The sequence below is a fragment of the Bos indicus genome, chromosome 4 (assembly GCF_029378745.1).
Source record: "Bos indicus isolate NIAB-ARS_2022 breed Sahiwal x Tharparkar chromosome 4, NIAB-ARS_B.indTharparkar_mat_pri_1.0, whole genome shotgun sequence".
Classification (NCBI taxonomy): Eukaryota; Metazoa; Chordata; class Mammalia; order Artiodactyla; family Bovidae; genus Bos; species Bos indicus.
The window spans coordinates 113,554,021-113,675,916 of record NC_091763.1 but is presented as its reverse complement, the minus strand read 5'-3'; the positions used below and the strand labels follow the sequence as shown (position 1 = coordinate 113,675,916).

Below are 121,896 nucleotides of genomic sequence, written 5' to 3'. Positions count from 1 at the left end.
ACATTGTCACTATATAATCCTTCCTAAGGAATGTAGAAAAAAAAAGTTTGTCCTTTCCTACTCCTTGAGAATTCCAGACCCCTATCTCCTCCTTGAGAGCCCCAGACCCCTTTCTCCTCCTCAGGGACCCTGGAGGAGGAGGGTTATCAACCTACCTATTATCAACCTACCTAGAAATTGAATCTCTTATTCTTTCCTTTTCTTTTAGGAGAATATGGCTGCCAACGGAAAAGGGGCGTCACTCTCATTCTGTAACTACTTCCTGCTGGCCAGGGGCACAGGCCCTAAATAGCTGAGGCAGCATACTCTCCTAACCCTCATATTGAGGGTCTCTGAGCCAGTGGCCCCAAGTAATAGTTGGAGGAGGTTATGACACTCATAGGAGCCTGGACTGCCATTTATAACTTAAAAGCTTTCAGATGGTTAGAAATAAATCCAATTACACAGTTACAGATGCAGGGAGCAAACAGGAAAAACAGAACAATTTGGCATATTGAGGCATCAATTAGAATTATTATGATTAAGGTAGTTCTCTACCATGGGGAGCTAGTTAATGTTTTTGAAAGTGTGGTGACTGAGGCTTTAGGAGTATCCATAGCCTGAATCATCTTGTTCATGTGTTTAATAAAGTAACATTAGTACTCATATCTGGTATATATTTACAACATTGGGTATGAATTATGGCACAAGTTCCTCTTGTGCAACCGTTAGAATATCTAAGGCCAATCGGTTTTGTAAAACACCTTTCTGATTTGTATTTGTTCAGCATTAAGGGCTGAAAGTTAGTCAGAGCATCATCTTGTAGCATAACATCTATAGGTCCCAGAGAGGGAATGAATATTGTAGTAGGATAATCATACCAGTGAAATACATATCTTGCCCAACAAGTTCTAAGGTGTGAATATTACCAGGCTTCTCTGGAAGCTCTGAAAATATGAAGCCAAGAGTAAAAATGAGACCTAGGGTGCATCTTCCTATCCAGCCAGGGGGAAGCCACACCCATAGGTAAGAGCCACATATCCAGTAAGTCCCGTTTGGAGCAAACCAGCATGACCAAGGGATCCAACCAGTCCCAAACAGTTTCTGGCCAGGCCAAAAGGAGGACCTGAACTGGGATTGGAAAGCACAGGAATGATTACATTGCATATTTCTTGAGGCAAAAAATTCCCAATTGTTTCCAATCATTATCATTAAGTTCTTGGCTCACTTCTGGGGATGGCTCTATTTGTTCCCAGCATATGGGAGCATTAGATAGTAGGCTTCCCTTTTTCAGGAGTTAACCGTATGACGTCATCCCATATCTGATAAACATCAGGTAAGAAACCACCAGATCTAGACCCATTTATCTTCTTCAGATTAGTTCAGTTCAGTCGCTCAGTCGTGTCTGACCCCATGAATTGCAGCACACCAGGCCTCCCTGTCTGTCACCAACTCCATTCACTCAAACTCACGTCCATCTAGTCAGTGATGCCATCCAGCCATCTCATCCTCTGTTGTCCCCTTCATCTCTTACCCCCAATCCCTCCCAGCATCAGAGTCTTTTCCAATGAGTCAACTCTTCGCATGAGGTGGCCAAAGTACTGGAGTTTCAGCTTTAGCATCAGTCCTTCCAAAGAACACCCAGGGCTGATCTCCTTCAGAATGGACTGGTTGAATCTCCTGGGGACTGGAATGCAAAAGTAGGAAGTCAAGAAACACCTGGAGGAACAGGCAAATTTGGCCTTGGAATACCGAATGAAGCAGGGCAAAGCTAATAGAGTTTTGCGAAGAGAACGCACTGGTCATAGCAAACACCCTCTTCCAACAACACAAGAGAAGACTCTACACATGGACATCACCAGATGGTCAAGACCGAAATCAGATTGATTATATTCTTTGCATCCAAAGATGGGGAAGCTCTAGACAGTCAGCAAAAACAAGACTGGGAGCTGACTGTGGCTCATATCATGAATTCCTTATCGTCAAATTCAAACTTAAATTGAAGAAAGTAGGGGAAACCCCTAGACCATTCAGGTATGACCTAAATCAAATCCCTTATGATTATACAGTGGAAGTGAGAAATAGATTTAAGGGACTAGATCTGATAGATAGAGTGCCTGATGAACTATGGAATGAAGTTCCTGACATTGTACAGGAGACAGGGATCAAGACCATCCCCATGGAAAAGAAATGCAAAAAAGCAAAATGGCTGTCTGGGGAGGCCTTACAAATAGCTGTGAAAAGAAGAGAAGTGAAAAGCAAAGGAGAAAAGGAAAGATATAAGCATCTGAATGCAGAGTTCCAAAGAATAGCAAGAAGAGATAAGAAAGCCTTCTTCAGCGATCAATGCAAAGAAATAGAGGAAAACAACAGAATGAGAAAGACTAGAGATCTCTTCAAGAAAATTAGAGATACAAAGGGAACATTTCATGCAAAGATGGGCTCGATAAATTTACCATCTTATGTGCAGCAAAATAGTCATTAAACCAAGATAATGTATGATCAAAGTTGAAAGTCACATTATGTCCATAGTTAAGGTACAATATGTTACACCAGCCCATCTTAGGATTGTTAGATGTCATTAGATCAAGAAGAAGTATTCACAGAGCTAAGAAAGTCCTTTCCTTGAAGTGGGGAAAGCCACCATGTTAAGCCTTTAATTGATGAGGAGGGGCGTGCTCCACAGATCAAGCAATTAGACTGATTATGGAATGCAGCCTAGAAGTGAGTCCAGGACACGAAGGTGTTGTCTTGAAGGTCAAACAGCAGACTCAGGACTTTTGGAGTCAACAGAAGCAAGCCCACATAGATTCTTCGGCCCATCTCAGTTCCTGGCTCAAACAGCAGCTTGTTTGACTCAAAGTCTGGGTCAGGAGTTAACCTCTCAGTAATGTCTGTTGAAAAGCTGAAAGCTGAGTCACATAGTTAATTAGTTTTAAGGTTTTAGGACTTTTGATAATATCTGTGCACAAAAACAGCCTGCCACAGAGACATTCCCTTCTGTGGTGGGGGGTGGGGGGTGGGGTGCAATTTGAGCCCTCAGTAAAGCTATGGGTAAAACTTTAAACCAAGTGCCTTGTGTTTCTTGAGTTAGCTTACATGGATATCTTTTAATAACATCATTAGTCTTTTCAACCTTTTCTGAAGATTGGGATCTCCAGGAACAGTGTAAGTGACACTCTATTCCAAGAGCTTTCGACACCCCTTGAGTTACAGCAGCTTTAAAGGTGGAGCCATTGTTCCTCTGAACTTTAGAGTTTAAGATCCACTTAGATCATGAGAAGTCAGTACTGTAAGATTTTGCCCATTCCTTAACCTTGGACTTTAGTGGATACTGCTTTTGATGTGAAAATAGGTGAGGGTCTTTGAGCTTGATAAAGACAGGAACAGCATTTTGTATTAGACACACAGTTTTTTTAATCAGCCCAAACTCTAGGACTTACATTTTGTAAATTTACATTTTGTAAAAGAGCAGGTTCCATATTTGTGAAAACAGAGGCCTGGACCTTTTTCAGTATATCCCTCCCCAGAAAGGGTGAGAAAGACTCTGGCATGATCAGAAACTTGTGAGAAAATATCACAAAGTCCTAGTTGTAGCTTAAAAGATGACTGAAATAATAGCCTTTGGCTTGTCCTGATAGCCCCATTATGGTAGTGGATTGGGAGGAAAGTGGACCAAGGGCCTCAGTGAGCACAGAGAAAGTTGCCTGAGTGTCCAAAAGAAAATCAACTGATTGGCCCCCACAGTTATTAATACCTGGGGTTCCTCAGGTGTAATTAGGAAGGGAGCTTGTGTGGGGACCCCCAGGCACCTTCAGTCCTGACTGCCTTGAGAGTCCAACCACTGGGGCCTACACCTTGGAGGGCAGTCTCTTCTCCAGTGTGATCCTTTGCAGACTGGACATGGATCCAGGGGCGGCTTAGATGCCTGAGGGCAATCCTACTTGAGATGCCCTTTCTTTCCACAGTAATAATAAGTCCACCCCTTTTTACCTGGGTCCCTCTGAGCATTTTTCCTCAGGCTGTTTCAGAGCAGACCTAACAGCCATTGTTCGGGCTTCAGTCTTTTGCCCGGTTCTTTTTTCCTCCTCATATTCTCTACCATAATATACGTCTGAGCCAGCTGTAACAGTTTTTTAAAAGACTGCTTTGGTCCAAAGGCCTGTTTTTGTAACTTATGGCAGATATCTGGAGCTGACTGAGTAAGAAATCTATCCTTTAAGGTCATTCTTCCTCTGTACTTTCAGGATCAACGTCTGTAAACTTGTGGAGAGCCTCCCATAGTCTATCTAAGAATTCACCAGGAGTTTCCTTCTTTCCCCATTCTATGTCAGTCAGCTTAGCATAGTTTAGTGTCTTAGCATGCACTTGCTTGTGTCCTTCAAGAATACATCTGACAAAGTGGCTCTGTTATGGGAACTGCTTGGCTCCCAGTAAGAAGGAGGGCTATTTTTATGTTCCCTCTTTACCCTTGTCTCACGTTCAAGCCATTCATTTCCAAAAGTAGTAGCTTCTTCCCAAACTCAAGTTTTTGAGTCAGGAGTGGTCTGCCCCAAGACATGCATTACATCTCTCCAAGTAAGGTCATAAAGTAAAGTTAGTCCTGTAAAGCCTTCTATGTACCTTTTGGATCCTCTAGATAGTCTCGACTGCAACTGGGACTGTTTGAATGTCTACCTAGACTGAGGCAACCCCTCCTGGAAGGGTGCCCTGATTCTCAGCCTGTTCACTTGGGACCCCAGATACAGGGGCAAAGTAAGAGAACAGGAGGGAGCTGAAGATTTCACACCCAAATCTGTACCCTTAGGGCACAAGTCTGTCATGTCTTGAAGAGAGATAAAGAGCAACATATATGGCATTTTTACCATTTCTCTTGTATTCTACAGAACTGATCTAATTGTAAAACAGTATAATTGAGACACTTCAACAGGCCAGGGTTCCCCATCTTCCAAAGGATACTGTGGCCATTCAGTATCACAGAAGAAGATCAGGCATGTCTTTTTAAATTCTGGGGATCAAACTTGTCCCAGCTTTTTAAAAATACATTTTAAAGGAGTGGTTCTGGAGCTGATAGCTCCCATCTGTAAGAGAGAAAAAAGCGGCATCCACAGCCTTGGCTTCTTCCCATAGAAGGTGTCTGTCTCTGCTCTAGATGGGGGTGTAAACAGATTTTCCACTGCAGCTTTCCTTCCCTGGTCAGACTTAGTCTGCCCCTTACTGATGCAGGCACCTTAATCATCCCTCCTGCCTCTGCCACTGAGGCGGGGTGGAGGTGCACCAGGGGTAGACCTGATGGCATCCCAAATTGACTTAGTTCCACACCATCATGAAGCAGCAAGGCTAGGCGTTTCCATACAGGGGGTCTAAGTAAAAGTACACAGTAATGGCATGGATCATAAGTCCCTTGAAACTCTGTGATCTGACTGATTAGGTTGCTGCTGCTGCTGCTGCTAAGTCGCTTCAGTCGTGTCCAACTCCGTGCGACCCCATAGACGGCAGCCCACCAGGCTCCCCCGTCCCTGGGATTCTCCAGGCAAGAACACTGGAGTGGGTTGCCATTTCCCTCTCCAATGCATGAAAGTGAAAAGTGAAAGTGAAGTTGCTCAGTTGTGTCCGACTCTTAGCGACCCCATGGACTGCAGCCCACCAGGCTCCTCCATCCATGGGATTTTCCAGGCAAGAGTACTAGAGTGGGGTGCCATTGCCTTCTCCGATTCCTCAGGCAATTATGAAATGGTCAAAGAGACCAGGAAAAGGTGATCAAGGAAAGTAAAGTTCGGTCCACACGCTTCGTCCATTTCTGGCCTCTCCCCTTGCAGGGAGGTTGGGTGTCTCTTGGCACTGGCAGGTCGGTATAAATCCCCAACAAGGCTCCCTTTTTTGGGGCCTTGCCTTCAGTCATTACGAGGCATCGCAAAACTGCAAAGCAGGGCTCATCACTTACTTCATGCAGGGCGTGTCATTCATTCATGCAAGCACACCATAGAGTTAGTAAAGTAAAGCAGAAAATGTGTTTAGTGAGAAAACAGAGAGGCTAGAGCTCTGAGTGTTCTTATCTTGTCCTGAAGATCAAGGATGAGTCCCCAAGATAATAGCTTACAGTGAACAGTGTCAGATTCCTGATCTCCAAAGAAGATTTAGCTTTGGGATAAGGGACAAGGCTTGATCGCTCAAGAGATTTTGTGTAGCAGAGTTTTATTAAAGTGAAAAGGGACAAAGAAAGCTTCTGAATAGGTAACAGAAGGGGGATGGAAAGTGTCCCCTCACTAGTCTTAGAAAAGGGAATTATATACTTTTGCAATTGATTATTACAATAAATCAAAAGAATTTTTAATTAATTAATTTTTTAAACTGAAGGATAATTGCTTTACAGAATTTTGTTGCTTTTTGTTAAACCTCAACATGAATCAGTCATAGGTGGAAATATATCCCCTCCCTTTGAACCTCCCTCCCATCTCCTGCCCCATCCCACCCCTTTAGATTGATACAGAGCCCCTCTTTGAGTTTCCTGAGCCATATGGCAAATTCCTGTTGGCTATTTATTTTACATACATTAATGTAAGTTTCCATGTGACTCTTTCTATACGTCTTACCCTCTGCTCCCCTCTCCCCAAGAATGTCTCAAGGTTGTAAAGATCTTACCATACCCACTCCCATAATATACATTTTAAGATAATCAGATCAGATCAGATCAGTCGCTCAGTCGTGTCTGACTCTTTGCGACCCCATGAATCGCAGCATGCCAGGCCTCCCTGTCCATCACCAACTCCGGGAGTTCACTGAGACTCACGTCCATCGAGTCAGTGATGCCATTCAGCCATCTCATCCTCTGTCGTCCCCTTCTCCTCTTGCCCCCAATCCCTCCCAGCATCACAGTCTTCTCCAATGAGTCAACTCTTCGCATGAAGTGGCCAAAGTACTGGAGTTTCAGCTTTAGCATCATTCCTTCCAAAGAAATCCCAGGGCTGATCTCCTTCAGAATGCACTGGTTGGATCTCCTTGCAGTCCAAGGGACTCTCAAGAGTCTTCTCCAACACCACAGTTCAAAAGCATCCATTCTTCGGTGCTCAGCCTTCTTCACAGTCCAACTCTCACATCCATACATGACCACAGGAAAAACCATAGCCTTGACTAGATGAACCTTTGTTGACAAAGTAATGTCTCTGCTTTTGAATATGCTATCTAGGTTGGTCATAACTTTCCTTCCAAGGAGTAAGCATCTTTTAATTTCATGGCTGCAGTCACCATCTGCAGTGATTATGGAACCCAGAAAAATAAAGTCTGACACTGTTTCCACTGTTTCCCCATCTATTTCCCATGAAGTGATGGGACCGGATGCCATGATCTTCATTTTCTGAATGTTAAGCTTTAAGCCAACTTTTTCACTCTCCACTTTCACTTTCATCAAGAAGCTTTTTAGTTCCTCTTCACTTTCTGCCATAAGGGTGGTGTCATCTGCATATCTGAGGTTATTGATATTTCTCAAGCAATCTTGATTCCAGCTTGTGTTTCTTCCAGTCCAGCATTTCTCATGATGTACATTGTATAGAAGTTAAATAAACAGGGTGACAATATATAGCCTTGACATACTCCTTTTCCTATTGGAACCAGTCTGTTGTTCCATGTCCAGTTCTAACTGTTGCTTCCTGACCTGCATACAGATTTCTCAAGAGGCAGATCAGATGGTCTGGTATTCCCATCTCTTTCAGAATTTTCCACAGTTTATTGTGATCCACACAGTCAAATGCTTTGGCATAGTCAATAAAGCAGAAATAGATGCTTTTCTGGAACTCTCTTGCTTTTTCCATGATCCAGCGGATGTTGGCAATTTGATCTCTGGTTCCTCTGTCTTTTTTAAAACCAGCTTGAACATCAGGAAGTTCACAGTTCACATATTGCTGAAGCCTGGCTTGGAGAATTTTGAGCATTACTTAACTAGCATGTGAGATGAGTGCAATTGTGGGGTAGTTGGAGCATTCTTTGGCATTGCCTTTCTTTGGGATTGGAATGAAAACTGACCTTTTCCAGTCCTGTGGCCACTGCTGAGTTTTCCAAATTTGCTGGCATATTGAGTGCAGCACTTTCACAGCATCATCTTTCAGGATTTGGAATAGCTCAACTGGAATTCCATCACCTCCACTAGCTTTGTTTGTAGTGATGCTTTCTAAGGCCCACTTGGCTCCACATTCCAGAATGTCTGGCTCTAGGTCAGTGATCACACCATCATGATTATATGGGTCGTGAAGATCTTTTTTGTACAGTTCTTCTGTGTATTCTTGCCATCTCTTCTTAATATCTTCTGCTTCTGTTACGTCCATACCATTTCTGTCCTTTATCGAGCCCATCTTTGCATGAAATGTTCCTTTGGTATCTCTGATTTTCTTGAAGAGATCTCTAGTCTTTCTCATTCTGTTGTTTTCCTCTATTTCTTTGCATTGATCGCTGAGGAAGGCTTTCTTATCTCTTCTTGCTATTCTTTGGAACTCTGCATTCAGATGTTTATATCTTTCCTTTTCTCCTTTGCTTTTCACTTCTCTTCTTTTCACAGCTATTTGTAAGGCCTCCCCAGACAGCCATTTTGCTTTTTTGCATTTCTTTTCCATGGGGATGGTCTTGATCCCTGTCTCCTGTATAATGTCATGAACCTCATTCTGTAGTTCATCAGGCACTCTATCTATCAGGTCTAGTCCCTTAAATCTATTTCTCACTTCCACTGTATAATCATAAGGGATTTGATTTAGGTCATATCTGAATGGTCTAGTGGTTTCCCTACTTTCTTCAATTTCAGTCTGAATTTGGCAATAAGGATTTCATGGTCTGAGCACAGTCAGCTCCTGGTCTTGTTTTTGCTGACTGTCTAGAGCTTCTCCATCTTTGGCTGCAAAGAATATAATCAATCTGATTTTGGTGTTGACCATCTGGTGATGTCCATGTATAGAGTCTTCTCTTGTGTTGTTGGAAGAGGGTGTTTGTTATGACCAGTGCATTTTCTTGGCAAAACTCTATTAGTCTTTGCCCTGCTTCATTCCATATTCCAAGGCCAAATTTGCCTGTTACTCCAGGTGTTTCTTGACTTCCTACTTTTGCATTCCAGTCCCCTGTAATGAAAAGGACATCTTTTTTGCGTGTTAGTTCTAAAAGGTCTTGTATGTCTTCATAGAACCATTCAACTTCAGCTTCTTCAGCATTACTGGTTGGGGCATAGACTTGGATTACTGTGATATTGAATGGTTTGCCTTGGAAACGAACAGAGATCATTCTGTTGTTTTTGAGATTGCATCCAAGTACTGCATTTTGGACTCTTTTGTTGGCCATGATGGCTACTCCATTTCTTCTGAGGGATTCCTGCCCGCAGTAGTAGATATAGTGGTCATCTGAGTTATAAAGGATTAGTCAGAAGATTTTCAAGAAGAAGAAACTGTCCTCAAGCAGAATACATTGTTGTTATATAATCCTTACTAAGGAATGTAGAAAAAAAAAAGTTTGTCCTTCCCTCCTCCTTGAGAATTCCAGAACCCTGTCTCCTCCTTGACAGCCCCAGACCCTTTTCTCCTCCTCGGGGACCCCAGACTTCTTACCAACCTACCTAGAAATTGACTCTCTCAGTAATATGTGTTTAAAGTTTCTCCATGTCTTTTCATAGCTTGATAGCACATTTCTTTTCATTGGTGAATAACATTCCATTGACTGGATGTACCACAGCCTATTTACCCATTCATCAACAGTGGAAACAGTGGCTGACTTTATTTTTCTGGGCTCCAAAATCACTGCAGATGGTGATTGCAGCCATGAAATTAAAAGATGCTTACTCCTTGGAAGGAAAGTTATGACCAACCTAGATAGCATATTGAAAAGCAGAGACATTACTTTGTCAACAAAAGTCTGTCTAGTCAAGGCTATGGTTTTTCCAGTGGTATTGTATGGATGTGAGAGTTGGACTATAAAGAAAGCTGAGAGCCGAAGAATTGATGCTTTTGAACTGTGGTGTTGGAGAAGACTCTTGAGAGTCCCTTGGACTGCAAGGAGATCCAACCAGTCCATCTTAAAGGAAATCAGTCCTGAATATTCATTGGAAGGACTGATGTTGAAGCTGAAACTCTGATACTTTGGCCACCTGATATGAAGAGCTGACTCATTTGAAAAGACCCTTGTGCTGGGAACGATTGAGGGCAGGAGGAGAAGGGGATGACAGAGGATGAGATGGTTGGATGGCATCACTAACTCAATGGACATGGGTTTGGGTGGACTCCTGGAGTTGGTGATTCACAGGGAGGCCTGGAGTGCTGTGGTTCGTGGGGTTTCAAAGAGTCGGACACTACTGAGCAACTGAACTGAACTGAAGTGAACTAAAGGTCATCTTGGCTGCTATCAAATTTTGCTGATCATGAATAAAGCTATTTTAAATATTCATGAGCAGATTTTTGTGTGGATCTAAATAATATATTTTTAAATAAATGGATGAGAAAGGAAGGCTTTCTAGGAATGATAGAAGCCATAAAGAAAACAATTGTTAAAATTTCCAAACACAGCAAAAAAGTTAACATAGTGAGTTTAAGAGTAAACAGCAGGGGGTAGTATTGCAAGACATTTGACACCACTTGACAGTTCTATTTTACTGAGCATGTTGTGAATTTAAATATGAGACACAAACCTCAAACTTCTCTATTTTGTTTTATTGCCTGCATGCCTATGGCAGAGGAAAGGACTGTCAGTGATCTCCTGTGGATCTGTCCAAGAAACCTTTTGAGTATTAAGACCTGTTAGGAATGACTAGATTTCAGTTTACATCTCACAGTAGGGAAACATTTTATTAAATAAGACAACCATAATTCCACAGACTTAGAGAGATGAACAGTTATTTTCACAGGGCAGAACTACAGTTTTCAAGGACTGAATATGTCACAAACTTTTTTGTAGGAATAATACTTGTTGCTTTACCCTGCACCTGTAGAGGCAGGAAGGAGCAACTCCCTTCCTCCTTCATAGGTGATATTTCTTTCACCAGCAATTAGAAGCACCTGTGGTTTAAAGAGCTTCCCTGGTGGTGCAGTGGGTAAAGAATCTGCCTGCAGTGCAGGAGACCCAGGTTCAATCCCTGGGTTGGGAAGATCCCCTAGAGAAAAGAATGGCAACCCACTCCAGAATTCTTGCCTGGAGAATTCCATGGACAGAGGAGCGTGGTGGGTTACAGTCCATGGGGTCACAAAGAGCTGGACATGACGATGGAAGGACTAATACATGGTTTGAAGAGCCATCACTAGAATTCCAAGTGCTAATGCAGGAGGAAAAAGAGGAGTCCTGAATAGCCATAAAACTCTAAAGAAAGAAAAGAAAGGGGCAGAGGAGGAGTGTTAATGGTTGTTATATAGGATAGATAATCTTTTGCTTTCTTGAGTCATAAATAAAGGCTTTTCTTGAATCAATGAGAAAAACACATACAATTTAATAGAAAATATCAGCTAAGAGTATAAAGAGAGTGTCTAGAGGAAAAAGTGTACAATTGTCCCCAACAGAAGGCCATCCCATCTCACCCTTTGATGTAGTTGAGAAAATGCCTGAAGACAGAACCAAGATGATTTTTTTTTCAATGATTAATTTGCATTTTCTCTAATGCACAGAAAGTAGCTAGTCAGGACCCATAGTCTCTATGGTATGGGGGCACCAGTAGCCTAAGACAGGTGAAAAGACTGGGCTACCTTAACCATTAAAACTCACAAGGCAGATGTAGATTTGATTCCTTTGAGCAATGTCCCAAGTATTTGCAAAATATGTGCTGAGACAACTGAACAAGTTGACTTCAGACATAAAAATATTCATGATAAACCAGTTAAGAGTTAGATGTGTAGCAAAAGAATTTTGTTTTAGAAGAGTTGATCTTTAACCCTCTTCTCCTCATGCCACCCCCACCCTGGGCAAAAATGAGATATCAGAGGCTTTTCTAGCTAGCAAAGAGAAAATAATGTCTTCTGTATGTTAAAAGCAAGCTTTTCTGTCCTCTACAGTAGGAGGGCATGTATCCACAATATTCAGTGTAATAGTATTATTTGGAAAGTTAAAATTACAGTATTAATATGGATGAATAGTTTGTAAGTTAAGTGTGGCTTTCACTGTAAATGTGAAATGTGGGTGTTAATCTGCATTATGGCTGAGCAAATAAAGAATCTGCCTGCAGTGCAGGAGACACAGGAGATGCAGGTTTGATCCCTGGGTCAGAAAGATCTCCTAGAGGAGAAAATGGCAACACACTCCAGTATTCTTGCTTGGAAAATTCCATGACTGGAGGAGCCTGACTGGCTACAGTCCATGGGGTCACAAAGAGTGGGACACGACTGAAATGACTTAGCACATTTCTCCAAGCTAAGCAAAAGAACCAAGAGTTACCTGTATTTCTATGTCCCATTTAGTGTTGCTTTCCCAGAGTTAATTTGAACCCAAATGGGCTAGTAATGCCCCCTTCACCCTAAGAATGTCTCCAGAGAGGTGCTTCAGCCCAGCAGGGCCTTTGCCTGGAAGCAGTGGAAGCGAGAGGCTGCCAGGGCATTCTCTTAAGTACTTGTCACTTTGCCTAAATCATACTGTGAGTGGGGACAGATGTGTCCCTGGCTTCCATGGAAATGCAAGTCCACCCAGATGAAGAAATCTACCAAACTTTGTTTCCCCCTGAATCCTCCCACCAATTCAGGAGTTTCAGGAGACATGGGTTCGATCTCAGATAGTTTTCATATGCGAGTAGTAAAAAAACCTACACAGAAGATTATCGAACTCCAACTCTCATGGTAATTGGCATGAACACGCGCCTGCTTTCCAGGTGGTGCTAGTGGGAAAGAGACTGCCTGAAAATGCAGGAGACATAAAAGACATGGGTTCAGTCCCTGGGTGGGGAAGATCCCCTGGAGGAGGGCATGGCAACCCAGATCAGTAGTCTTGCCTGGAGAATCCCATGGACAGAGGAGCCTGATGGGCTACAGTCCATAGAGTCGCAAAGACTAGGATATGACTGAGACACGGAGCACACATGCAAGTCAAAACATGACTAACTTGAGGGCAGGGCATTTGACGAGAGACAAGAGGACCAGATCCACAGAAGATCTCAAGTAAGATGCCTGTTTGAGTTCAGCCTTCGCTGCCATCTGGAGTTACATATAAGAAGCTATCTATGCAGAAGAGGTAAATGGTGGATGTGAGGAGATGCCTGTTGGTCCACTTTATGCCAGTGAAAGGTGGCAAATGCTTGGTTTGGGGTGTAGCTGTGCCCCAGATGTTCATTGGCTCCCCTGGGTCTCCAGACTAACTGAGGTAGAGACCTTGTTCTGCACAAAAGCCTTATAGAGATGTGGTAGGGAGAAGGAAATGGCATGTTATTAAAAAGAAAACAAAACCAAAGCAAAAAAAACCCTCTTCCTCTGGTGTCTCTGCCTCTGAGGTCATTTGAGTCATTCTCCAAGGATGGCTTGGTGAGGAAACCCACACGTTGTTCTTTGCCTACCCTGGGGCACTGGTCCTTCCCTGTCTCTGGCAGATAGGATTGGTGGCCAGGTTTTTTCATCATCCACTGATCTTGTGTTTTTGTGACGAGACTAGAAGCCAAAGAAAGAGGCTGCCTGGAAAGGAAGGAAGAGTGCAGCAAGATTGTCTGAGAACTTGCAAAACTTTGCAGCATCTAGCAGGTAACAGGGTTTGTTCGTCTCTCTCTCTCTCTTTTCCCCCCTCCCTCCCTCTCTACGTGATTCCCCTAGTAACAGTCTGGGTCAGCCTGCACACTTGATCTTTCAAAGCCTCAGTTTCATTATTTCAAAATTATTAGGGTCAGGAATTACGTAGCCTAAATCCCCAAATTTACTGCAAGAGAAAATATTACTTTTCAGAAATGATTGTATCAATCCATCAGACTAGTGTAATAGTGGCAAGAATGCTGGAGTGGGTTGCCATTTCCTCCTCTAGGGGATCTTCCCAACCCAGGGATCAAACTTTCGTCTCCTGTATTTCTTATGTTGCAGGCAGATTCTTTACCCACTGAGCCATAGGGAAGTCCATACTTTTCAGAACCTAAAATATGGAACATAATGAGCTCAGACAGTAGCCCTCTGGTGATACTAGCTTGCTTATTTCTTGTGTTTGTGCAAAAGAATTTTCACATATGCACCTAGTGGCTGCTTCATGCACATCTGTGTTAGTTGCTCAGTCATGTCTGGCTTTTTGTGACCCCATGGACTGTAGCCCACCAGGCTCCTCTGTCCATGGGATTCTCCAGGCAAGGATACTGGAGTGGGTGGTGATTCCCTTCTCCAATCAAGACCAAGGATCGAACCTTGGTCTCCTGCACTGGAGTCAGACTCTTTACTGTCTGAGCCACCAGGACCTATAGAATTTTCTGCACATTGCTGGGAGGAGGGTCTGACCTGCTCCCTGAAGTCATAGGATGTCCTTTGAAAAATGGGCTGAAAAATTGCCTTGTGATTTTAATCTGACTTGATGTCTGTTGCTTCTCTCTCTCTCTCTTTTTTTGGATGTAAAAATTTTTTTTATTGGAGTATAGTTGATTTACAATATTGTGCTAGTTTCTGCTGTACAGCAAAATGAATCAGTTATACATATACATATATCCACTTTTTAAGATTCTTTTCCCATATAGTTTATTACAGAGTATTGAGTTGAGTTCCCTGTGCTATATACATTAGGTCCTCATTTGCTATCTATTATATATATATATATATATATATATATATATACACACATATATATGTATATGTATTAGTGTATATATTTCAACCAATCTCCCAATTTGTTCCTCCCCCCACACCACCATCCATCTCCAGAGTTTTCCCACTGGTAACCACATAAATTCAGATTTTTAAAGGTGAAATCCCTTATCTTTAAAATGTTGGTGGCTAACTTTTATATATTTACTTTTTTAACTTTTTTACTTTGTATTGGGGTATAGCCAATTAACAAACTATGTGACAGTTTCAGGTGAACAGTGTAGGGACCCAGTCATACAATCACATGTATCCATTCTCCCCCAAACTCCCCTCCCATCCAGGCTACCACACAACATTGAACAGAGTTCCATGGACTCTACTGTAGATCCTTGTCGGCTATCCATTTAAAACCTAGCAGTGGGTACCTGTCCATCACAAACTCCCCAACTATCTGTTGCTTCTTTCTGTTGCATGCACTGCTTAACTGGAAGGAAAATTTCTATTTTCAAGAGGGGAGGAATTTTTAGAGACAGGATTCAAGATGATCTGCTCAGGTAAAGCATGTGGTTTGTTTCTGAGAAAGAAATACAATTTTCTGTTTAAAAAATGATTTATCTTCCTCATTAACCAGAATGGGGTCATGAGGGCGTTATTCTGGAGGATTATCGTGCTTGGCTCCCTGTGACAGTAACAGTGTCTCACCATGCTACCTTGTCTGTGATTCCAAATCAGCGTGTCACCCTCTCCAACACTCTCCTATGGGGCCACTAGCGGGAGATTCTGAATGCTTTTGGCAAAGAGTAAAATAATCTGCCCAGGTTTTGCTCCATTTCCGGCCAGTTTCAGTATTTTCCCGAAAGTGAATCAGTTTCACAATTTTCACAAGGGTGCCTCTATGTTTGCCCCACGTGCTCCTTTCAGCTCTGCCCAGGGGAGACGTGGTGGCAAGTAGGGCTCTCCAAGTGTGGTAGAAGGAATCACCTTCTTTCCCAGTCTCTGGAAGGAGCTGTTCTCTAAACTGGTCCAACTGTCTTCCAAGTGTAGGAAGAAAAGTGTTTGCTGCTGCTACTGCTGCTAGGTCACTTCAGTCGTGTCCGACTCTGTGTGACCCCATAGATGGCAGCCCACCAGGCTCCCCTGTTCTTGGGATTCTCCAGGCAAGAACACTGGAGTGGGTTGCCATTTCCTTCACCAATGTATGAAAGTGAAAAGTGAAAGTGAAGTCGCTCAGTTGTGTAGCACTTAAATGAATGAATGAAGGGATGATGGCTTTAAAACGAGGGAGCTGGGTTGTTGGCAGGAGGAAGCATGGTGATGGTTATGTTGGGAGGGGACTGATGGGCACAGGGGTCTTCAGGGGACAGAGCAGAGGAGAGGTGCAGCTGGGACGTGGTGGCAGCCTTCTCACCAGAGGTATGGCCATTTGCACTAAACTAGAGAGAAGAAATAAATCTTCAAAAAATAGTTGAGAAAGATGGTTTTTGTGAAGGCCCCCCCCCCCCACTTTTTTTTTTTTTTTTTTAACTTCTCTTTCTGCTCAGGCTAGGCTCAAAGAGAGCAGCAATTTAAGCCTCTCATTCTTGGAAGACATGTCTGGCTACCAGTTGCTTGGTCACATATATCATGTGAGTAGCTCTGCTTGACCTGTTCCCAAGGGACTTAGGGGCAGCCCAAGGGGACCAGTCTCTTCCAGCACGCAGGGCAGGCGGCATGCTCTGGTCCTGCCTGCATTCTAAATTGGCCAGGAGACACAGTGAAGGAGTTGCCATCTCTCTCTGATATCCCTTCAACACCAGTCCTGGGTGAAGGCAGCTTCATGTCATTGCTGTATTACCTACCCCCTGAAGCCTCAGTTTCCTCATATTTAAAAGATGTGGACAGTGTCATTTGATTTCTCTCTGAGTCCAGGCATATCATCTCCAGCCTCCCCCCTCCAGTTCCCCTTTCTGCAGCTCTTTCAGCATCACCTTCTCTGCCCCTCATCACTCTAGTCACTTACTTGGTACCTGCGTGGTACCCTCAGATGCTCGGGAGCCCCTCCTCAGTGGTCCTCTCTGGAGACCACCATTCAATATGACCCAAGGGCAATATGTGAGAAAATGGTTTCAAGATCATCAGCACAGAAAACAAGCTGATATCTAAAAAAAAAACCAAAACATAGTTCTCCCATTTGTCACCCCTATGCAATATGTTTAAAAATCCTCCTTGAAAAGATCCAGCCAAAGATTAGAATTATTTTCAGATTTGTTCCTTTTCCAAGTTTCAACAGAGAGAATTAGCTGAATTGATGTATCAGTTTTCTCTAGAAAAAAAGAACCAACAGGATATATGTATGAAGAAATTTATTTGAAGGAATTGGCTCACACGATTATGGGGGATGGTAGGTCTGAAATTTGTAGGGCAGACTGGCAGGCTGGAAACTCAGGCAGGAGGTGACAATGAAGTCTTGAAGCAGAATTGTCTTTTGGCTTGAAAAATACAATACCATTAGAATGAATTACAAAATATTATTAGGAAACTGACAGAAGCTGAATGTTGACTTTCAAATGAAAATAATTTATTTATTAAATTATTTTTCCTTCAAAGGTAATCATTGCAGCCAATTTCACAGATGGTTAGATAATATTCTATATGGTGTGATCCCACAGACGGTGGAGGAAATTCACTTATTCCAAAACATTTTTTTTTTTTTTTTTTTGGTTCATTTGTCCTAGATGCTGAAATTCCACAATTAGAGATTCATTCTTTAGCATTAACTTCTTGAGCTTTAGAAAATACTCTATAAGTTTGCACACAGCAAGGTCCTGATGTAGTTTTGGAAAGGGTTGTGAAGAACTTTCCTAGTAATGAAGCTTGAGTAGTCATCCTTAGGTGGGGCCTCAGTGGACCCCCTCACTGAGCAGAAGAAGTAGGAGGTGGGAAGAAAGAGAAAGATCAAGAAAAAGGCATATGGGGGAAGGCGAAAGAAGGAGAGTGGGCAGGAGAGAGATGGCCCTGAGGTAGTTACTGGTCTGGGACTGTTTGAGCTGAGAACATAGATGTGTAGATCTTTGGTAACATAACAGCGGGCCTGAACCTAACAGATCAGGTGTTTCCTCTGTTTACCGGATGTATGGTCCACCCTCCTGCCCACCTGGACTCATGACCATCTTCTATTTCTGCCATGACCAACTCGTCCCAGTTTGCCTGGGACTCTCTCAGTTTCAACACTGAAGCTCCTTTGATCAGGGGATCCTCTCTGTCCAGGGCAAACTGGGATGATTGGTGACCCTCTACACCACCCTCACCATGGAAGAACTTAGGGAAGAGCTTCTTTTGTGAATTTACCAAAGGGAGAAACTTTGCCAGGCAATCTTGAGTTTGGAACTCAGGACAGGACTGAGACTCTCAAGGCAGAGAGCCAGGATGCCAGGAAATGACCAGCTTCCATGTTTGGTCTTCTGGGTGGGCAGCATGTTTTTCAGTGCATCTTGTCAGTAACTAAATACCGGTGGTGGGAAACCACATGTCAGTGCCCTCGTGTTGGGACTGTCTGTATACTCTTCACTAGGAGCCTCAGTCTAGTGTCAAGAATGGTTGAGGGTCAGCAGACTTTGGTTTTAGTCTCAGCTCATCCATTAGATTATGTTGACCTTCCGTAGTTGTTTTTTTCCCCTCTTCAGTCTCCTTGTCTATAAAATGTGGTGTTCTGTGCTGGATGTCACATCCAACTTGTCTGAACAATCCTTGCCTGTTCTTTCCCTAGAACAAAATGGAAGGGCTTCGGCAGGGTGGAGGAGACAGTTGCACCACAGGTAAGGTCTGGAGGAGCCCTTCATGACACTGGGGGGCCATGAGCTCAGCACTGGGGCAGGCAACTTCCCACCTGCAGTGCAAGGTACAAGACTAGAGTCACCTGAAGACAAAGGAAACACATTTCCCCAGGAAATAGAACTTACTAGGCTATTTGCTGTCATACCCTTCTTACTGAGTATACGTTTTTTTCATAGAAAACCCAGCCATGTGATAAAATGGAGACCAGGCAGGGATGGGAGGAGTTGAAAGTATGGGACAAATATTTAATTCAGTGGCTGTAGGAAGCTCAGATCATCAAAAAGACTTCTGGGTGGGAACTGAATAGGGAGAAGGTTTTGGAAAGGTTGGAAAAGTCCAGGATCCTGGAAGGATAAATCCTAAAGACTTTGGCCATCCTGGGTGATTTATTCTACCAGCCTGTGTGAGCTCCCTTTTTCTCTATATAAGAAAATTTACTCTGAGCCCAGGCCCGTGGTGAGAATTGAGGGTGTGACAGCCAAACTGATCCAGATGTGCTAGTCCTTTGAGATCTTTTCCTTTTTTCTTTTGTTCTCTTCCTCCTCAAGAGGCATGTATTACTCTTTTTGTCAGTTAAAACTGCTAAAACAAATAGCAGAGATTGGGTGGTAATCAAGAAATATTTATTTCTGACTGTTCTGGAGCCTGGGAGGTTCAAGATCAAGGTGTGGGGGATTTGGTGTCTGGGGAGAAGCCACTTCCTGGTTGCTGTGTCCACATCTGATGGAGAGAGAGTCATCTCTTTCTTTTCTTTTTTGTTGTTGTTCAGTCGCTAAGTGGTGTCCGATTCTTTGGGACCCCAAGGACTGAAGCATGCCTGACCTGGACAGGTGTCCCTGTTCTTCACCATCTCCAGAGTTTGCTCAAACTCACATCCATTGAGTCAGTGATGCCATTCAACCATCTCATCCTCTGTCACCCCCTTCTCCTCCTGCCCTCAGTGTTTCCCAGCATCAGGGCCTTTTCCAATGAGTTGGGTCTTTTCCAAAGAGCTGGCTCTTTGCATCAAGTGGCCAAAATATTGGAGCCTCAGTGTCAGCATCAGTCCTTCTAATGAATGTAGTCCTTTTTTTCTTAGAAGGACACTAATTCCATCATGGAATTTCATCCTCATGCCCTCATCTAGACCTCATCACCTCCCAAAGACCTGACCACCAGTGACCATCACGTTGAGGATCAGTGTTTCACATATGAATTTTTTTTTTGAGGGGGACACATTCAGTCCATAGGGATTGCACATTAACTTTTTATGTGCTCTGACAGGTGGAGGAGGAGAGAGCTTAAATCCAGAATCATCTTCATTGAGGATCATCCTGGTAGGGAAAACAGGCAGCGGGAGAAGTGCCACCGGGAACAGCATCCTCTGCCAGCCCGTGTTTGAGTCCAAGCTGGGGGCCCAGGCAGTGACCAGGAAGTGTCAGAGGGCAACAGGCATGTGGAATGGGAGGAGCATCGTGGTGGTGGACACGCCCCCCATCTTCGAGGCTGAGGCCCAGGATCAAGAGGTGTATGAGAATATCGGAGCCTGTTACCTGCTGTCGGTGCCAGGGCCCCACGTGCTGCTGCTGGTGACCCAGCTGGGGCGCTTCACCGAGCAGGACGTGGTGGCCGTGACCAGGGTGAAGGAGGTCTTTGGGGCAGGAGCTGAGAGATACATGGTCATCCTCTTCACCCACAAGGAAGACTTAGAGGGCGGATCCTTGGATGAGTACGTGGCAAACACAGACAACCTCAGGCTGAGGCGCCTGGTCCGGGAGTGCGGGCGGAGGTACTGTGCCTTCAACAACCGGGCCTTGGGGGATGAGCAGAGAGAGCAGCTGGCCCAGCTGATGGCTGTGATCGAGGGGCTGGAGCAGGAGCACCAGGGCGTCTTCCTTACCAACGAGCTCTTCTCTGATGCACAGATGCTCCTGCAGATGGGGGGTGGCGCCCATGGAGAAGGTCAGAGGCGCTACCTGGACAAGGTACGGCTGCAGGTTGCAAAGCAAAGGCAAGGCCTGAAAGAGGCTGAGAGCAACTGTGCCTTCAAGACAGTCTTCCGACTCAGAGCCTGGATTGTTGTGAATTATGAGCTTTGTGTTTGTCTTGTTTGGTGCAGTTTACTTTTCCTTCTTATTCTACTGATCATCCTGTACCATCTTTAATTCTGTGTGACATCTGTGTGGCAGAGCCTTTTCTCAAATATCACCTCATGGATTCATTGTTTAATTCAGAAATAAAGTCTCCTGGTCTGCAGAGGACATGGTTTGTCATTTCTGCAGCTCCCATGACCCTCCTTCCTTGTAGATTTCTGGCTTGGTTCATGCCTCCACTGCTTCCTTGGTGAAGTCACGTGCTTCAGAGTAAGACAACAACTGAGTTTCAGGGATGCCTGGCTGGTGTGTGCACCATCCCATTTTCTTTGCAGTGACCAACTCAGTCATGGGCCTGAGACCAAAGTCGGGCCAATGGGAACTGAGTAAAAGTCTGCAGAGGTGGGGCCAGGAGGTATCTCCTTGCCCAGGAGAGACCCCCATAGAGAGACAGTCTCTTCTTCCTCAGGACACTATAGCCTCTGAGTGCAAGGCATGGAAAGACAGCAGTCATGTGAGGTTGAAGGCAAAATGTTAGGGTTCACAAGGGGCTCATAGCATATAGTTAAAATATGGCCCATTGTGGTAACCTGACAAACAAGAGATGAAGTCACAGTGGCCACATTGCCCTGGGGGCATCCTGTTTTTCCTGAAGGCAATATCCTGTTTCTCCCTGCTGGTGCCAGTTTCTCAAGACTATGTGACCACTCAATGAGACCCCTTCAACTGTGTGACCACAAGACCCCAGCTGCGGGCTAAAGATAAACTAAGGCCCCCTCCCTTTGGGGTGTGATTACCCATCGATAAGTATAAGAAGGGTTGGCTGTAAAGGGAGGGCACTGGTTTTTCTCTAAAGCCAGTTTCTTTCTTTCTTTCTTCCTATAATGAATCTTTCTCTGCCTGAATGCCTTGCTCTATCTCTTTTTCTTTGCATTTGTCTTGCATTCCTGATGACGAAACCCAGGAGGGAAGACCCACCGTGGCTAGGTGGGCTCCTCTTCTGAGCCCACCTTCGGTGGTTCCCTCCCTTGCACCTCACCAAGAAACTGGGATGAGCCCCGGGGACGGGATTCTCCTCTTGCCTTGTTGGACTGACATCCACACCCTGGTTCAAATTTCATAGGCTGCAGGGGTGGGTGAATTTGGCTCTCTTGGATCCTCTTTCTCTGGTCTGGTTTTTGAAGCCCTAGCACTAGGTGGAGGATCCCCATGGCCCTTGGACTCGTCTCAGTTTGAAATAGGGGACGTCCATTTCCAGGTAGACCCTGTCGCTGTCTGAGAAGGCTGTGAGAATGGGGATGGCTTTCCTCTCTGAACTTTCTTCTTGTTTTACCTCACCCTGGTTTGCCCTCCTTCCCTTTTGATTGTAACAGGAAATTCTCAGTCCCAAACTACAAAGCTATGGCTTTTCCAGTAGTCATGTATGGATGTGAGAGTTGGACTATAAAGAAAGCTGAGCGCCAAAGAATTGATGCTTTTGAACTGTGGTGTTGGAGAAGACTCCTGAGAATCCCTTGGACTGCAAGGAGATCCAACCAGTCCATCCTAAAGGAAATCAGTCCTGAATATTCATTGGAAGGACTGATGTTGTAGCTGAAACCCCAGTACTTTGGCCGCCTGATTCGAAGAACTGATTCATTGGAAAAGACCCTGATGCTGGGAAAGATTGAAGGCAGGAGGAAAAGGGGACGACAGAGGATGAGATGGTTGGATGGCATCACCGACTCAGTGGACATGAGTTTGAGTAAACTCCAGGAGTTGGTAATGGACAGGGAGGCCTGGTGTGCTGCAGTCCATGGGGTCACAAAGAGTCAGACACGACTGAGCAACTGAACTGAGCTGAACTGAACTGAATCTACAAAATCTACCCCTTTAGGCTGCCTTCTCCAAAATCTAAAAACCTTGGGTTTTCAAGGAGAAACAAAGCCAAAGTGACTCACTTATTACCCTCACACTGTATGGCCACAATGTTGACTGGAAAATAGGTTCCAGTGGTCAGAAAAAGGAACTCTCAATTACAGTACTTTATGGGACCTCGGTAACTTCTGCCGCCACAATGCAAGTGGTCAGAGATCCCTTCTGTTCAGGCTTTCTTCACTTTCTGCCCTTGGCCCTCTCTCTGTACTTCCTGTTCTACTTCTCTGATACTTTTAGCCCATTCTGGGCCACATCCCCCTAATACTATATTTCCTGATCCCTGTTGGGAGTTTTCCTCCTCTTCTTTTGACCCTTCTGACCACAGTGCATCTCCTATCCCCTCTAATCCTATCATGGCAGACCCAGTTCCATGTTGCCCTTCTCTTGCCTTCCGAACCTCCCCCATTCCTATTTCTGAAAAGTGCTCCGGGACTTCAGCTCCACCTCCACCTCCTATGACCAGAGTCTCAAGTCCCCATCCCGACCTCCCTAAATCCCCTCCTCAATCCTGGCTGCTCGGCCTTAAAGAAACAGGACTCTGAATTCCTTCCTGCTCCCTTTCTTCCCTTGCAAGAGGTGGCTGGTACAGAAGGCATTGTTTGGGTACACATCCCATTCTCCCTCTCCGATTTATCTCAAATCAAAAAACGTCTTGGCTCTTTTTCCTCTGACCCTGACACTTATTTAAAAGAATTTAAATACCTCACCCACTCTTATGACTTGACCTGGCATGATATTTACATTTTACTCTCCTCTATCCTCCTCCCAGAAGAAAAAGAATGAGTCTGGCAAGCTTCTTGAGCTCATGCCCATGAAGTGCATCAAACTGATGATACTAATCCTGTAGGCTCAGCTGCCATTCCCAGGGATGACCCTAACTGGGACTACCAGGCAGGGCGTCTGGGGTGAACAGCCCATAATCATATGGTGACTTGCCTTATTGCAGGCCTCCAAAAAGCAGGACATAAAGCTGTTAACTTTAATAAATTCAGAGAAATAACTCAAAGACCAGGTGAAAATCCAGCATAATTTCTAGCTAGATTAACAGAAGCCCTGCAAAAATATACAAAATTAGATCCAACTTCAACAGAAGGTACTATTGTCCTTAATAGCCATTGATGGCATCACTAACTCGATGGATATGAATCTGAGTAAACTCTGGAATTTGGTGATGGACAGTGAGGCCTGGCGTGCTGCAGTCCATGGGGTGGCAGAGTCGGACATGACTGAGCGACTGAACTGACTGACTGAACTGACCCATTTTACTTCCTAATCATACCCAGACATTCAAAGAGAGCTAAAAAAGGCAGAGGAAGGCCCTTGAACCTCTCAATGAGATCTTTTAAATTTGGCTTTTAAAATTTTCAATAACAGAACAGGCTCAAAGCGATCAAGCTAAATATCATCCCTCAGCCACTGCCCTACATGGCTCCATACCTCAATCCTCTGACAGAGAAAAGAAATCATCTAGGCCCTGTTACAAGTGTGGTAAAGAAGGGCACTGGGCCCGCTCATGCCCCTAGCCCAGGGCCCCTCTGGGTCCAAGTCCTAATTATGGCATAAAGGGACATTGGAAGGTAGACTGCCCTAATCCCCCTCTAGGGATCCAGACATGGCCTCCCAGTCCCAAGGAGGAGTTTGGACCCAGCTCTGCCCAGACTCCTCGGACTCACCACTGAAGACCAAAGGTGCCCAGGGCCCCAGGCCCCAACTCTCATCACCTCTACGGAGCCCAGGGTGACTTTCACAGTGGCAGGTAAGCCGATCTCTTTTCTTATCAACACTGCTGCTGCTAAGTCGCTTCAGTCACGTCTGACTCTGTGCGACCCCATGGACGGCAGCCCATGAGGCTCCCCCGTCCCTGGGATTCTCCAGGCAAGAACACTGGAGTGGGTTGCCATTTCCTTCTCCAATGCATGAAAGCTCCCAGTGACCCCATGGACTGCAGCCTACCAGGCTCCTCCGTCCATGGGATTTTCCAGGCAAGAGTACTTACCAACACAGGGGCCACCTATTCTGCCATGCCTGCTTATTCCAGAAAAACTGAAGTCTCTCAGATCTCTATTGTGGGGGTTGATAGTTTAGTGTCTACACCACAGATTACCAAACCTCTGCCTTGCACACTTCAAAATACCCCATTCTCTCATTTTGTCCTCATTATCCCAAAATGCCCCACTCCAATCCTTGGAAGGGATCTACTCTCCAAATTCAAGGCTTTCCTCACTATTCCAAATCTTTCTCCCAGACCTGGCCTGGCTACTGCTTCTCAAACCTACTATTTCCTCACCTCCCCCATTACCCTCCTTCTCCATAAACCCTATAGACTGGGATACTGATAACCCCTCCATTGCCTCCCACCATACTCCCATTTATATTCATCTAAAAGATTCAACAAAGTTTCCCAATCAACCTCAATACCCTATTTCCCAAATACATCAACAGGGATTAAGTCCATCATCTCTAAGCTGCTGTGTCAGTCTGTTGCGCCCTACTCACTCTCCTTATAACATGCCTATCCTTCTGTTAAAAAGACAAATGGCTCCTACCACCTGGTTCAAGACTTGAGACTTATTAGTGCTGCTGTTGTCTCCATTGACCCAGTAGTCCCAAATCCCTATACTCTTCTTTCCCTTATTTCTCCTTCTACCAACTATTTCACCATCCTGGACCTTAAGGATGGATTTTTCACCATCCTTTTACACCCAGACCCTCAAGATCTTTTCGCTTTTACCTGGACTGATCCAGACAGTCATCGCTCCCAACAATTAACGTGGACTGTCCTTCCCCAAGCATTTCATGATAGTCTTCATTTCTTTGGCCAAGCTTGGCCTCACACTTAACCTCTCTCAATCTTGCCCCAAGTTCTATCCTCCAATATGTAAATGATCTTCTCCTTTGTAGCCCCTCACTCATACATTCTCAGCGACATACAACTCCTCAACTTCCTAGCTGATTGGGGCTATCGAGTATCCCCTCCACCTCCCCTCCCTGAGGTCACCTATCTTGGAGTTCTCCTGTCACCAACAAAGAGACATATAACTACTGATAGCAAGCCCCTTATATCTGCCCTACATCAAAAATGGAAATTCTCTCCTTTTGGGGCTTGGCTGGGTATCTACACCTCTGGATCTCCAATTTTGCCCTCTTAGAACAACCCTTATATCAAGCTACCCAGGGGGATCTTTTGGAGCCTCTTGAGCCTAAGTCAAATGCCTGTTCAGCCTTTAATGCTCTAAAACAAGCTATTCTGTCAGCCCCAGCTTTAACACTGCCTGATCTTTCTCGCCCTTTTATACTCTACACTACTGAGAGACATAAAATTGCCCTAGGAGTCTTAGGACAGATGCAGGGCCCTTCCTTTCCCCCCACTGCTCACCTGTCAAAACAACTGGATACCACCATACAGGGATGGCCAGCCTGCCTGTGTGCTCTGGCCATAGCTACACTTCTCACTCAAGAAAGCAAAAAACTTACTTTTGGGACACCCATGGTCATTTGCTCACAACATGACCTTAAGGACTTAACTCTCACACAAGACCATGGCTCTTCTATCACCTTCTCGTATCCAACTAATTCATGTCACCCTCCTAGAATCTCCTGAGTTCTCTTTTGAATGCTGCCCTACTCTCAACCCCGCCATCCTCATCCCTAATTTTTCTGAGCCTCCAATTCACACTTGCAATGAGACATTAGAAGACTTGATACCTCATTCCTCTCATATCTCTTCAGCCCCTTTCAATAACCCTGATCTTACTTGATACATCTCTATTCCTCCTAACAACCAAACCTTCTCTATCACACTAATCCACAACCAACCCAAACAAGCAATTCAATTCATTCTCTTATTGATAAGCTTAGGAAGAGCAGCGGGGATTGGAACAGGGACAGCAGGGCTCACAACCTCTGTAAACTACTATCACAGTCTCTCTAAGGATCTTATTGAGAGCCAGAAGTAGCTGCTGGCCTTATCACTCTCCAGGGCCAACTAGACTCCCTGACAGCTGTGGTCCTTCAAACCAGAAGAGGATTAGACCTTCTCACAGCAGAAAAAGGAGGCCTTTGTCTTTTCATAGATGAAACCTGTTGCTTCTATGCCAATAAGTCAGTTCAGTTGCTCAGTCATGTCTGACTCTTTGCGATCCCATGAATCGCAGCATGCCAGGCTTCCCTGTCCATCACCAACTCCTGGAGTTTTCCCAAACTCATGTCCATCGAGTCAGTGATGCCATCCAGCCATCTCATCCTCTGTTGTCTCCTTCTCCTCCTGCCCCCAATCCCTTCCAGCATCAGGGTCTTTTCCAATGAGTCAACTCTTCGAATGAGGTGGCTAAAGTATTGGAGTTTCAGCTTCAGTATCAGTCCTTCCAGTGAACACCCAGGAATGATCTCCTTTATTGGATCTCCTTGCTGTCCAAGAGACTCTCAAGAGTCTTCTCCAATACCACAGTTCAATAAGTAGGGTGTTGCAAAGCAGGCAGCAAAGAATCTGACAAATAGGGCCTCAAGAATACATCAACATCTTAGTAAATCATGGGAAAACTGGTTAAGCAATTGGGATTGGATGCCATGGCTCCTACCTTTACTGGGTCCCCTTCTCATATTAACCCTTATTCTGACTTTCGGTCCCTGTCTAATGTGTCTTTTTTCAAAATGTGTCTTTTTTCTCCAGGACTGCCTATGAGTCTTCACCAGCCAGACTGTTCATGAGCTACTTCTAACTTGCTCCAATTATCACACACTTTGAGCTCACTCAGACTTCCCTTAACCCACATTCCAGCCTATTCTTATCTTACCCCATGACAACACCCCCAAACTGTTGCAGGAAGGGGGACCCCTTCCAGGGCCTGAAACTGGGCTCTTGTCTAACACTTGAAAATGAATTGTCCGAGGAGACACATGTGCTGACAAAGCAAGAGATTTTATTGGGAAAGGGCGCCTGGGCAGAGAGCAGTAGGGTAAGGGAACCCAGGAGAACAGCTCTGCCATATGGCTTGCAGTCTCGGGTTTTATGGTGATGGGATTAGTTTCCTGGTTGTCTTTAGCCAATCATTCGGACTCAGAGTTCTTCCTGGTGGTGCACGCCTTGTTCAGCCAAGATGGATGCCAGGGAGAAGGATTCTGGGAGGAGGTTGGAAATGTGGTATCTCCTTTTGACCTTTCCTGAACTCTTCCAGTTGGTGGAGGCTTATTAGTTCTGTGTTCCTTACCAGGACTTCCTATTGTAAAACAACTCATGAAAATGGTGCTTGGCCAAGGTGGGCAGTTTCAATCAGTGCGCTTCCCCTAACAAAACCAGTGCAAAGCAGATACAGAAGCCTGACCTTCAGCCCTTACCCTATATCAAAAAGGCTGCAACGTTAGGGTTCACAAGGGGCTCATAGCATATAGTTAAAATATGGCCCATTGTGGTGCCCTGACAAACAAGAGATGAAGTTACAGTGGCCACATTGCCCTGGGGGAATCCTGTTTTTCCTGAAGGCAATATCCTGTTTCTCCCTGCTGGTGCCAGTTTCTCAAGACTATGTGACCACCCAACTGTGAGACCCCTTCAACTACACGACCACAAGACTCCAGCTGCGGGCTAAAGATAAACTAAGGCCCCTTCCCTTTGGGGCACAATTACCCATAAATAAGGTATAAGAAGGGTTGTCTGTAAAGGGAGGGCATTGGTTTTTCTCTAAAGCCAGTTACTTACTTACTTTCTTTCTTCCTATAATGAATCTTTTTCTGCCTGAATGCCTGGCTTACTCTCTTTTTCTCCATGGTCACCTTACCCAACACTGCAAAGCTGAGCAGAGTAATTGAATCAACCCTAGCCCCTGAATCAACCAGCCCTGAAGCCCACCCCATCTCTGATTTCTGATTATGTCAGCCAATAAATTCCTTTATTACTTAAGCCATTGGAGTTTGGGGTCTCCTTTACCTGCATTTGAAAACATTTGAACTAATAAAGAATTCTTCATATCTCTTTAAAAGAAATCCTGAAATTTATCAGAACACCCGTGTTTTCATGCTTCCTGCCAAAAAAGTCAATCGAGAATAAATAAATGAATTTCTCTTTTATCAGGTGACAGGGAGGACCTCTGCCTATATCTAATGGTCCCACTTCAAGAAATGGAAGTTCACTGCATCCCAAGAATGTGAAAAACCCCTGGAATGAATTATTCTGAAAATGACAAAAGGAGAGGCAGAGGAAATGGGATGGCCCCCAGGCGGGTTTTTCTGTGCTTCCTTCATCTTTTGAGGGAGAATCAGCACTCATATTTGAACAGTTTCCAAGAGATCACTTTGGGGAACATCCATGTGTGAGTCAAGGTGGAGCACGACCCTGTCTCCTCCTCTACTGCAAAATATTCCTGGGTTCACCCTCCAGCTTTACTCCCCTAGAAAGTCAACAAAGGTGGAATGCCATCTGGCTGACTGAGAAACGCTGCTCCTGGGGTGAGAAATGCTTTCTCAGGTGGGGAGGCCTGGGAACCAACCATCTGCATTCCTGGAGGGAGGCCATCCTCCTGCAGCCCTGCTCCCGAATACTTTCTTTAGTGAGTTTCCCTGGTCCAGTGACTTCCCAGGAGGGAGGAGGAGACTGCCCAGCCCAGAGGGCTTCAAGGTCGACTCCACCGGATCTGAAGTCTCCGCCCTCCTCTGCTCAGCCCAGTGTCCTCTGAGGGCCCGGGCAGTGGGGGGAGTCAGAGTCCTCAGGAGGCCGACAGAAAGCTGGCTCCCTCCTGACCGTGCTGTCAGTGCCACTCTGTGTCAATTCACCCCCTCATTGTCTGCATTCCTGTCATGTCCTCTCCATCCCCACACCTCCCATTATGGCTCAGGCCCGGATGGATGGCTGAGACAGAATTCTTTTATTCTGAGTGTGATGCCATGTTTCTAGGCTCACACTTATTTAGTCCAACCGCCACATTGCTGCAGCGTGATCTTTCTGAAATTCCTAAGCTGCTTAAAAACCTTGGGGAGAAAGCCCTTGAACCCGCCCAGGGCCCCGCCCAGCCTGGTCCCTCCCTGCCTCCTCCAGTGATTCTCAATCTCCTGCCTGACCCAGCATTACCGGTTGGGGCACAGACTTGGATTACTGTGATTCTGAATGGCTTGCCTGCTCCCTCTGCCTGAAGTCAGTCCTGGAGGGAGGGGCCGGCACATTTCTAGAAGCCCCGGCCTCACCGTGGCCACGGCGCCTCTGCCCCTGAGCCCACACTCTCCTTCTGGTTGACATCCCACCGCGGACAAATTTCTCTCACACCCATTTTTAGTTTAATTTATTCATTGGCCCACTGGGTTTTCGTTCCTGCCTGGGCTTTCTTTAGTCATGACCAGTGAGGGCTACTCTTGCTTCCCTGTGTAGACTCTCACTTCCGGCTCACCCTCATTTTTATATGCCTTCCTCCCTCTACCACACAGGTGCCTTTGGCCTTACTTCTCTCAGATCCCTGGCGCCCAGCAGAGACCCCGACATTGGGCAAATCAGCTATGTGTGGGTGGAGCAGAACTGGATGAAGTCAAGGAAGGGAGAGGCCAGCTTGGGTCAGACAGTGTGGGAAGACCGCACGGAGGAGGAGGTCCTTGGTCTGAGAACTCTGAGATGCTTGGTGTTTCAAGGGTTTGAGGAGCTCACACATAACACTCCTTGCACAGGTTGGAATTGGTTATGGAATAGCACTGTTGAGATAAACCACACCTTTATCACCAGCAGGGACATGGACAATGAGTTGGGCATCACAGAGAGTTCATCATTTACCCACCCAGTCACAGGCTGCCTGTGCAACCGTGGGTCTTCCCTACAGGGTATGAAGGCATGGGCAGCTATCCCATAGAAGAAGTTGGCAAGGGGTCACCCAGACCCTTCCTCATCTGATTTCCTCTTTCCACTGATTTGGTGACCTCCGCTCAGACTTCACCCCAGTGTATGCCTGCTTCTCTTTTCTACCACTGAAATGTGCAATGCCACCTTTCCCCCAAATTTCTACAGATATCACACACGATTGTGCTGACCTTGGGATTCAAGATGTTCCACTACATCCCAGCTCAACCCATGATGGAAAATCTCCTCTAAAATGGGAGTGGGCAAACCACAGCCTGCAGAGCAAATCAAGGCTGAGGCCAGTTCTGTATATAACCTGTGAGCTGAGGAGGGCTTTTACATTTTTTAAAGGGTGAATAAATCAAAAGAAGCAGAATGTTTCATTGCCACATATGAAAAGTTCATGCAATTCAAATTTCTAAACTTGTAGGGAATGCAGCCTTGCAGATCACTTCCTTCTTGTCCAGGGTGGCTTTCATGCTCAAGAGGATGGTTGAGTGTTGAAGGAGACCAGATTGCCGGCTAAGCCTGAATTCCTACACTTATTATCTGGCTGTCATCCAGCCCTGCTCTAAGGATTTCCGGTTCTTTAATTTCCCAGTGGCTGAGTATCGGAGATCTTCCTCCTCACCCCGTCTTCAGGGCCTTCTTCCTTTCTCCCCTAGCCTCTTCACACCCCAGAGATGTCCCAGAACATCCTAGTTTTTCTCTCTTGTGGAGTGTATAATTTTTTTTTTTACAACCTACAAGGAAGTCAGAGTATCTTTCATATAAAATAAGCAATTTCAACTGTAAAAAGTAGGTCCCCGGTAAGATGCTTGCTCACACAGCATGTCAGTCCACTCACTTTCCTTTATGCAAACTCCTCGATGTTTCTTGATGATGTGCATTTAGTTTATTATTTGCCTTCACCATTTTTAAGACAACAGAAAGGGAATTTTTTTCCCGCTTTGGATTTTATTCACCTAAAAAGCAACTGAAGAAAAGGGATGGCATGTCTGATGCAAGGAAGCGAAATTATAAGTGAAATTATGTAAAAAGAAAATAAAGTTCCTGATCAACATAGATATCAGTTCAGTTCAGTCGCTCAGTCGTGTCTAACTCTTTGTGACCCCCTGAACCACAGCACACCAGGCCTCCCTGTCCATCACCAATTCCCAGAGTCTACCCAAACCCATGTCCATTGAGTTAGTGATATACTGACTCTGAAAAAACTGGAAGCTGACGGCAGATGTCATCTGAAAATGCTCAGCCTTGATGGGTACACAAAATAATTACAATGGCAAGAAAAATCAAAAGGCACAGGACAAGAAGAACAAATATTTTGACATGAGAAACGATCCAGGCTTTGAGTCGGAGGAGCGCCTTGAAGGCAGAGTTTCTCTCCGCCTCTTTCAGGTCTTGCTTTTGCTTTGCAACCTGCAGCCGTACCTTGTCCAGGTAGCGCCTCTGACCTTCTCCATGGGCGCCACCCCCCATCTGCAGGAGCATCTGTGCATCAAAGAAGAGCTCGTTGGTGAGGAAGGCACTCTGGTGCTCCCGCTCCAGCCCCTCGATCACAGCCATCAGCTGGGCCAGCTGCTCTCTCTGCTCATCCCCCAAGGCCCGGTTGTTGAAGGCACAGTACCTCCGCCCGCACTCCCGGACCAGGCGCCTCAGCCTGAGGTTGTCTGTGTTTGCCACGTACTCATCCAAGGATCCGCCCTCTAAGTCTTCCTTGTGGGTGAAGAGGATGACCATGTATCTCTCAGCTCCTGCCCCAAAGACCTCCTTCACCCTGGTCACGGCCACCACGTCCTGCTCGGTGAAGCGCCCCAGCTGGGTCACCAGCAGCAGCACGTGGGGCCCTGGCACCGACAGCAGGTAACAGGCTCCGATATTCTCATACACCTCTTGATCCTGGGCCTCGGCCTCGAAGATGGGGGGCGTGTCCACCACCACGATGCTCCTCCCATTCCACATGCCTGTTGCCCTCTGACACTTCCTGGTCACTGCCTGGGACCCCAGCTTGGACTCAAACACCGGCTGGCAGAGGATGCTGTTCCCGGTGGCACTTCTCCCACTGCCTGTTTTCCCTACCAGGATGATCCTTAATGAGGAGGAAGGTTCAAAGCCCTGATGTTCTATTCCGCCTGTTAAAAAAAGAATTTTCTTGTTTTACCATGGTAGTGATTCTTTTTTTTTTTTTTCTTTAATTTAAAATTTTTATTTACTCTTGAAGTAGATAACGAGCTGGCTTAAAACTCAACATTCAGAAAACTAACATCATGGCACTGGTCCCACCACTTCATGGCAAATCGATGGGGAAACAATGGAAACAGCCAGAAATTTTATTTTCTTGGGCTCCAAAATCACTGCAGATGGTGACTTCAGCCATGAAATTAAAAGATGTTTGCTCCTTGGAAGAAAAGCTATGACAAACCTAGACAGTGTGTTAAAAAGCAGAGACATCACTATGCCAACAAAGGTCTGTTTAGTCAAAACTATGATTTTCCCAGTAGTCCTGTATAGATGTGAGAGTTGGACCATAAAGAAGACTGAGCACCAAAGATTTGATGCTTTCGAACTGTGGAGAAGACTCTTGAGAGTTGCTTGGACTGCAAGGAGATCAAACCAGTCAATCCTAAAGGAGATCAACTCTGCATATTCATTGGAGGGACTGATACTGAAGCTGAAACTCCAATACTTTGGCCACCCGCTGCAAAGAAGAGCTGACTCAGTAGAAAAGACCCTGATGTTGGGAAAGACTGAAGGCAGGAGGAGAAGAGGACAACAAAGGATGAGATGGTTGGATGGCATCATGGACTCAGTGGACTTGAGTTTGAGTAAACTCCGGGAGATGGTGAAGGACAGGGAAGCTTGGTGTTCTGCAGTCCATGGGGTTTCAGAGGAGGACATGACTGAGCGAATGAGCAACAACAAGCTGATGAGCATTGTTGTTTCAGTTTCAGGTGTACAGCAAAGTGATTCAGTCATTCCTATGTGTCTATCTATTTTTTTTCAAATTCTTTTCCTATTTAGATTATTTAGAATACTGAGCAGAGTTCTCTGTGCCATACAGAAGGTCTTTGTTGGTAGATTTGTCTTTGTTAGTGATTCTTAAGATTTTTCTATCACTGACTTTTTGTGGTATCTCATGAAAGCTATGGACCTCTCTCTGCCAAACAGTGATATGAAAATCGTACAGATGTTTGCATACAAATTTAGGTTGCTCTTGACTGGTAGGAAGCCCACATTGGGAGCCCAAGCTTGGACCCATACCCAAAAGCCAGAACAGCTACACTATGAAGGATGCTCCAAGGACTTCTTCAGGACCAATGAAACACAGATTTTTGGAAAGAAAAATGATCCTTTGCTTTTCCCATGATGTTACTTAGGCCAGTTTCATGCTAATCTCAGGTGAAATTACAAGGAGGTGAGGATAAATCATAAACAAGAAAATATTATCATCTGCTTTTCACCCACTAGTTCCCAGGCACACAGACTGCTCATCACAGTCATCTGAACCCTGGGAGTAAAGGAAGTCTCAGATGTTAGAGTCTCAGTGACTTCCCACTGAGGACCAGCTGAATGTCCCTGGGTTTCTGCTCTTAGGGTAGGGATTTGAATATTGGAAAGTGAGCTTGTGGTTAATGTCAGGGACAGAGTCTGACAGATGATCCTGGATGGGTGGCTGAAGAAGAGATGATAAGAACATTCAGTTCAGTTCAGTTCAGTCACTCAGTAGTGTCTGACTCTTTGCAACCCCATGAATTGCAGCACGCCAGGCCTCCCTGTCCATCACCAACTCCCGGAGTTCATCCAAACTCACGTTCATCGAGTCGGTGATGCCATCCAGCCATCTCATCCTCTGTTGTCTCCTTCTCCTCCTGTCCCCAATCCCTCCCATCATCAGAGTCTTCTCCAATTAGTCAACCCTTTGCATGAGGTGGCCAAAGTACTGGAGTTTCAGCTTCAGCATCATTCCTTCCAAAGAAATCCCAGGGCTGATCTCCTTCAGAATGCACTGGTTGGATCTCCTTGAAGTCCATGGGACTCTCAAGAGTCTTCTCCAACACCACAGTTCAAAAGCATCAATTTTTCGGCGCTCATCTTTCTTCACAGTCCAACTCTCACATCCATACATGACCACAGGAAAAACCATAGCCTTGACTAGATGAACCTTTGTTGGCAAAGTAATGTCTCTGCTTTTCAATATGCTATCTAGGTTGGTCATAACTTTCTTTCCAAGGAGTAAGTGTCTTTTAATTTCATGGCTGCAATCACCATCTTCAGTGATTTTGGAGCCCCCCAAAATAAAGTCTGACACTGTTTCCACTGTTTCCCCATCTATTTCCCATGAAGTGATGGGACTTGATCATGATCTTCGTTTTCTGAATGTTGAGCTTTAAGCCAACTTTATCATTCTCCACTTTCACTTTCATCAAGAGGCTTTTGAGTTCCTCTTCACTTTCTGCCATAAGGGTGGTGTCATCTGCATATCTGAGGTTATTGATATTTCTCCTGGCAATCTTGATTCCAGCGTGTGTTTTTCCAGCCCAGTGTTTCTCATGATGTACTCTGCATATAAGATAAATAAGCAGGGTGACAATATACAGCCTTGACGTACTCCTTTTCCTATTTGGAACCAGTCTGTTGTTCCATGTCCAGTTCTAACTGTTGTTTCCTGACCTGCATACAGGTTTCTCAAGAGGCAGGTCAGGTGGTCTGGTATTCCCATCTCTTTCAGAATTTTCCACAGTTTATTGTGATCCACATAGTCAAAGGCTTTGGCATAGTCAATAAAGCAGAAATAGATGTTTTTCTGGAACTCTCTTGCTTTAACAATACATATTTTGGAAAGATCATTCATGTGGCTGATAGAATTACAGGAAATTATAACAAAAGTGGTGTTGGTGAGGGTCAGTCTGTACCAAGAGCTAAGTCTTCTAGTGATGAAGAGAGTGAGAATGCAAGGATTTCTGGAGTTCTTATAAGCCCAAATGAATTAAATTCATTTTAGGCTCCTAAAATCTGTTATTTTACTCCTTTTACTCTATGTTGGTCTTGCCTTTGCTTAAGGATTCTGGATTTTTTTCAAACATGATTACTAAATCTCTGTGGGGGAAATTTGGGCTTCCCAGGTGGCGCTAGTGGTAAAGAAGCAGCCTGCCAATACAGAAGATGCAAGAGACCCAGGTTTGATTCCTGGGCCAGGAAGATCCCCTGGAGGAGGGCATAGGAACTCATTCCAGTATTGTTGCCTGGAAAATCCCATGGACAGAGGAGCCTGGTGAGCTACAGTCCCAGAGGGTCACCAAGAGTCAGACACAATTGAAATGACTTAGCACGCAAACATGGGGAACCTGCCCTCTTTTCAGCTGAGCACAGGTAGGGAAAGACATTTTGGTTCCAAATCTCCTGACTTCTGACTTGAAATTTTGTTTTCACATTTCCCATACATCACCACGCAGGGCAGAGCTTCACACTTGGGTGTGTGGGCTATGCTGATGGCAGGGAAGATAAACAACAAGATGAAAGTGAAAGTCACTCAGTTGTGTCCTACTCTTTGCAACCCCATGGACTATACTCGGGCTGCCCTTGTGGCTCAGCTGGTAAAGAATCTGCCTGCAATACAGGAGACCTGGGTTTGATCCCTAGGTTGGGAAGATCCCCTGGAGAAGGGAAAGGAGTATACAGTCCATGGAATTCTCCAGGCCGGAATAATGGACTGGCTAGTTATTCCATTCTCCAGTGGATCATCCCAACCCAGGGATTGAACTAAGCTCTTCCTCATTGCAGGTGGATTCTTTACCAGCTGAGCCACCAGGGAAGCCCAAAGAACATGATAGCCAACTTTTTCTTCTGCAGTTTAAAATAATTGGTTTCTCTTCTGTCTCAGTATTTGAGGTCAGGGAGTGGAGGAGGGAAGACAGTGATTTTCCCCTGGTGTCCAGAGAGCATGAGAATTTGGAGGGTTTCTTACCTTCAGCCATGGTTCCGTATCTGCTCCTCTGAAGCCCTTCCATTAGTTTCTGGAATAAAAAGAAGAAAGGAATAAAAGCAAGTGTCCTTATAGGAGTTGGTCCAACCAGTCCATTCTGAAGGAGATCAGCCCTGGATGTTCTTTGGAAGGAATGATGCTGAAGCCAGTACTTTGGCCACCTCATGCGAAGAGTTGACTCATTGGAAAAGACTCTGATGCTGGGAGGGATTGAGGGCAGGAGGAGAAGGGGATGACAGAGGATGAGATGGCTGGATGGCATCACTGACTCGATGGACATGAGTTTGAGTGCACTCTGGGAGATGGTGACGGACATGGAGGCCTGGCGTGCTGCGATTCATGGGGTTGCAAAAAGTCAGACAGGACTGATGGACTGAACTGAACTGAACTGAACTGAAGGCCTGAGAACACCTGCAATTTAGACAGCCAAAAATAATTATCTTTACATGAGTCATTTCCATTGCTAACTTTCTAACTTATATTTTGCTTTCAAATACCCATATATAACTTTAAGCAAGACAGGTGATGCTAGGTTGTGCTAACATAGTGAGCTCTTGCTATTCTTCCTCCTTCTGCAGGAAAGCAAGAAATGTTTGAATACACATTAGTTGATTATCTCCCTTCAAGCTGAAAAGGCATGAAATAAAGAAAGCCTTCTTCTAGGAATGAGAAGTCGGACTTTTTATTAGTTTATTATTAGAATCAAGGTAGGCAAACTTGTTAGACTAGACAATAAAAGTTGCCTTACTGTAAATGAATAGTGGTTTGTTTGAAGTACTGGGCATTTCCAGTCCCAGAAACTCTTTGTATCAGACGGACATCCCAGTGGCAAAGAGGAAAGTACAATGCACCTTCCAGTGGGAGTGTGGAATTGGGGTCCAGGGCTCCTTTGAGGATGGACATGAGAGGGAGAAGGGGAAGAGGCCCGAACATAGTCACCATCCTCCCTTCCTCTGAGCAGCTGGGGGAAGAGAAACTGGTGCCCTGACTGAGGGACAGAAGCAACATTAGGGACAAATTCAGGATAAAGTCATTGCCTGCTCAGTTTTAAATCAAATGTCTTTAAATCAATAACCACTGTAAAAAATCCTAGTCGATGTCACCAGAAATTAGCAAAACCGTGGAGATAAAGGTTTCATTCAGCTGAGGCATGCTATTGTGCCATTCTTCTTGGTGCTAGAAAAGATAATTGTGCATTAGAAAAGGCAAGCCTGCAATATGCAAGTATAATTAAATGAACTCTGAGCCTGTATTTTATTTCGTCAATGTTAAAGATTATGCAGTCTTGAAACAAACATTTTAAGGAGAGAAATACACAGAGGAATGAAATGAATGCCCACCATTTGCAATGAACAAATCTCAGCATTTTGGCATTGTTATTGCTGCTATTCTGTTGGACTTAAAACATTAAAAGAACATCACACATATAGCTCCATTTCTTTATTTTCTGACTACTCCACTTCCCAGTCTCATTCTCACTCTTCCTTTCAGAGGTAATCAGTATTCCGAAGTGTTTATGTCTCTTTCTCAATTGTGTATTTACACTTGTACATACACATCGGTCTATAGTTAAGATATAGTACTTTTTGGTATTTTCATCTTTTATGGAAGTGACATTATTTATGTAATATTTTATCTAATTCTTTCTTAACAAACATTTGGTGTTCCAAATACATCCTTGCTACTACCAAGAGTGCTGCAGAAGAGTCCTGCACACATCTTGTACACGTGACAATCTCTGGGATGGACTGCTTCCACCTGACTAGATGTTGCCAAGTCCGACTCCAGTAGACTTGTGCTATCAGGCTGGCTGTGAGCATCCCTCAAGTCTTCACTTACACTTGGTAATACTAGATTTTTAATTTTTTGGTTACCCTTTTGGGCATACATTAGAATGTCTAATGTCTTAATTGGTTTAAACTTGCATTTTATTGATTAACATTGAATTCAGAATGGTTTTCTTAACTGATTTGCTTATTTAGGTTGATTCTGGTATTACTACCTTTTTTACATTTTTCTATTCACACAGTCAGGATGCATAGAAATGGTCCCCATTAGGGAAACCATCCCTTGTCACACTGTCAGAATATATTAAGATAACTTCCTTCCTTTCCTTTTTCTCCCATACCCGTTTCCCTTCCTTCAGCCCCAGAAGAGCATTTTCCTCACCACTTTTTCCCACATGCTGTCCTTGTCTCTGATAAATTATACTCAGTTCAGTTCAGTTCAGTCGCTCAGTCATGTCTGACTCTTTGCGACCCCATGAATCGCAGCATGCCAGGCCTCCCTGTCCATCACCAACTCCCGGAGTTCACTCAAACTTGAGTCCATCAAGTCGGTGATGCCATCCAGCCATCTTATCCTCTGTCGTCCCCTTCTCCTCCTGCCCCCAATCCCTCCCAGCATCAGAGTCTTTTCCAATGAGTCAACTCTTCGCATGAGGTGGCCAAAGTACTGGAGTTTCAGCTTCAGCATCATTCCTTCCAAAGAACACCCAGGGCTGATCTCCTTCAGAATGGACTGGTTGGATCTCCTTGCAGTCCAAGGGACTCTCAAGAGTCTTCTCCAACACCACAGTTCAAAAGCATCAATTCTTCGGTGCTCAGCTTTCTTCACAGTCCAACTCTCACATCCATACATGACCACAGGAAAAACCATAGCCTTAACTAGATGGACCTTTGTTGGCAAAATAATGTCTCTGCTTTTGAATATGCTATCTAGATTGGTCATAACTTTCTTTCCAAGGAGTGAGCATCTTTTAATTTCATGGCTGCAGTCACCATCTGCAGTGATTTTGGAGCCCCAAAAAATAAAGTCTGACACTGTTTCCACTGTTTCCCTGTCTATTTGCCATGAAGTGATGGGTCCAGATGACATGATCTTCGTTTTCTGAATGTTGAGCTTTAAGCCAACTTTTTCACTCTCCACTTTCACTTTCATCAAGAGGCTTTTTAGTTCCTCTTCACTTTCTGCCATAAGGGTGGTGTCATCTGCATATCTGAGGTTATTGATATTTCTCCCGGCAATCTGATTCCAGAATGTGTTTCTTCCAGCCCAGCATTTCTCATGATGTATTCTGCATAGAAGTTAAATAAGCAGGGTGACAATATACAGCCTTGATGTACTCCTTTTCCTATTTGGAACCAGTCTGTTGTTCCATGTCCAGTTCTAACTGTTGCTTCCTGACCTGCATACAGGTTACTCAAGAGGCAGGTCAGGTGGCTTTTGCTAAAACTGAACAAATTCTCTGACATCGTTTCTACCTCAGATGAGATTTTCTATATAATGGAATGAGTATATCAATGTGGTAAAAATGATGAAGATAGTGGTGACAATGTTGATGAACTTTACCATCATAATAAATCTCTGTGCATTTATTTTAATTTTAAAGTTTCTTTTATGTCCATTATTTTAATTGTTCTTCAAAATTCCCTATGATGTGACCAAGATAGGTATTAACTTTTCTATTAAAATATTGGGAAACTGAACCTTAACTGCTCTGCCCATGATCACACAACTGCCATGGGGCTAAGAGCAAAAAATGACACATTTTGCCTGCATATTCTCTTAGATTTATCAGGGCAGAAAAGTGATTATAAAGTCAACCAGCCTCTTGAAACATCACATACCATGTTGCCATCCCTGGTCAGGACAAAACTGAAGCAACAGGCTGGAAGCTTGCCCTAAAGCCAACAAAGAGAAGTGTATTGCAAAATTTGAGGTGCATTTTTTAAAAAATTCAAACATAAAATTGCAGGGGACAGAAGTTGCTCAGAAAGGAAGGATTTCAGTTTTAAATGATCTTGTGTTTTTCTGTGGCTTGATGATCAGTGTGACCCAGATGGAGCTCTGGGGCTGCCACAAAATGCCATCAAATTTCCGGTTGGTGAGCAGAGGTGCAACACCGTCCTCCTGAACCATCTTCTTAGTGGGTCAGGCTGCCGAGGAGACACATCCCACTGAAGAATGGATTTTTTTTTTTTTGGGTGGATATTAATAAATACCAAAGTGTCCAGAGACAGGTCAGAAAGGATATTAATGGAGATGCTGAAATGACAGGATATTAAAAGGACTGAATCAAGCCTAGGAAGACATCTGGAAGTAGTGTAAACCTGAAGCAATGTGACACGTGTCAATTGCAGAGTAGACAAAAGCGGAAAAATGAAGAATGGAGGCAGATTTCTTCTCCACAAAGAAGATCTTAATCCTCCCCAAACGGGATCAGGAATCATGATAGAGACGATGTGCAAGCAGAGATTATAAGGGTATCTGACAGGAACAGCAGGAGGAGCTAACTTAGGGAGGAGGCTGAAGCAAATGAATATCATATACCTTCTGATCTTTAAATTGGACTAAACTGATATAATCTTGACAATACATTATTCTATCAAACCATAGGAAAGCGGGCTGTCTCATGTATGCTGTTTCTGGAAAGGTAAAAATATTTTTCATTTTTCCTCATTCATGAGTCTCTCCTTCCCGGTGTGCCCCAGTCCCTCTGTTTCCTGGCATCGCTGGTTTCACAGTTTAGCATCATAATTTCATAACACAGCTCTCACAGGGGGTTGACAGCAGACCAAGGATGGTTCCTGTACACTCTGGAGTCTCTCTGCCATAGAATCGAGTTCTACATCGTGTCGCAGGAAACGTGTGGTGTCTCTGGGGGAGAATGGGGTGGCTTTCAGAAGATCAAGGTCTTGGAACAATGTCCACTGAGAGGTTTCATTGGGAACACGTGACTCAGCGAGAGTACTCTTCCTGTGGAGCCCTAGGAATGGATTCCTGCACCCTGCCATCTCTGAGAGGTGGTGCTTGTTACGGATGGGCCGGGGGTGGTATTGGAGAAGTTAAGAAGGTAAAACTTAAGATGTTCGCTCTACCTACTTAGGGCACCTTGTAAATTTGAGTTTTTCTCATCTGTCAAATGAAAGAGACTATTAGTGAAGCTCTGTGAAACCCTGTGAAGCTTGTGAAAATCAAAGGAGCTAAGAAGTAGGCCACGACACGGAAAAGATCGCAGCCCTGTGGAAAGCGATAGGCTATGAACGCGGAGTGAGCCGTTCCCAAACCCGCTTCAGTCGCACTGGGAACCCGCTGTTGTACATAACGCTCTCTATGGGCGCCGGGTTTCACTGACAGGCGAGCCCAGAGGCATGGATCCGGTGTGAGGTCGCACCAGAAGTCAGTAGCCCTGATTGAACTGCTGGCTCCAGACGCCCTCCCCAGCCCCAGCTCCCCTCCTGCTTTGCTCCTCGCCGCTCACCCCCCGGTCTCCCCAGAACCCCGGGACCCCCGCCAGTGTCCCCTTACCAGGCGCGGTGCAGCGGGCTGGGTGCGGGCGGGTCGGCGAGAGCGCGCGGCAGAAGGTTGCAGGGCACGACTGTAGGATAAGAAAGAAAGTGGGGCTAACGGAGGGCGCCCCCTGTCCCCTCTGGGCGGGGAGAAACTGCTGCCCGCCGAAACTCGAGAGCACTGGGTTCAGAGCGTGCGCCACCCCCCGCCCCTCAGCCTCTACTCCCCAACCCCGACTGCACTCAGGGATGCTTCCTGTCAGAGACCGCGAGCGCCTCGCCCCCTCTCATTTCCTCTTTAAGACGTGAGAGAAGAAAAGAACTGATGCTTGGATTGTGAGAGAACAAAATATGGACCCCCGCCAACTCCCCGTCCCTCACCCCCTCGTTGCTAAAGCCCACTGGTTGCCTCCGTAGGAGTGTTTGGTTATGCGGAGAACTTCTTTACCCTCAGTGCAAAGCTGGAGCAAGGTGCAGAACAGGATAGAACGGAACCCTCTTCCTTTCCAGAAACTCCGCAGAACTGGGGGTCAGAGAGCCACTGTCCTTGTCTTTTGTTTTTGGGGTAGAAGTTTCTGTTCTTAGGGAGTGTGCGTGTGTGTGTGTGATTTTTGAGGAGTGGTAGGCAGTTCTTTTTGACTGTGTGGGTCACAACAAACTCTGAAAAATTCTTCAAGAGATGAGAATACCAGACCATCTTATTTGTCTCCTGAAAACTGATGTTTTTGAATTGTGGTGCTGGTATGTGGATCAAGAAGCAGCAGTTAAAACTGGACATGAAACAACTGACTGGTTCAAAATTGGGAAAGGAATATGTCAAGGCTGTATATTGTCACCTGCTTATTTAACTTATATGCAGAATGTGCTGTGCTTTACTTAGTTGCTCTGTCCTGTCTGACTTTTTGCAACCCCATGAACTGAAGCCCACCAGGCTCCTCTGTCCATGGGGATTTCCAGGCAGGAATACTGGAGTGCGTTGCCATGCCCTCCTCCAGGAGATCTTCCCAATCCAGGGACTGAGCCCAGCTCTCCCTCATTGTAGGTGGATTCTTTACCATCTGAGTCACCAGGGAAGCCCAAGGATACTGGCGTAGGTAACCTATCCCTTCTCCAGGGGAACTTCCTCAGCCAGGAATTGAACTGGTGTCTCCTATGTTGCCACGGTAGAGTCTGCCTGCAATGTGGGAGACCCGTGTGTGATCCTTGGGTTGGGAAGATCCCCTGGAGAAGGGAATAGCAACACACTCCAGTATTCTTGCCTGGAAAATCTCATGGATAGAGGAGCCTGGCGGACTACAGTCCACAGCATCGCAAAAAGTCAGACATGACTGAACAACTTCACTTTCACTTTCTCCTGCATTGCTGGCAGATTCTTTACTAGCTGAGATACCTGGGAAGCCCTATAAGCAGAATACATCATGTGAAATGCTGGGTTGGATGAATCACAAGCTGGAATCAAGATTGCCAAGAGGAATATCAACAGCCTTAGATATGCAGATGATACCACTCTAATGGCACAAAGCCAAGAGGAACTAAAGAGCCTCTTGATGAGGGTGAAAGAGGAGAGTGAAAAAGTTGGCTTAAAACTCAGCATTCAAAAAACTAAGATCATGGCATCCAGTCCCATCACTTCATGGCAAATAGAAGGGAAAAAAGTAGAAGCAGTGACAGATATTATTTTCTTGGGCTCCAAAATCACTGCAGCCACAAAATTAAAGGATGTTTGCTCCTTGGAAGGAGAGCTATGACAAACCCAGACAGCATATTAAAAAACAGAGACATCACTTTGTCATTAAAGGTTCATATAGTCAAAGCCATGGTTTTTCCAGTAGTCATATACAGATGTGAGAGTTGGACCATAAAGAAGGCTGAGCACTGAAGAACTGATGCTTTTAAATTGTGGTGCTGCAGAAGACTCTTGAGAGTCTCCTGGACACCAAGGAGATCAAACCAGTTAACCCTAAAGGAAATCAGCCCTGAATATTCATTGGAAGGACTGATGCTAAAGCTGAAGCTCCTATATTTTGGCCATTTGATGTTAAGAGCTGCTGCTGCTAAGTCGCTTCAGTCGTGTCCGACTCTGTGTGACCCCATAGACAGCAGCCCACCAGGCTTCCATGTCCCTGGGATTCTCCAGGCAAGAACACTGGAGTGGGTTGACATTTCCTTCTCTGATGCATGAAAGTAAAAAGTTAAAGTGAAGTCGCTCAGTTGTGTCCAACTCTTTGTGACCCCATGGACTGCAGCCTACCAGGCTCCTCCGCCCATGGGATTTTCCAGGTAAGAGTACTGGAGTGGGGTGCCATTGCCTTCTTCAGTTAAGAGCTGGGTCATTGGAAAAGACCCTGATGTTGGGAAAGATTGAAGGTGGGAGAAGAAGGGGACAACAGAGGATGAGATGGTTGGATGGGCATCACCGACTCAATGGACATGAGTCTGAGCAAGCTCGGGGAGTTGGTGATGGACAGGGAGGCCTGGCATGCTGCAGTCCATGGGGTCACAAAGAATCGGACACGACTGAGTGACTGAACTGAATTGAACTGAAACTTAATGGGAGTAAAGAGTGAAAGGAAATACAAAATAAGAATTGGGCCAAGAATGAGGTTGAATATAAGATATTCCCTCATAGCTCAGTTGGTAAAGAATCCGCCTGCAATGCAGGAGACCCCTGGTTTGATTCTTGGGTTGGGAAGATCTGCTGGAGAAGGGATAAGTTACCCACTTGAATGGGTACCACATGGACTATACTGGGGTTTCTCTTGTGGCTCAGCTGGTAAAGAATCCGCCTGCAATGTGGGAGACCTAGGTTTGATCTGTTAGGTAGTTGGAATAGGAAAAAGGAGTCCAGCATCAGATCAGATCAGATCAGATCAGTTGCTCAGTCATGTCCGACTCTTTGCGACCCCATGAATCGCAGCACGCCAGGCCTCCCTGTCCATCACCAACTCCCGGAGTTCACTCAGACACACGTCCATTGAGTCAGTGATGCCATCCAGCCATCTCATCCTCTGTCGTCCCCTTCTCCTCCTGCCCGCAATTCTTCCCAGCATCAGAGTCTTTTCCAATGAGTCAACTCTTCACATGAAGTGGCCAAAGTACTGGAGTTTCAGCTTTAGCATCATTCCTTCCAAAGAACACCCAGGGCTGATCTCCTTCAGAATGGACTGGTTGGATCTCCTTGCAGTCCAAGGGACTCTCAAGAGTCTTCTCCAACACCACAGTTCAAAACCATCAATTCTTCAGTGCTCAGCTTTCTTCACAGTCCAACTCTTGCATCCATACATGACCACAGGAAAAACCATAGCCTTGACTAGACGAACCTTTGTTGGCAAAGTAATGTCTCTGCTTTTCAATATGCTGTCTAGGTTGGTCATAACTTTCCTTCCAAGGAGTAAGCATCTTTTAATTTCATGGCTGCAGTCACCATCTGCAGTGATTTTGGAGCCCAGAAAAATAAAGTCTGACACTGTTTCCACTGTTTCCCCATCTGTTTCCCATGAAGTGGTGGGACCGGATGCCATGATCTTCGTTTTCTGAATGTTGAGCTTTAAGCCAACTTTTTCACTCTCCACTTTCACTTTCATCAAGAGGCTTTTGCGTTCCTCTTCACTTTCTGCCATAAGGGTGGTGTCATCTGCATATTTGAGGTTATTGATATTTCTCCTGGCAATCTTGATTCCAGCTTGTGTTTCTTCCAGTCCAGCGTTTCTCATGATGTACTCTGCATAGAAGTTAAATAAGCAGGGTGACAATATACAGCCTTGACGGACTCCTTTTCCTATTTGGAACCAGTCTGTTGTTCCATGTCCAGTTCTAACTGTTGCTTCCTGATCTGCATACAAATTTCTCAAGAGGCAGATCAGGTGGTCTGGTATTCCCATCTCTTTCAGAATTTTCCACAGTTTATTGTGATCCACACAGTCAAAGGCTTTGGCATAGTCAAAAAAGCAGAAATAGATGTTTTTCTGGAACTCTCTTGCTTTTTCCATGATCCAGCGGATGTTGGCAATTTGATCTCTGGTTCCTCTGCCTTTTCTAAAACCAGCTTGAACATCAGGAAGTTCATGGTTCACATATTGCTGAAGCCTGGCTTGGAGAATTTTGAGCATTGCTTTACTGGCATGTGAGATGAGTGCAATTGTGCAGTAGTTTGAGCATTCTTTGGCATTGCCTTTCTTTGGGATTGGAATGAAAACTGCCCTTTTCCAGTCCTGTGGCCACTGCTGAGTTTTCCAAATTTGCTGGCATATTGAGTGCAGCACTTTCACAGCATCATCTTTTAGGATTTGGAATAGCTCAACTGGAATTCCATCACCTCCACTAGCTTTGTTCGTAGTGATGCTTTCTAAGGCCCACTTGACTTCACATTCCAGGATGTCTGGCTCTAGGTCAGTGATCACACCATCGTGATTATCTGGGTCGTGAAGATCTTTTTTGTACAGTTCTTCTGTGTATTCTTGCCATCTCTTCTTAATATCTTCTGCTTCTGTTAGGTCCATACCATTTCTGTCCTTTATCGAGCCCATCTTTGCATGAAATGTTCCCTTGGTATCTCTGATTTTCTTGAAGAGATCCCTAGTCTTTCCCATTCTGTTGTTTTCCTCTATTTCTTTGCATTGATCGCTGAAGAAGGCTTTCTTATGTCTTCTTGGTATTCTTTGGAACTCTGCATTCAGATGTTTATATCTTTCCTTTTCTCCTTTGCTTTTTTCTTCTCTTCTTTTCACAGCTATTTGTAAGGCCTCCCCAGACAGCCATTTTGCTTTTTTGCATTTCTTTTCTATGGGGATGGTCTTGATCCCTGTCTCCTGTACAATGTCAGGAACTTCATTCCATAGTTCATCTGGCACTCTATCTATCAGATCTAGGCCCTTAAATCTATTTTTCACTTCCACTGTATAATCATAAGGGATTTGATTTAGGTCATACCTGAATGGTCTCGTGGTTTTCCCTACTTTCTTCAATTTAAGTCTGAATTTGGCAATAAGGAGTTCATGGTCTGAGCCACAGTCAGCTCCTGGTCTTGTTTTTGCTGACTGTCTAGAGCTTCTCCATCTTTGGCTGCAAAGAATATAATCAGTCTGATTTTGGTGTTGACCATCTGGTGATGTCCATGTGTAGAGTCTTCTCTTGTGTTGTTGGAAGAGGGTGTTTGTTATGACCAGTGCATTTTCTTGGCAAAACTCTATTAGTCTTTGCCCTGCTTCATTCCATATTCCAAGGCCAAATTTGCCTGTTACTCCAGGTGTTTCTTGACTTCCTACTTTTGCATTCCAGTCACCTTTAATGAAAAGACATCTTTTTGGGGTGTTTCAGTGCAATCTCAAAATCGCCAGAATGATCTCTGTTCGTTTCCAAGGCAAACCATTCAATATCATAGTAATCCAAGTCTATGCCCCAACCAGTAACGCTGAAGAAGCTGAGGTTGAACAGTTCTATGAAGACCTACAAGACCTTTTAGAACTAACACCCAAAAAAGATGTCCTTTTCATTATAGGGGACTGGAATGCAAAAATATAGGGGACTGGAGCCCAGAATGGTGGTGGCTAAAAGACTAGGAAGGGAAAAGCCTGATAAAAAAGAACAAAGGAAGGTCTGAGGACTGGAGTGAGGACCTCAGGTAGAACAAACAGCACTCCTGGCTAGCCCAATTTACATAGGTCAGGCCCAGGGGAGGGAAAAAAACATAAAAAGAGGAGCCAAAGGGCGGGGTGGCGGGGGGAGGTCTCTCCCTTCCTCTCTCTCTCTTTCTCTCCCTCCCTCTTTCTCTCTCTCCCCTTTCTCTCTATCTCTGTCTCGCACTTTCTCCCTCCTTCCATCCCTCCCTTGCTCTCTCTCTCTCCCCTCTTTGAAGTCTTTTGGGTGAACATGCCCTCACGACTGGAGGATGTATTTTCCTTTATTTTCTAAATAAAACTGAGCTGTAACACAGAGCTGTGACACTGATCTGTCCGAGAGCTGTAACACAGTCTCTCTGAGAGCTGAGACATGGTCTGTCAAAGGGCTTTAACGTCTGTTGCCTTAAATTTTTGTTGCGACGAGACAGAACGGAGGAAATTATACACTCCCTTGACAGATCCCTGGGTTGGGAAGATCCCCTGGAAAGAGGAAAAGCTACCCACTCTAGTATTCTGGCCTGGAGGATTCCATGGACTGTATAGTCCATGGGATCGCAAAGAGTAGGACACGACTGAGCGACTTTCACTTTCATAAGATATAAAATAAAACAAAATACTACATTATTTTGGAAGATAACTACTTTAAAAGAAAAAGTAAAAGACAAATTTAGAAAAAAAAACCTTAAAATATTTATTGCTGAAATAAGCAAGCACAAATCCAGTTCTATAAGAAAAGGCATATATTACCACTATTACATGAAGGCTCCAGGGCAGGAAAAAAAAAGTTCTGGGTCATAGTCTAGCTCTGGCTTCCTCAAGGACTTATAGGAATTCCTCTTCTAGGGCATTCAGTCCACATGGTATTCTTTGGAAGGAGTAGTGGCATCTGTCCAGCCAGGCTGATGAATACTGAATATTGTGCATAATTATTGAATCTTGTACAACACTGAAAATGGTACAAGACTAGGTAAGAGGGTATGCAGTGTTTGAAATCTGCTTGAAAACCTCATCATGGCCAAAAACAACTCTCAGAAGTAAGCCAAAGATGAACCTCTCTGTGTAAAATGAAGCTGATTCAGGCAGTAGGGCATGGAAATATGAAAGAAGCTTACCAACACATTAACAAGGAATAAAAGGTGAGAGGAGACCTATGTAAATGATATGAATATATATTCACTTAGAGCATTTTTGAGAAGTTATAGTGTTTTGATCCTGTGTCTGGTTAAGGAAGCTCTTTTTATATGACAGGAAAAATAGTTTCAGGTTCTGATTTGCCACTTTTTGCCTTTAGAAAATCACTTGATTCTCAGTAGATTACTTTCCTCTGCAAATAAAAGGTTCTTAATGATAATTATCCTTCATACTTCATGAGGTAGTTTTTATCATAAAATATTAATCAATAAATTATTATAGTATTCTCTCTAAAATTATGTTTTCTATTTTATGATCAATCTTGCATTATTTTCCTTTATTATCTATTTTGTATTCAATTCAGTTCAGTTCAGTTGCTCAGTCATGTCTGACTCTTTGTGACTTCATGAATCACAGCACGCCAGGCTTCCCTGTCCATCACCAACTCCCGGAGTTCACTCAGACTCACGTCCATCGAGTCAGTGATGCCATCCAGCCATCTCATCCTCTGTCGTCCCCTTCTCCTCCTGCCCCCAATCCCTCTCAGCATCAGAGTCTTTTCCAGTGAGTCAACTCTTCGCATGAGGTGGCCAAAGTACTGGAGTTTCAGCTTCAGCATCATTCCTTCCAAAGAACACCCAGGGCTGATCTCCTTCAGAATGGACTGGTTGGATCTCCTTGCAGTCCAAGGGACTCTCAAGAGTCTTCTCCAACACCACAGTTCAAAAGCATCAATTCTTCAGTGCTCAGCTTTCTTCACAGTCCAACTTTTGCATCCATACATGACCACTGTATTACATGTGTATTATTAAATTATATATATTTAAACTTTTTTTGGCTGTGCTGTGTAGCATGTGGGATCTTAGTTCCCAGACAAGGGATTGAACCCATGCCCCCTGCAGTGGAAACATGCAGGTTCCAGGGAAGTTCTGACATCATTACACTTAAAAAACTAAAAATTGTGTCTTCCGTTTACTTATGAGTCTGTGCTATGCTGTGCTTAGTCACTCAGTCGTGTCTGACTCTGCAACCCCATGGAATATAGCCTGTCAGGCTCCTCTGTCCATGAGGATTCTCCAGGCAAGAATACTGGAGTGGGTTGCCAAGCCCTGCTCCAGGGGATCTTCCCAACCCAAGGATCGAACCCAGGTCTCCTGCATTGCAGGTGGATTTTTTACTGTCTGAGCCACCAGGGAAGTCCTACTTATGAGTCTATATAGCTCTAAATCTAAGAATTAGAAACTAGCAATATTTTAGAGAATAAGTACAACTTTGATTGTACTTTGTAAATATATTTGATGACTAATCATACGGACTTTTTATTACCACTAGCACCCAACTCTGTGGAATAGAATAATATGGAATAGTTATTATTATAAATACTAAGTGTGGAGTATTCACGAGTATGAAATTTATGTATTTCTGAGTATGAGTATGAAATTTATTTATGAAGATTATTATTATGATGTTTCCTCTACACTTTTCATTTCTGTATCATATTCTTATGGAATTTAACCTACAAAGTGCTTTCTTTTGCATTAGTTCATCATACATATTAAGATTAATTTTAATATACACATCTCAAGAAAAGATGAAGCCCCTTGGCCACAAAGTCTCTGAGCAAGTTCATAGGGGTGGGTTTTAGAACACAAGCCCTCTGCACATCTCCTGCTCTTTCTACTGTACCCCACAGCGGTCCCACTGATACACAAACAGGGCATTTTACCCACAATGTCAAGCCTTCTTCTGATCCTATACATTTCTAGATGCTACAGTTTGCACGAGAATTTGACAATCCTAACACTCATATTTGGGGCTTCCCTGGTAGCTTAGATGGTAAAATATCTGCCTGCAATGCAGGATACTTGGGTTCAATCCCTGGGTCAGGAAGATCCCCTAGAGAAGGGAATACAACCTACTCCAGTATTCTTGCCAGGAGAATTCCGTGGACAGAGGAGGCTGGCAGGTTGCAGTCCGTCAGGTCACAAAGAATCGCACACAACTGAGCAACTAACACTCATATTTGTCTTAAAAATCGTATTTACATTTACAAACAAGACAATAAGTAATGATAGAAATTGGAGGGTATAGATGTACATTTGGATGTGAGAAAATGAAAAAATGAAAGAACAGCAGGTTAAATTCAGTCCTGTGGTAAGCAGTCTTGGCCCACAGCGCGTGCTCGTGCACACGTGGTCCTGGAAGGGCAAGCTGCAGACCTGGCGGTCCCCGCCACAACGGCCCTTTCCTGGGCGCCTCAGTTTGTAGAAAGATTTTCTCTCTGGCTGAGAGCCCCTGCATGGGCCCAGCAGGCAGCTAAAGAAGGAATTGATAATAAATTTTTTTCCAGCTAAACTTCACTGAGTCTAAATCACTGCCCTCAGGCCCCCCTCCAACTGCAGGCAGCCTTAAGGCCAGAGTCCATCCCAAGTCTCCCTAGAACTTTACTCTGAGGTGGCATTGAAGCGCATGCGCATAGATTCCTGCTCCACGGAAACTGGGATGGCCTTAGGATGCCTGCGCACAACCTCACTACGCGCCCCGCCCCCCCCCCCCCCCCCCGCCCTCCATTATCCCTCTGGCCTGCTCCATGCCCCCCGCACATCACCCTCCCCCTTAGCACACTTGAGCCCTGATAGTCTTGGGGTATCTGCATCCTTCTGCATCCACACCACCTAACTAGGGTGTGGCTGATAGAAAGGCTTCCCTTTAAAGTGTTGTTTCAGAAATAAGGAAACGATAACGATAACGACTGTTTACACAACGTAAGGATGTGGTTCAAGGACTTAGGTGGGTTGACCCACCCTCTGTAAAAACCCATAACGGTGCAGCCACACCTAACCTCGAGTTCTCTGTGGCTCTCTGCTGATGCACCTGCGGCTTCCTGTCTTCTCTGAAACAGGAACTTTATTATTATTTGCATAAAAATCCAGATAGATAACTACATTGAAGACATTGCATGTTATTTTCCCCAAATCTTACTTCATTTGGGACAGACATGAACCATAACACATGCTAGAAAATTTGAAATTGTGTTATTTTCAGTACAGTCACATTTAACTTCTTGGTTCTAAGTCATTGTACTGGTAAATAAACTGATGTATGTGTGTGTGCGCTCAGTCGTGTCCAACTCTTTGCAACCCCATGGACTGTAGCCCACCAGGCTCCTCTGTCCATGGGATTTTCCAGGCAACAATACTGGAGCGGGTTGCCATTCCCTGCTCCAGGGTATCTTCCTGACCCAGGGATCAAATACGCAGCTCATGGGTCTCCTGCATTGCTAGGTGGATTATTTTGGTGGCTCAGCTGGTAAAGAAAGAGACCTGGGTTTGATCTTTGGGTTGGGAAGATCCCCTAGAGAAGGGAAAGGCTGCCCACTCCAGTAATCTGGCCTGGAGAATTCCATGGACTGTCTAGTCTCTGGGGTTGCAAAGAATTGGACAGGACTTGCAATGTCACCTGGAATTAAACATTAACATGTTTGACTGTGATTTCTCTTTCCTTGATGATAATAAAAATCTGCAAGGTCACTGAAGGGAGATCACTACCTATAAGAACTACAAAATAGCAAGAAGAGTCTGTATAGGCTATGGTCTGAATGCTTGTGTCCGCCCCCTCCCCCCTCAACATTCACAGGTTGAAAACCTAGTCTGGAGAGGAGGGTATTAGGAGGTGGTGTCATTGGGAGGGTCTTAGGTCAGGAGGGTAGATTCCTCATGATTGGAATTAGTGCCTTGTTCTAATTGAGTGTGAGGGCACAGTCAGAAGTTGGCATTCGCAATCTCAGGACTCTCCCCCAAACCCGATCATGATCATGGACTTCCAGCCTCCAGAACTGTGAGGAATAAATGTCTGTAGTTTTTAAGCCACCCAGACTGTGTGTGTGTGTGTGTGTGTGTGTGTGTGTGTGTGTGTGTGTGTTTAAAATAGCGGTCCAAAGAGAGGAAGGCAATGTCTAAACAAACAAACCAGCAAACAGACACACACAAGCTCAAAATAAAGAGTGGGATTCCTTTGCTAGGAATCCATTTTCTACCAAAAACTGCCATTTTACAATTTCTCACAGATGATCAATACCTCAAAATAACTAAACACATTTTTAAGGATGTTTTAAAGTGGTAAACTTTATTTTAAAACTATGTGCTGGAGTAAGCATGAAATTTCTGAAAACTGATTCCTTTGAAATCCCCCTTCACATCCAAGTGTCCAGGTCCTTTCTTGCCAGGTGACCTGCAAGACTGAGGTCACACCGTCACCGCCTCGGGCCGACGCCTGCAGAGCAGGTACAGCAGGAACAGGGCGCCCAGCAGGGCGGCTAGGCCCAGCTTACACCGGGTCCCCAGCCCCGCCTTGGGCCACCACCACAGCCCGGCCAGCGGCCACGTCCGCGCGCGGGCGGCCAGTCGCTCCGCCACCCTGCGCAGCCTCTCCTCGGGACTCAGCCCGCCCAGGGTCTGCGCCAGGCGGTACACGTCGTTGGTGTAGGGGGCACCGCCGTGGTCCCTCACCAGCTCCTCCACCAGCCCCATCAGCTCCCTGACCTGCGCCTCCCGCTCCCCGTCAGCCGCTCGGTTGTCGAAGGCGCAGCAGCGGCCCCCGCACTCGGCCACCAGCTCCCGGAGCGCGCGGTTGTCGGTGTCGCGCACGTACTGCTGCAGCGAGCCCCCGTCCAGGTCCTCCCTGCGGGTGAAGACCACGACGGCGTGCGCCGCGATGCCCGCCCCGAAGAGCGCCTTCACCCCGCGCCAGGCCTGCAGGTCCTGGGCGGTGAAGCGGCCGAGCTGGGTCACCAGGAGCACGGCGTGGGGCCCCGGGGCCGACAGCAGGTAGCAGCGGCCTCTCTCCTTGAAACCCGGGTCTGCCTGGGCGACCTCGGGGCTGAAGAGGTCCGGGGTGTCGAGGACTTCCACGTCCCACGAGGCCCAGCAGCAGCTCCCCGTGGCGCAGGCCCTGGTCACCGCTGTGGTCGCGAGCCTGGAGAGGAAGTGCTTCCGCTGGAGGATGCTGTTGCCCGTGGCGCTCTTCCCGGTCCCCGACCTCCCGGCCAGGAGGAGGCGCAGCCGGCGCTCCTGCAGGGCGGACCTGAACTCCTGGAAACCTGTGGGCAACGGTGGTCTGTAAGTTTCGGAACCTGAAAGCAACATGTCCCGGTTCCCGGGTCACCTGGACGCCTTGCGAGCAAAGGAGAACAGAACGCTTCCACGGTTGTGTTTGGGGCCAGACCTTTACTGAGTGACCTGGTGTGAGATTTGGGCACTCCAAGGGGGTCTCTACCCGTCTATTTCTCCCGTCTTTGGCGTCACACGTGCAGCTGTAGGTGCTCCAGCAGCTGCTGAATGTCTCTCTAGAGGATGCGCCTTTGTAATACAGGCCATTACTTCGTCTGATATGATCTGTCATCCAGGCTGTGCAGAGCTGGTCCCCAGTGACAATTTCTGTCTTATTTTCCCTGATACTGTCCCACTGGAGAAAGGGGTGGGGCAGTGGGCCCAGCCGGGAGGGCTATCTGGAGTCCCAAAGCCGGAGATTGAATCATAGACCTGTCCTCTACCAGCCTGGTAACCCTGGAGAGCTGCTTAATCTAAGTGTTAAACCTCTTCTGCACAAAGGGAATCAATATTGTAGCGCTGTACTCAAAGGCTGTTGGGAGGATAAGACCAGGCCATCTCTCTTCCCTCCCTCCTCCTCCTCTCTTCTTCTCTCTCTTTAAACTGCTGTCTAATACCTCCATCCATGTTCACTAACACCTTCTACCTGGTGAATCATGTTCTCTCTAATACACGATCTGATGCCCTCTATGTCCCCTTCTGTTCATTCATTTTACTTTGGGAACAGAGCTGCAGGTTAGTCAAAGAACTTAGTATCTCACAGCAGGGTGGGGGTACAGATCCAGGTGAAGTGCCAGCTCCAGGCCTCTTGCTGCTTCACCCCAGCATTGAGATGCCTCTCGGCTTCTCTCTGTTCAGTCTTGAATTAGCCCATTCCCCTACTACCTAGAGCTCACTCCTGGGGACAAACACTCATTGTGAGACGTGTTCTTACCATAGGCATTTTCTTCATCTCTTGGCATCTTCCGTCCTCCCATGATTACCTGAAAGAATCCCAGACACAATTTGTTCATTCACTCATTCATCAAATAGGTGTAACTGCCTACAATGTCAGGTCAAGTCCAAAATGCTGGTGACCCCACTGTGAGAAGGTCATAGTTCCTGCCCTCCTCTGAGCATCGGAGTTTAGGGAAGGAGGAGCCTGGTCTGGGTTGGGATGATGCTCTGAGAACACCTGGTGAGCTTGGCTTTGTCTTCTCAGGGCCCCCAAATGCAAAGAGCAAAGGGGAGATAACACTTAATCCCATCCATGCCAATGAGTAAACTTAAGATGTTAATTTCTCCAGGTGATTCCATGTCAGGTGGTGCTAATGGTAAAGAATCCGCCTGCCAATGCAGGAGATGCAAGAGATGCGGGTTCGATTCCTAGGTCAAGAAGATCCCCTGGAGAAGGAAATGGCAACCCACTACAGTATTCTTGCCTGTAAAATTCCTGGACAGAGGAGGCTGTTAGTTTGCAGTCCAAAGGGTCAGCAAAAGTTGGACACGACTAAGAGACTGAGCACCTATGTCAGTGACGTAAGCTGTTGGAAACAAGATTTCCCAGGAGTTTCAGCAGCGAGGGTGGTGATGGAGGGTGGGCTTGAGAAAACCCCGAGAACAAGAGTTTGCTCACTGACTGAGGATCTACCTTAGGGTCGCTGGCCTGTGAAACAAGCAAGAAGAAAATTGGAAAACAGACGTATTTCCCAAACTCATCTGGAGAGTTTCTACTCTTAGATAACAACATAGTTTGACTTCTCCTTATGTATCTAAATATGGGGAGACTGGGATGCTCTCCTCCAGCTCTTTATGTTCTGGCCCTTGAGTCTGAGGCTTCTCAAAGTACAATGATTACACCCACTCAAACATCATTTAATACAATTAAACATTTTGTGGTCGTTTGCCTGATCATGCAAGCTTCTGAACATGAGCCCACAGTCTCTGCTCAGTCTACTTCTCTAGCCTCATTTCCAATGAATCCCACCTCGCCTGCCCCCTCTTCACCCCTGCCCTCAGTCTGCCACTCCAGACACAGATTTCAGCACCCTTTCCCAACCCACCTCGGGCTTTCCCTCCCAGGACTCTTCATCCCACCCTACATTTCTGCCTGAGTCCTGTCTGTACTTCAACATCCATTTCAAATTCTACCTCCTCATGTCACCCACCTGTTTCCTGCAGGTAACTGTATTCAATCCCATTTGGCACCAACAGGGAAGGAAAAGCAAAGGGAGAGGCTGGGTGAATAACCTCTCTCTGGCCAGAGGACTCAGAGGGCAAATTTGTCCAGAACTCAAGCCGAAGCTGTTTGTGTTTCTGCAGTCACTCTCCTGCTGCCCCATGCAAAGCTTTCAGTAAAGTTTACCCCGGGGCAAATCACATGATATGATTAGTTATTTTGTGTCTAGGCATCAACAAAGTCCCATAATTGACATCAGAGCAGAAATGAAGAAAGAGCCATAAGATTCAAACCCTAGAAGAAGAGTAGCTAAAGCAAGAGGTCCTCACCAAAGGTGGAAATGAGGAAGTGTGCTACAGGGAATCCACAAAACTCTCGAGTAGGTCATTGGGATTTCCAGATAGTTTGAAATGTGGGTTAAAATCATTTAAAATAAATTTTAAGAAGGTGATAAGCTCTTCCTGAAATTTGGGGTGATAAATAGCTCTTTTTTATTGTAAAGCATTTGAATTCCTGTATTTTGAATACTCTGAAAATTCAAAGTTCATGTATCTCAGTGCCTCTCAAATATGTTGTTTTTCAGAACTACTTGAATGTTCTTTAAAAATGTCAATTCTGGGGGGACCATGCTCAGAAATTCTGATTTATGAATCCAGTGTATCTGATATCATCAGTCCACACATCAGAATTAAGAAATGAGCCGTTTATTCAGACCCCTTCATTGTACAGATGAGGAAACTGAGGTGTTCCTACAGCAGGGGTGGGAGAGACTTGAATTAGGGAGCCAACGTGTCAGGGCTCATGAGGACGAGGGGTTGAAGACCTGGTTCCTAACCTCTTTAGTCTCTTGAGGGTCCCTTTCTGTGGACAGAGGGGAGAGGGGGCATCTGGGGCGGGGTTGAATTCTGATGGTTTCCTGACTCAACACACTGTAACTTGCTCTAAGTTAGATTGCTTTGGGGCCACAGGAAAGATCTTTTGCCTGTGCTGAACGTGCAGTTTGAGCAACGTTGAATGCCTTTTAAAATGCATTTTACTCCTGGACATGGTTCCAGTACAGACTTTTTTTACTGTATGGGGGAGGTGTGGAAGGAGACAGACATGTGTGCCCTCCAGACTGGGGACCATGCTCATAAACCTTTTTTGAACTTCCTGTATTGGAAACTTTGAACATCTTTACAAATCCAGATGCCCCATCTTAATGAGTCCAGCTGTTACTCACCCGAAAGGTGCCTGGTGGAGCCTGGGTGCTCAGACAGTAAATGCTCTCAGAACCATGTTCCTTCTGGTTAGTTGTAGCTCTTGCTCCCTGCGGGGCTCACCTTTCCTGGTGACAGGCTCTCACCAGTGATCCAAGAAGGCCCTGATCTCTGCTTTCCCTTCAGTTTTGAGTGTGGCAGGCTGTTTCCTTCCACTCTGCATAAAGGAAGTCTTTGAGACTCACAGCTCCTGTAAGCCTCGAGGGAGGGTTAGGTGGTGATGATTTAAAGAGACAGGAACATTGATTGTAGGCTTAAAGCATTTATCTTACAAAACCTCTCTCCTGTTGCGACTAATCTTCTGTGTTCTCTAGCAGGGCCCTCCCCTCCCCCCATACCAAATATCTTGTTGTAGGACCCCCAAGGCCTGAGTCTCCTTCTAGAACTGCTTAGTGATCTAATCTTCAATTACTTTTTACTGTGTAAGCGTTTCCCCCATATGAAAAAAGTCCAGAGCGCTTCCTGCTCCAGAACAAAGAACATGATAGCTTTTCTCAACAGCCGTCCATTGACTGGACAGCCCTATGGCCAGTGCCCCTCTAGGGTCCAGCCTGTCAGAAAAGTCCAGAAGCAGAGTTTTATCTGAGAAAGGATGTCTTCTCAGCTGTGGGAGGACTTGAAGCTAGCTGATGTACTGAGGATGAGGGTGAATTGCTGTTGCTGTTTAGTCACTCAGTCATGTCAGACTCTTTGTGACCCCATGGACTTAGCCCGCCTGGCTCTTCTGTCCATGGGATTCTCTAGGAAAGAATATTGGAGTGGGATGCCATTTCCTCCTCCAGGGGATCTTCCCAACCCAGGGATGGAGCCTGTGTCTTCTGCATTGGCAGGGAGAGTCTTTACTGCTGAGCCACCATGCGTTTACACCATTCCTAAGTTAGCATTATGTAGAGGCTTACTCTGGTCATCTGTGTTGTTATCACTGATTCTAGTTATTCTGCCTCCTCTCATGAGGGTCATGAGAGTGAGGTCAGTAAAAGACCCAGTGGTGTGGTGAACAGGTACCAAAGGACTGGCTCTAGAACTGGTCAGGTCACCAATCCAACTCAAGCTTTTTAGAGTTGACTATCGCTGGATGTGGGAAGGATGACTGTCCTGAGCCCTAATCTACTGGCTGGGACCTGCTATTTCATCTTTCTTTCCAGCCCATTTTTTCAGGTAGGAAAGAGACCCAAGGTCAACTGTTTTCCGTTCTTTTTTTTCCAGGTACAATGTCTCTTGAATGACTGACACCCCCATTTTTTTCCCATTCAGCATTATTATTATTATTTTTTTTCCAGCATTATTGAAGACTGGAGTCTCTCATTCTCCCACTAGAGTAGTGGGGCCAGGACAAGTGTGAGGAAAGTTTGGTGTCCAGGGCACAGAGTTGAAGGAGACACACTGCCAAGGTTTCTCAAGTGCCAGTCCTACAGGTGAATGACCCCGGGAGTGAGTATTTCCTTAAGACTGAGGTGAATATGGCTCCTCACTGGCTTTACCCAAGTCCGAACCACATAGACCAGTCTTGACTAAGTCTTTGCTACCCAACGTATACCTTTCATGAAGATGCTTCCAGTGTTTCTTTGATAACTCCTTGCCTTTCAGTGTTCTCATGCACGCATGTGGAATCTTCCTTCACCACCTGTGACTTTGCCTGAGGGTTTACCTGCTTACAACAGGGTGCTTTTAGCTCTAATCCTTCTTACATTTTCCCACCTCTTTTATGTGTATTGTTTGCTGCATCCTTGGAGTTTTCCTAATTATCTAGTGAGCTCATCAGTCATAAAGACTGTGTTTATTTTAATAAATTCTAGTTTGCATTTAACAGGAAGATGTTAAATGTAAAATATTGCAAGTGCAAAATGCAAAATACTAGGTCCACTCTTGTCTGAAACATAAGCCTCTAGTATGTTTCAATCCTGACTGGGATTGGACACAAGGGGTAAAATCTAGCTGAGCCCCTTTTGATGCACATAAAACAGACTATTGATGTGTGTGTCTGTGTATGATTGTTGAGCGTGAGTTGGTTGCATCAGAGAAATAAGCCATATGTCCATTTACCATCTTCAGAAGATAAAACCATAGCATGGAGTTAAAGACATGTGATCTCAGGAACTTTACAGCTCACTTGTTAATTTACTATACCTTGTAGAAATTTTATTGCCATTTTTATTATATTCAGAAGAAATAGTGATAGTATAAAGAAGAAAAGGCGTTTTCAGGAGCATAAAACTGACTTTAGATAGAGACTTGCAAATGAGAAGAATTTTATGTTTATAACTTTCAGAAGGTTTTGGTATTATATTTCAAAACAAACAGGAAATTTTAAAATCATTTGATTCATTAACAAATAGGATGAGGTTGAGATCTAAACAGTTCACAGAATCTCAAACATTTAGCGGACACTGACTGTCCGGGGCAGGCTGCTGCTGCTAAGTCACTTCAGTCGTGTCCGACTCTGTGTGACCCCATAGATGGCAGCCCACCAGGCTCCCCCGTCCCTGGGATTCTCCAAGCAAGAACACTGGAGTGGGTTGCCATTTCCTTCTCCAATGCATGAAAGTGAAAAGTGAAAGTGAAGTCTCTCAGTCATGTCCAACTCGTAGCGACCCCATGGACTGCAGCCTACCAAGCTCCTCCGTCCATGGGATTTTCCAGGCAAGAGTACTGGAGTGGGGTGCCATTGCCTTGTAACTTACTCAGGATATGACAATGAATGAAGAGGCAGTGGTCAGTAACTATGACACAGGAGTCTTGCATTCCAGTCTACCGGTCTTTCTAAAAATCATCAATAGTTTTTTGGGTATGACTAATAGTAAACTACAGAATAAACGGCACATACTAAAGGGTAAGCAGCAAAAGAAATCGCATGTCTTGTGGAATACACAAAATAACTGACTGAGCAATGCGGCAGACACCTGAGCACACAGCGCTGTTTGGATTAGGGCTTTCTCAGGCAATTCGCTTTGGCCACGATTGTACCACGTCTCTGAATTTCCATGTATTTTATAAAGGTCCCTTTGAAATCCTGCAATCTTTCCTCTGACTGTACAGGCCCACATTCTGACTGTTAGAAGGCTGTACAACCTGTTAGTGTAGCGGACACCCCTTTCCACTGTCCCCAGGCCCTCAATCAAGTCCATGAGCTCCTTCACGTGGTCATCCCAGGTGCTCCCTGTAGCATAGTTGTCAAAGGCACACACTCGCCCCCCACACGCTGCCACCAGCTCGCTTAGGGCTCTGTTGTCTGCGCCTTGGATAAAATCCCTCAGGAAGCCTCCCTTGAGGTCTTCCTTGCGGGTGAAGACGACAACTGTGTGCTTCGTGGCACCCTCTCCAAAGATCTCCTTCACCCCCTGAACAGCCTGCTGGTCCTCCGTGGTGAATTGGCCCAGTTGCATCACCAGGAGCAGCACGTGGGGTCCTGGGGCAGAGAGCAGGGAGCACCTCTGCATCTCTTGGAACAGGGAGTCAGAGGGGTCCTTCCTGCAAAACATATCTGGTGTGTCAATAACCACCACCTCTCTGTCTCCCCAGCTGCCCCGACTCTTACTGCAAGTCTGCGTCAAGGACCAGGCACTCAGCCTGGACTCAAATGCTGGCTTCTAGAGGATGCTGTTCTCTGTCGCACTTTTGCCAGTTCTCGTTTTGCCCACCAGAATGATTCTCAGCTCTGATCCTCTGGCACAGTGAGCTGGGTGACTCTTTGTAGAAGGTCCTGCTAAGAGCAAGTTTACTTAGAAGAGAAAGACAAATACCACATGATATCTCTTATATGTGGAATCCAAAAAAAAAAAAAGGATACAGATGAACTCACTTACAAAACAGATATAGGGGCTTCCCTGATGACCCAATGTAGAGGACACAGGTTCAGTCCCTGGTCGGGGAACTAAGATCCCACATGCTGCAGGGCAACTAAGCCCACGTGCTGCAAGAAGAGAAGACTGTGTGCTGTACCCAGCGAAGCCCGCACAATGCATCCAAGAGCCCCGTGTGCTGCAACGAACCCAATGCAGCACGAATGAATCATGAAAACCAGACATGGAGTCACAGACGTGGAAACAAGCTTCTGGCTACTGAAAGGGAAAGGGGCATGGGAAGGGTAAATTATGAGTTTGGGATTAAAATATGCACAATACTGTATATAAAATAACAAACAAAGACTACTGTAGAGCACAGGGAGCTGTACTCAATATCTTGTAATAACCTGTAATGTAAAAGAATCTAAAGAGAATATATTTGTGTTTGTATGTATACCTAAATCACTTCGTTGCATACCTGAAACTAACAAAGGATTGTAAATCAACTGTATTTCAATTAAAAAAAAAAAGGTGAAAAAAGAGCAAGCTTACTTTGTTATCACCATACTGTCATGCCAATGGAATATTTTTAATGATAAGGAAATATCTGGGAGAAGATACTCTCATAATATATTGTATTTATAAAGTAGAAGCTGACTCTATTATCAAATAAGATAATGATTTTAAAGCATCTAGCTTTCTCTAGGTCTGCAGGGCATTGTCATATTGGATCCAAGAAAATTGGGGGATGAGATAGAATTAGAAATGTATCTTGTCATTCAAAGTTTGTCTATATCACTCTGTTCTGGCCCCCTAAAAGGCAAATTTTCTGAAGATCAGAAATGTGTAGCCAAGATGGTGGTTCCATCTCCAGGTGGGTAAGTAACCTGCTTGTTCCAGAGCCAGAGATGGTTCCTCTGACCTTGGCTGGGCAGAGGTGTAGTCATGATCACCAGTGAAATGATTGGGCCAGGGAAATTGAAATGAACAGTGCAAAGTTATTCTCTCTGATGAAGAAACAGTTGCTGGCTCATATTGTGATTCTAGAGGATAGCATGATTTTTATACAAACTAGGCACAGAATAGGGCTTCCTTGAGAGCTCAGTTGATAAAGAATCCGCCTGCAATGCAGGAGACCTGGGTTCTATCCCTGGGTTGGGAAGATCCCCTGGAGAAGGGAAAGGCTACCCACTCCAGTGTTCTGGCCTGGAGAATTCTATGGACTGTGCAGTCCATGAGCGACTTCCCCTTTCACTTCAGGCACAGAGTAGGACAGAAATGGCACACGCAGGAGGTCACTTACCAGAGGGACTGCCTTCATTTTGGCCCATGGCTATTCCTGAGGGACGGAGAGACCAGAGGTCAATTAAAAAAACGATCATTTTTGAGTTACAACGCATGAAAGAACCTTACATTTCTTGAGCATGTTCACAACCATGCCTCAGTTGTCTGCACAAAGCTGAGGAGGTGGGTGGGAAGAATTACGATCGCTGGTTTACAGAGAAATATAGTCACTTGCTCAGAGTTCACTCAGTGAGTCAGAAGATTGGGTTTGTTTGTGGCCCCACTTGCTGCTTCTCACCCCCACGCCCACCTCTCCCCTAGGGTCCCTCCTCCGTGGGGGACCACCCACCCCACCCCCTCTCTTGCTTTCCGTGGCCTTCCTTTGTTTCCTTTCTAGGTCTGCCGTGGTTGTCCGAGGCTGAGTCCTCTTTCCTTCCCTCCTCCCCATCTGCTCCCTTCCTTAGTTCTCCACCTTGCCGCCAAATGCCTGCCCTCACACGAGTCCTTGCTGAGAGACTCGGTGAATTAAAAACCCAACTCGGCAAAGTGCACTCTTCTTCAAACCAGAAACGTGCTTCATTTGATCTGTTACTTACTTGAATTTTCCTCTTTCCACAAGAAGCCTTGCCATTTAGTTCCCTTTCCTATGCAGAGGGAAGTATCTTAAAAACTGGCAACCTGTACTAAGTGACATGGCACAGAAAACTCTTGTGTTAATGAGAAAGTTCTTCCCAGTTAGCCCTTTTGTGTAATGTTCTCTTTGCCACTATTGGGTAAACTAAATTCCAAGATTACAGGTCCTGTAAACTGGCCTCACTTAAGCCAAATGCCATCACTCTGTTTCCCTGAAAACAGGGCAAATTTGTTTAATTTTTTTTTTTTTTTCTTTTTCAACCATAGCCTGAAAACTAGGAATGAACAGCACAGAACTTTCACGAGTGTGGGCTTACCTGAGTTATTGTTGAAAGAAATAGATGCCTCCTTGTTCAGATCTGTGACTTGACAGTTCAGCTTCAAGAGAGAGAGAGGGAAAAAAAAAAGCTGAAAATCTAGTCTGCTTCTTCCTCTCTTGAATCTCCAGTGAGCTTCCATGCTGCAACAGAGCCCCTACACCATGACTATCTGAAATTCTCTTTTCAAAAATAAACAGTTAAAATGGCAAAATTTAATGAGTCATTTGTTGTCTTGTGGACTTGCCTCAATTGAAAAAACAAACAACGTTTGAATCGTTTAAGCTGGAATAAAGGGGAGGCTGATGATGCTGGTAGATTTGATTCCTTCCCCCATCCTGAGTCTGTGTCCCTACATTTACAAGTTTGCCTGAATGCAACCCTCCAAGGCCTCCCAGGAGGAATAACCTTATCCACACTTAGCGGTGACTGTTCTAAAGGCAAATGCCACTGCAGGGGGAGAAAGTATGGGTGTGGGGGCACAAGACAGGGCACTGTGCAGGGGGAGAGTACAGAAAGGCGAACTGAAAGAGGGAGATGTCTGTCTGAATGCATTTGGAAACGACTCATTCATGGTTTCTTTGCTTTCCCTTTGCTCAGCTATGCAGTTCAGGGCAGCCTCCCTGGGGGACCAGTGACCCGGGCAGTGTCTACAATGATCTAGGCAATGTCTACAGTAATGATCTGAGTGTCTACAGTCAGGGGGAACGACCCAAAGCATTAAATTTGAAATCACTCAAATGTTTTTATCTTTATTTCTGTGATATTCAGCACAGTAAGGACAGAGGAAATGTGGGACTTCTTAGACAGCCTTTAAATATCCTAGATCAGTAGTGATGCACTTCGCTTTCCCTACCAACTGTTGATGAGAAACGATTCCCAGGCCTGGACCTCATCATATGAGAGGCTGGAAAACACAGTGCATCCCTGGGACCCAGGGGGACACCACTGTCTTTGTCACACACTATTATCACTGTTTTGAATTCTTCCACATCCTTTACTTTGTAGTCTTCTACTTAATAACAGTAATCTCTTCCTAAAAACAAAACATTCTGTGTCAAAACGCTAACAGGGACCTATTTCCAATTGTTTTATATGAAAGCAAATATAATGCAACATCGAATTCAAAGCCCACTGATTTTCTAAATTGTATGTAAAATTCAGTAAAGCACCTCTATAAAAACTTTCCATAGGATAAAAAAGCTTAAAATATTGCTGTTTTGAATACCTCAAATGTTTTTGGTTTATGAAAGAAAGGTATTGGATAATGTAAGTACCCTGACAAATAACTCAATTAAAAATGGGCAAAGGACCTGAATAGATATTGTTTCAAAGAAGACATACAAATGGCCAACAGGTACTTTATCAGGGGAATGTAAATCAAAACCATCATGAGATTGCATCTCACACCCGTTAGGATGGCTATTATTACAAAGACAGGAGAGAAGTGTTGGTCAGGATGTGGCAAATTCATGTGTTGGTAACATGTATCACTCAATATGCATGTGGTCAAATTATTTTTCCACTGTTAAAGAACTATGTCTTTTTAATTAATATCTTCTCATATATTTGTTTTTTGTGCTGTGCATGCTTGGTAGCTCAGTCATGTCCGGCTCTTTGTGACTCCATGGACTGTAGCCCACCAGGCTTCTCTGTCCATGGGATTTTCCAGGCAAGGATACTGGAGTGGGTTGCCATTTCCTCCTCCAGGGGTTCTTCCTGACCCAGGGATCACACCCTCATCTCCTACATCTCCTGCATTGGCACGTGAATTCTTTATGACTGAGCCACATGAGAAGCTCAGAATATATTTGTTGCTCATGGTTAAATTTTGTTAATTCTTTTGATATTGATTTGGAGAAGTTCTTTATGCAGTCAAAATGATCATTTTTACCTCCTCTTCTTGGATTAAAAAAAAATCTGATTTCATTCACTGTTAGTTTATTGTAGCTAGTATCTAGAAGAACCCACAGTTTGTTGTGATCCACAGAGATGACAGAGGATGAGGTGGTTGAATGGCATCACTGACTCAATGGACATGACTTTGAGCAAACTCAGGGAGATGGTGAAGGACAGGGAAGTCTGGTGTGCTGCAGTTCATGGGGTGGCAAATAGTCAGACACAACTTAGTGACTGAACAACAACAACAAAATCTAGAAGAATGTTCAATAATCACCATATAGTAGGCCTCCTTAACTTGTTTCTGACTTTTGTGGCAATAGCTCAATGCTTCCAGTTAAATAAAGTACAAGCTTTGAGGTTGAGATGGAAATTATTATTGTAAAAATGTAACCAATTATTTAGTTCAGTCTCTCAGTCATGACCGAGTCTTTGCAACCCCATGGACTGCAGCACGCCAGGCTTTCCTGTCCATCACCACCTCCCGGAGCTTACTTAAGCTCATGTCCATTGAGTTGGTGATGCCATCAAACCATCTTATCCTCTATTGTCCCCTTCTTCTCCTGCACTCAATCTTTCCCAGCATCAGGGTCTTTTCCAATGAGTCAGTTCTTCTCATCAGGTGGCCAAAGCTTTGGAGCATCAGCTTCAGCATCAGTCCTTCCAATGAATATTCAGGACTGATTTCCTTTAGGATGGACTGGTTGGATCTCCTTGCAGTCCAAGGGACTCTCAAAAGTCTTCTCCAACACCACAGTTCAAAAGCATCAATTCTTGGGTGCTCAGCTTTCTTTATAGTCCAACTCTCACATCCATTGGAGAAGGCAATAGCAACCTACTCCAGTACTCTTGCCTGGAAAATCCCATGGACGGAGGAGCCTGGTAGGCTGCAGTCCATGGGGTCCTGAAGAGTCGAACACGACTGAGCAACTTTGCTTTCACTTTTCACCTTCATGCATTGGAGAAGGAAATGGAAACCCACTCCAGCATTCTTGCCTGGAGAATCCCAGGGACGGGGGAGCCTGGTGGGCTGCCGTCTATGGATTCGCACAGGGTCGGACATGACTGAAGCAATTTAGCAGCAGCAGCAGCTCACATCCATATAGGACTACTGGAAAAACCAGAGCTTTGACTAGACAGGCCTTTGTTGGCAATTATTAGGACCTTTGTTGGCCAATTATTAGATGCTAAATTTTTACCAAATTACTTTCCAACAGCTAAGGCCATGATTGAATTATGTTGCTCCATAGCTTCATAATACATTAAATTATATGAAAATATTTCCTCATATTGAAACTTCTTTGCACACCTAGGACAAATCTTTATCATCTAAGTTATTGCTGGATTCTATTTGATAATAGCCAATTTTGAGGTTCTGCATTCCTTTGTGAGTGATTTTATTCTTTTCTAAAACAAAGAGATTCTTTTCCTTTGATTACCCTGGTTTTGGGGTCTCCTTTTCCTTCTGAACTATCAACTATGGTGTTTTCCTTGAATAGATACTTGCACTGCAGAAGAATCCTGGTTCTGTCTTTTAAGAAAATAAGATTTTTTTACCATCACCACCTTTCTCCATCATCTCTTCTTTTCTTAGGCAAGTTTGACATTGAATGAAGATTATATAGCATACTGAATGTTTTTAAGGAAAATGTCAGTGTGCATCAGGAATGTATAACAGATGAATTTAACTGATTGGAGAGGGGTTGTTGGGAAAGACTTCTGAGAAAAAGTAATATTGCTTGAAAGTGAAAGTCAGTCAGTTGCATCTGACTCTTTGTGACCCCATGGACTATACCAGTCTGTGGAATTTTCCAGGCAAGAATACTGGAGTGGGTAGCTTATCCCTTCTCCAGCAGATTTTCCCAGATGAGGAATTGAACCAGATCTCCTGCATTGCAGGCGGATTCTTTACCAACTGAGCTGTTATGGAAGCCCAACATTGCTTGAGCTGAACTTGAAAAGTGAGGGAGGTGGGGATTGGAGGTATTTCCAGGAATAAGTAACACCACATTCCAAGGCAAGTGACCACATGGAGTCCTCAGGTATTTAAAGGAAGCCAAGGATGGCTAGAACCCAGAGGCAGAAAGTCAGATTATGTAGAAATGAGGCTGGAGATCAAGGCAGGGATTTGTCAAGTTTTGGTCCTAAATGTTTTCTTGCAAAACAATGGAAACTCCCTCTGGGACTGACTTGGGGCTGTAGTGTCCTGGCCCTGAATATGAGTTGTGTGAAGAATGGATAGGAAAGTCCTGTCCCTTGTCCTTCTTTATATGATCTGTATTTGGGGATCTTTCCTGGGGTCCTCCTCGATATTCTCTTTCACTTCCTCTGCTTCCCCACCCACTCCACTCCTTCAGGGCGTGGAAACAGACCTCTATGTGGTTCAGGTGAGATGGAGAAGTACAGTGGGTGTGACTTCTGAGGTGAGCCCTCTACCGCGACTATTTCCTGATACCCTTCCCCATGCTCAGGACCCTGTCAACACTTCAGTTTTTTCCAACCACTTCCTGCATAAAACGCTTTCGTGTTTCACCTCTTGTTCTAAGTTCATCTATGTCTTGAGAAGAGCTTGGTTTGGGGGCATTTCTTTTGAACCAAGAGAGAAAAATAACTGTTTGTGATTCTGTCTGCAAAAGGAAACCACGAGACCCAGAGCTCTTCCTGAGGCAAGCTCCTTCCTCTGAGAGGAAAACCGATTTATCAGGTGTGATCCAAAGGGGCTGAAACCCCCTCTACCAAACACCACCTGCCTCTCCTCTCTTTCAAGTAAAGCTCTTCCAGGAGGTGCTTAGGCAAAGAAAACAGCGTACAGGGAGAGAGACTGAGACGGAATTCAAATGGGGCCGAATACAGATTGAAGGAGTTCAAGCAAAGAGTTAAAGCTTCAAGTCCTCTAAACACCATTATATAGTCTGAAAGTTTCGGCTATTGTAGCCTATGGCCCTTTACTCTCAGATGTACAGGGTATTTTAAAAGAGGTGAATATCTCAGATCTAACTTGCTGCCAGATCCTGGGTTTGAATATTGAAACTATATTGAAGCATTCAACTCCATTGAAACTGTATTCAACTCCATTCAACTGTATTTAACTCCATTGAAACTGTAGGGATGGCTCTATTTGCTCTAGTTCTAACTTGCTGTCCTCACCTGCCCACCCCTACCTTCTGTCGGTTTTAGTTCCCCAGGGCCCATCAGTGACCACGGATGGCCAAAACATATCCTCCGTATACTCAGTGGGGTTTTGGAAATGGGCCATTTTCATCCCTGTTTGGTCGCTGACCTGCTACGTGACCTTAAGGCAAATCTGACCTTAATTTGTTTCATCTTCAAATGATAAAAAACTTCAACTATTGACAGAATTATCAGAATTAAGTGGAAAAATGTATGGAAAACACGTTGCCCCAGTGCCTACCACTGTGATTTCGAAGCCTTAACTTGCACCAGAGTGCCTGAAGAACTTGTGAAAACACAGAGGGCTAGGCAACATTCCTAGTTTCTGAATGAGCAGGATTTGGTGAAGCCTGAAATGTGGGAGTTCTAACAAATTCCCAGGTGATATGAGTACTGCTGGTCCCAGGGCCTCACTTTGAGGATGACTGCCCTAGGTCATTGGCATCATTTGCATTGAAGCTGGGTTACCATCGTGTGCCCGGAACCAACTGTAAACAGAAGTAGGAGTTGTGTCTTTGAGACACTTTTAGTTTCTGGTTTCTCCGTACATGGAGATTTCCTGGGACATTTCCTGGTTGTCCAAAGCACTCCTACATTTTCTTTCTTTGAGGTTCATTCTAGATGAGAGGGTCCAGGTCTGACTTTCTCACCCAAAGCCTTTACATTTCACATGTGCTTTGTCTATCCCCTTTAAGATCTCCTGGTAGCTGATTTAATCTGAAGTGAAAGACCTTTTACAGAAAATGCCTTAGCCCCGTGGTGCTCAGATTTTTACCTTGCATCAGACACACTTGGAGGGTTTGTAAAAACACAGATGACTACACTCTAATCCCAGAGATTCTGGTTCAGTAAGTTTGGGATGGAGCTCAAGACTTTGCATTTCTAACAAGTCTCCAGTTCAAGCTGATGCTGCAGGTCCATGGCCCACATTTTGAGAAGCCCTGGTCTATTATGCAGTAAGTCTGCAAAGTAGTTGATAGTAGCATTTTGCATGACTTGGGAGATGGTCAGAGTAAGTGGCCATTTAGATAAACTATAGGTAGATTCAGATGTCTCTGATATGCTTGTCGTGTGTCAGAAGATAAGGTCAGGGAAAAAAGAAGAAACCTATATGACTTCCTTTCTACACATGTCTTCATATATCGATAGGAGACAAGAACTGACAGTGGTGGAATAGTGGCGTCCAGGAGGCAGTGTCTGATTGATGGGAGGAGGGCTGATCAGTGATCTAAAGTTGTCACGTAGGAGGTCATGGAGGAGATTTTCTCTAAAGGATGGGAGGATGGGATACATGGAGTGCTTTGGGGATAAGCAGACAGGTGGGAGGAAGTGGCATGAATGATGGTTTGGAGGTAGAAGCATATGGGTGGGAAGAAGAGCACAAGTGAACTATGAAACAGACACCACTACCATTTAATTACTTTGGACTAAACACTGTGCACACGAGTTTGGGTGAACTCTGGGAGTTGGTGACGGACAGGGAGGCCTGGCGTGCTGCGATTCATGGGGTTGCAAAGAGTCAGACATGACTGAGCAACTGAACTGAACTGAACTGAACTGAAACACTATGTTTTATATCTTCTTCTTACTTAATACTTACAGCCACACTGGGAAGTACAGATTATTATATCCATAGCTACATAAGTAAAAACAAGGTTCAGAAAAGTGAATAACTTGAACAACTCAGAGAATAAGTGTGGGGTTAGAGCCAGGAAGGGGACTTGGAGGACCCCAGGCCTATTGCTGTGTCCCCAGGGCTACCATGTGTAGCAAAATGTAAGGAGATGGGGCCATGAAGAAAAGTTTGCAGCCTGAGGTAAATCTGTCAATTCCAGGCCAAGAAGTATGACCTGAGATCTACAATGGTGGTCTCTTGAGCAACAGACACAGGATAAAGCTGAGTTGCATAATCTTGATTTGGTAAGAGGAGATTAAAGAAGAGAAACTAAGACAAGAGTAAGTTACCATCTATCCACTGAAATTCCTATTTTTCTTTCTCTTCTCCCTTTTTTTCTGACTCCACCAATCTTGTGTTACCCAGTATCAGTCTAGGTATCTCTTCCACTTCCTCTCCTATCTTTCTTGCACAAGGTCTTTTTTAAACAAACAAAACTGAAGTATAGTCGATTTACAATGTTGTCTTAGTTTTGTGGGGCTTCTCAGGTGGCTCAGTGAATCTGCCTGCTGATGAATCTCTTGCAGAAGACACGGGTTCAATCGATCCTTGGGTCAGGAACATCCCCTGGAGGAGGAATGGCACCCCACTCCAGTATTCTTGATGGCAGAATCCCACGAACAGAGAAGCCTGGCAGGCTACAGTCCATGGGGTTGCAAAGAGTTGGACAGGACTGAGTGACTGAGCATGTACATGCTTAGTTTCAGATGAACAGCAAAGTGATTCAGTTATACATACATACGTATTCTTTTTCAGATTCTTTTCCATTATAGATTATCACAAGATATGGAATATAGTTTCCTGTGCTACAAGATTTTTGTTGTAGCACAAAAAACTACAAGTAGGCCCTTGTTAGTTATCTATTCTATATATAGCAGTGTATATCTGTTTATCCCAAACTCCCAGTTTATCTTTCCCCTCTTTCCCCTTTGATAACCATGTTTGTTTTCAATGTCTGTGAATCCATTTCTGTTTTATAAATGAGCTCACTTGTTTTTTTTTTTAGATTTGACATATAAGTGATATCATGTGTCTTTGTCTGACTTACTTCACTTAGTTTGATAATCTCTAGGTTCATCCATGTTGCTGCAAATGGCAAGATTTCATTCTTGTTTATGGGTGAGTAGTATTCCAGTGTATGTATGTGCCCCATCTTCTTTATCCATTCGTCTGTCGATGGACTTTTAGGTTCACACACGTCTTTTTAACTTTTGACCCCAGTTCTTGATCCCACCACACCAGGGAGTCTGAGATATCCAACCTCATGAGAACACCCTTCCCTTCAGTCCTGGTTTGGGGTCCTGGCAGATTTGAGAACTGATGAGTCTGAGGGTCACAAAGAGTACAGAGGCACTAGATTTTCTGGAAAGGCTGCTCCAGACTCTGCCCAAGCTGCTCCTCAGAGACTGCTCCAACCAAAGTACACACACACACATACACACACACACATACACACAACACACCACACAAACTCTGGTGCTCAGCCCCCAGCCTGTTCCCAGCCTGTCCTGCTTTCAGGTCTTATTCTTTCTGAGGCAATGGCACCCCACTCCAGTACTCTTGCCTGGAAAATCCCATGGATGGAGGAGCCTGGTGGGCTGCAGTCCATGGGGTGGCTAAGAGTCGGACATGACTGAATGACTACACTTTCACTTTTCACTTTCATGCATTGGAGAAGGGAATGGCAACCCACTCCAGTGTTCTTGCCTGGAGAATCCCAGGGACGGGGGAGCCTGGTGGGCTGCCGTCCATGGGGTCACACAGAGTCGGACACGACTGAAGCGACTTAGCAATTAGCATCCTTATGGAAGAATGTTTTTCAAAGGTTAATTTAATCTGGATACTGGCAAAGATTTTCTTTTTTAAGAGACGAAGGACATTTCAGGGAGCAGGCTGACTGTTAGGCTAGGGTGGTCAGAGATGGTTGCAAAATCCCCTTTCTTAGAAGCATGGCCTACTGGCAGTGAGACACATTGACACAATGGCAGGAACTTGAATTCCTACCTAGAAAAAACTGTATTGTGGTTACCAAAGGGGGCTGTATTAACTCAAAAAGCCCTTGTTCTGCTGCATTAAAATATATAGGGGCTTTCCCCCAGTCTTCCCCTAAAATCATCTCTGCCTCTTCCTATTAATACATTAGATCTTCCCTCTCTGAGTGTCCTTCAGTATTCACTATGCCTGTGGGTGACTTTAAGACTTTTGCGTCAGCTCAGAGTTGCTGGTTTGCTCCTGTGAGCTCCCTCAGCATTGGACTTTCCCACTGTCGTCTCAGCACTTGTGCCTCTTGTTAACACACAAATAGAGTGAAAAAAATATGTGTTGAGATCAAAAGATGAAAGTTGTGGGCATCAGGCTGCCACTGTATTTTATGGGCAAGGCTCATAAAGTTTCTGAGCAGCATTTGTTTATGGTTAAAATGAAGGTTGTGGCCAATGGTCTGAGGTCTCTTCCTATGGTGACATTTAAGTTCCCCAATATTTCTTAGCATACCCAGTGAGCATGAGAGTCCAGCTCACCCAAGAGCATGATCTCTTCCTCACAAACCCAATAAGTCCGAAGAAAGCTGGTCAGAATGCACTTTTCTTTTTGCAGGGCTGGCTCAGAGGATCAGTGCTCCCTGATGAGAGATCCTAGATGGTGACCAGTCCAGGGGAGGGACAGTGACAAATCTGGGAAACTTACAATAAAGAGTCCTACCAGGGCAATTGCAATAAAAGCCAGCCTTCTGGGTCCTGGGGTTTTGATTCCTAGATTCATCTCAGAAATGTTTAGTTGGAGACATTCAAGGGTAAATTAAGTCATTTATACCCACCTTTTGGTGCAAGCCTCCCTGATAGATCAGATGGTAAAGAATCTGCCTGCGATGCAGGAGATCCCTGGGTTTGATCCCTGGGTCAGGAAGATCCCTGAGAGAAGGGAATGGCACCCCAATCCAGTATTCTTGCCTGGAGAATTCCATGGACAGAGGAGCCTGTTGGACCACAGTCCATGGGGTCGTGAGAGTTGGCTAAGACCGAACAACTAACACTTTCACTTTTTCAAACAAGGAGGCAAGGGTGTATGTGCCCCCTTCCAGGTAGCCCCAAGTTTCTCACTTCCCCAAAAAGCACACTATTCACTTTAATAGCCCCTGAATTCTTACCAATTCCTTAATGTCGGTGGTGGGAGCAGACTCCATCCAGGAGATCCTGGACAGGCATGGAAGAATCAACAGCCTAGTGATGTGCCACCAGTAAGGTTCCACACTAGGTCTGGACAATGTCTTCTACTGTCTGCAGTTCTCCCCTCTGCAAATTACTATCTTTGCTTGATGCAGATTCTCTATCACTCACCGAAGTTTGTACCTCTTTACTACTATGGATACTGTCGAAAGTTCAGAAACTACAGAAGTAAAACCAATGAATCGCTGAAACAGTCATTGTAGAGGTTTATTTTGCCCATACCAAAAAGACAATTTGAAAGCTGGGAGCACTCAAAGGAGAACATGCAAGGGGCTCAGGGGTACGTTGTTACAAGACAGCTTAGGATAGTGACAAAGCAATGACTATTTTTCAAAGTGATGGTAACAATATTAGGATTTTCTTAAATGATGGGGAATTGGTGAGTGATTGCCTCATATCAGTTTTGGGGCACAGTTTAAGGTTTGCTTGTGAGTTCCAGAGACATAAGCAAGAAATGACCCAGTCCAAGTTAGTCTTTCAAGATAAGATAAATTAAACTTTGTATGACAACACTGGTTTTGTCTGCCAGGGAATTTCTAAGGCTGGTCTATATTTGTTTTTGACTTTAACAGTATGCTGAGGGGTTTGTTTGTGCATCTCAGCATGTCCCCAGGAAGTCTGTGTGTACAAGTGAGGTTAGGCCATTTCCCAGAACTGTCTCACATGGTAGGAACCAGACTTGTCACTCTATCTGTGTGCAGCTACATTACCTCCTGTCTTTGCCACAGCTGTTTTCTACCTCAACTCCTCCACCATTTTCCTTCCCTATCACAAAATGTTATGGCCACTTCACAGGAGAGAGTTAAAGTATTGGGCCATGTGCCTTTTACTCTTTATGTGAGATGGTACTTAGAATGAGAGAGAGTGGGAAAGCTGGGGGGAGAGGAGAGATCTTACCACGGAGAGGACAACTGATCTCACCACAGAGATCTCACTGAGCTGTTCCCCCCCCCGCCCCACCCCAAATCAAGAATGACACCTAAGGAGAGGGATCAAGATGGTGGAGTAAGAGGACATGGAGCTCACCTCCCTCCTGCAACAAACACATTAAAAATACATCTACATGTGGAACAATTAGCTACCTTTTGATCCTGCAACCTCACTTCTGGGCAGGTATGCAGAAAAGATGAAAACTAATTTGAAAAAATACACACACCACAGTGTTCATAGCAGCACTATTTACAATAGTCAAGGCACTGAAACAATCTAAAAGCACATCAACAGACAATTGGTTTAAATAGAATATAAATATTCTCGGTGAAATATTTGTTGTTACTGTTCAGTTGCTAAGTCATGTCCAACTCTGTGACTGCATGAACTGCAGCAGAGGCTTCTCTGTCCATCACTATTTGTTTAAACTCATGTCCACTGAGGCAGTGATGCCATCCAACTATCTCATCTCTGTCACCCCCTTCTCTTCTTGCCCTCAGTTTTTCCCAGCATCAGGGTCTTTTCCAACGAGTCAGCTCTTCTCAACAGGTGGCCAAAGTATTGGAGCTTCAGCTTCAGCATCAGTCCTTCCAATGAATATTAGGGTTGATTTCCTTTAGGATTGACTGGTTTGATCTCCTTGTTGTCCAAGGGATGTCAAGAGTCTTCTCCAGCACCACAGTTTGAAAGTGTCAGTTCTTTGGTGCTCAGTCTTATTTATGATCCGACTTCTCACAGCCATACATGATGACTAGAAAAACCATAGCTTTGACTACATGGACCTTTGTTGGCAAAGTGGTGTCTCTGGTTTTTAAAATACTGTCTATGTTTGACATACTTGTTTTCCAAGGAGCAAATTTCTTTTAATTTTGTGGCAGCAGAAATATTACTCAGCCATAGAAATGAATGTAGTATTGCCATTTGCAACAACATGGATAAAGCTAGAAATTATGATACTAAGTGAAGTAAGTCAGACAGAGAAAGATAAAATTATAGGACATCACTTATATGTGGAATCTCAAAAATAATACAAATGAATCTATATGCAAAACAGAAACAGACCCACAGACATAGAAAACAAACTTATGATTACCACAGAGGAAATGTAGGGAATGTGCTATATTAGGAGTATGGAGGTAACAGATGCAAACCACTCTAGGTAAAACAGATAACAAGGGTTTATTGTATAGCACAGGAAACTATATTCAATATCTTGTAATAACCTATAATGTAAGAGAATCTGAAAAAATTATGTATGTATTTAAATCACTTTGCTGTAGACATGAAACTAAAAATATTATAAATCAACTAGACTTCAAAACTATACTTTAGAAAAGAAGAATAAGTAAAGAAATAAGGCAAAGAGAAACAAAAACAACAAAAAAAGACTGAAACCCAAGATCTCAAAGTGACTAAGACTGTCACTGATTAGGAGCAGCATAGAGCTACTGATTAACTTCAATTCTCAATAATTTATATATTTAAAATTTAAGAGTAGATTTTAAAAGAATAAAATTATAATCTATAATTTACAGCATAAAGGAGAGTTAAATAAGTTAAGTAATCTGTAAGGCAGAAAGCAGAAAACAAGAAAGAAATCAAAGTCCATATTTATTTATAATTAAATGCTGAAACACCTGTAGTTTTCCCTTTAAAGTTAGCAACAAGGCGAGGATGTCCTCTACCACTTCCTTTATCCATTACTACATTGGAAGTCTTAGCCAATGCAATAAGACAGGAAAAATGAGTCACAACAATTGGAAAAGAAAAAAACAAATCTGCTACTACTTGCAGGTGGTATAACTATCTGGAGACTCCCTCAGGTTGGTGGTAGCCCAATGGTGAAACAGGATTGTTTTCTTCTGAGTCTTCAAATACCACCAGGGCTTCATTCAGAGCAGGCACAACAATGGACATTTTAGACTCTTGTGGGCAAGCAGATGGCCACTTAGTTGGAATGAGTTCTTCTGCCTTCATTCTGCCTATTAGCCTGAGCCAAAGTTGTCACTAGAAGGACCTGAGCTTAGCCTGTGGGCAAACATGTAGAACAGGTGGGCACAGTTTGCTGCTGCTGCTAAGTCACTTCAGTCGTGTCTGACTCTGTGTGACCACACAGACAGCAGCCCACCAGGCTCCCCCGTCACTGGGATTCTCCAGGCAAGAACACTGGCGTGGGTTGCCATTTCCTTCTCCAATGCATGAAAGTGAAAAGTGAAAGTGAAGTCGCTCAGTCGTGTCCGACCCTCAGCGACCCCATGGACTGCAGCCCACCAGGCTCCTCCATCCATGGGATTTTCCAGGCAAGAGTACTGGAGTGGGGTGCCATTGCCTTCTCTGGGGCACAGTTTAGTAAATGTATACCATCAACTGTTCATGTCAGGAGTTAGTGATGGAATCTGTCAGCCAAGTTTCTGGGTAATTATTACTTACTGGTAGTTTGGAATATAACTGTTCCCTTGGTATGTGTTTGTTCATGAAATAACACTGCAAAAATGGGCAAATACTGAGAATATGGACAAAACTGGGCAAAAATCACTGGAAGAACAGAAAACAGGATCTCTAATAGTAAAGTGGGGCTATAGGGTGCAAATTTCCACTGTATACTCCAAATTGTCAATACCATCCAAGATCTAGTCCTTGGAATTGGCTTTGTGTTTCTATGTGTTGCTTGGTCAACTCAGAGAGTTGGAAGTACTATGTCCTATTAGATTTGGACTACTGTTAATAAAGTCTGGGTTAGGGAGGAGAAGGAAGTTCTTTCAGTGACTGTGACACCCATTTGAGGGGATAATTGGAGATGGTTGCAGTCCAGTGTCCCTCCCCAGTACCCCACAAGAAAAAGAATACAAGGAGGGTAGAAGCTGTCCAAACTCCCCAGTCATAGCTGTGGAACCTGCACCAAGGAGAGAGGAGATACTGACACAAATTATTTAAAAGAAAAAAAGCAACATCATTGCCATAGTTGACATTCCTGTGTTTGAATTCAAGCCCTGAGCCTTTGGAGTGGGAGAACAAACATTCAAATTATAGGGGTCCCAGAAGAAGAGAAAAAGAAAGGGTATGAGAAGTTTTTGAAGAGATTATAATTGAAAATTTCCCCAAGATGGAAAAGGAAATAGTCGATCAAGTTCAAGAGGTGCAAAGAGTCCCATACAGGATAAACCCAAGAAGAAGCATGCCAAGACATACACTAACCAAACTAACAAATACTAAGCACAAATAAAGAATATTAAAAGTAGCAAGGGAAAAACAACAAGTAATATACAAGGGAAACCCCATATGTTTAACAGCTGATCTTTCAGCAGAAACTCTGCAGGCCAGAAGGGAATGGCAGGATATATTTAAAGTACTGAAAGGGGGAAAAAAACCTACAACCAAGATTACTGTACCCAGAAAGGATCTCAAAATTGATGGAGAAATAAAAGTTTTTCAGACAAACAAAAGTTAAGAGAATTCAGTACCACCAAACCAACTTGACAACAAATGTTAAAGGGACTTATATAGTCAATAAATACAAAAGAAGAAAAAGATATACAAAATCAATCCCAAACAATTAAGAAAATGGAAATAGGAACATATTTATCTATAATTACTTTAAACGTAAATGGATTAAATGCTCCAACCAAAAGACTGACTGGCTGAATGGATACAATAACAAGACTCATATATACGCTGTCTACAAGAAACCCACTTCAGACGTAAAGACACATATAGACTGAGAGGATGGAAAAATATATTCCATGCAAATGGGAAACAAAAGAAGTTGGAGTAGCAATCCTCATATCAGACAAAATAGACCTTAAAATAAAGAGTACAAAAAAGATCTTCATGACCAAGATAATCACAATGGTGTGATCACTCACCTAGAGCCAGACATCCTGGAATATGAAGTCAAGTGGGCCTTAGAAAGCATCACTATGAACAAAGCTAGTGGAGGTGATGGAATTCCAGTTGAGCTATTCCAAATCCTGAAAGATGATGCTGTGTAAGTGCTGCATTCAATATGCCAGCGAATTTGGAAAACTCAGCAGTGGCCACAGGACTGGAAAAGGTCAGTTTTCATTCCAATCCCAAAGAAAGGCAGTGCCAAAGAATGCTCAAACTACCACACAATTGCACTCATCTCACACGCTAGTAAAATAATGCTTAAAATTCTCCAAGCCAGACTTCAGCAATACGTGAACCGTGAACTTCCAGATGTTCAAGCTGGTTTTAGAAAAGGCAGAGGAACCAGAGATCAAATTGCCAACATCCGCTGGATCATGGAAAAAGCAAGAGAGTTCTAGGAAAACATCTATTTCTGTTTTATTGACTATGCCAAAGCCTTTGACTGTGTGGATCACAATAAACTGTGGAAAATTCTTCAAGAGATGGGGATACCAGACCACCTGACCTGCCTCTTGAGAAACCTGCATGCAGGTCAGGAAGCAACAGTTAGAACTAGACATGGAACAACAGACTGGTTGCAAATAGGAAAAGGAGTATGTCAAGGCTGTGTATTGTCACCCTGCTTATTCAACTTATATGCAGAGTACATCATGAGAAATGCTGGGCTGGAAGAAGCACAAGCTGGAATCAAGATTGCCGGGAGAAATATCAATAACCTCAGATATGCAGATGATACCACCCTTATGGCAGAAAATGAAGAGGAACTAAAAAGCCTCTTAATGAAAGTGAAAGTGGAGAGTGAAAAGATTGGCTTAAAGCTCAACATTCAGAAAACTAAGATCATGGCATCTGGTCCCATCACTTCATGGCAAATAGATGGGGAAACAGTGGAAACAGTGTCAGACTTTATTTTTCTGGGCTCCAAAATCACTGCAGATGGTGACTGCAGCCATGAAATTAGAAGACGCTTACTCCTTGGAAGGAAAGTTATGACCAACCTAGATAGCATATTCAAAAGCAGAGATATTACTTTGCCAACAAAGGTCCGTCTCGTCTATGGTTTTTCCAGTGGTAATGTATGGATGTGAGAGTTGGACTGTAAAGAAAGCTGAGGTCTGACGAATTGATGCTTTTGAACTGTGGTGTTGGAGAAGACTCTTGAGAGTCCCTTGGAATGTAAGGAGATCAAACCAGTCCAACCTAAAGGAAATCAGTGCTAAATATACATTGGAAGGACTGATGTTTAAACTGAAACTCCAATACTTTGGCCACCTGATGTGAAGAACTGACTCCTTAGAAAAGACCCTGATGCTGCGAAAGATTGAAGGCAGGAGAAGGGGAGACAGAGGATGAGATGGTGGGATGGCATCACCGACTCGATGGACATGAGTTTGATCAAGCTCCAGGAGTTGGTGATGGACAGGGAAGCCTGGTGTGCTGCAGTCCATGGAGTAGTAAAGAATCGGTCATGAGCGACTGAACTGACTGATTGAAGGAGAATATATGGAAAATAGAAGCCTGGATTAGATGTCATCTCCATAACTAACTGTGTTACCTTAATACATCATTTGAATTCATGTTCCTAATATGTTAGCAGGAATTCTAATATCTAATTGGACCATATCACAGGGATTGTAGAAGTAAACTTAAAATAATGAAAATAAGACCATTTTCAAAAATATAAACTGCTTCATGGAGAAGGATAAGTAAGAAAGTGATAAAGATGATAATAGTCATTGCCATTATGATCATCTTCTGCAACACGGTGCTTTGTGGATCCCTAAGTCCAGAGAAAGTAATCCAAGTTTGATGAAATTTAAGAAACAGAATACCATTGACCATGGAACAGGACACTGTAAAATGCATTGTATGGCTCTACGATGAGAACTCCCATATCTTGGCCTGTGACCAGAAAGCTCCATGGGAGAACTCTCTAGAACATCTGGCTTATCTTCTCATCCTCCTGTGTGAGATTCTATTCTGGAGGGCAATGCCTCATCTCCCAGTCTTCATCCCTGGAAAACCAGAGCTCACAAGCTCCCTTTTGGTGTCTTGGTTCCTAAAGAGAGAAGGTGTGGAAACCACTGTTGGTGTCTTCTTGGCACACCTCGTGTAGCCCTTCTAGATGATCTGGCTCTGGAAGACAGAGGGAGCCTGGTCAGGAGGTCCTGAGGCTTTGGTCAGAAAAACCTGGATGCTGAGGACAAGAAGGGACCTTAATGCATCACTCAAACCTCAGCTCAAGAAGCCCTGGGGACCTGAAGGGGTGAGAGGAGAGGAGGCCTGGGGGATGTCTGTCAGGGAAGGGGTCCTTATTAGACTGTAAGGAGGGATGGGATGGGGTTTGGGTGCAGTGGGGGCAGCCCAGAGAACAGGATCCATGCTCAAGACCCATATTTCTCACGGTTTTTTTTTTGCCCATGACTACTCTTTGTCAGCAAGTTTATATCTCATAAGGTACATGGAGGGCATGGTGTCAACCCCAGAGTCCTCATGAGCAAGGGGCTCCCTGCAAGAGTCGGTGGAAAGTCCCGCCTCTGCTCATGGACTGGACAGACTCTGTCCATCCCACCCTTTCCTCCTCTTTCCATTTTGTTCCATTTTATCTCATTCCTTCACACCAGTATTCACTGCACACCTTCTATGTGTTCAGCTCTGGGCAGTGGTGTTTATAAGAGGAGATCTCAGCCTGGTCAGGGGGAGAGTCTCAGCACAGGACATAGAGGGTAAAATAAAACAGTGATTTGTGTGGGACCCAAAATGCATGAAACAGAAGTCAGGGGCTAGGGGAAAAGAGCAGGAGGAAGCCGGCCTGTGTTACAGGGACCTGCGAGGTGAAAAGGCAGCTGATAGTCCTTTAGGGAGTAGGGCCCTGCTACTAGGGGTTCTGAGAATCTCAGACTTGAATCCCACCCCACCCCCCTTTTCTGCTTCTCTGCACATCATCCTGTCCTGGCCCTGTAGGGAAGGCTGAAGGAAGACCACCCAGTTAGAACAGGTGTGCAGTTCAAGTCAGTGCCATGTGTGGATAAACCAGGGCTCCCACCCCATTCTGTGCCTGCCCCCCCTTCATCCCCTGTGTATGTCCTTAAACTACCTTTATATCTTCTGCTCACTGATACACTTCTCACTGAAATTTCAAAGATATAAGTGAAAATGGAGTAGAGGGAATTCATGTTTTATTAGAAATCAGAGCAGTTTGTAATTCCCTTAATGAATGAAACTACATGGAGAACTGAATAACAACTAAATAAAACTTTTGGACTAAGCTACGGACAGTGTGTTAAAAAGCAAAGCTATCTCTTTGCTGACAAGGATCTGTATAGTTAAGGCTATGGTCTTTCCAGTAGTCACATACAGCTGTGAGAGTTGGACCATAAAGAAGGCAGAGTGCCGAATAATTGATACATTCGAACTGTGGTGTTGGAGAAGACTCTCGAGTGTCTTTTGTAAAGCAAGAAAATCAAACCAGTCAATCCCAAAGGAAATCAATTATGAATACTCGTTGGAAGGACTGATGCTGAAGCTGAAGCTCAATACTTTGGCCACTTGGTGTGAAGAGCCAACTCATTGGAAAAGACCCTGATGCTAGGAAAGACTGAGGCAGAAGCAGAAGAGGGCAACAGAGGATGAGATGGTTGGACGGCATCCCTGACACCACGGATGTGAACTTGGGCAAACTCTGAGTGATGGTGAGCGACAGGGAAGCTGAGGTGCTGCTATCCATGGGTCTTGAAGAGTTGGACGTGAGCTGGTGACGGAACAACAACAGCAGTATTTAGATGATAATTCATAATCTTCAATATGTATACTCAAATATAAGAAAGCAATAAAAAAGAAGAGCAGAGTAAAACCAATGAGCTCAGAGAAAGGATATATAATAAAGGAACAGCAATTAATGAAATATAAGACAGCACAAATAAGCATATCAAAATTTGAAAACTAAACTTAATTCTTTGGAATGACTGACAAAGTTCTGCTAATACTGATTGAAATAAAAAAGACAGTGAACATAATAAAAATACTAAGCATTATAAAAAGGATTGCAACTATATATTCAAGGAGATTAAAACATTTTTTTAGAGAATTCTCTGCCATAAATTTTTATGGCAATAAATTTGCAAATATAAATGAATAGATGATAAATCAAAAAGATAAATAAACAAGCTATAGAATTTCAGGTAGCAAAGAAAGCAATGGCATTATTAATTGCCTGGGAAGAAATACTTTCTTGATATTTGCCAAATTGTATCCTTTAAATATCTGATTCTTTTAAATTTTTCTAGAAATCTAGACAAACTAGTGGTAAACAAGACCAATGTGTTAAGAAACATACTAGAGATTATGCATGCATTTGCAAGAATTACTTTTTTAAAACAAAGCTTTCTTTTGTTTTTGTCAAATTATTACCATCCTTCAAACTTGTCCCCTTTGAGCTATAGCCTGTGTTCTAATCCTCTTTCCACTTCCCACAACACATTTGAAACTGTTCCAGAAACATTGACTTTGGAGTTAGGGATATTAAAAGAGGATTAGTCTTTTTATTTTATGGCGACCACTTACAGCTTTACCATTTACCTTAATCACCAGATTGGGCATTTTTGAAAATTAAAATTCATTCTCAGGTCAAGCTGTGATCCCTGGAAACAGGAGTTTTGCTGCAGACACACCACAGGTGTGGCAGGACAGGACTCCTACACAGGTGTATTTTACTGGTCAGATCTGAGAGTCCCCAATGCCTGTGGCTGGACCTTTGGTTGGAGGTGACAGCTGGTCAGATAGGACTGGGCAGAGAGGGATCCAGGAGACAAACATCCTCATCTAATTCTCGGGCTCGCATGGATCCTCTGTTGGCCTCCTCACTGGTGGTGTCTGAGAGACAGTCAGAGAACATTGCACCCCAGGATGTGGTCCCTGGCAGGGCCAAAGGACATAAAAGGGAAGAGAGTGGATCTGCAGGGGGAAATGGAACATTCTGGCACAGAGCGATCTAAATTTATAGGCAGAAGAACTTTAAGCCAACACCTAGAAAAGGAAAGCAGAGACAAATAAGACAACTGTTTTTGAAATGGGCCTTTGGAATTATTGTTTATTTGAGGCTATTACAAATGTTATTGTCTCTTTGTTCATTTGTTGGATAAAAACTATACTGAAATAGATTAAAGGATCTACAGTACAAAATAGGTTTCCTCCCACCCCTGATTCCCAGAATCTGAAATTCCTTTCCCCAGTGGCAAGCAGAGTGGCCAATATTTAAAGAAATATTTTGTATATATGCATAAACATACATTACACCTTGTACTAGTTATCTACTGCTGTGTAACAAATTACCCCAAAGTTTAGTGGCTTAAAACAACAAAAATTTATTATCTCATCTCTCACAAACCAGAGAAAATGCTGCTGGGGGGACTGGAAGCTTTGCTGATATTTACTCAATATTCACAAGGGGCCTGTGTAATGTGTTTCACAGGTAGTGCTAATGCTCAATGCAAGATGCATTTCAGCCTTGTAATTCCTTTCATTTGAGTCTTTGAACCATGTCCAATGAACCAGAGCTCAAACTAATCAATTTTGTAGTTGGTATTTGTTGGAGGGGAGGCAGGCATGGACAGCAATAGGGAGTGAGCTGGAGAGATGCTTTGCTAACCATAGTAAACTGTGAAAAAATAGTTACTTCCTGAAAAAAGGAAATATTCTTGAGAGCACCTTCATAATGTCATCAAATACATGGCTAAATACATTGTCTTGAGCCTCCTTCCTAATGTTTCTTAGTTTTTTTTCATATTCCATCTTTAGTAATTCAATTTCCCCCTCTTTTTCCTGCATAATCTTCTCGCATGCTTGAGCACACTCCTTTTCCACTTTTTGGATTTCCATTTCTAATTGATCAATATATCTTTTACTCAAGACTTCCTCCAGCTTTCTCAGCCTTTCCAATGTGTCTTTGTAAATGGGGTCAGAAAAGTAAGTCCCTTGGTTGTTCTGCACCATCTTGTCTATCAGCTCCACCAGCTCCTGCACCTGAGCTTCCTTCTCAGCCTGCTCTGTGTTTCCGCTGTTACTGATGGCACAACAGCGCTCTCCACACTCCTTGACGAGGCTTCGTAGGTTTACATCTTGATTCTTCAAAAAGTCGCTCAGGCTCTGGTCCTCCAGCTCGTCCTTGTGAGTGAATAAGATGATCATATACTTCATGGCTGCTTCCCCAAACAGATTCTTGACCAACGCCACGGTTTGCTGCTCTTCCTGTGTGTAACGGCGCAACCTCAGGACCAAGATGATGGCGTGAGGCCCGGGAGAGGAGGCGAGGACACATCGGCTGATTTCCCTGCAGGTGGTGTTCAGGCTGTCCTTGGTGTCAAAGAGCCCTGGGGTGTCAACAACAAGAAGCTCTCTCCCCTTCCATTTCCGGGATGCTTTCTGACAAGTTTTGGTAACAGCTTCCGCAGCAATCTTAGACTCGAATACTTTTCCCCCGAGGATGGTGTTTGCAGTCGCACTTTTCCCATTTCCGATCTTCCCGACCAGCAAGATCCTCAGACTAATGTCCTGAGTGACAGCCATGTCCACATCAGAGGCTGTGGAGTGTAGGCAAGTCAGTTATAGTTTACAAAGAAAAGAAAAAAAGTGTTTAGATTAATTTGAAACCACTCTCAACCCTGATTTCTTACTCTACTGAATATATAAATCATTCCAAGTCTTCTAAGCCAGGTGAAGTATTTTCACGGAGGATTCGTTCTTTGATATCTTCTATTTATTATTTGAATTCCCACTAAATGCCTCTCTTGTGTTGCTGTAATGAAAGTAGCATTTGCATGTTAAAAAATTTTTTTAACTGTAATTTTTTTTCCATTTAACAAAATAATATATACATTTTGTTTTCGAAAAATTCCAGATTTAAAAATTGAATTTGAGGAATCCTGGGGGCAGTAGTTAGCATCCTATCCTATGAAAGAGTGCCCATTGAAAAGCACTAATAATCTAGACTCAAACAGAAAGAAAACATGGATGGAGGAGACAGCACAATAGTCCCACATGGAGACTCTCAATATGGAAGGAAAACAACCACATGGTGAGACGTGTGAAACCTGTCCTGAAATTTGCACGTGCCACATAGAACTAACCTAGTCTTATTTTTCAAGTTGCATGAAGGAAGATAAATTTGATGTTCTTATTGTAAAAGTACTCTAATATTTAGAAGCAATAATGGGTGCCGTATGATTTATCATAACATAAAATGTTTGAAGTGGGTTTGATGGTCATCAGGCTACATAGTTGAGACAATAATCCTGCAGTGACTGAGAAAACAGATCTGCTAATGTTGAAATTTTAAATTACATACATCTATTGTGGGCAAATAGAGCTTATCAATATTGACCCCCACCAGATGGTCAATACTGAAATCAGATTGATTATATTCTTTACAGCTGAAGATGGAGAAGCTCTATACAGTCAGGAAAAATAAGACCTGAAGCTCTCTGTGGCTCAGATCATGAGCTCCTTATTGCAAAATTCAGGCTTAAATTGAAAAAAGTAGGGAAAACCACTAGACCATTCAGGTTTGACATAAATTAAATCCCTTATGAGTATACAGTGGAGGTGATGAATAGATTAAAGGGATTAGATTTCTTACACAGAGTGCCTGAAGAACTATGACAGACATTTGTAACACTGTACATGAGGTGTAACCAAAACCATCCCCAGGAAAAAGAAATGTAAGAAGGCAAAGTGGTTGTCTGAGGAGGCCTTACAAATAGATAAGAAAAGTAGAGAGCCAAAAGGCAAAGGAGAAAGGGAAATATATACCCAACTGAATGCAGAGTTCCAGAGAATAACAAGGAGCGAGAAGAAAGCCTTCTTAAGTGAACAATGCAAAGAAATAGAGGAAAACAATAGAATGGGAAAGACTAGAGGTATCTTCAAGATAACTGGGCTATCCTGGTGGCTCAAACAGTAAAGAACCTGCCTGCAATTCAGGAGACCAGGATTTGATCCCTGAGTCAGGAAGATTCTCTGGAAAAGGAAATGGCTACCCACTCCAGTATTCTTGCCTGGAGAATTCTATAAGCAGAGGAGCCTGGTGGGCTACAGTGGACTACAGTCCTGGGGTTGCAAAGAGTTGGACATGACTGAATGACTCACAAGGGAATTTTTCATGCAAAGAAGGGAAAAATAAAGGGAAGAAATGGCAAGGATTTAACAGAACAGAAGAGATTAAGAAAAGGTGACAAGAATACACAAAAGAACTATACAAAAAAGGTCTTAATGACCCAGATAATCACATGGGGTCAGTCACCTAGAGCCAGACATCCTGGAGTGTGAACTCAAGTGGGCCTTAGGAAGAATTACTATGAACAAAACTAGTGGAGGTGATGGGATTTCAGCTGAGCTATTTAAAATTCTAAAAGATGATGCTGTTAAAGTCCTGCTCTCAATATGCCAGCAAATTTTGGAAACTCAGCAGTAGCCACAGGAGTGGAAAAAGTTTTCATCCCAGTCCCAAAGAAAGGCAACACCAAAGAATGTTCAAACTACTGTACGATTGTGCTCATTTCACATGTTAGCAAGATAATGCTCAAAATCCTTCAAGCTAGGCTTCAACAGTACATGAAACAAGAACTTCCAGATATACAAGCTGGATTTAGAAAAGGCAGAGAAACCAGGGATCAAATTGCCAACAATGCTGGATCATAGAAAAAGCAAGAGAATTCCAGAAAAACATCTACTGCTGCTCCATTGACTAGAGTAAAGCCTTTGAATGTGGATCACAACAAACTGGAAAACTCTTAAAGAGATAGGAATACAAGGCCACTTTACATGTCTCTGGTTTTAACTGGTCAAGAGGCAACAATTAGGATCAGACATGGAAAAATGGACTGGTTCAAAACTGGGAAATGAGTATCTCAAGGCTGTATATTGCCACTCTATTTATTTGACTTCTGTGTAGAGTACATTATGTGAAATGCTGGGGTGAATGAATCACAAGCTGGAATCAAGATTGCTGAGAGAAACATCAACAATCTCAGATATGCAGATGATGCCACTTTAGTGGCAGAAAGTGAAGATAAACTAAAGAGCCTCTTGATGAGGGTGAAAGAGGAGAGTGGAAAAACTGGTTTAAAACTCAGTATTCTAAAAACAAAGATCATGGCATCGAAGTCCCACCACTTCATGGCAAATAGATGGGGAAAAAGTGGAAACAGTGCCAGATTTTATTTTGGTGGGCTCCAAAATCACTGTGGATATTGACTGAAGCCACAAAATTAAAAGACACTTGCTCCTTGAAAGAAAAGCTATGACACACCTAGACAGCATATTAAAAAGCAGAGACATCACCTTGCCAACAAAAGTCTATATAGTCAAAGCTATGGTTTTTTCAGTAGTCATGTATGGATGTGAGAGTTGGACCATAAATAAGGCTGAGCACTGAAGAATTGACGCTTTCGAACTGTGGTGATGGGGAAGACTCTTGAGAGTCCCTTGGCCAGCACGGATATCTAACCAGTCAATCCTAAAAGAAATCAACTCTGAATATTCACTGGAAGGACTAATACTGAAGCTGAAGCTCCAATACTTTGACCACTGATGCTGAAGCTGAAGCTCTAGTACTTTGGACATCCTGATGTGAAGTGCCAACTCATTGGAAAAGACCATGATGCTGGGAAAGATTGAGGGCAAGAAGGTGGTGACAGAGGATGAGATGGTTGGAGGCATCACCAGCTCAGTGGACATGAGTTTGAACAAACTCTGGGAGATAGTGAAGGACAAGGAAGACTGGAAGGCTGCAGTTGGACACAACTTAGCAACTGAAAAATGCAACAGAGATATAACACTGAAGTAGAACGGGATTCATGGAAGGAAGAATAGAGAAAGTAGTGGAAAAGCTCCTCGGAAGATAGCATCAGCTCTCACATGGTTTCACAGGATAATTCCATGAAACCCTCAAGAATCATGGGGACTTTATTTCTGAGAATCCCAATTTTACTTACATTACTCCAGAATATAGGAAAATAAGGTAAACCTTAAAATTCTAAGAAGTAAATGTAACTTTGAGCCACAAAGTTGACAAAGATTTTATCAAACAGAAAGCTACAGGTGAATCTCATGTATGAATATCAATACAAAATCCTAATCAAGTATTAATGAAAACAGCATCTGACATTTTAAAAAATTATTTTAAATATTTATTTACCTATTTGGCCACACCAGCACATGGATCTTCAATCTTCATTGTGACATATTTTTTAAATGTAGCATGTAGGATCTTTAGTTATTGCAGTTGAACTCTTAATTGTGATATGTGAGATGTATTTCCCTCACCAAAATGAATCTGGGGTCCGTACATTGGGAGGGTGAACCACCAGGGACATCCTCAGAATCTGACTACATTTTAAAAATGTTATATCATAACTATGTGGGATTTACTCTGGGACACTAGCATGAGGGGGGAGGTTTGATAAGAGGAAAATTACTATATTAGTATAGCCTTTCATAGTAAAAACATTTCATAAAATATGAATTGACACATACTTTCTTATCTGTTTCTCTACTCATCCTGAAAGCCAGCAACTTACTTAATGAAGAAATACTTTCTCACTAAAACTATAATCATCCCACCTCACTTTTCAATGGTTTCTGTGATATCCATCAATGCAAATAGAAGAGAAAGTGACTATAGGAATGAGAATTAGAAAAAGAAAAAAGGAGAGGCCAGATAGTAAATAACATCATTGAGCCTCTTAGGGTATTGGTGCACAAATAGGCCAGTGTAGGTGGGTGGTGCAGAACAACAGAAAATCTCTACAAATGTTCATTTGCATAGGGAAATTCAGTATATAATAAAGGCAACATTTCATATCAGTGGAGAGAAGATGGACATTGTAATAAGAAGTACTGAAATAACTGATTAACCATTTGAAAAAGCATAAAATTGGATTCATTCCTCATACCAATGCAAGAAGTATCCCAAATTCATCAAGTATTTGTTAAAAACTATATTCTATTGGAAGAAAGCAAACACATTTTTTCAAAACATGAGAGTGAGGAAAACATTTCTAAACTGAGCCCAAAATACAGATACAATATGGAATCCAATTGATAAATTGGACTTTCAGTTTCTGGTTACATGTCAGAAGCTTGGAAGTCACTACTCCATCCTAAGAATAAGTGAAAGTTGAATGAACTGAAAAATCAACTTTTATCGAATACTTCAGAGGTTGCTTTGAGGAGACAGGGCAAGGTGCTGCCCCCAAGACTGCAGAACAGACAGGGAAATACAGGGAGCCATGGCTCAGGAGAGCAGAGACTCACCGTGGGCACCAGTGCTGGGGCAGCAAAACTGGGATTGACCAGTTGCTCGATGGTCAGCATGGAGTTAAAGTTCCAAGAGGGTCCTGTCGTAGAGCGACCCCACACTTTTGTGAGTTTTACTTCTGGGAGCCCCACTAGGTTCTGATAGTAAATATCCAAAAAAATCCCCTAGTGCTTCCTGCAGGGGAGGGGAAAAGAAATCATTTTGAAACAGGGCAAAGCATCTTGTTCTTTTCAACAAGGCCTGCCCTCAGAGGAAAGCAGTTAACCAGAGCCTGACCTGCTTGGGTTTTATCAGAGCCTAACTCACTTAGAGAAAGAAAAATATACTAGTACAGTCAGTTCTAAGCCGTTCACATAGGAAAAGGGAAATACCCACCTCCAGTCCACTCAAACGCTCGAACCCATGGTGGGGAAGAAAAACACTTGTGAGGCTCACAGTCCAGAGGCAAAGGCTCATTAGAACTGAGATGTGCTCATAGACAATAGACTATGTTCCCTCCCCTACCCCAGCACTGCAGTACTAAAGGCTTCTTTACAGCAGCAGTTCTGTTTACCCAGGATGTGTCCAGCTGATGAGAAAGATTACCAGACATACTAAAGAGAAAAAAACATAATTTGAAAATACAGAGCAAGCACCAGTACTAGACACGGCAGGTGTCAACCGAACTAAAATGCACAACCTAAAGGTTGAGAATGATGTTGTATTTGAGGAAGTACTGAAGACTATAGCTTGGGAGACACTCTCTCAGATGGCTCTGAGGAACTGTTCCAAAGAGGTAGTGGAGGAGACAGGATATATAGGAAACTTCATTGAAAAGAAAACAAAATGTAAGGTCAAGCATCAAAAGATTACTTCTAATCACAAAAAGCCAGACACTCAAATTAATGATTATAGTGCTTTTCTACATATGGGAAGATGCAAGAGTCTGGGCTCATTGAAACCATTCCTTGGATATGCATCTTAGCTATTTAGGGCCAGTATCCTGTTTTTCTCCAATCTGAATTCCCCTCAGGGCACACTGTCTGGGGCTGCAACGCTGATGACTTGATAGTGGGCAATATTCATTACTTATTGAAAGGGCAGGCAAGATTTATTTGTCCACCCAGGGATCTTGGAATGATTAGACCAGGAATTCAAAACTACTAAGATGAATATTCTAGGGCTCTAATGTAAGAATAGATGGGCCATGTAAGCACAGACATGAAACCTTAAGAACCAAAAATAAATGTTTGCAATCAAAAATAGTGTAACAGAAAAGAAGAATGCCTTGGATGAGCTAATTAGACCAGCCCAGATTATAGTCTTCAGGATCAATTTCTGCTCAAATAAACCAGGATCTCTTGGAGAAATGACTGATTTAAAATCTGAGGCAGGAAATGCATAAAATGACCTTGGATCATTTTATTGGACTTTTTTTTTTTTTTTTGCATCCTGCTGCAAACAAAGTAAACTATAAATAAATTATGAGATAATCCATGAAATCTAATGAAAGGATATTTGATAAAATTAAAAATGTATACTACCTTTGATATTGTGGTTATATTTTTTAGAAAATAATCTTTCTATTTCTATGCATCCTAAAATATTTGCAGCCACCTTCTAGTGAAGTGTTGTGGGAATCTAGATGATAAGTCAGTGGGCAAGGTTCTCATCTTCTCTTGTCAACCTCTTTGAGCCTTGCAGAGTCACCAGTTCTCTGGTATTTGGTTCTTTTTTCAGTGAATAAAGAGAATTAGAGTAGGTTTAATGGAATGCTGTCCAAATGGCTTTCCAGTTCTGAAAGTCTGCCTTGGGGTCACTAACCTGTATTGAAGGAAAACAACAGGTTTCCAGGTAACATTATTGCAACATACACTGGCTAAAAAGTACACTATGAAGACAAGCTCAGCCCCACCTGACGAAAGAGTAAGTGCACAATACATTACCTATGTTCCAGCCTCTGGCAGCCACTTTCCACTCACCGATTCTATGACTTTGACTATTTTGTACATAAATGGAATCACACAGTATCTGTCTTTCTGTGACTGGCTCATTTCAGTTAGCATACTGTTCTCACATTTCATTTGTATTGTCTCATATGGCATGATTTTCCTTTTTTAAGGTCGAATAATATTCCACTGTATGCATTTTTTAATCCACTCATCTGTTGATGGATATTCAGGCTGTTTCCACTTCTTGAATGTTGGGAATAGTGCTCTAATAAATGTGGAAATGCTAGTGTTTCTTCAAGATTCTGATTTCAATTCTTTGAATCAATGCCCAGAAGTGAAATTGCAGGATCATTTAATAACTCTATTTTTAATTTTTTGAGACTCCTCCAGACTGTTTTATGGTTAGAGCTCATCTTAAGTGTTCTTACCATAATAAAATAAAGTTTAAAAAATTAAAACTATGAATAATGTGGTAGTTATAGCAATGACTATAGGACCATAGGACTGAGAGGGGGAACAGATCACAACACTATATAATTAGAAAACAGAAAGTTATCAAAATAAATAAAAAAAACCCCAGTGCATCAGCTGGGCAAACATCAAAAAATGAGAAAGGAAGAAGTTAAACAAAAATGTTTGCACACTATTTCTCTACACATAAATGAATATGATACATAAAAATGGAATCAAATCACAGGAGAACATAACCCAATGTAAAGAATATTCCCTTATGTGCTTTAAACTATGAAACACTATAATTAGAATACAAACTCAAAAACAAAGTTCCTATGAGGAGATGTTAGAATGAAGAATGAGAAGAAAATGCAGACTCAAAGAAACAAAGTGAAGATCAAAAGTGTAATCATTTTAGGACCCATAAATGACTTAGAAGCAAAGAGATCAGAAAAGATATAACTCAAAAGTAAATGTCTTATTAATAGGAAAGCCTTAGTAAGAAACACAGCAAATGAAAATCTGAAATACCAGAAGGTTCAACAGTTAGAGAACAACTAAAATGTGAGTAGGAGCAACAACAAATCCTACTTTAAAAGGATTGATGTTGCTGAAGTTAAAAATCAATAAATAAAACCCAGGAAGCATAATCCAGTAGTTTCCTTGAAATGGGAGAAATAACCCCCTCAAAAATCTAACTCTTTAGGAAAAAGAAGACTACATTTCATTCCCTGGAAACTTGATGTAGGATATTTAACACTGAATTCTCATTTGATGTGACATACCACATTCCAAGCACAAAGAAGGAATTCTTAAGTTACTCAAGGAAAAAAGTAAATAATAGGGGGGTTGAGTTGGCATCACAATTTTTTACAAGCAACACAGTAGAAACAGTGGTTTCATAACAGAATGTTAAGATTCCTGGAAAATGTAAAAATAATACATAATACATAATAATAATACTTAACAAATAGCAGGAGGTTGGAGAAAGGAGATTTAAAAATGTTTGCAGTTTTTAAACTGTCTAATGTCTAAAAGGAAACTACTAGGTATTTTGCATAAGTTTTTAGTCTTGAAAGATCTTTCTGGAATAAATAAATCATCAGTTTATCAAGGACCAAGGTCAGGGTCTGAATATGAAGGCATGCATGTTACAAACTAAGGATGACCTCTATCTTGTCCTGTTGCCTTTGAGTTGCATTTGCTCCCGGAATACACATGTGAAATTGGACATATTTTCAAGAGAAAGAAAATGACATCACGGTATAAATTCATTTATTAGGATTGCATTTATTACTCTTCTACAGGGGTTGGCAAATTTGAAGAGGACCAGCAGTAAATACAATATTTTAGACTTTGTAGTTACAGCCAGTCAACTCTAGTTGGAACACAAAAGTGGCCCCAGATCACAGTAAACTAGTAAATGGATTAGGTTGCTCTGTTACACTGTAACTTTATTTACAAAGAGGTGGCAGGCCGTATATGGCCTATGGAGGGTAGTTTGTGTACTCTTGCTCCAGAGTCAGAAATTTGTGTACATCATGCAGGAAAAAAAAAAGTTTTAAGTGTTAAATGTTCTAAAAACACTAACCTTTTGTGTGCATTTTGTGATAAATGTTCATCACTAAACTATGGGCACATTTTTGAAAACTCAGTGAAATAGAGAGCAGTTTGCAAAGAGAATAAATAAAAATTATATATAGTTCTACTCCCAAATTAGAGGCTATTTCATATAAACATCTTTCCTTCTTTTTGTATGTCTTGTTTTCCAACGCTAACATATTAATGATTTTATATCATGATACTTATACCTAACATTATATCATAAAGACTTTTGAGAACAACTAAAACTTTTGTAAGCAAAAAAACAAAAAAACAAACACCTGTCTGGTTAAATATGAGATGTGTGGACATCATATGAATAAACCCCTCAGCTTCCCCTCCTATTCCACTCCCATGTGGGCCCCCATCTATTTCTCTTCCCTCTGCCCCCTCCTGTAGCCCCCTCCCATAGCCCTCTCACAATCTCCATTGCCCTCATCTTGGCCAGTCTCACCTTCTCTTGCAGAACTGGTGAGATCTCAGCTCCTCTCCAGGAAAGCTACCCAAACTGGTTTTTGCTTTCATTTGAAGAAAAGTGTGTTCATTCCCTCTGCAGTCTCTGACCACAGGAAGCTGAGGTTGGGTGGGGTGATGAAGATGTAGTCAAATAGAAAGAGAAAGCATTTCCTGGTAATGGGATTGGTGCTTCGGTGTTGCCATGCAGGGACCTTTCCGTCCATGTACCTGCGGAACTACCAAGATTCCAAAATCTGAATCATTGCTTTGGATTATAGTGTTGGCTTCAGAAAACCCATTGAAGTTCGCCTGATTTTCAAAAAGACAACTAAACTTGCTTTATAATGTTTTGTTTCAGGTGTACAATAAATCGATATATATAGGGCTTCCCTGGTGGCTCAGACAGTAAAGAGTCTGCCTGCAATGCAGGATACCCAGGTTTGATCCCTGGATCAGGAAGATCCCCTGGAGTAAGGCATGGCAACCCACTCCAGTATTTTTGCCTGGAAAATCCTATGAACAGCAGAGACTGGTGGGCTACAGTCCATGGAGTTGCAAAGAGTCAGACACGACTGAGTCACGAACACTTTCACTTTATATATATATGGTTATATATAGGCTAAGATTATATATAATAACCATTATAGGTTGAGCTATTGTATACAGTTCCCTGTGCAATACAGTAGGTCCTTGTTTATCTATTTTATATACAGTAGTTTGTATCTGCTAATCTCAAACCCCTAATTTATCCCTCCCCACCATCCCCTCTGGTAACTCTGTTTTCTATGTCTGTGAGTCTATTTCTGTTTTGCAAATAAGTTCATTTGTATTTTAGAGTCCACATGTAAGTGATATTATAAAATATTTTTCTTTCTATGACTTACTTCACTTACTATGATAACCTCTAGCTCCATCCACGTTCCTGCAAATGACGTTATGTTATTCTTTTCTATGGCCAGCAGTCCATGTATATAATGAACATTTAGGTTGCTTACACGTCTTTGCTATTGTAGCTAGTGCTGCAACAAACACTGGATGCATGAATGTTTTCAAATTTGGGTTTTTGTCTTTTCCAGTTATATGTCCAGGAGTGGGATTACAGGATTATATGGCAACCCCATTTCTAGTTTTTTAAAGAACCTCCATAGTGTTTCCCATTGTGGCTGTACCAATTTACATTCCCACCAACAGTGTAGAAGGGGTTCCTTTGTTCCACACCCTCTCTGGTATTTGCATTTTTGGAGATGGTGAAATGGCCTAAATTTTGCTCAGTATAGTATCTGCTATGATCTGCCACTGAGATCCACCTCCACCACAGTTTCAGGACTGAAGCCCCCAGTCTCCCTGCTGACAGGAGTGTTCAATTCAGTCGCTCTTTGCCTTTTCATACTGTTCATGGGATTCTCAAGGCAAGAATACTGAAGTGGTTTGCCATTCTCTTCTCCAGTGGACCATGTTTTGTTACAACTCTCCACCATGACCAGTCCTTCATGGGTGGCCCTGCATGGTGTGGCTCATAGTTTCATTGAGTTAGACAAGGCTGTGATTCATGTGATGAGTTTGGTTAGTTTTCTGTGATTGTGCTTTTCATTCTGTCTGTCCTCTCATGGATGAGGATAGGAGGCTTGTGGAAGCTCCCTGATGGGGGAGACTGACTGTGGGACAATCTGGGTCTTTTTCTTATGGGCCGGGGTGACGCCCTCCCACAGCCTTATGGCATTCCCTCAGGGTTATTCTCAGCTGAAGAGATTCCTCTCTTCCGAGATGGTCCCCCCCTACTCCCAGGGCACTCACATTTTAGGACTGGTCCCTGCAGAGGCACAAGCACCCCAGTTTGGGACAAGTCTGCCCCCCCGCCCTCCGAGCTCCAGTGCCAGGTGATGTGGCTGCGGCCTCGTTGTGACTCATCACAGCCCAGCGTCTCCTTCCGCTCCATGCTACGTCCTTCAGGGTCGCACAGGTTTCCATCCCAAGAGCTCTCCTAAAGAAAGTTCACGCCTGCAGCATTTTAATCTCAGAATTTGCTCCTGGTGAACTCAGCCAGTGACACCCGTCCAAGCACACGGTGTGATCTTCCTCCCCGAGTTGAGCAGGAAGCGGGGAATAATTGGGGAGGTGGGGCCTGGCTTAGCATCCTGTGGACCCTGTTGTGGACTCTGGTGGAACGTAGGGCTTGGGGCATTTTCTGGTGACTGCATCCTTTGAGATTATTTTAGTCCTTCTGGAAGCTGGCTATCCTTACAAGTGTACTTTCATACTTCAGAACCAATGTCCCTATCTAGTATACAAAACCAAAGTTACAGAGGCCTTAAAAAAATCAGCATTAAATTAAATGCATTAGTACACTTAGGAAGGTGTATGGGGAATTTCATGATTTTTTTTTTTTTTTCAGGCATGTTGCATTTTTTGGTCCATGCACTTGTGTGTGTGTGTGTGTGTGTGTGTGTGTGTGTTCATTAGTCACTTTCTTTTTTTTGTTTGTTTTCAGTTTTGATTGTGTGTATGTGTGTGTGTGTGTGAGAAGTATGGTGTTAAAAGAGGAAAGGGTTCATATAAGTTTACAGCTCACTGAATTTTCAGTTGTCATAAATGGAACACACCCAAGTAACAAGCACACAGTTCAAGACACGGAATGTTGTTGGCAAATTAAAGGCCCCAGTTATACATTCTAGGGGTGACCTCTCACTGAACTTGTGATAGCATAGACTAGCTTTATCTGTTCTTGTACCTTTTATCAATGAAATCATGCAGTAGGTATTCTGTTGTATCTGCCTTTTCTTTTTTCTTACCATTATGTTTTGAGATGCATCCACCTTGTTATATGTAGCAATAAATCATGCAGTTTCATTGCTATGTACTATTCCATTGTATGAATAAAACCCACTATATATAATTTATAATGTATGTGTTCTCAGTCATATCTGACTCTTTGTGACCCCATGGACTGTAGCCTGCCAGGCTCCTCTGTCCATGGGATTCTCCAGGCAAGAATACTGGAGTGGATTGCCATTTCCTTTTCCAGGGGATCTTCCCAACCCAGGTATTGAGCCTGCATTTCTTGTGTTTCTTCCCCTGGCAGGGGGATTCTTTACTGCTGAGCCCCTGGGGAAGCCCCATAATTTATAATATAAAGATATAATTTAGATAACCCCATTAATTTGGATCAGCTACTTTATTCTCCTGGCTTTGTTGTTCAGTCACCCAGTCGTGTACAACACTTTACAACCCCATGGACTGCACCACGCTAGGCCTCCCCATCCCTCACCATCTCCTGAGTTTGCCCAAATTCATGTCCGTTGCATCAGTGATGCCATCCAACCATCTCATCCTCTGACACTCTCTTCTCCTCCTGCCCTCAATCTTTCCCAGTATCAGGGAATTTTTCAATGAGTCTGATGTTTGCATCAGATGACCAAAATACTGGAGCTTCAGCTTCAGTGTCAGTCGTTTAAATGAGTATTCAGGGTTGATTGATTTGTTTGATCTTGCTGTCTAAGGGACTTTCAGGAGTCTTCTCCAGCACCACAGTTTAAAGGCATCAATTCTTTGGCACTCTGCCTTCTTTATGGTCCAGCTTTCATAACCGTACATAACCACTGGGGAGAGCATAGCCCTGACTATATGGACTTTTGTTGGCAGAGTAATGTCTCTACTTTTCAACACACTCTCTGGGTTTGTCATAGCTTTCCTGCCAAGAAGTAATGGTCTTCTGATTTCATGGCTGCAGTCACCATCGGCAGTGATTTTAGAGCCCAAGAAGAGGAAATCTGTCATTACTTCCACCTTTTCCCCTTCTATTTGCCATGAAGTAATGCAGCTGGAAATAGAGGAAAACAACAGAATGGGAAAGACTAGAGATCTCTTCAAGAACATTAGAGATACCAAGGGAACATTTCATGCAAAGATGGGCTCGATAAAGGACAGAAATGGTATGGACCTAACAGAAGCAGAAGATATTAAGAAGAGGTGGCAGGAATACATGAAAGAACTGTACAAAAAAGATCTTCATGACCCAGATAATTACAATGCTGTGATCACTCACCTAGAGCCAGACATCCTGGAATGTGAAGTCGAGTGGGCCTTAGAAAGCATCACTATGAACAAAGCTAGTGGAGGTGACGGAATTCCAGTTGAGCTATTTCAAATCCTGAAAGATAATGCTGTGAAAGTGCTGCACTCAATATGCCAGCAAATTTGGAAAACTCAGCAGTGGCCACAGGACTGGAAAAGGGCAGTTTTCATTCCAATCCCAAAGAAAGGCAATGCCAAAGAATGCTCAAACTACCGCACAATTGCACTCATATCACATGCTAGTAAAGTAATGCTCAAAATTCTCCAAGTCAGGTTTCAATAATACGTGAACTGTGAACTTCCAGATGTTCAAGCTGGTTTTAGAAAAGGCAGAGGAACCAGAGATCAAATTGCCAACATATGCTGGATCTTCGAAAAAGCAAGAGAGTTCCAGAAAAACATCTATTTCTGCTTTACTGACATGCCAAAGCCTTTGACTGTGTGGATCACAATCAACTGTGGAAAATTCTGAAAGAGATGGGAATACCAGACCACCTGACCTGCCTCTTGAGAAACCTATATGTGGGTCAGGAAGCAACAGTTAGAACTGGACATGGAACAACAGAATGGTTCCAAATAGGAAAAGGAGTACGTCAAAGCTGTATACTGTCACCCTGCTAATTTAACTTAAATGCAGAGTACATCATGAGAAACGTTGGGCTGGAAGAAGCACAAGGTGGAATCAAGATTGCTGGGAGAAATATCAATAACCTCAGATATGCAGATGATACCACCCTGATGGCAGAAAGTGAAGAGGAACTCAACAGCCTCTTGAAAGTGAAAGAGGAGAGTGAAAAAGTTGGCTTAAAGCTCAACATTCAGGAAACGAAGATCATGGCATCTGGTCCCATCACTTCATGGGAAATAGATGGGGAAACAGTGGAAACAGTGTCAGACTATTTTGGGGGGCTCCAAAATCACTGCAGATGGTGACTGGAGCCATGAAATTAAAGGCACTTACTCCTTGGAAGAAAAGTTATGACCAACCTAGATAGCATATTGAAAGGCAGAGACATCATTACTTTGCCAACAAAGGTCCGTCTAGTCAAGGCTATGGTTTTTCCAGTGGTCATGTATGGATGTGAGAGTTGGACTGTGAAGAAGGCTGAGTGCCGAAGAATTGATGCTTTTGAACTGTGGTGTTTGAGAAGACTCTTGAGAGTTCCTTGGACTGCAAGGAGATCCAACCAGTCCGTTCCGAAGGAGATCAGCCCTGGGATTTCTTTGGAGGGAATGATGCTAAAGCTGAAACTCCAGTACTTTGGCCACCACATGCGAAGAGTTGACTAATTGGAAAAGACTCTGATGCTGGGAGGGATTGGGGACAGGAGGAGAAGGAGACAACAGAGGATGAGATGGCTGGATGGCATCACCAACTCGATGAACGTGAGTTTGGATGAACTCCGGGAGTTGGTGATGGACAGGGAGGACTTGCGTGCTGGGATTCATGGGGTCACAAAGAGTCAGACATGACTGAGCGACTGAACTGAACTGAAGGCAGGTGGATGCCATGGTATTAGTTTTTAAAATTTTTTTATTTTATTTTTTAGCTTTAAGTCGGCTTAATTATATATGTTTAAGGTACATACATAATTATATAATTATAATTTGTCATTTATACCCCCAATAAAGCTGGCTTAAAGCTAAAAAATAAAATAAAAAAATTTAAAAAACTAATATCATGGCATTCAGCTGCCTTCAGTACAGTTCAGTCACTCAGTCATGTCTGATTCTTTGTGACCCCATGAATCCCAGAACGCCAGGCCTCCCTGTCCATCACCAACTCCTGGAGTTTACTGAGACTCACGTCCATCGAGTCAGTGATGCCATCCAGCCATCTCATCCTCTGTTGTCCCCTTCTCCTCCTGCCCCCATCCCTCCCAGCATCAGAGTCTTTTCCAATTTAAGGTACATACATGGAGAAGGAAATGGCAGCCCGCTCCAGTGTTCTTGCCTGGAGAATCCCAGGGACAGGGGAGCCTGGTGGGCTGCCGTCTATGGGGTCGCACAGAGTCGGACATGACTGAAGCGACTTAGCAGCAGCAAGGTACATATAACTTGATGATCTGATACATAGTTTGTGAAATAGTCACCACAATCAAGCCAATGAACGTATCTATCACCTCACATAGTTACCATTTTTCTTTCTTTCTGTTTTTTGTGGTGAGAGGATTGACACTATGTCCAGTGGTTTGCTATTCTGGATATCCTGCTATAAATTTTGTGTATACTACCTTGTTGGCAAGCACACATTTCTGTTGCTTTGCACCTTGGGGTAGAATGGGGAAGGTTGACTATGTGTAATATTCAGGTTTCTGAGGTACTACAGAGCATTTTCCAAAGTGGTTCTACTAATACACATTTTCACTAAGCATAGGAGAGTTCTGTTTGCTTCACATCCTTGGAAGTTTCACAGAGTTTTCTTCATTAGATTTTTATGCAATTTAAAAGTTCATTCTCAGACTTTTTATTTTCTGTATTTTTATTGTTGTTGTTGTTTTAAAAATCACAAGTCAGACCTAATTGACAGTTGTTTGTATGGTAGACGATTTTTATGATTTTTATTTATTTTTGCATCCATCAGTTTACTAAATTCTCCTATTGTTCATAATAGTTTATCAGCTTACTTTGTTAATTTTTCCCAGACTTACAAACAAAGCATCTACAAATAATGATAATTTCACATCCACCTTTACATTTTATACATGCAGTTTTTTGTCTAGAAGAAATATTGTCTACAGTTTATATTTCCTTTGGAAAAAAAAATTAAAATAGTGTTAATAGTGAACATTTGAATCTTCCATACATCCTTAAACCTCCAAAATATTTATTGAAATATTTTTATTAATAGAATACACCCCCTGAGAAATATTTTGGTTTCAGCTCTTTAAAGCAGTTCCAGAGAATAAAGATGGGAATGTGGAATTCAAGTAACTGAAAAGTTCTTCAAGGTCCAAGCATCAAATAAAAGAAAGATCCTCTTAGAAAACAAAGAGGAAAAAAGTCGAAAGTGACTAATACTTGGCCAGTATCACCTAAAGGGGGAGAAGAGGAGGAAAAGCAAAAAAAAAAAAAAAAAGAAAAATTGTGATGCCCACAGCCTAGGAACACAGACCCACTGAGAGAGTGAGATTCAATCCCTAAGTAATGCTTCCCTCCTCACTCCTCCCTACAACACAGGACACAGGATGAAAACAGTGAATAAAGAGGAGTGAACAGCAAGATACAAGTTCTGTTTAAGAAGGGGTTTTAGGGAAACCCACAGACAACTGGGGAGACAAACAAGGGCACCAGAGGAGAATGAAGCTCCAGCAAACGTTAAACACAGCCCAGCTCCCAGCCAGGTCAACATAAACTCTCACACCACAGGCCTATTCACCTTAATTCCTCATATCTGATATTATCATGTCCGACTTTCAGCAACATTACAGGATGTGCTAAAGGCAGGAGAAAACACAGAAAGCAAACCTTAGACCCAGACTCTGATGTGACACAGATCTTGGAATGTTCAGGCACAGAATGTGTGTGGATATACACAAGTATAGAGAGACACTTATTGTAAAGAATTGGCCGGTGAGGCTCATGGGATGATGGAGGTGATGAATCTCAAGATCTAGGGTCAGCAAACTGGCAACCCTGGAGCCAATGGAGCAGCTGAAGGAGGAGCTGGGGGAGGAAGAGAGTCAGGGAGTATGTGTCATGATGGAGAAGACAGAGGATGTCTGCAGGAAGGGGAATTCTCAAAAAGGGAGGAAATCAGTAAAAAATCCTTCTGCTGGCAGCACGTTTTCTGAAAGATCTGCTGCTTTGGTTTAAGCCTCTGAGCCAGTTGTCCTAACGCAGGATAAGAGTAATAACAACACTCGTGTTCCTGTTTCCCCTGTTGATGTTACCAGTGAAGTCACTCAGTCGTGTCCCACTCTCTGTGACCCCATGGACTGCAGCCTGCCAGGTTCCTCTGTCCATGGGGTTTTCCAGGTGAGAATACTTGAGAGGGGTGCCACCAGGGCTGCAGACAAGTGCAGCCTGCAGAGCTTTCTGTCTGGGTGGCCTTGCTGGGGGGCTCCGCCCACTTCCTCTTCCCTCTTCTCAGGGCTGAAGGCTGCGCTCTCAAACGCAGCTCTTGAGCTGAGCGTCCGGATCACGTATACTGAAAAAATACCCGCCATGTCCTCTGTGTGTGTGTACGTCTGGGGCACTGTCACTGATCTCCTCCATTCGGCCTGCAGTGTGTTAGCTCTCAGTGGAGACACAGAGAGTTCAGGAGAGCACACGGCCCCAGGAGAAGCAAGACACGGGCATTCCTCCTGCTGCACGGACAGCAGGGCGGTAAGTCCAAGGCCGTGGTGACTGTGCCTGTGTGTGTGAGTCTGTGTGTGTGTATTGTGCTTGAGAGTGTGTTGTGGGGGTGCTGTGCATAGTGTGTTTGTGTGTATATGTGTGTGTGTTATGTTGGTGTGTATCTGTGTGTTGAGTGTGTCTATTTGTGTATAGATGAGTATATGTGTGTTTTCCATGTGTGTTATGTTTGTATGTATGTTGATATGTGTGTTTGTATGTTTGTGAGCATATGCGTGAATGGTGTGTGTTGTGTTTCTATCTATTGGTTGTTGTGAATATATGTGTGTGAGTGGTCTCTGCGTCTTATGTTTGTGTTTGTGTGCTGTGTTTGTACTTTTGTACGTGTATGTGTGTAAGTAGTGTATGTGTTGTGTTTGTGTGTATCTTTTGTTTGTATGTTTGTGAGTGTGTGTTTGTGAGAGTGTCTGTGTCTGTGTGCCTGTTTCAGGAGCAATGGGAGGAGCCAGGGGAATCAGGAGGACCTTGCAGCCTTTGGGCTCTGCCTGGTGCTCCCTGCTTACCCTTGGGCAGGACGCTCTGTGAGTCTCACTTTTCTCCTGAGAAACCTCACAAGGTGACAGATCTTCTCCATGTTGGAGACAAACAATGGCGCGTGGTGCACGTGTGGTGATGCCCTGTTGGGCAGGGTCTGGGGTGAGGGGGCCGGGGGCTGGGCAGACAGCTCTCTGGGCTTGAGAGTGGATGACAGGAATTCCTGGTGGGTGACAATGCCCTCCTTGGCAAAGAGGACTGGGAATTGCTCTAGAAAACATCGTAAAATGTCCTGGAATCTTCCAGGGGCCAAGAACTCAGGAATGTGTAGTTTGGACTCAGCATCCACATCTCTGGGGACACGGAGGCCCCGACCGCGTGACCACCCGAGTTGGTGCCCTGGAGCTGAGTGCTGAGGACCCAGGGCTCCCAGCAGGACTGGACACCACGTGGAGAGGGAGCCTGTGCGTGTCTGCTGCCTTCCTCACCACCCAGCACTTGGCCTCTGCGGCCCTCACTGACAGGCTCCTCCCACAGATCGTTCTGGCCCCATGAGCCCCTCACTAGCCCCTCCAGCAACGTCCTGCTCACGTCCACCCAGCACTCTGGCCACTGCTCCCAGGACAGTGTCTGTTAGGACGCATCTCTAGTCATTTCTCCCCATCACAGAATCCCCCCCACTCCCCAAGTGGAGAACAAGTGCAGGGGAAGGAAGGGGGAAACAGGGTCCCTAAAGGAGGTAGCGAGTGTCTCAGACACCCTCTCACCCATCCCATGCCAACAAACCGATGCAAACAGCTTCCATGGGCAAGAGAAAGACAAAAGTCAGGAGCCCCTGAAAGCTCGGAGGAAACATCAGTAAGACACATTACGGTTTTTTCTAGATTGAGGAAGAAGAATTTGAAATCCTTCTCTCAGATGAACCTGAAGAAGGTGCATCCCAGGATCCTTCTCCAGACCGGTCAGGAGGTAAAACAACTTTCTAGCAGATATGAACTTGAGAGAGGCGGGGCTGGGGCCTGAGGGGCAGGTGGTGTGCTGGGTGGGGCAGCAGGAGTTCCCACTGTCAGAGATTCGCCCACCGGGGTGGCCATCACTGGGCATTTGGGTTGGGCCTCCCGTCACCCCAGCCAGACAGAGGGAAGGGCCTCTGATGGTGCCGTGGGTCACAGGGGACAACAGACCACAGCCACTGCCCCTTCACTGAGTGTCAGGAAGGATGTGTTCGTGGATGTGACAGACGGCTCGCCCCAGGCTCCTGGTGGGTGTCGCGCTGGCTCTACTGTGAGACTCTCAAGACCACGGAGGCTGCAAAGCACTAGTGAACACATAGGACGCAATCAAGGGCCCACAGGTCTGGGCTCTGTCTTCCCAAGGGGCTCCCTCCCCGCAAAAGCTGTTTCATCAGGGTAAGGGGCTTCGCTTTCATGGACTCAACTTTCCATCTAACCTGGAGAGACAGAACTTAGGAATTTAGGAATGCTGGAAATCCATCACTTTCCTGGATAAAGGAATTGATTGGCAATTTATTATGCAGTTCCATGCACCTATGTTTTTATTAGACAAACTTCAGTGGCCTGGGCCATTGGGAGAAACCCATAATATTAAGCTGCATAGGAAAGTGACAATCCCAGTGTTCACACCCGATTTACCCTTTTTGCGGCAATTGGGGTTAATATTACTTTAAAATTCCCTTCTGCGCTCAATGTATTTCGCTTTTAAGTCCAAAGGTATGGCATGAATGTCTCCAGACTTGCCCAGATGGGAGACCACTGTCTTCCTCCAGCTTTGCATTTGAGTACAGACGGACATTGCCCTTCCCTGCTTCTGTGGAACTCCCAGTCATTCACTCAGGTCACCTGCAGAAGATGGAGGGAGGCAATGTCTTACAGTTGGAGTTGGTGGGTGGGTCAGCCCACCAAGGCAGAAAGGCAGGAGAAACACACCCCTGCTGGGGAGAGCTGGAAGAAGACGGTCCCAGTCCTGGCCTCAAGAGGCTGAGGGCTCTGCACTGAGACACAGCAGTGTCTTCCCTGGGAACAGGTTGGAAATCAGCTATGGTTTGGTGCTTCTCTATGTACTGTGGGTCCTGGTACCTGCAAGGCCAGAAGAAGGGAATTCCCTTCGTGCCCTCCAGCCACGGTTATTTCTAAAATCTGGACGTGGGGTCCTCAGTATTAGATGGGCATGAAACATCTATTCACAGCTGATGGTTCTGATATTCTCCTGGGTGAGGGTGTCCAGCCCAAATTTCAAGGGTGCAGCTTAGGACTGTGACCCCAGTGTGAGCTGTGCTGTGGAGCTGGGGGTCTGGCTGAAAGGACCCCACCCTCACAACACTCCTTGATGGGAAAAGTGAAGGTGATGTGGTGTGTTCCATCACGGCAGGGAGAGGACAGACACAGAGACTGTGTGCTTCCAACTTCACTCTCTTCCTGGAAATGGTCTCCAGCCAGAGGTCCTCAAGGAAACTCAGGCTCCCAATTCATGAGGGGATGATCCCACCTGGTGGGAATAGGTGGCTCGAGAAGAAGTTTCAAAACAGAAGCATAGAATGTGGCATTCTACCATATGATCCCACAATTCCACTTCTGGGGAATATACCCCATAGAGTTGAAACAGATATTGAATATATGTGCACTGAGGTGCATAGCTGCATTATTCACAATAGCAAAAAGTGGAACAACCCCTGAACTCCATATATATCTGAATATGGATTCATATATACACCTACACCTACAGTGGAATATTATTTAGTCCTAAAAAGGAAGGCAATTCTGACACTTGTTCCAACATGAATGAACCTTGCACACATTCTGCAAAGTGAATAAGCCAGATACAGTAGGGCAAAAATTGCCTGATCCCAGTAATGTGAGGTCCTTAGAACAGTCAAACACATGGAGACAGAAAAAGCAGTGGACGTCAGGTGGTGGGGAGGAAGGATGGGGAGTGAGTGTTTAATGGGGACAGGGTGTCATTCGGGAAGATGGAAAGTTCTTGAGATGCTCAAGTGATGACTGCCCAGCAATGTGAATGTACCCAGGGCTACACCTAAACGTGGTTCAAACAGTACATTTTATATTATGTATTTTCTACCTTATTTTCCCCTAACAAAATTCAGAAAAAAGAAAAGGAAGGAAAGCATGTGAACCTAGGGCACATCTCGGATGCAGACGCTGGTCTTCCTTTGTCCAGCCCCCACTAGGACCGTCTGCCCCCGGGGAGGCTGAAGCAGGGGACGCACTCTAACCGCGGTCCCCCACCTTCTCTCGATGCTTCCAGGGCTGTGGGGTGATGAAGGGACCCCGCAGACGCTGAGGCTCATCCTGGTGGGAAAATCCGGGAGCGGGAAAAGCGCCACGGGAAACAGCATCCTCGGGAGGAGAGTGTTCGAGTCCAAGCTCAGCGCTCGCCCGGTGACCCAGGCCTTCCAGCAGGGGCGCCGCGCGTGGGAGGGGAGGGAGCTGCAGGTCATCGACACCCCCGACATCCTGTCCCCCTGGGCTGCGGGGCTGCCGGCGACCGCTCAGGGCGTCGGCCTCGAGGCCGGCGCCGGCTCCCCGCCGGAGCCGTACGCGGTGCTCCTGGTGACACAGCTCGGCCGCTTCACCGAGGAGGACCAGCAGGTGGCCAGGCGCCTCGAGGAGGTGTTCGGGAAGGGCATCCTGGCCCGCACCGTCCTGGTGTTCACGCGGAAAGAAGACCTGGATGGCGGCTCGCTGGAGACATACCTGGAGAAGACCGACAACCATGCGCTGGCCAAGCTGCATAAGGACTGCTCAAGGCGACACTGCGGCTTCAACAACAAGGGGGACGGAGCCGAGCAGGAGGCCCAGCTGAGGGAGCTCATGCGGCACGTCGAAAGGGTCCCCGCCTTCAGCTCCCCGGCCGCCCCTCAGTCCCACGCTGCACCCCGTGAGAGCTGGGGCCTCTGGTGGCTGGGCGCCAAGGAGGGGCGCCGGGACCAGGCCTGGCTGTGGGGCCTGCACCGCATCCTGAAGGACCCCGAGCAAGCTGGATGCCAGCTCCCGCTCAGCGCACTCATCTGAAGCGCAGGCCTCCGTGGCTTCCTGCCTGCCTCCCTTGGCCCGGAGTCCGGCTCCCAGGCCCCTCACTTGCCCTGTCCATCCCAGGGGTCCCTGGCCCCTCCTGTCTCCAGGGCAGCCTCTGGTCAGGCGAGAGGAGGTGAGTGGGCTCCTGAGTTCTCAGGTCCTTCATCATACCTTCCAGAACACAGGGGCCCTCCTGCTCTGCACCCCCAGCCATTCCTCATGTGTCTCTGGCATTCCCTCTCTGCAACAGAACTCTGAGATAAGCCAAGCCTCCTGAGGCAGGCCTGTGCTCCCTTCTGCCATGGAACCCCAGCAGCATTCGGGCCACTGGAGTCTTGGCTTAAAACTCGATGCAGCAGATCAGCGTGGAACGTGGACTGGGCAACTCTGCATCTCTTGGGCTATCTTTGCCTGTTAAGAGGGCAGGCACGATGGCTTTTAAAGGCCTGTGCCAGTGGGGCAGGACAGGCTCTGGGCTGGGGAGGAGAAGGCAACTAGAAATGGGGGAGGGCCACAAGGAGCTACTCTTGATTCGCTCTTGAAAGAGGCCACCACCTGCAGCAAAGGGACCCCATGGGAAGGAGCAAAGCAGGGCAGGGGTATCCAGGGGCCAGGTCTGCTCAGGGAATGGGGCCTAGACCTGGCTGCAGAACACGCATCCCCCTGGAGGTCCAAGTGGACTTGGGCAGTGGAGGAGCTCTTCCCAGGGAGGCTTGGACAAGGGAGGTCATATACCTGATACTGCCCCTCTGATGCCCACCCTCCCACATGGAGAGCAGAGGAGACTTCCAGCCCAGCCTCTGCCTGACCTGCAACCCCTTCCCTTCTCCACTGAGAGAGGGGAGAAAGCAAGGTTCATCTGGGCTTGTAGGCGGGTTCCCCAGCCAGGTGTTTGGGGGTGTAGAATGGAAGGAGGAAGGAAGAAAGGGAAGCTGCAAAGAAAGAAGCAGGAGACCATGTGAATGTCCTCGGGAGCAGCCTATGGGCCTCGGAGAGTACTGCAACTCGGGGTGTCATCTCGTCCTCACCCAGAGGACCCATGAGAAAGCTGGAGCAGGTCTTTAGCTAAAAGGGTCTGGAGTCAGAACAGAGACACATCGGAGTATGCTTAAGATAGCCTTTGTGCCAGACCATTTACTAAGTCGGTGATCATCTCCTGCTGAACTGAAACAGCAGTTATCATATGGTAAATTTTCATATTCCCTATGATTTCTGTGAAAATTTTTGCCTCTCTTCTTGTCTTCCATCTTCTCAACTCCTATGTGAATAAAATATCGACTTGATTCCTGTGGCTTTGATTGTAATGTGAACTCTCCCCCTCCACTTCCGATTTCCTCCCCAGTCACCATTTTTGTATTTCTTTTGTTATTTTCAGGCATTTCTTCTTCTGTGTGAAAATTAAACTTACTTGTTGAATTTTCTAAAAAGTACATTGTTGGTATTCCAGTTGGAGTTGTCTTATGTTTATGTATTGAATTTGGGAGAATTGGAAGGAAGATAAGTTAGAGAAGGACAAGTACTGTGTAATATGTGGAATCTAAAAAGTCAAACCTGTTTAAAAAAGGAAGAGAATGTTGGTTACCAAGATGTGGGGGCACAGGGGATAAGATTGATGGTGTTCCAGGCACAAACTTGTCACAAGCACTAAAAAGCCATAGCGGTCTATAGTACAGTAGATTGAATGTAGACAATAATATTGTAGTATAAGTATGTGATGTGCTAAATATTGTTAAAATGAAAACCAACTATGATACACCAGTCTACCATAGTAAGACTCAGCACACCTTAAATTTACACAATGAGAAAAGAAAAAATTTAAAGTCACATTAAAAATCTGAAACATTAAAAAAAAACAAACTGGGAGAATCTGTTAATTCTTCAAGGATAAGTGAAATAAAGTCATTTTGTTTCTAAGTGAATAGACCCATTACTTCATAGCCACTAAACTAACAGCTAAAGTCATTCGCATTTCCTTTAAGATAAGAAGATAAATATCTTTAACTTAGGTACTTTCGTTTTAACCCTGTTGGCTTAATTGATCTCATCCTAGAAAATACAAGTATTGACCAAATGACAGGCACCATCACTCACAAAACATCAAGTCACTAAATGGCAAATGGCAAGTCACTCAAAACACGTCATTCATTAAAAATTCTAAAGGAATTGCTTAAAATTTTTCGGAATATGGGGTTTTCTCTCCTTTACTACTAAAAATCAAGGAAAATCCCTCCCATGACATTTCAGAAGGAAGGGGAGCTGTTGCTTCACACCATCACTCCCTGAGCATCAGAGAACAGGGAAAGCATGGAAATCCCATGGTCTGGGAACCAGAAAGAAAGAGGTGCTGAGGATGAGGTCATGGGTAGGGGGAGGTGAGGGGGTTGTCTTGGCCAAAGCTGTGAAAATAGTGACCTTTGGAATTCATTATTCTCAAAAAAACCCCTACACTGGAGCAAAGCACGAAAGAGAGAGATCTGGAGAGTCCGAAGTGACCAGTGAGTCCACAGGCTGCTTCCTCCTTGGTGGTCAAAGCAGTGGCTAAAAATCTCAGGGAAGCTTTCCAGCTTTGAATTATCCTGTAATAACTTTCATACACTCTGTAGAAAATTCAAAATAATGAGAGTTTTTAAACAATTGTTGGAAGACCCTGAGAGGTGACCAAGTACAGGGAGAGGCTATAGGGAACTTGACACAGAGGCATCGACCAGTAATTTAAGTGCCTGCTGGAGCAAACCCAGGATCCTTCAGAAGAGCATAATACTATCCCGAGTCTCTACAACATGCTATGGACAGTATCCTGTAAACTATTAAAAGTTATTATTTTCTAACACGAAGGTAGAAAGTTATAAAACTTCCCTCTACACATGCTTATCTGCATCTCATTATGTTTTGTGTGTTCTCTTTTCACTATCACTCAGTTTATGATATTTTGCATATTTTTTGTGATATCTTTTATCACTCATGGATATCAAGGAGAATGTATTTAATTTCCAAATATTTGAGTATTTTCTAGAAATTGCAGTATCCAGTGGTAGACACTAGCCACATGTGGTTATTGGGCCTTTGAAATATAGCTATACCTGGGAAACTGAACTTTTATTTCATGATAATTTGCTTGAATTTAAATTTACACTGTAAAATATTTTACTATTCAATCCAGTTCTGTTGTTTGGGTAGAAATACACTTCACTCTAACTGTTGTATCACATATTATTGTTGTATTGCAATGTAAACCTTGGGCACATTTACTGTTTCTAGTGTCAGAACATAATAAGCACATCATCACCGATTTAGCCGATGTCTGAAGACTGCTTCCCTTTGAACAATCTTCCTAATGAGTGCTGTGGTACTTTTATGAACACTTTGTGTAGACAACATGGGTTACAGTGACACAGAGCTACATTTATTGGTTATTAAATTTAAATCTTGATGATTATTTACTTATAATAGATTCAGATTAAGTTTTAGTTAAAAGTAAGCATGGAGAAAATTTAAACTCCAAAATGAAGGCATGATATTGGTGCAGAATGAATGGAGATGACAAAGCAGGTACTAAACTGGAACAGGAGAGAGAAAAAGAGCCGGGAAGATGTTTCACAACATTCACGATGAGTGGTAATTGCAGTGTGCTACAGTGCAGTGAATCCAAGAAAAAAGAAACCAAAAAAAGGTGTTAGAGATCTTTTCAGTAAATACATACAGGGTTTGATAAAAGCTTTCCTCTTAGCCATCAAAAACAGACTTGACAAAACTAGTAACGGAAGCCAGAATTGAATGGCCAACAAAAAACACTCTGGACGGCTTTTAATAGACTCAGCACTTGGAACTTGGGCCAGCTATAAAATAACTTGGATTATTGGGTGAAAAAAAATTTTTTTCAATTGGAGAGATGATGAAAAATATTATTTGGTTATGGAAAGTTTTCTTGCAAATGTTTAAAGAAAAAACTAAAAATGCTAACGTATACAAAACATGAAAGACCTTCTACCAAATAATTGCCCAGAGAAGAAAAGACTTTTAAAATAATATCAAAGATTAATGGACTTAAAGTTTTAAAAATTGCAAGTCTTTTCCTTTAGAGCTACATGAGAAGTGTGACTTTAGACACAATCGACATAACACTTTGAGTATGTCTTATTTTTTTCTCTATGCGGTATTTGACTTGCTCAGTTCTTGCCTGATCACGTCAACGAGCTCTTCATTTAGCTGTGCTTAGTCGCCCAGCAGTTCGCATGATGTACTCTGCATATAAGTTAAATAAGCAAGGTGACAATATACAGCCTTGACGTACTCCTTTCCCAATTTGGAACCAGTCTGTTGTTCCATATCCAGTTCTAACTGTTGCTTCAAGATTGCTGGGAGAAATATCAATAACCTCAGATATGCAGATGACACCACCCTTATAGCAGAAAGTGAAGAGGAACTAAATAGCCTCTTGATGAAAGTGAAAGAGGAGAGTGAAAAAACTGGTTTAAAATTCAACGTTCAAAAAATGAAGATCATGGCATCCAGTCCCATCACTTCATGGCAAATAGATGGTGAAACAATGAGAACAGTGACAGACTTTATTTTGGGGGCTCCAAAATCACTGAAGATGGTGACTGCAGCCATGAAATTAAAAGATGCTTGCTCCTTGGAAGAAAACCTATAACCAACCCAATTCAATTCAGTTCAGTTCAGTCGCTCAGTCATGTCCGACTCTTTGTGACCCCATGAATCGCAGCATGCCAGGCCTCCCTGTCCATCACCAACTCCCGGAGTTCACTCAAACTCACGTCCATCGAGTTGGTGATGCCATCCAGACAGCATATTAAAAAGCAGGGACATTACTTTGCTGACAAAGGTCTGTCTAGTCAAAGCTATGGTTTTTCCAGTAGTCATGTATGGGTGTGAGAGCTGGACTATAAAGAAAGTTGAGTGCCGAAGAATTGATGCTTTTGAACTGGGGTGTTGGAGAAGACTCTTGAGAGTCCCTTGGACTGCAAGGAGATCCAACCAGTTCATCTTAAAGGAGATCAATCCTGAATATTCGTCGGAAGGACTGATGCTGAAGCAGACACTCCAATACTTTGGCCATCTGATGAGAAGGACTGACTCATTGGAAAAGACCCTGATGCTGGGAAAGATTGAAGGCAAGAGGAGGAGGGCATGCATCACTGACTCAATGGACATGATTTTGAGCAAGTTCTGGGTGTTGGTGATGGACAGGGATGCCTGGTGTGCTGCAGTCCATGCAGTTGCAAAGAGTCAGACACGACTGAGTGACTGAACAGAACTGGACTGGGCTCTCTTCCATTTCCAGGAGAAGGAGGACTCCTAACTGTGGTTTCTGGTCCCTGTTTCATCTCCACTTCATCTTTACTAGGAAGTCCTAGGATATGGGTAACAATATGGTGTTTTGCTTTATTAGATTCAATTCTTCGTGTGTATACTTTTCCTTCAGAATCCTGGAGGGGAGAAGGGTCTTTGGCACCCTTGATCTAGCTGGTAATACTTGGAGCAGAGGAAATGCCTTGAAAAAATTTGAAGCTACTATATCCCTTTCTTTGTCAAAAACAGGGTATTTGCTCCAGTGCTGCTGCTGCTGCTAAGTCACTTGTGACCAACTCTGTGCGACCCCATAGACATGCAATCACTCTCAAATCACTGTCGAGAACCAGCCATATTGGCAATGCCAGGGAACTGTTAGGAGTGCAAATTCTCAGGTCTACTCATTCAGTAACTTTGTATGTTAACAAGTCTTCCAGGTGACTCTGATGCACGCTCAGTTTAGTTCAGTTCAGTGGCTCAGTCATGTCCGACTCTCTGCGACGCCGTGAACCGCAGCACGCCAGGCCTCCCTGTCCATCACCAACTCCCGGAGTCCATCCAAACCCATGTCCATTGAATCGGTGATGCCATCCAACCATCTCATCCTCTGTCATCCCCTTCTCCTCCTGCCCTCAATCTTTCTCAGCATTAGGGTCTTTTCAAATGAGTCAGCTCTCTGCATCAGGTGGCCAAAGTGTTGGAGCGACCTTTGTTGGCAAAGTAATGTCTCTGCTTTTTAATATGTTGTCTAGGTTGGTCATGACTTTCCTTCCAAGGAGTAAGTGTCTTTTAATTTCATTGTTGCAATCACCATCTGCAGTGATTTTGGAGCCCAGAAAAATAATGTCAGCCACAGTTTCCACTGTTTCCCCATCTATTTGCCATGAAGTGATGGGACCGGATGCCATGATCTTCATTTTCCAAATGCTGAGCTTTAAGCTAACCTTTTCACTCTCCTCGTTCACTTTCATCAAGAGGCTCTTTAGTTCTTCTTCACTTTCTGCCATAAGGGTGGTGTCATCTTCATATCTGAGGTTATTGATATTTCTCCCGGCAATCTTGATTCCAGCTTGTGCTTCCTCCAGCCCAGCGTTTTTCATGATGCTTTTTGCATATAAGTTAAATAAGCAGGGTGACAATATACAGCCTTGACATACTCCTTTTCCTATTTGGAACCAGTCTGTTGTTCTATGTCCAGTTCTAACTGTTGCTTCTTGACCTGCATACAGGTTTCTCAAGAGGCAGGTCAGGTCTGGTATTCCCATCTCTTTCAGAATTTTCCACAGTTTATTGTTATCCACATAGTCAAAGGCTTTGGCATAGTCAATAAAGCAGAAATAGGTGTTTTTCTGGGACTCTTTTGCTGTTTCGATGATGCATGCTAATGCTTCACAAAATATGGAAAAATCTGAATAATCAGTTTCCACTATTTTAAAAAATATTAATAGATTTTTTCAAAAGATGACAGCCTTGTCAACCAATGGATTGTCCTATCCATTCACTTTTTTTTTTGTCCTATCCTATCATTTCTCCAAGGTTTAGTCACTAGACAATAACATTTTACACAATAGAAGTCCAGCTAATTAGATTTGAGAAGAGTCTCTCCTCTTCTAGGGGAAAGGAAGCAGGAAGGGAGAGGAATAAGGCAATCAGATGTGGTCCTAAGCTTTTCTCTCCAGGTTCAGGAAACAAGATATATATTAGATAGTGAAGTTCTGGTCACTTCTTGCATTGTGGTCTGGGGAGTGCCCTCTGGAAAAAACTTTCAAACATGGATGTCACTGTATGTGCTTCTTGTTTCAAGGATGGAAATACTTTCCATTTCTATCTGCTTTGGTGGCTCCCCAGTATTTCTAGTATTTGTTCTTTGTAGTTTATTCCAAAGTTTATCTGTAGGATATTTAGTATGTTACAAGACTGGTTTTTTTTTGGAACCAGACTTGGGCACTGAGGTTCTATTTTCTTGACCTTTCCTTGGTTCATGTGTAGAATGAGGAAGAGTTTAGGACTGTAGGAAAGTTTGGTTGGGAATCGTCAAAAGAATTTGCCATACCATTGAGAATGAGGTCTCTCTAGAGTGAGATGTGTATGGCAAATTCACCCCAGTTCATATGGCAGTTGTTGCTAGTCATCAGCTCACTAGCATTTGTCCCCTCCTCATTACTAACAAAACTACAATTTTTCTTGTCACAGCAATGTACCCACATGAAATGCTGAGTTGTACTGTGTTTCTCATAGCTGGGGTAAGCATATGACCAAGAGGTGGTAGAAGAAGCCCTGTGGGTTGGCTTTGCTTTTGCAGTAGAAGTGTCATCCTGTCTTCCTTCTTGTGTCTGTGTTCTTTCTGCCTGCAGTTCTGACATGAGGCTGAAGCTGAAGCAGCCATCTTGCCACTCTGAGGACAAAAGATACCAGAATGGGTGGAAGAAAAAAATCAAGTTCTTTGGATAGTTACATCAGCTCTGGAGTACTAGTTGTAAACTCCTTGTATCAAAATTGAACCCTTTGTTAAGCTACTTTGGTGAAGTTGTATTTCCTGCAACCACATGAAATATCACCCTCTAGCTGATATTCCAGGGCTGAATGAGAGCCACTGCCTGACCAGCCACAGAGAACGTAGACCATCTGGAGCTGTGGTCAAGTCAGTTGAGGAGCCCCTGAAAGGGCACTGCCTGGAGTGGGAAATCAACTCACTTGGTGCATTTACACCAGCCTGTGGACTTTCTTGTTGGGGATAGCAGGCCTTCAGAGGCTTGACAGACATGAGACATCATCCAGCAAGTAGGGGAGACAGAGGCTGAGGCTGGAGACCCCATATGTACGTGCATGTGTGTGTGTGTTCAGTTGTGTCCAACTCTTTGTGACTCTATGGACTGTAGCCCTCTGTCCATGGGATTTTCCAGGTAAGAATACTGAAGTGGGTTTCCATTTCCTTCTCCAGGGAATCTTCCCAAACCGGGGATCGAATCTGTATCTCCTGCATTGACAGGCAGATTCTTTACCACTGGCACCACCTGGGGAGCCTGGAGAACTCCATCTTTCTCCACAAACCAGTGTCACGTAAGGCATTGAAAGTCCATTGGAGGAAATAAATACAATGGTTGCAGAAAGTGTCTGAGTCACCTACATGGAGAGTGAACACTATCTAAAGGGGCCATTTCTTTTTTTTTTCCCCCTAAGTCTTTACTGAATTTGTTACAGTATTGCTTTTCTTTTATGTTTTGGTTTTTTGGCTGTAAGGCATGTGGGATCTTTAGCTCCCCGGCCAGGGATCAAACCCCCACCACCTGCATTGGAAGGCAAAGTCTTAACCACTGGACCACCAGGGAAGTCCCTGAAGGGGCTCTTTAACACATCAGATTGGACAGGTTTTTACACGAGAGCAAAGATGTAATTTTGTGTTTTCTCTGGAAATAATGGATAAGACCTAGGAAAGATTATGAAATTTGAGACAATGCAAACATATACTTTTTCTTTCTATTTCCTAAATATAGTATATGTATAATTTTGCCACAGAGGCCATTACCAGTGGATTCAAAATTGTTCCACAGGGAGTGACTGACTTATAGTCTCAAAGGACTCAAAATACACTTGTTCAAAACTTTAGGTCTGTAAAGGCAACTATTACTTCAAGAAGAATTAAACCTAAACAACATTTTCCCATCTCATTATCTTTTATTACAAATCCTACATCAACAATATGAAGTTTAAGAAAAGTTCATTTCAGTTCAGTTGCTCAGTCGTGTCCAACTCTTTGCAATCCCATGGACTGCAGCACACCAGGCTTCCCTGTCCATCACCAACTCCTGAAGTTTGCTCAAACTTATGTCCATCAAGTCGATGATGCTGTCGAACCATCTCATCCTCTGTGGTCCCCTTCTCCTCCTGCCTTCAATCTTTCCCAGCATCAGGGTCTTTTCAAAAGAGTCAATTGTTTGCATCAGGTGGCCAAAGTATTGGAGTTTCAGCTTCAGCATCAGGCCTTCCAATGAATATTCAGGACTGATTTCCTTTAGGATTGACTGGTTTGATCTCCTTGTAATCCAAGTGACTCTCAATAGTCTTCTCCAATGCCAAGTACAAAAGCATCAGTTCTTCGGCACTCAGCTTTCTTTATAGTCCAACTCTCACATCCATACATGACTACTGGAAAAACCAGAGCTTTGACTAGATGGACCTTTGTTGGCAAAGTAATGTCTCTGCTTTTTAATATGCTGTCTATGTTGGTCATAACTTTTCTTCCAAGGAGCAAGCATCTCTTAATTACATGGCTGCAGTCACCATCTGCAGTGATTTTGAAGTCCCCCCCCCCCCCCCCCCCCCCCCGCCAACCAAAATAATGTCTGTCACTGTTTCCCCACCTATTTGCCATGAAGTGATGGGACTAGTTGCCATGATCTTAATTTTTTGAAGGTTAAGTTTTAAGCCAACTTTTTCACTCGCCTCTTTCACTTTTCATCAAGAGGCTCTTTAGTTCTTCTTCATTTTCTGATCATAATGAGACAAAACCATAAATTACTTCTGGGAAAATGTGCTTCCATCTGGAAACTAAAATGGCACATTGGATTAAACAACTCTGGTTGAAAACAAAAATACAAACTGACTCTTCAGAATTTCTTAAAGATCATAATAATGAAAACACTAAATATCAGAAGCTGTAGGCTTCAATGAAAGAAGTGACCAGAGTAAAATGCATTGCACCAAAAACTTTTTCAATAAAAGTAAAAAAAACAAAGGGCTTCCCTGATGGCTCAGCTGGTAAAGAATCTGCCTGCAATGTTGGGAGACCTGGGTTCAATCCCTGGGTTGGAAAGATGCCCTGGAGAAGGGAAAGGCTACCCACTTCAGCATTCTGGCCTGGAGAATTCCATGGACTATACAGTCCATGGGGTTGCAAAGAATTGGATACTTTCACTTTCACTTTCAAAAGAAAGAAAATACATTCTCACTAAAAACACAAAAACTGGAAAAAGTGAAGTAAGGTAAATTAAAAGCAAGTACAAGTACAAAAGACAAAACTTTATGTATTAGCAAATAGGTGCCAACACCACCATTAAGAATGTGATACTTCATGACCAAGAGGGATAGAAAACAAAGAGGTTGGTTGAATATTGGGAAATCTGTTAATGTCATTCACTCAATTATTTTCATGGATGATTTTTTTAAAGTCTTTAATAAAATTCAATAGCCATTCATGATAAAACCCCCAAGAAAATAGTGATTGGGGGATACTTGCTTAATATGATTACACACCACACAGAAACACAAATACTTGTAATACCCTGCTGTAGTTCAGCTGCTATCTTACTTGCCTAGTTGGGAAACACTCAGGGTGGGTGTGATATCTGGGTCGTGAATATCCTTTGGAGTAGGAAATGACAGCCCATAAAAGTGTGCTTGCCTGGAAAATTCCAGGGACAGAGGAGCCTGGTGGGCTGCAGTCCATAGGGTATCAAAGAGTCTGACACAACTGAGCGGACACACACGCATGCACAAATGAAGACATTTCCAGGAAGAAAGCAAGTGTTCCCACCCACTACTATTCAACAGCATAATGGAGGTTTTAGCAAACAAAGAGCAATCAATTAGGGGCAGAAGAATACATGGAGGCATGCATGGCCCTGTGGGGCTCCTGGGCCCAAGGCCTTTGTGTCACCTCTTTCTCTGATCATAGGAAAGAGCCTTCACTCAGCCTCCATGACCTTCCCTGAGCTCCAGTGGGCAGATTCAAGCAGTTGTCAACTAGGGAAGGAAGGAATTGGGAAACCAGAGAAATAGTCAAGAGGAGCATTGGGGTAAGGTCTTGCTTCCCCATCAAAGGATACACACAATAAGCCTTTGCACTTGTTTACAGATACTGAAACCCCTCCTGGTGGCAGAAGTTAATAATTAACCATGGTATGCTCCCCACAGCGTGTAGACCCTAGACCAGTTGGACCTGAAGGACGATGATGCTGACTTGCTTACCTCACCACCAACCCATCAGAAGATTGTCCAAGAGATGATCATGCCCTATTTGGACAATAAAACTTCTCACTGTCTTCCCCAAGTGGGGACAGAGGACTTTGAGGGCATGAGCCCGCTGTGTCCCCTTTTGCCTGGCAAAGCAATGAAACTCTCCTTTTCTACCCAAAACTCTGTCTCCAAGATTTGACTCAGCATTGGTGGACAGAGAAGCTGAGCCTTCTGTGGTGACCCAAGGACAACAGAGCAGGTAAAACCAAGGTGGGTCTTGGAATGCAGGAACAGAAAAACCAGACCCTTATCATCCTTCCTTCTCCCATGTTGCAACTATTAATAGATTTCAGGTGATCCTGAGCAGTATAACCTGTCAACCCTCCTACCCCATAGGGAGAAGGCATTTGCCTTACTCTTCCCCCCCACCCAGTATACATGACTCATCCAGTCAGCAAATGACCCGCAAGACCCCTATCCCGCCCCTTGCACTCTGGGTATAAAAGCAGACTAAGGACCCCTGTTTAACATCAGTTCTCCCTTGAGCTGGCCCACTGTTCTAACAGCGTCTCCCACTCTAATAAACTTTATTTCCCTCTCATTCTGTCTCATGTCTGGAAATTCTTTTCCAACCCGTGCCCGGACCACGGCACCTTCTGCATCATAAGTGAAGGAGAAGTGAGAAGCTGGGATACATCCGTAAGATGGAACACTATGCAGCGATAAAGGAGAACAAGCTCTTGGCACATACAACTTGAATGATTCCCCAAATCATTATGCTAAGTGAATGAAGTCAAACTCAAAATGGACTTTGTTTTCCTTATCTCTAGATTCTCAGTGTCTAGTATAAAACCTACCAGCCAGTGCAAACAACCAATCAATGTCAATAAATAGATGAGCAGGCACAAATTTCTAAAACTCTTGAGAGAAGGAAATAAGCTTCATTCTTCTATTGTACTAATCACAATGCATAGTATTAATCTGTCTGCCTTCTACCCTGGGAGGCAATGGGCAATACTGCTCTCAGGATATGTCACATGGGCTCCTCTTCCCCATGATGCTCAAGAGCAGAACCGGTTTTCTTAGAAGAAATCTAAGAATTGGAATTTGAGGATTTGGGAGGCAGTTCTTCCTGGGTTACTAGATTAGCTTTGCAAAATTTTCTAATTGTCTTATCTCGGGCAAATTATTTAAGCTTTCTGTGTTTTGATATTTCCCTCTGTAATAGAAGGTAATCAATCATAAATAATTTCTGGAAAGTTGGGAGAATTAGAAAATGTGCTTAAAGTACTCAGGACAGTGTTGGGCACACAGGAAGCACCTGGAAGTTGTTAGCTGTGATGATCACCAGTTCATTTTACAGAGGAGGGAGCAGAAATCCAGACGTGGTTAAGGACTTGCCAGAAGTTACAGTAAGAGTGGCAGAACCAACTGTGCTTGTGCAAGTCATGACTGCTTTAAGCCTGTGTCACTTGAACTGCAAAATAGGGGGTTGGACAACATCTTCTCTAGAGAGCTTCCAGTTCTACAGTTCTTGTTCTACTAACTCACACACTAGGACTTAAAGAACTAATTTACCTGCCTGAATGGTCTAGTGGTTCCCCCTACTTTCTTCAATTTAAGCCTGAATTTGGCAATAAGAAGTTCAGGATCTGAGCCACAGTCAGCTGTCTGTCTTGCTTCTCCATTGTTGGCTGCAAAGAATATAATAAATCCGATTTCAGTATTGACCATTTGGTGATGTCCATGTGTAGAATCTTCTCTTGTGTTGTTGGAAGAGGGTGTTTGCTATGACCAGTGTGTACTCTTGGAAAAACTCTGTTAGGCTTTGACCTGCTTCATTCTGTACTCCAATGCCAAATTTGCCTGTTACTCCAGGTATCTTTTGACTTCCTGCTTTTGCATTCTAGTCCCCTATAATGAAAAAGACACCTTTTTTTGGGTGTTAATTCTAGAAGGTCTTGTAGGTCTTCATAGAACCATTCAACTTCAGCTTCTTCAGCATTACTGGTTGGGGCATAGACTTGGATTACTGTGATATTGAATGGTTTGCTAAGGAAACAAACAGAGATCATGCTGTCATTTTTGAGACTGCATCCAAGTACTGCGTTTTGGACTCTTTTTTTGACTATGATGTGCCGGGGTCCAGCCCTGGTGGCTCCAGGGAAATTTGAAGGGGAGACGGCTTTGGTGATCAGGATACGATAGCTTTAATTAAATATTAATTAGAGATATAAAGAGTAATAGAATAAGGATAGGTCAGCAGCAAAATTCAGTGGAGAAAAGAGGCTGAATAACTTGGTTTACATGGAAAGCTAGTAAAATTCCAAGGCAAGGAATTTACATCACCTACGTAGGCTGCAGGCATCCTCCCATTCTCCCAAAGGAGAGGAGACACTAAGGCCTCTCTGGTCAGATCTTAGAAGCCCAGGCAAAATTAGTAAGCTTGGTGGGCCTCCACGCTCCAGATGGAAACCCAGCCAGAGATTGAGAGAAAGAATGACATGAGGAGACCAGCCTTTCGAGGAACTGATCCCATTTTTTTATTTTTCCAGGGTCTGTTTTTATACACTGAGATGTTATACAAAAGTCACGCGGGGTCAGCAGTCCTGACTTTTATTAAAGTCAGGTGCTTCATACAAATGTATACAGAGGTCTTAGGGGTGTTACATCATCTTCTGGCCAGGGAGCCTGCTGACAATTTATGACCCTCTCCTTGTGACAGCGGTCAGTCAACCAGAACACTTATTTCTCCAGGGGTGATTATTCTTAAAACAGACGCCACCTTCCGAAGGTACCAGATAAAGTTACATTCCTATAGGGTGAGGGTGTAGTGGGTTTTAATTAAGGAAAGAATTTGCTTAGCCTAAGGTCTAAAGTGATTAATATCAAAGGTTAATACTTATTTCTTCTATATATTCATTAATGTGTATAAGGGCAGGGGATGTGGAGACTTAGCAGTAAACTTTGGCTCAACAAATGAAAAACCCTTCACCAGTACAATTTCTAATCAGCCCACTATACTTATACTAAGAGTTTTCTAACTTCTCTAAAGAACCTGGTTTTAGAAGGTTTAAAGCATCTCATGCCTCTCATGGTTGGGAGGCTGTGAGCAATCACATGTGGCTGGATAACCCTGTCAGGCAGGCTAGAGAACCTTCAGAGGAGTTTGTAGGTTAAAACACTCCTGTCACACCCCGGAATTATTATTAACTAGAGCTCTAAGTTAACTCCTTCTCCAAAAGAGGTGGTGGGGGACACCCCCCCGTAAAGTCAGAGGTGTAGGTGAGAGCACACAGTAGTAAAGTAGGCAGACTCTGGTTATGGGGGTAGATGCTCGAGAATTTCCAGGGGGACTCCTGAGGCTCGATCCCGCCTTTGCGTATGTTGAGCCTCCTTCCTCATGACCTTTGCCATGGGCAGAGGTCCTCACGCTTTCTCCCGGCAATGATGGCTATTCCATTTCTTCTAAGGAATTCTTGCCCACGGTAGTAGATATAATGGTCCCATGAGTTAAATTCATCAATTCTAGTCCATTTTAGTTTACCGATTTCTAAAATGTCAATGTTCACTCTTGCCATCTCCTGTTTGACCACTTCTAATTTGCCTTGATTCATGGACTTAACATTCCAGGTTCCTATGCAATATTGCTCTTTACAGCATTGGACTTTACTTCCATCACCAGTCACATCCACAGTTGGGTGTTTTTGCTTTGGAAGTGATGGGATTCCAGTTGAGCTATTTCAAATCCTAAAAGATGATGCTTTGAAAGTGCTGCACTCAATATGCCAGCAAATTTGGAAAACTCAGCATTGGCCACAGGACTGGAAAAGGTCAATTTTCATCCCAATCCCAAAGAGAGGCAATGCCAAAGAATGTTCAAACTACTGCATAATTGCACTCATCTCACACGCTAGTAAAGTAATGCTCAAAATCCTCCAAGCAAGGCTTCAAAGGTATGTGAACTGTGAACTTCCAGATGTTCAAGCTGGTTTTAGAAAAGGCAGAGGAAGAAGACATCAAATTGCCAACATCCATCGGACCATCAAAAAAGCAAGAGGGTTCCAGAAAAACATGTACTTCTATCCTATTGACTACACCAAAGCCTTGGATTGTGTGGATCACAACAAACTGTGGGAAATACTTCAAGAAATCGCAATACCAGACCACCTGACCTGCCTCTTTAGAAACCTGTATGCCGGTCAGGAAGCAACAGTTAGAACTGGACATGGAACAACAGACTGGTTCCAAATAGGAAAAGGAGTACCTCAAGGCTGT

At 43.9% G+C, this 121,896-nt stretch overlaps 6 protein-coding genes and 3 long non-coding RNA genes across 31 annotated transcripts; 5 read left to right on the top strand and 4 right to left on the bottom strand.

Annotated features, from left to right (window-relative positions):
• The first annotated feature begins 13,319 nt into the window (after nt 1–13,319).
• Nucleotides 13,320–20,726, top strand: LOC109557787 (GTPase IMAP family member 5-like). 7 transcript variants are annotated; one of them, XM_070788390.1, is made up of 5 exons: nt 13,417–13,433; nt 13,556–13,646; nt 16,220–16,303; nt 18,424–18,472; nt 19,755–20,726. In XM_070788390.1, exons 3-5 carry the CDS (start codon nt 16,268–16,270, stop codon nt 20,633–20,635), a joined length of 966 nt encoding a protein of 321 aa, XP_070644491.1. In that variant the 5' UTR covers nt 13,417–13,433; nt 13,556–13,646; nt 16,220–16,267; the 3' UTR covers nt 20,636–20,726. The 7 variants fall into 7 exon arrangements, with proteins under 7 accessions (XP_070644493.1, XP_070644490.1, XP_070644491.1 ...); XM_070788392.1 differs by lacking the exons at nt 16,220–16,303; nt 18,424–18,472 and having other exon boundaries at nt 13,320–13,433; nt 19,755–20,259; nt 20,396–20,726; XM_070788391.1 differs by lacking the exon at nt 16,220–16,303 and having other exon boundaries at nt 13,418–13,433.
• Nucleotides 20,727–23,288: 2,562 nt separating this feature from the next.
• Nucleotides 23,289–28,376, top strand: LOC139182802 (uncharacterized). Its single transcript, XR_011566373.1, has 2 exons — nt 23,289–24,236; nt 27,150–28,376. It is a non-coding gene; the product is annotated as an uncharacterized lncRNA (long non-coding RNA).
• A 3,148-nt stretch (nt 28,377–31,524) lies between these two features.
• LOC139182800 (GTPase IMAP family member 5-like) lies at nt 31,525–41,763 on the bottom strand. Of its 2 annotated transcripts, XM_070788406.1 has the most exons (4): nt 41,584–41,763; nt 36,256–36,304; nt 34,102–34,850; nt 31,525–32,422 (listed from the first exon to the last, which is right to left on the bottom strand). In XM_070788406.1, the coding sequence occupies exons 3-4, from the start codon at nt 34,130–34,132 to the stop codon at nt 31,539–31,541; spliced, it is 915 nt and encodes a 304-aa protein (XP_070644507.1). In that variant the 5' UTR covers nt 34,133–34,850; nt 36,256–36,304; nt 41,584–41,763; the 3' UTR covers nt 31,525–31,538. The 2 variants fall into 2 exon arrangements, with proteins under 2 accessions (XP_070644507.1, XP_070644506.1); XM_070788405.1 differs by lacking the exon at nt 34,102–34,850 and having other exon boundaries at nt 41,584–41,760.
• Nucleotides 41,764–52,409: 10,646 nt separating this feature from the next.
• Nucleotides 52,410–57,055, bottom strand: GIMAP1 (GTPase, IMAP family member 1). 3 transcript variants are annotated; one of them, XM_070788388.1, is made up of 4 exons: nt 55,569–55,713; nt 54,843–55,066; nt 54,356–54,404; nt 52,410–53,411 (listed from the first exon to the last, which is right to left on the bottom strand). In XM_070788388.1, exons 3-4 carry the CDS (start codon nt 54,396–54,398, stop codon nt 52,558–52,560), a joined length of 897 nt encoding a protein of 298 aa, XP_070644489.1. In that variant the 5' UTR covers nt 54,399–54,404; nt 54,843–55,066; nt 55,569–55,713; the 3' UTR covers nt 52,410–52,557. The 3 variants fall into 3 exon arrangements, with proteins under 3 accessions (XP_070644489.1, XP_019814869.2, XP_019814868.2); XM_019959310.2 differs by lacking the exons at nt 54,843–55,066; nt 55,569–55,713 and adding an exon at nt 56,802–57,055; XM_019959309.2 differs by lacking the exon at nt 54,843–55,066 and having other exon boundaries at nt 55,569–55,898.
• Nucleotides 55,823–58,200, top strand: LOC139182801 (uncharacterized). Its single transcript, XR_011566372.1, has 2 exons — nt 55,823–55,958; nt 58,119–58,200. It is a non-coding gene; the product is annotated as an uncharacterized lncRNA (long non-coding RNA).
• Nucleotides 58,201–59,065: 865 nt separating this feature from the next.
• GIMAP2 (GTPase, IMAP family member 2) lies at nt 59,066–93,501 on the bottom strand. Its single transcript, XM_019959308.2, is given in 6 exon segments — nt 59,066–59,770; nt 59,773–59,891; nt 59,893–60,538; nt 61,924–61,959; nt 62,855–62,915; nt 93,396–93,501. Coding segments are annotated over 4 exon segments (1,005 nt in total). The 5' UTR covers nt 61,952–61,959; nt 62,855–62,915; nt 93,396–93,501; the 3' UTR covers nt 59,066–59,558.
• LOC109557782 (GTPase IMAP family member 7-like) lies at nt 82,980–93,505 on the bottom strand. Of its 14 annotated transcripts, XM_070788394.1 has the most exons (5): nt 93,396–93,500; nt 90,479–90,758; nt 89,331–89,759; nt 87,834–89,129; nt 82,980–84,219 (listed from the first exon to the last, which is right to left on the bottom strand). In XM_070788394.1, the coding sequence occupies exons 4-5, from the start codon at nt 87,853–87,855 to the stop codon at nt 83,312–83,314; spliced, it is 930 nt and encodes a 309-aa protein (XP_070644495.1). In that variant the 5' UTR covers nt 87,856–89,129; nt 89,331–89,759; nt 90,479–90,758; nt 93,396–93,500; the 3' UTR covers nt 82,980–83,311. The 14 variants fall into 14 exon arrangements, with proteins under 14 accessions (XP_070644495.1, XP_070644499.1, XP_070644494.1 ...); XM_070788398.1 differs by lacking the exon at nt 90,479–90,758 and having other exon boundaries at nt 93,396–93,430; XM_070788393.1 differs by lacking the exon at nt 93,396–93,500 and having other exon boundaries at nt 90,479–93,275.
• An 8,049-nt stretch (nt 93,506–101,554) lies between these two features.
• LOC139182797 (GTPase IMAP family member 6-like) lies at nt 101,555–108,267 on the top strand. The gene is made up of 3 exons (XM_070788384.1): nt 101,555–101,797; nt 103,186–103,270; nt 105,584–108,267. Exons 1-3 carry the CDS (start codon nt 101,636–101,638, stop codon nt 106,348–106,350), a joined length of 1,014 nt encoding a protein of 337 aa, XP_070644485.1. The 5' UTR covers nt 101,555–101,635; the 3' UTR covers nt 106,351–108,267.
• Nucleotides 108,268–116,053: 7,786 nt separating this feature from the next.
• Nucleotides 116,054–118,219, top strand: LOC139182799 (uncharacterized). The gene is made up of 2 exons (XR_011566370.1): nt 116,054–117,458; nt 117,577–118,219. It is a non-coding gene; the product is annotated as an uncharacterized lncRNA (long non-coding RNA).
• Nucleotides 118,220–121,896: the final 3,677 nt, after the last annotated feature.

Excerpts from the sequence above, each read along its gene's own strand:
- LOC109557787 (XM_070788389.1), top strand. The coding sequence starts at position 13,335 with ATGTTATTAAAAAGAAAACAAAACCAAAGCAAAAAAAACCCTCTTCCT. Across the intron at positions 13,434-13,555 it reads CATTCTCCAAGGATGGCTTG|ACTAGAAGCCAAAGAAAGAG; the intron begins GTGAGGAAACCC and ends TTTTGTGACGAG. Across the intron at positions 13,647-19,754 it reads AACTTTGCAGCATCTAGCAG|GTGGAGGAGGAGAGAGCTTA; the intron begins GTAACAGGGTTT and ends GTGCTCTGACAG.
- LOC139182800 (XM_070788405.1), bottom strand. The coding sequence starts at position 36,298 with ATGGAAGGGCTTCAGAGGAGCAGATACGGAACCATGGCTGAAG. Across the intron at positions 32,423-36,255 it reads ATACGGAACCATGGCTGAAG|GCGGAATAGAACATCAGGGC; the intron begins GTAAGAAACCCT and ends TTTTTTTAACAG.
- GIMAP1 (XM_019959309.2), bottom strand. The coding sequence starts at position 55,742 with ATGGGGCAGCAGGAGAGTGACTGCAGAAACACAAACAGCTTCGGCTTG. Across the intron at positions 54,405-55,568 it reads CAGTTACCTGCAGGAAACAG|GTAATCATGGGAGGACGGAA; the intron begins GTGGGTGACATG and ends GGATTCTTTCAG. Across the intron at positions 53,412-54,355 it reads AGATGAAGAAAATGCCTATG|GTTTCCAGGAGTTCAGGTCC; the intron begins GTAAGAACACGT and ends CGTTGCCCACAG.
- LOC109557782 (XM_070788394.1), bottom strand. The coding sequence starts at position 87,855 with ATGTGCTGGTGTGGCCAAATAG. Across the intron at positions 84,220-87,833 it reads GTGCTGGTGTGGCCAAATAG|CCTCTGATGTGGACATGGCT; the intron begins GTAAATAAATAT and ends TACACTCCACAG.
- LOC139182797 (XM_070788384.1), top strand. The coding sequence starts at position 101,636 with ATGTCCTCTGTGTGTGTGTACGTCTGGGGCACTGTCACTGATCTCCTC. Across the intron at positions 101,798-103,185 it reads GCTGCACGGACAGCAGGGCG|ATTGAGGAAGAAGAATTTGA; the intron begins GTAAGTCCAAGG and ends GGTTTTTTCTAG. Across the intron at positions 103,271-105,583 it reads TTCTCCAGACCGGTCAGGAG|GGCTGTGGGGTGATGAAGGG; the intron begins GTAAAACAACTT and ends CGATGCTTCCAG.